The sequence below is a fragment of the Rutilus rutilus genome (genome assembly GCF_951802725.1).
Source record: "Rutilus rutilus genome assembly, chromosome: 21".
In the NCBI taxonomy this organism is placed as follows: domain Eukaryota; kingdom Metazoa; phylum Chordata; class Actinopteri; order Cypriniformes; family Leuciscidae; genus Rutilus; species Rutilus rutilus.
Genome location: NC_140226.1, coordinates 25,069,016 through 25,183,320, shown reverse-complemented (window position 1 = coordinate 25,183,320; position 114,305 = coordinate 25,069,016). Strand labels below are relative to the sequence as shown.

The following is a 114,305-nucleotide window of genomic DNA, read 5'->3' as shown; positions in this document are numbered from 1 at the left end:
TCTTCCTTCTGTGTACAGTGCAATAAAATGTAATGCGATTCAATCAAATTTAATATCAACAGAAAAATTCTATACACATCTGCGGTTCTGTTTCTGAGTTTTGAATTTTGATGTTACATATATTACATAGATACAATTTTAAAGGTGTATGTTTAGGGAATATCAGATGGTGTATCTTTTTTTTTCTGTCTAACAAGCACTGTGCATAATAACTATATTACTCACTGATATTGAATTTATAATTTGCATGCTAAAAGCACATGAAAAGATTTCTTTGTATTTCCAAAATCTATGAAATCATAATCATATTAAGATTGGCTACTCCAGATTTAAAAAGCTTTCTACTGTGATCCTGGTAATTGAAGAAAATGATGCTTTAGTCCTGCTGAAGAAAATTCCATTATATGACTGACTGCTGACTCTGCTGAAAATGATTTTGATCAAAGTCAAGGACTGTGACTACTGTACACATGCTATCTATTGGGGAAGGAAAAATGGACATGTATTAATATTAATATCATCCTTTACAGGAGTATTATCTCATCCGTTTAACGTAAATCCCTTCGAAAAAGAGTAGGGGTTTAACCCCGGCATCCTGGCCAAATTTGCCCATTGGCCTCTGTCCATCATGGCCTTCTAATCATCCCCATATATACTTGGCTTCATCTCTCTCGACCAATAAGCTGGTGTGTGGTGGGCGTTCTGGCACAATATGGCTGTCGTCGCATCATCCAGGTAGATGCTGTACATTGGTGGTGGTTGAGGAGATTCCCCCCTTCCATATTTGAAGCGCTTTGAGTACTCAGAAAAGCGCTACATAAATGCAACTAATTATTATATGCACATCTACCACAAACGCAGGACATCACATCAGTACTGACTGGATCTCTTCCCAAATCGTCCCTACCTAACATTTTCGTCAAATTTTTATTCATTGACGAAAATGTCAGTAGTTTTCGTCATAGTTTTTGACATTCAAAACTGGTTTTTATTTAGTTATCGTCTTGTTTTCATCTCTGAAAAAATGTCGTTGACGAAAATAATGACAAAAATTATGCGGCAACAAAATTAACACTGGTCCAGAAAGACTGTCAAGTCTGTGCGTTAGAGGTGGACATTTTTCAGTGACTCTTTATACATTGTTACACTGTAGGTGCCGTTTGAGTGAGTCATTGAATCATTCACTTAACCAATTCATTAAAAAAGCTGCTTCACATGCTGTGTTTAAGACCTGCGTTTTATGGCGTTCCCTCTATAACTTCTCGTTCACTCGGATGTATGTCATTGGGTATATTGCACAAGTGCCCACCACTGGCTGAACCCTTGCAATGGGTTTAAATGGAACGCCCCAAGCCCTGGAATCTGCTCTGGAGCCATGCCGTTTAATCTCAGTATAACTTTTCGAAACTGCTTAATTTAACTAACTTAAAGCTGCAAAGTACTTTTCCCTCTGTTTGAATCATATAAGGTGTGTGGCTAAATTAGTTGCAAGCACTGCGAGTTCCTGTTGTGCTATCACAATCGGGTTGCATTGTGGTCTATGGATCTGCCTGATGTGTACATATGAGTAGATTCCCCCGAGGGGAAGTGCTTAGGGAAGTTCGGAACTGTATCTAAAAATAGAGTTAAACACAGCCGCCATGTGTTCCTCTGCAACGTGGTTCTGCTTTGGCTTTGTTTAGAATGATTTTCATTGGTGGACAAAAATAGAAAAAGTAACAGGCGAGGGTTGAATTACCCTAATGAAGTGAGCATCCCTTAGTCAGGTTAGACGTCATATTGAATTTAAGGCGGATGAAAACGAAGCAGTGGGGAACAGAATTACAGTCTTTACAACGGCAGGCACTATTAAGGTCCTCATGTCTTTGACAATTTAGGAGTTTTGCTTACTGAAAGTTTTTTTTTTTTTTTGATAGACATTTCATTAGCTGAACAATGTATGTTTTTGAACAACAATACCAACAGCTGAACACACCGTGCTTCTATCTCTCACAGCCTCGTTTTCATTCCTGTCAAAACTTTGATATGGCACTACTCTGATTAAGAGCAGAGCAGATTATCTTCTCCTGTAATGTTTACATGAAAACGCACCACGACATCTATCACCCAATTAGCTCTTAATATTTCTGTTTATGTAGTTGTTGCCAATTAGCCTGGGAAAATCCAGACAAACTTCCGGCAAATTTAGATTTGCTCTGCAAGTAGTCTGGCAAAGAGCCCATTCAAGCCGAGGCACCAATCAGTGGTTTTAGGTCTATCCAATTGCGCCCAGAGGCGTTTGAGCGACGTCTGTTGGTGACACGCACCAACTTTTAAATGCATTATTATATTCAAATTGCAAACACATGAGGACAGTCTCCATGAAAGACCCACTGGCAGATGAACGTACTAATACATTTCTCTCCGAAACGGTAGGAAATTAAATTAGATTTAATAGAGGATTTTAACTGTGACAAGATGATTGACAGGGCAGTTTAAGTGACAGGATGCACGCGACAGATCCGTCCGATAAAGATGACGAAGTAGTATGTCCCAAAGCTTGCCTACTTTTTTGCTACACTTTCAAAAGTAAATACCTTTTCTTCACAAAAAGAGTACATACTTTTATGGCGTAGTGTAACTTAGGCGAATTGGGACGCAGCATATGGCTTTACATGATGACGATCGCTCTGATTGGTTTTAGGTCTATCCAATTGCACCCAGAGGCATTTGAGCGACGTCCGTTGGTGACGCCCCTTTGGAAATGAGTTATTAATGAAGCTTTGCCAGACCATAACTCAGTTACTACTGAGAATGGTCTGGTTTTAACCAGGCTAGTTGCCAATAAAAGTTTATGAAATATGCTTTAAATACATTCAAAATTAACCACAAGGAGGCTACCCTGGGTCGCATTACCAGCATAAACTGTCAAATTACTTTCTTGAAGTAATAATTGCATGCCATGTACCTTCACTAACGGGCTTGTGAAATTGCCCTTTTGTCAAGGGATTCACTTGTTAACTTTTGCTCACTAGTTCACTAGTGTTCTTTTCCAGATGTGCCCTTCAAGCACACAAAACCCTGTTTGAAATTCGTCCAATATTGTATCTAATATGCAAGTTGCCAAAAAAAAAAAATCTTGTTGACAAATTTATAAAAGCAAATCCACTGGTGTGCATGTTGGTCGGCACAGACACACAAAATGACATATTCATGAGTTCACACTTACAAAGAGTAGGCTATGCGTATTTGGCATGCTGTCCGTGGGGAGGGCACCGAGCTCGATATTTGGCCCGAACCCAGAGCCAAACCATAAGCGCTCAGGGTCTTTTATAGAAATGATCTTTCAGCGCTAAATCCTCTAATATTTTTATCTAGAGCCAAACGTGCTTCATTAAAGCTCTTTCCTCTCCGTGCGTGTTGCTTCTCTCTCTCGTTAAAGAAATTATATTAAGACACGGTTATTTTGACAACAGAAACATTGCGAGCAGCAAAATAGATACTTTTGCTAAAACGCTGCAGAAAACGAGATTTGCATATGTCTCACATGGTTCCCACCGTTTGTGACAAAAAACGTGTGGCACCTTTAAGGCTGATTTCTACTTAAGTATGAATATTTACCGAATTCTGCGTCGGACCTATGGATAGGCTACTCGGTCCACAGTAGATTTGGTCGTTTGAATTCAAATCACAGAAAGAAAGAAAATCCCCTCCCCTTTTCCATTGCTGCAGCCTCTGTTTCGAGTTCTCATTGATATTTTATTTCTGCCTCTCATTATAATGCTCCCCTTCACCTCACTCTCACTCAGCAAGATCTGGGGGGGAAAACGATTGATGCTAAGCCAACTCATCCATCCAGCCTATAAATAGAACACATCTCACTCTAATGGGTCAGTGAAATATTCAATTCATCTGAACACTTGCAACCTCTTGCTTCTACCTGGGATTCCTGCCAGTCACTTGGCTAAAGTAACAACACACACATGCACAAAAAAAAGAAAGTCAACAATAAATAAAAGGTCATGTGTGAATGTCAGAGAAATTTAAGAAGCAAAATAGAGAGTAGACATCCAAGTGAGATATGAAGTGGATAAAAAAAATGATAAACTTTCTGAATATCAAGCGATGAACAAGACAAGAGGAGATTGCCGTGAAAGCGCTTTATTCCAGTCGGGACAATACACAAAGAGGCAGAAGACAAAGAAGGTCAGTAGAAAGCAATAATATAATACACGCCACAATGACAATAATTGCTTGGGCTTATAAGTGAAAAAGATAAGAGCAAACAAAGCATGTGGGTCATACTCAAATGAGACAAGAGGGAAAAGAGAATGGGTATACAGTCCTTGATTGACGTGATGATGAGGGACAGGTGATTGGCATTATTCTGGCGATTGGGACTTGTGAAGAACCAGGTGCAGGTGTGAAACTGAAGGCTTTCTCAGGATGTACCAGTCATATCCTTAACTGTACTTGGGATATTCAGTCAAACAGCACATGCTGACTCCTCATTCTTTCCAATCCCAGAGGTGACATCGTGATTATCCTCATCCTTGCCTATGACTTCAGAATTCCCCAGCGGAGCTAATAATAAGCAGAAAGTGACATGAAACTGTGAGTTCCTGATAAGTCTCATTTCCTTTAGCTCAGGCGGAAATAGGTAAAGTTGACAGCAAATCAACATTTGTGTGAAAGGGGATATTTCTTCCCATCTGTTCCTTATCAACAAACAAACAAGCAGAAAGAACCCCCTTTTAGAAGTTAAGACCTAGTCTATTTTTCTTTAACTGTATTTTCCACTTCATGGTCAAGGCACCAACGGTCTTTTCTGGACGTTTGTTTTGCTCAACAGGCCTGCATTTTCTAGAAGGCAATATGCTCCACTATAGCCATTGTAACTTGTATTGGCAAAGTGAAGGAGGCTCTTAACCTCTATGAAACCTTTTAAATGGTTCTGTATGTAAGCACACTTATATTCCACAGCTGTAGCGCTTTGCTAAAGTGGTACAACGCAACTGGTATAAGAGCATAATGGCCATGTGAAACGTATGAAAGCTGCTTCTATAAGCGTCATCTTGTTTGACAGTTTGTGTACTTCTAATTGCAAAGCACTTTACAAGACATGTTACACTTTTGTCCCTTTTTAACAGATAAAGTATAGTCTTGGAAACTTTTTACGGTAACACTTTACAATAAGGTCTCATTTGTTAACATTCGTTAATGCGTTACCAAACATATTCGTGAATAAAAATGTTTGTGTTCATGTTAATTCACAGTGCATTAATGTTAACAGATACAACTTTTGATTAATGTATTTATAAATGTTGAGATTAACATTTATTAAGATTAATAAAAGCTGCAGAATTATTGTTCATTGTTAGTTAATGTTATCTGTAACAGCTTTCCATTAAGCCGCTGTTGTACTGGTAATAGGAGTGACCAAGTAGGCTAATCAACGTGTATAAACTCCATGAACACAGATGTAAGATGCAACCAATGTCTTTTATTTATTGTGCTCTAATTGATTAACGTTGCTTCCAGTTAGCTTCTTGTAGTGTCTCATTCTTTGTTGTTCAAAGTCCATACCTTGCATAATACAGCGCACGAACATTGTCCATATTCCATATGTCCTTGAACATCACTCTTTATCAGTTAAGCACCATTAAATTCAATCCAACACAATCTTTGAAGCACGGTCAGCATAATATTCCACGTAGTACATGGCTTAACACGCTCAAAAAACTGTGTGCTTCCCCACTACCAATACACCTGTTGTCTAATTACCCATGTGCTCCTAATATGCCAATGTCAGAGCACCCACAATGGACAAATATATAATTGCATTAAAATGGCTCCTACATTATCTAATGTAGTTAACTAATGTTAACTAATTAAATTTATTGTAAAGTGTTACCCTTTTTACAATGCCTTTATTAACTACACCATATATGTGTCCATATGGTTCCATATGTGACCATATATAAGCCCTCAAGGCCAAAAGTGAAAAATAAAAACTGCCATCTATTCATTATACATTAATGGTGGAAAAAAAAAGTATTTCAAAACAACTACTAAATTATTTAAGAATTTCATAATAACTTTCTTGTAAATGCAATTTCAGTGTAATGTCTTTTGACATGGAGATTGACTGATAAAATGGTCCAAGTAAACGTTTGCTCATGAGAACTTTCCCACTGACCAACACTGTATGGTAAAACTTCATGCAATGTCAGTGTTTTTCTAAGGCATAGCATAAGCTCATTCACGTGCATGGCAAACATAAGCTAAATATTTTCACACTGCATGGGTCAAGGGGTTGCTTCTCAAAATGTTATGTAACGTGGATTAGACCGTTATCTTGCTAAGAAAACGGCCCTCTATTTATATACTGTGAGCCCCTAAAAAAGAATGGCCACTGTTTAACTTTCAAATGCCAGTGGATGTTCTCCCTGAGATTTACGATGTGTCAGCAGTTTGACATTTGACCCAAGTGTTTTTTCAAGTAGTCAATTGAAGTGAAGAGTGAATGCCAATAAATGGACAGATTCTAGTCATGAGCTTAAGCCCAAATGTGCTGTACATAAACATTTTTTTTATTCTGCAAGATGGGACCGCAGGATTAAAGGTGTAACAATACTGACAGACTGTAATGTATTTGTTTAACAGGTTTTCTATGTTAAAGGAGAAATATCCTAAAAATGATGATTGCCGCATTGGTTATTTGACCCCATTCATGGAATATGAGGAAAATTACGTGTAAATTGAATGAATTTGTTCTTAAAGTTCACTCAAAAATGAAATTAGCACTTACTCATCCTCATGTCATTCCAATACTGCTTAATGTTTTTATCCATACAATGAAAAATAAAAAGTTAATGTGAGATATAGCAGGATTCTCATTTTCAGTGCACTGAAAGGAAGGATGTGCTATAAATAGAAAATATGTCCGTGTCCCTGTGTATTCTGACCTGAAATATAGCTTAAATATACCAGGTTAGCTTTAGCTTAAGTTCTGGAGCAAGGCACAGGTCATTTCCATTTATGTTTTTTTTTTTTTTAAAGAGCTATACCATAAACACAGTCTCTAAACTACACATTATGTGGTCGAAAAAGACCAGGTGTGCTAATCTTTGCTAATTATCATCCTGTGGGAGGCTTACAGTCTCAGTACAATCACATAGTTAGCATTTTTCCGGTCGCTGCTGTTAAAACGGATTTATGTGTCATAGGTCAAATTCTGGTCAAAAATGATATCTAACTAGAAACCTGATAGAGTGTAAACAGCGATTCTCTGCAGGAGTCACATCACTTCCTTTAGTTTAATGAGTCAAATGTCTTATACACTTCCTACACAATAGCACTGCATTATAAGTTCTTGAAGGTGATTACAAGCAGGGTAATGTTTTCTCATTAAAATCAGATGATTTTCTATTAATTCAATTGGATGTGAGGGAATACTATAGGAAATACCAAAAATGGTGGCGTGGTGGCTTTACCTTTTATGACTTCATAAGCAATCCAGTCATTTATAAAGATATTATGTAAATATTCATGATATATTGGATAATCTACAGCCCTATTGAGTTATTCTGCATGTTTTTGGAATCATTTCTTTCTTAGAAATGTTTTGCCAAAAACTTTGATGCTTGTAACTGAGCTATTGTTTTTTTTGGATATGAAGTTATGTTCACAATTTTCCATGTCGTTTATGTTCTTGCTTGAAATAAGATCCATGCCAGTATTATGGGTAAGTTTTTGGTATTGTGATTCCAAAATCAAACTGGCAGAGGATAACGACGGTCCATGGAGGAAGCTCCATGTGAGCACAGAATGTGAGTGCACATGTGCCTTTGATGCACTTCTGTCATTGCCCAAAGGACACATAATTTTAGCCATCTCAGTGACAGAAAGTGCGATTGCCAAGGTGAAAAGACAATGGGGAAAAGGAAAGGGAAACAGAAGCTAGTGTATATGGGAAATAAAATATGGTGTCTCTTAACAGCTGTGTTTTAAAATCATGATGTCTCAACATGAACTATGATAACTCACTACATCATCTCTACAGTTTGTGCAGTTAACATAAGGCAAGGGGTCATGCAAAGTTAAACTCTTTGAGACTGTCTACTCTAATACATCACTTCTACATTACATGCATTGTGTATGCACATAGATTGACTGTGCAGTTATTGCCATTTGCTATTGACAACCCCCTCTCTGTTCATATTCAAACAAATATAGATACAATGAATCTTCCTTTAAGCAATGTTATACGTTCAGCCTTTTCATTTTCATCTCAATGGGAGATGTATTAGGAATGTAAGACGTTAATACGTTCACAGCTGGAACATTGCCAAAGTCATTATGGAAATTTAGTTGTACTGATAGATGTTTTGACCTAGAATGACACATTAGAAGAATGTTATTTAATGCAATCTGTATAAATATTTGAAAGCAACCTTGAACAGTGTTTTAAAATGTCTACTTTTTTATTGGAAAAATGTAACTGCGTCTTAAATGCACCTTACGTTTTTTGAAAAACACTGCAGTTTTAAAATTCAAGTTTGGGTACACTGAAAAAATGTTTTGTCAGTTCAACTTAGAAAATGTACTTCATGTGGTAACATCTAAAATACTGCTGGTTTTGTTGAAATGAAAGAAATGATTTAAAATGACTGATAAACTGAATTCAACCAACCTGAAAAAAAAAATGGTTTTACTGAAACGTAATTGTCGTAAGTAGAGACCTTAGTAGCTTCTAAGTTGATCGTAGTAGAGACCATTGGTGGCAATGGCTTTACGATCTACTTTAGGCTTACAATGCTTTTGAGAAATGCAGCCCAGTTAGTTGTCAAGAAAATTAATTAACTAATTAAGTTGTGACAATGTTAAATAGTTGCTTTAGCTCACTTTAATTAAACTGAACAAGAGGCAAACATTTTGAGTGTATGTTTGTTTTATAATGTCAATTGTGATTTTTCTCTTTGATGCAACATAATGTGTATAATAACCTCAAATCACAATTTCTCATTGAAGCAAAATTCGCCAAGGAGCAGCTAAACGCAAACCTTTTCTTCTTTGTCCTTCAGAGCAGATGTCCTAGCTGACATGAGTCAAGACTATTCAGGCCTTTAGGTGTGGTGCAGAATAGTGCAGTGGTTCCCAATTCCAGTCCTCGTGACCCACTGCTCTGCACATTTTGTAGGTCTCTCTTATCTGACACACTCAGTTCAGTTCATGGAGTCTCTCCTAATGAGCTGATGATCTGATTCAGGTGTGTTAAATAAGGGAGACATACAAAATGTGCAGAGCAGTGGGTCAAGAGGACTGGAATTGGGAACCACTGGAATAGTGGACATGTGTCAAATGCGTCACTCCTGAGCTTAATTGTAAATTGGGTCAGTGCAACTCAATTAAGTTAAAACTGCATTCCCTTGTTTACATAAACCTGATTGAATTAGGTTACAACAACAAAATTAGAATTTAGAGGTAGAATCAGGTAGATATACCTCCTTAAAGCAACAACTGCACATGTTCGCTTTTTACAGTGACGCTTGTAATGTGTTTTAGAACAAGATGTAAAAATACCTCCAAATAGGGCCTAATTTTAGGTTAACCAAAATCTTTTGAATTTTTACATTTTTAAATAAATAAACAACTACCTTACCAGAAAGATAAATCATACATGACTAGCCAACAGAAAGATGTGACATGAAACATTTAAATTCATGACACTTAAAAAAGCATTGATTGATCAGTGCAAGATTGATACTAAAACAAGGAGATAAGGCATTTTATGACCAATGCTGTTGTACGATTCTTGAACAATGATTATGAACTGGTTCTTTAATGAATCAAACATGCAGCTGCGTGACCAATGCATTCCTATTCCGAAATAATGACTCTTATAAGTTGGTCCTTTTTAAAGAATATAAACAGCGCAGTCTGTCGATGCAGTCAGATTCCTGAACAAATTACTCTTATGAGCTGTTTTTTTTTTATATTTTTATTGTAAATTCACAGTTGTAGTCCGATTCTCATCAAAACCCTTTCAATAATCAAACATGGACCCTTTTTTACAGTCTGTGATGTTGTTTAAAGGTCATCAGCATCGTAAATCCTGCAACATTTTTTTATATTTTAATTTTTTCGAAAAATGTATCTACATTTATAACACTATAGTGTACTATATTGTATATTACCTTTGCATCAAATTACAAAAAAACTAGTTAAGGCTGCTGTGAGGGTATAGGCCTAATACAGCGGCTGTGGGGGTGACGGTTGACACTCTCTTTTGACTGCCCTTATCAATCTCTCTCTATTTTTCCCCTCTTTTTAAAAGTTGTGAAATCACTATTGTGGAGTTTTTATTTTCTATTTGACCAAATGGGAACACACACACACAAAAAAAATATTTAATGTATTCTCTCATTCGTCGCTAAAGAGCTTTACCCAACTATGAAGACTTCCGCTTCTGAGGAAAAACCCGGAAATTTGAAAAGGGTCAATTAATCAGAAAGACTTAATTGACTGAACCACAAGTTCAGTTTCCGTTTCAAAACAAACAACTTCCGCTGTAATGTTCGTGAGACTTAGCCTAAATCATGGATGTTTGTTTTATCTGCTTATTTGAAATAATAATTGATTTCATCACTTGGAAACAAGCTGCTAATGGTTCTTTCAAATATTTACTCCCCAAAAGTATAGCTCCAAAACCGGAATCGTTCAGAGAACGAGAATCATAAAATTCCTCATGATTTCCTTCCCCTAATATTGACAGACATGCGAAATGACCTGCGGCAATGGAGTGGCGCGCATGGAATCGTGAAACCTGCCCACAGTTTGCGAACAAACGAGGAGCTCGAGAGCTTGTGAGCGTGGAGACGGACAGCTCGCGCGCTCATGATGAGAACAGCCCGTCCAGTTATCCGTGTGCCCCCTTTGGACACTCCCTTCTCACTTCAGTGCTTACTCAACCACGAAATCCACCGCTGGATTCCAAAATACTGCTCGCATGGAGATTTAAAACTGGACAGAGGCATGATAGTCCAGAAGAGAACACGGAGGGATGCGAGTGTGTTTGCTGCCATGATTAACATCCAGTTTTTGCTAGTGTGCTCCTGAGAACGGCAAGACAAGTCAAGAGGTTCAACACTCAAGACAGCCGATGAGGCAGGAGAGATTTGACAAAGTAGTAAGTGCGAGATGTATTTTTGCATAATTGAATTGTTAATTATGTTGTAAATTCATTCACACCCGAATTATGTTCTAGGGACATCCAAATATGATCACGCTTTAATTCTACTCGAGATGCGCCCATAAATGATAATCAGTCAAAATAAATGATTTGGTTCTGAACACTATAGTAAAATTCAAATAATTTGACAAAGTTAATGAAAAATCACTAGATTTCGTTTTTTTTTTTTTAAAGAAGTTTTTTTCTGAAATTAAATAATAAAATGATAAATAGAGTATAAGCTGGAATTCAGATTAAAAGTAAAATGTAACTGTAAACACCAATACACTTGCTACACTGGTGATGGCTATAGAAGTGCGTTCTGCAGGGGTTGAACCTTTTACCTTTAGGTGACCAGCTGAAATGATGTATCACAGCGCCACACCACCCACAGCCTTGACATGCTTTTTCCAGATTTGTAGGAGGATTATTACTGAAATCACATTTTGCAGTAACAGTATGCCTCTTCTGCTTGCTTGCTTGCTTGCTTGCTTCATTACAACATCAAAAAATTATATATAAACTCTTTAATGTGATCTAATGACTTGTCTTGCTCATCAACTTTATCAGCTTTAATGTAAAAGTCAAAATATTATTGATCTACTTTTAAGTTTGGCAGTTGGAGTTTATAAAAATATTAATAAACACCAAAGAGAAGTGATTTGAATGGATCTGCATGGATTAAAGTTTCACATCCACATAAGTGGACACATGCATTGCTGGAACCCTCTGGGGCTTCAATAACTAACATATCTTTAATAAGCATTGAGGTCTGTATTATGCACAGCTCTAAATTAGTGCCGAAACTTGTGCTGTCTTGCATAACGTAGTTCCACACGCTGCATACTGGACACTAGTGAGGAGAACATTACGTCCACTATCACTGGTTTGCTAGAGAGGGTTTTCACACTTGGCTGGAACACTGCAGAAGTCAGCTGAGAAAGAACCAAATTAATGTCCTCACAGATGATGGTTTAATTCAGTCTGTTACTTGCCATTTCTTTGTAATTTATTGTGAAATTTACTCAAACTCGATGATGCTCTTTTATGAAAATCCACTTTAAAGTAAATTGTAAATACTCGTATTAAGAAATAATCAGTCAAATGTTTCAACACTGTTATGATAACCCTATCATAAACATGATATGATATGATACGCATGTTCCCAGGGAACAGAATTTCAAATGCTTTAGATTCAGAATAATAACAATAATCATTTTCTGAACCATAAAATCTATGTCCATAATCTAAATCAAATTCATCACTGTTTTAAAACCCTGCAGCTGTCAGTGCCTTTCATAGCGGCTATTATTTATTGATGGCTCCATGTAAAAAAAACATGAATGCGTTTTCATTCATGTACAAAGACACATGGAAAAATAAAAATAGATATCTAGAAATCAAGCAGGATTCTTTAAACTGTAATACAAAATTACTGAAGCCTTATCAGCAGTTATTTATTTGAATTACTGCTGGCTTTATAACCCCCCCCCCCCCCCCCCTCTCCCTCCCTCTCTCTCTCTCTCTCTCCTGCTCTCTCTCTCTTACCTACTCTCTCCCTTTGTTCCCCCCCAGTGGCTGCACCTGATCTTTTAGATCCTAAATCAGCCACACACAACACCAAACCACGGCTGTCGTTCTCCTCCAAGCCCATTGTGTATAATTCGGGTGATGATTGTGATACCATAACCACCGTAATGAAGTGGAAAACAGTATTGGCGATCTTCCTGCTGGTGGTCCTGTACCTGATCATCGGAGCCACGGTGTTCAAAGCTCTGGAACAGCCCCAGGAGATCTCGCAGAAGTACCTCATCCTGCAGGAGAAAATGATCTTTCTCTCTAGACATGCCTGTGTCAACACCTCTGAGCTGGAGGACCTGGTCAAGGTACAAAATCATTTCCCTGTGTGCTTGAAATTGGAATTCAAAATGTATTTGTATAGGTAAAAATATTTTTTATATATTTTTTTTATTAATATTTTGTGTGGTACGTTGGGTGAATAGACTAATCTTTGCCAAAAATCAATACAGACAGCTCTGAAGTTGTCAGAAACAGTGTGCAATCTGATTAATTGGAGACACTGAAAACACTAATAAGCTGAAGACATGTTGGTCTGTTTCTGAAGTATGATGCAACCATATTTCTTAGAAATGAGAGGGATGGAAAAGATTGCTTGGCTAAAATTATAAACATTCTGAACAGTCTGTTCTGTCTTGAATGTATTTATGAAATGTTCTTATGGCTAATAACTGTATACGCTTTATCTGCTCTCCTAAAAGTGGGGTTGCTGCCAGCAATTTCTTTTAAATTATGTTTTATTAACAAAGTTCGGGAGGAGCACGCTCCGATAATTAACACGAGCGGAGAGCACTCGGCAATCAACGAGAAGCGGTGTGTATATATATTCAGCAGTCTCGCCTCAATTTGTTGACAGTTTAGTAGCATCCCTAGTCCACACTTCTAGTCCTAACCATTTACATACGGGGGAGAGGGGGGAGTACTCTGGGTTCAGGCCGAACTCCGAGCTCGGCACCCTCTCCCCGGACAACATGCCAAATACACATTAAACTTTACTCCCTCTAATTGTTTGCAAGTGTGAACTCGTGAAATTGGTTTTAGTGAGTTCAGTTAACATTACCTGTCGTGAAATTAAATCTGCTCTTGACATTACATCATTCGTGCCTTCTGAAGTCTATGGTATTTACCTTTGTGCAAAAGTAGATTGCACTTATGAAATGTCACTGTCTATTCAGAGATTGTTTGCTGCAATTCTAGCAGCAATGTAAAGGTCCTGGATGGTGTGTCATTAGCTGGGTTTTCATCCACATAATATTCTTATGTAAATCTTAGGATATTGCTTTAAAATGCTGGAAAAAACAGCACAAAGTTTTGTTTTTTTACTGTAAATGTGCATAAAATTGTGAACACATGGGATGGGAGTTCTGCTTTTGTTTTTTGAAATATTTAAATAATCATTTTAATAATTTGAGCAATAGTTCTATATTTGATTTCCACACTTTTAGTGTGGTTGGGTTGTTGTGCGCTGTGATGTGTTAAACATCCTACCTATAAATATTCCTGTAGTTCTCTGACAGGCTATAAATCTACATTTTCTAACCCTAGGAGACAACTCGTACACCTCCCCCTTACCTTTTACGATAAATTACATCCCAACACGCTGCATTCATCTACTTCCCATCTCTTGATTATTGTTCTGATGCTCACATCCACACACCTCTGAACAAATGTTGATTCCTGCCTTGCTTTGCTGCCAACAGCCCAAACCCAGTGGTGATTGTAGCGGCACTTAGTTGGTGTTCACAAACAGGAAAGCCTCCACATGGAAAGAATGGCCTCTCGCTTTTGCCTGAGCTCTCCTTCTGCCAGCTGGGAGGAGGCATGGATGAGCAGCTGGGATACACTGAGGGCTCGTCCTGACTCCTGCTATATTTAGGCCAGGAGAACCTGCACAATGTGCAGATGTTTTTGACAGTGTTTACATTGCTCACTCACTGCTTATTGAAAACATGCCCAGTTGTTTTTGTTTTGTTTTGTTTTTTTGCTACAGTTCTCTGGACTTTGAGATGAAGCTCAAGGCTGGTTAATGCACCAGGCCACTGTGGTCCACTGTTTTATCTCAGAGGCCCCGGTGGCCCAACACCTGACACAAGCCACTGCAGATTCAAAAAAGAGATAGATGCTTAGTGCTTGAATGTTTTGCAGTAAACATTGGCCCGGTGTGACAAATGAAGAAATTATGGGTCTTTTTTGGCCCATCTTCATGACTGTTTGGGGAGGTTCAAGGTCTAGAGACACCTTTTTAAGTTTTAAGTTAACTTTTAAGTTGAACTTATTTTAACTTGAGCACAGCAATTTTAGAATGCCGTGTCATGCGCAAGACGCTGCTAAAGACGCGAGATGTGAGTGCAGCTGTTAACATTGAAAAACAATGGAAAAGTAGAACAGTGGAAAAGTGCATTCTGTGTGAATTTTAATGTTTGAAATGCTTTTCTTTGTTATTTTGGCATTAATTGCATTTCTATTTTTCAGTTTTGTAAACCAATTTTTTGTTATTTTGACATTATTTGCAACGTTAATTTTAAATCCTGCAGTCTGGTTTTAGGTTTTTTTTACATTGTATACCAGTAATTGCAACTTTATTTTTCATCTTTGCAGTGCAGTTTTCCATTATTTGGAAATTACATCTCATAACTACCACTTTATTAAATTAAATGTTCCATTTGTTTTTGAATTTTTTTATATTTGCAACTACTTGTATTTTTGCATGTGCAATTTTCCATTATTTGGACATTAACAAGATTTGAACATCTTGTAATCTTAACAAAAAAATTCATTATTTGGATTACAGCTTGTAGTTGCAACTATTTTCACTTTATCTCGCAGTTGTGATAAGAGATGGCCATACTACTTTCTTGCCTCATGTACATGTAATGAGAGAGACTGAATGAGATATGAGTTAAGGACCACGGACAGCTCCACCTTTTGCCCTTCACTTACTTTAGTTTCTGAAGTTTGCATACATATGAAATGAGAACAGAACTTCAGCAAAGCTTTGACCTTCCACTCACTCTTTGAGTAATGTGTCCTTTTAAAGTGCTTTAACTTACCTAGTGTAAAAATAAGAAAAGCTATTTAAAGAACTACACATTCCCTAAATTTGGAATCAATCCAAGTTTGTAGTAAGTGACTTTAGGTCTTCAAGGAACACACTGACCAGAGAAGCAAAAATATTGATCTCAATAATGCCAAGATCCCTTCTTTAGAAGAAGAGGCTCAGTCTGAAAAACAGTACAAGAAGTATAATATCATTCCTGCTGCACAAACAAAGGGCCACACATTTGATAAGGCTGCTATACTATAACAGATTTGACAGTGAATGAAATTACGGGACAAATCCTGTCTTAACTCCCAGCTGACACTGTAATGTGTGACGTAAAATCCAGAGATGCTGTGGAACACTGATAAAGAACAGATCCGTGTCTTTGTTTGAGGGCCTGAATGTAGGCAATTGGAGCCAGCCATCCTGCTCATTCAGAGACAGTCTGCTTCAGATTTAAACATGTTACATCTCTCCACACAATAGCAGATGGGGTTATATTAGGAAATAGCATGGCTGAATATGATTCAACATGAGTAAATTGGAAATATAGCTGTCATTTTCTAAATAACTTTTCCTAATGAAAATTTGCCATAATTTTTTTCAACCTTCATGTCATTCTTACCCTGTAATATTCTTTCTTTTGTGGATGGAAGAGTATCTACTTTTGTGTTTCACAAAAAAATTTTTTTATATATATATCAAGTGTTTGCTCTGTGTTCATTGCTCTCGTTTTTGGTTTGAGCTTGACGTGATTTTGTTACATTTTTGGAGATTATTCCTGAGACCTGTTCTCTCATTCGCAGCAAGTGGTGGTTGCTATCCGGGCCGGGGTCAATCCCTCGGGTCACCCTTCCAATGAGAGCAGCATGTGGGACCTCAGCAGCTCCTTCTTCTTTGCAGGGACTGTCATCACCACTATAGGTAACGGCTGTTCTCGGTATCAATCCCCTAATTGATTCTTTAATTGATTAGTGACTTTTTGAACTTCATTATCACTTCATTTAGGTGATGAAAGCAACTTGGGGAAACGTGCTTGGTAAAACGAGTTTAACTCAGGGACTTAAAAGTCAAATAAATAGACCACTGCACAATTGATGAAAACAAAATTCTCAATTAATTAATTGTGAAATGTGTCAGTTACAGCTTTATTTTTAAGTGTGCTCCTGTGAGTCTGTCAGCTTCTATTGGATGTGTGGGTCAGTATGAATTTTGTTTTTAGTTTTTTACAATAAAAAAAATACAGTAAAACCAGTAATATTGTTAAGTACTGTATTATTACAATTTAAAATAACAGTTTTATATTTCAATATATTTTTAGTTATTTATTGCTGTGAAGGCAAAGCTACATTGTCAGCAGCCATTACTCCAGTCTTCAGTGTTACATGATCCTTCAGAAATCATTCTAATATGCTGATTTGGTGCTCAAGAAACTTTTTTTTTTTTTTTATAATTAAAGAACATCTGTGCTGTCGCTGAAACTGTGATGCTGTTGTGTCTTCGCCCATGGATCATTCATCCCTCCACCAGAATCGTAGTTCCATTTCCTTTGTCACTAGTTCACTTCCTGTTTGTAGATATTTAAACCAAAGTCACTTAAAGGCAAACCTGCCACCTTAGCCGAAAAAAAGCGTAATGCCTGCTACCAGTACGCAGTGAAGGAGACAAGTGGATGTTTATTTAAATAAATTTCAATGGAGGAGTGGCTACACTATACTGAATAAACTGCTTTTGTGAGGAAATTATAATTTAATGAATCAACAACTCCTCGTCTAATCTTTGTTGTTAAGGTTAACATTCATTTGTATTGATCTATTTTTAGAGTTTACACTTAAAATAATTAGCTGTTTAATAAGAGAAGTCACGGACAGGCGTGACAGGCATGATTCGGTTTACGGCACTTATAATTCATTTCTATGGTATCCGCAAACAGTGACTGAGCTGTGAATCAAGGCACGTGATCCAAGTTAGCCGTTACTCTTTTTCCAATGGTAGAGCCACGGACCCTCATATCTCCAAATTTCTGATTTTAAACCATGCTCTCAGTAGCCATCTTTGAGAAGTACTGCAAGTTCACCTGCATACCAAGTGTTACTATTACTGTTATCTTGTCTCTTGAGCATGACCGTTTCAATGTTCTCTGGGTTATCTTTTTTGGATCTGTTTGCTGTTGGACTGCCTTTTTGGATTTCTGCCTGGTCATTGATTATGGTTACCTGTTAAACGTTTGGTTTGTATGCTCTGGACTTGATTTGTTTAATAAACTCCAACAAATGGATTCTAAAACACAGAATACTTCGCTGGACATGAATCCAGTAGGAGTCTCACAGCCACGAGTGGCTTTTGCTTTTCAGAGCAAGATGCTACCAGGAACAGCTAATTGCACTACTGGCTACTAATGAACATTTTACTCAGTATATTCAAGCTCTACTGTCAACCAGAACCGAACCGGTAAGGCTGGCTTTAACTGATAAGTTTGTTGGGTCTGCAGATAAATGTCTGGGTTTTTTACATCAATGCTCAGTCTCTTTTTCACATCAACCTGATGCATACCATAGTCAAACAAGTGTGCTTTCGTCATGTCACTTCTCATAGGCAAAGCGCTACAGTTGGGCGTCTGTTGTCTGGGATAATGATTTACAGATCCGTAGTTCATTCACATATTTTGTGCAACAAGTACGAGATGTGTTTGAATATCCAGCCGGTGGGAAAGATGTTTCATTCCAATTATTACACCTACGCCAGGGCCAATCCACCGCAGCTGAATATGCCACTAAATTCCGCACATTAGCACCACAGAGCAGATGGAACGGCGTGGCTTTAAAAACAGTTTTCCGTGAGGGATTAAATCCCGTTCTACAAGGCGAACTGGCATGTAAAGACGAATCCTTAATTCTTTCACAGTACAGTTATCTGGCAATCAAGCTTGAGAGTTTAATTTGAACCCACCACTGAGCATGTTTCCCATGAATCTCCCGAACCTATTCAAATTAGGCGAAGAACGCCAGCGCCAGTTACTTAACCATCTACAGTATGTTTCTACTCTGGATAACCTGGTCATCAGTGTGTCTCCTGCCCATTAAAGACAAGGGTGGAACAACCAAAGCGAGCCTAACCTCATGTTCCCTCAATTTCTCGCTACCAGTCAAAATATTGAACTAATATCTAATCAGACCTGTTGTGTAACAGCCCTAGTGGATTCTGGAGCTGCAGTAAATTTGATATTTCAGAAACTGGTTCATAAATTCCAACTCCCTACTGTGCAATGCTTTCCACCATCACGGCAGTTGACGACAAACCCTTTGGGAGGGGGAAGTCACTCATCAAACGGGTCTGATTAAGCTCCTGACTTTTCATACTGAGGAACTTATCCTGTTTTTCATCTCCTCACCATTGCATCCCATCATCTTGGGGCATCCTTAGCTGTCAGTACATGACCCACAGATCTCATAGAGGCAAGGTGAACTCATCCAATGGTCAACCTTCTGAACCCCACCATCCAGCTCCCATGTCTGACTACCAGTGTAAAAAGCCCCAAACTTAAAAAAAAAACTGTCCATATCCCTTAAGAATACCAGGACCTAGCAGAGGTTTTCGGCAGGGAAAAATGAAGCTAGATGAAAATCAGAACAGGAACATACAAAAGTCCATGAAACCGAAATGACATTAACGACTAAAATTAACACTTTAATGTAAATTCTATTAATTAAAACATTTAAATTGCAATTAAAATATCAAGGGAAAATGAATTATCAACTTATGATTTTTGTCCCCTAACCACGACAAGGATATTTACATATGATGTGAACACTCAGCATTTTATGGATTCATTTCGGTAACACTTTATTTTACAGTGTCCTTTTTGTTACATGTACTTGCCATAGTAATAACAGTCAAGTATGCATAATTACATGTAACTAACCCCTTAACCAAATCCTAATCCTACCCTAACCTTTAGTAAGTACATGTAGTTGCTTAATCGGTACTTAAATATATAATTACACTGTTACAATGACACCTTAAAATAAAATGTAACCTTCATTTCTTAGCAAATAATCAGCAGCTGCATCTTTCATTTTGACTTCATCACTAAGGATGTGTAGGAAATTGCATTAATGTAATTTAATAAGCTTGATTTATGAACCTTAACTAATCCTTTCAACAGCTTTGACTGTTCTTGAATACATGTGTAAGACACCTTTGAAACCTGCTGGAACGGAGCCAAGTAGTGGATTAAAGAGCAAGCCCCCCTTCATCAATCCCCCCTCAGTGTCCCTACTTGGGTTGCGAAGTATAAATTGCAATTAATGAACTGACAGCTTGACCTTTTATACAGTTGAAAGAGGCCAATTTCTTGGGGCTGCACATCACATCTCCATGTTTTATGTACATGTTAAGAAGTTTGGGGGCCCTAAAAATGTTTGTTTAATGAAATGAATGCTTTTATTCAGCCAATATGCATTAAATTGAATAAAAGTGACAGTAAAGACATTATATAACGTTACAAAAGAGTTCTATTTTAAATAAATGCTGTCCTCTATTCATCAAAGAATCCTGAAAAAAGTCACATTTCCACAAAAATATTAAGCAGCACGACCGTTTTCAACCTTGATGATAATAAGAAATGTTTCTTGAGTAGTAAATCAGCAAATTAGTATGATTTCTGAAGGATTATGTGACACTGAAGACTAGAGTAATGATGCTGAAAATTCAGCTTTGCCATCAGGAATAATTGATCAAATATATTATTTTCCCATTTTATGGTACAATAAATGCAGCCTTCATGAACATGTGCGTGAGTTAGATTGTTTTAACAATTCTGTTAAAAACAGGTTGCTTGGAGTTATTTTATTAATGTTGTTGTATTATTTTTGTATTATATCAACATCCATAATGTGTTTGTGTCACCCAAGGGAGTCAATTTATAGGCTTGGCCTTTAAAGCTCCAACTGCTAATTTGTTACCAATTGGTGACCAAATAATTATTCTTTTTTGACATTTGAACGAAAACCTTTCAACTCCACCTGACCACCTCCATCAGCAAGGATGCACTCACTTTGTAGTGTCCTTATGCGTTCAACTGTTGGTGAGGGCATCACATTCGCTAACAGGCATCAGCACATGTGTGCAGAGTATTTGCCAAAGCTAAAGCCCTCAAAAGACACACTTGTGTGCTCATTAAGCTCTTTTTGCGTCAGTCTTCCAGGAAGTAGTGCTTCTCTAATGAGGGTGGCACGACATGGTTTTGTTCCCTGTGTCAAACTGACTTGTGTTGTGCTCTAAGACAGCACATGACATTCATTTCTCATGCGATTCGAGAACCGATATTATCCTGCTTTAACACATAATTTCAGTCATTTAGGTGTTATGAATGTGTTCATGGTGCTTTTCAATACTGGGACTACAGCTACTTTTGATGTACATTTGTACAATACTTTTATGTAATTTTATTTTCATTGTTATTATGATTATTATTCAGATGAAAACTTGAGGTGTTAAAATAGTCGTAGGTATCCAGTAAAAAATTGTACAGTCCAAAAATTTCTTCAAAAGGACTACCTGGAGAACAAATATGACTTGATGCCCTAAAGTAACATGTTTTGATAAACATTATCATTGTCCTTTTATGTAATTTTTCAAAGCTATTGTTTACAAATTCAACAAGTGATCAACAAATGTAAGACTTTGTGACAACTGGTGTGAATACAGACTTAACTTGAATCGATGTTCAGGGTTGAGAATGTATGTTGAACAAAACAAAGTCAGACTGTTTGCATGTGGCAGACAGAACAAACAAGATATATTGGTTAAGCAAAGAGAATAAGAGCATATTCCATTTTTTTTTTCTATGAAGGTACTGTTTTCATCATTGATTTAGCTTTCATTGATCAAGACACATGTGCTGACATACCACTGCATCAAATCCTGTGGATCATGTTTTCTTACATCTGAAGATTTGTTTGCATTAAAGTCATTTGCATAAATGTATAGATATGACACAATTAATATATTATACAGAACAGAGCTGGTTTATGTTTGGGAAACTTGTTTTTATTAGAGCAGCTATTTTATCAAAATCAATTAAATCAATTGGGGGCAAAAAAAAAAAAAAGATTGGCAGAATGGTTTTGGCCCACTGGTCACCAGTTTGTGTTCTTATCTAGGTCTATGACAAATTAATTACTCGTTGTTTGTTTCTATTTAAGGTCAGGAAGCATGATGTTATCTATCTGAACAATGAAGTGTCTGGCCACAGGAGAAAATAGAAATTCTGAAGCCATTAACACGCATTATAAATTTTTATATACTTAAATCCTCATAGTTAATCTGCTGGAACAAGTATGATATTATCCAACCATGAACATATGTGCATAATTCTTCCAAAAGGCTATGTGTAAAGACATTACAGTTATTCGTCTCCATTGTGCCGTGTGTAATTAAGGTTGTCTCGTAGGAAACCATTTTATGTCTCTTTCAAGGTTTTTTGATTTAATTAGATTTAAAAGAGGACAGAGGGCATGAGGAGTGATTGAGCCCAGTTATTGAGTTTCAAGGAAAAGGGAAAGGTAATTGGATGGAGGCTCTTGCGGAAATGCCCCCAACTGATGTGCTTCACTCAGGGTGGGCCTGTCCAGTGGCTTAGCTTTTTGCTCTTGTAATTGCTTAAATTCCTGTTGTGGTAGTATTACACACACCAGAACCACTGGTATTCTTGCTGTATTCTCACATTTTAATATACAAAATGAGTAAAAAAAATACATTTAGTTTTTATCCGTCTTTGTAAATGCATAATGTAATGCATTTCAGACATAAAAGGAAATTTCCTATATGCTACATTCTCTTCATACTCCTAGAGTAAAATCATAATCTGGGTTGTAACCAAGGGATTTGGTTTGAACCAGGGCTTAATAGGTGAAAAAATAATCGAATCGGTTCCTTTTCGAGCGAACTTCAACGCTGCGTTATTGCGTTGACGTGATGGGAATGTTGTCAGTGTGACCGGAGTCTGAATCATGTGTACACATGCACCAATGTCATTGGCCATGTATGAAGTTAGGTGACGCTACGCAGTACTTGACTTGTGTCTATAAAATGTCCCCTGACACGGCATCACCAGCTTCTTTGTGTTTATAAGTCGCTTGTCTGTATAGTTCGTCACAGTGTATGTGTTTTAGAGCAAGAGTTTGACTTAAAACGGAGAATAAAGCCCTATTCGGACGGGACTAGTTTAACATGGAGAGGTGGGGTAAAGGAATAATTACCAGAGCTTCTCTGTGATTTTAGTCCCGTCCGAATGTGCCAGTAATCATTATGGACAATGTCAGTAAAGTTTACGGCAACTTTTACCTTCAGTAAAAAGGTCCGAAAAAATGACCACAGGTAATACTAATCCCGTGCGACTAGACCCGCTGTAAATACGTATGTAAATATTTCGTCATTTTCTGTTTAAAAGTAGTTTTCCACGGTTTTTCCAAGTATGCAGACGCTTGAAAAAGCATTCAGTTGTGTTCTAGACGCTGGGACAAGTCTGTGGCAAAACTCTAGTGTTTTCCACATACCCTTCAGATCAGAAAGAAGATCGAAAAAAGCACTTGTTAGAGGCATGAAACATCTTTTAGCGTTAGGTAAGTGCCTATTACCAACACAATCCAATCTGAAGTTAATTAATACATCGTTCGACGAGACATAATAGGTTATGTGTTTGTGCACGTGATATGAGAAAGCAACGTAATACGCACATGAAGACAGGAAGGTGGCGGCGGTGTGTAAATCGAGTTACTCCTCCCACTTCTGCTAGTTTTACTGAGATCTTATCCTGTGCGAATTGGCCATTCATGTTACAGATATCCTGTGGTAAAATTACATCACTCCATCCACCCTTGTAAAGTTAATCTTGTCCGAATAGGGCTTAAGTGTAGGATATTTGTTCTGCCATGTCTGATATATATTTCTGAGGGTGACAGGCAATAATTTTGTGTTGTGTGCATGGGATCCGAGCATGCTAGGTCAGCTCTTGAGGGAGCTGACTGTTCTCACTGCAATCGCTTTTCAGCGAGAAAGCTCTGCTCCTGGCCCCCGAGTGTTACCAGCCTATAGATTCTGGTCTTTCGACTGAGGTCTATTTTCATCCTGGTGTGAACCGCGTCATCTAAACCCAGTTAACTGCCTGGTTGGTTCAGTACTGGAGTTCCTTCAAGAGCATCTCTCAGCAGGACTAAACCCTGCTACCACGAAGGAGTATTTCGGCTTGCCACATTCACATTGAAGGGGCTTCTGTAAGACACATGTCTTGGTTTCCTGCATCCTACGAGGTGTCAGAAGGCTCAGGTCTGTTTGCAGGCCACGGGTTCCTTCATGGGATCTCTATTGTTTTAGAAGGGTTGTCGGGAGGAACCTTTGAGACAGCTTTAGAGAAGCTTCTGACTCTTAAGGTAGCTTTCTTCTTTTTTTCTAAGAGGGTAGGAGATTTGCAGGCCCTCTCAATTTTCTGAATTATCGGTTTGACTCAAGAAAATGGTCAACAAAATATCTTGCAAGCTTTAGAAAACAGGAAGCACAGTAATACTCCAGCTAATAAAAGAGTTCAAAGAACATTTTGTGAACATTCCCATTAAATTATGAAAACTTTGTTTCTGAATGTTCTCTGAACATTCAAAATGCGCAGTTTTTTTTCTTGGTGACCGTTTAGGTAATGTATTTTCTAATTTATCACTTTGCAAGTATTATGGGAACGTTACCTTTGAATGTTCTCTGAATTATCTGAAAAAGTAGCGAGTAGTAACATTTAAAAGACATTAGACTAACATCCAACTAAAGTTTCAGAAAAACGTTTCATGAATGATGTATAAATAAAATGTTGGTGCTAATGATTTGAGAGCATTATTAAACACCTGATAACTTTGAACAAACATTCTATTAATGTTACTGGAAGAACGTTTGTTCATAACTTTTTAAGAGAACCTTGCTAGAACGTTAGCCACAGTTCTGAGAACATTCTCTGTTAGCTGAGACCTGTATGTTTTTGCAGATCATTCCTACACATAATGTCTGGGACTTCTCTTTCTGCAGGGTTTGGAAATGTCTCTCCACACACAAAAGGTGGCAGGATCTTTTGCATTATCTATGCACTACTGGGGATCCCACTCTTTGGGTTCCTCTTGGCAGGAGTGGGCGATCAGCTGGGAACAATATTTGGCAAAGGAATCGCCAAAGTGGAAAAGATGTTTGTGGTGAGATGAAAATTAAGCTAAAATCATGAACATAAAACTAGCAAAACCATTACCATGAATTCACATTATAATCTATCATTATAATCATTTTACCTGTGCAGCAGTTTCTAGAATCATACATCTATGCTAACTTGTTTCCAGAAATGTTGACCTGAACAATGTATATAGCTATTCAAGTTAAAACAACAGATTAGACCAATTCTGTGAAATATTTATAAAAACTTAATGTGTAATAACCGCCATGGCAAGTCAAAAGATTACATCTAAACACTCTTATATAATTTAGAGAAAAAAAGAGGCTGTTTACCTCAAATCCCTTCAATCAGAAATGCACTATATTGTCTTCGCTCAATAAATCCCCTGCAGCTATAAAATACTGATTGTTTTGTAGAAATGCTTGCTTGGTACTAATAGCCTTGTTTGGTGCTGCAGAACATTCGGCCACTTTAATGATTCACTGTAATAACTTAAGTGCCTCTGGTGGCCATCTTGTTTACACTCGTTGCACATACACCAACATTCTTTTCTGCTGAGTTGTTGTGTTTTGGCACAGGAGCAATGTGGAACATTGACGTGTACAATGAAGAGCACAATACAGTATTTTTTTTGTCATAAGTCAATACAGCATAGTGAATTATTTATTGCTGGTGCACTCATTCTATTGTGTACCACATAATAAACACAATGAGGCTGAAGGCCGAAAGAAAAAGGGCAAGTGTTTATTTCACAAACTCTACTCAATGAATTTGCTTGTCGAGTGCAGCTTTCTGTCCTGTGACGACATATTTCCACGTTTTATAGCCTTGAGTTACATCAAGAATCATCATTCACGATGCTGGTTAGTTGCAGCGTTTGATTGGACAAAACTCTGATTAGTGCAGCACGAGTCATCAGTTTCCTCCATCCATTCTTTATGATCTATATTTTGGTCCTGTTCCTATTTCGCACATTTTAAATGTGTATATCTGCTAAAAAATTTCAACATTTTGTAGTACCCTACCATCTAGGTGTGCTCAAAGCTAACACAAATTGACTAAAGGCCATAAAGCTCTCATTTTGAGGGGGTCTTTAAACTAGTGATTGGCCAGTATTTCAGCCAGACTGATCATTCGTCGCAGTATATTTGGCTTGAGATTATCGGCATTAGGCAATAACTGTACATGCTTGGCTAATTCATGTATAATAATGCAGTCTATTAATAAAGCCTGATGTAAGTATTAATAGCGCTTAATACTTTCTAAACATTTTTGTGTGAATTGAGTAAATGTGTAAAACAAAAATGTTCATTCAAACATATGATTCAACTGCACTCTTTTTTTTATCAGAAAATAGACCTCATTATGACATTACACAAGATCAATTATCTAGATGAAGTATTTTACAGCTGAACAATTCTAAAAATGTATATTCACAATCATTTATTTTAAGATTGGATTACATTTTAAAATTGCCTGATATTTCCAGGTTTTCCATGAGTGTGGGAGTATCAAATGACAGGTAACAGTGTGAAATGTCATTGGAAGTTGATTTATTATTTTCATTAATTTTTCGCAAAAAAAAAAAAAAAAAACCTTTTTTTATTTATTAATTTACTTTATTCTCTTTGTATGTACACTACCGTTCAAAAGTTTGGGGTTTGTACGTTTTAGGTTGTTTAAAAAAAAAAGAAGAAATTAGTAGTTTTTTATTAAGGATGCATTAAATTGATGAAGTAATGGTAAAGATATTTACATTTGTTACAAAATATTTTATATTTTAATATTAAGCAACTGATTAAGTACCAAATCAGCATATGATTTTTTAAGGATCATGTGACACTGAAGAGTAATGATGATAAATAATTCAGCAATAAATTACATTTTCAAATCTATAAAAAATAGAAAACAGTCATAATTCTTCACAATATTACTGTCTATACTTTGTTTTTAGTCATATAAATGCATCCTTGGTGAGCAAAAGAGACTTTAAAAAACATTATAAAATCTTACCGATCCCAAACTTTTGAATGGTAGTGTTCTTCTCTGTCTCATGTGTGACAGTGTATACTAGATGCCAGACATTGCATAAGAATGAATGTTTTCAGACGGTTTCTGGTTAAGTATTGTGGACGTCTTTCAACAGTGATTATGAGCTTAATTGTCTTTTCCGCCCATTATTCTCAACCTCCCTTCGCATCTGTTTTTCCTTACAGAAATGGAACGTGAGCCAAACTAAAATCCGTGTGACATCCACAGTCCTGTTCATCCTGTTTGGGTGCCTGCTGTTTGTGGCTCTCCCCGCTCTCATCTTCCAACACATTGAAGGCTGGAGCGCTCTGGAGGCCATCTACTTTGTCGTCATCACTTTAACCACTATTGGATTTGGAGACTTTGTGGCAGGTGAAGGAAGTCACTAATTTGCTCCTTCAGTCTCAATTTCAAGCACTTGTGTTAGTTTCTGACAGCAAACAAATACCCTGAAAACAACTCAGACTGAAGTAGTCGAGTGTATTCATGAGTTCGGTGGGTTGATGTGGGTTCATTTATCTCATTCAGGAGGCTCTGAGATCGAGTATCTGGACTATTATAAGCCCTTGGTGTGGTTTTGGATCCTGGTGGGTCTTGCCTACTTCGCTGCAGTTCTCAGCATGATTGGAGACTGGCTCCGGGTCATCTCCAAGAAAACCAAAGAGGAGGTATGTGCTTATTGATATGCTTTCAGGCAACCCCAGGGTGAGAGCGGCACTTCTGTTCCACGCTTTTTAAGCAAAAATCTGAATTTCAGAATTTTAGCTCCCTCTCAGTTCCAGTGTGAATTGGTTATGAACCACAGGATGTTGAATTGGGATATATTAGAAAGGAAATTTACTGTATTGCACTTCAATACAGACACACAGCAGAAGAGTCTGGGCTAGAACAGATGGTGTTATTTAAAATCTCAACCATGTAAGCCTGTTATGGACATTATAGTATAAATATCAATACTTTTGATAGTGATGGTGTATTGGGAGGATCAGTATCACAAGTGTTGGTTAAACTAGCCATTTTACTATTATTTACTATTAGTTAATAATAAACTATATTATACAATAGTTGTAAAAAAAAACAAAAAAAAAAAACAATGGCTATATTTACCCATTTTATCATCAGAAATTGTTTTCATGTTTGGTATCAATTTCATTGATATTAATAATATTTTATTATATTATAACCTTTTTTGGAAATGCATATGCTGAGTGCACGAAAACATGTTTAGCTATAAACTACTGTTCAAATGTTTGGGGGTCAGTAGGGTTTTTCTTTATAAAGAAAATAATACTTGTAATCAAAAGTGACAGAAGTTATTTGAATCATTATAAATGTCTTAACTATTTTAAATAAATGCAGTTATTTTGAACCATCTATTAAACAAAGAATCCTCATTTTAAGCAGTACAACCTTTTTCCAACATTGATGATAATAAGAAATATTTCTTGAGCACCAAACCAGGATATTTTAATCAAATAAATGCAGCCTTGGTTAGTAAGCATAAGAAATTTCAGTAACACTTTTATAATGCATTATACATAAAGGTATTTTTAATGCAGTAATTGTCTTGTAATGTACCTTATAATGCATTGTATAGTCTCATGAATAATTGTAACCACAGTTATAATAGTTATTTAATCATTGAACACACCTTTAGAAAGTATAATGCATTAAAACGCATTGCAAACAATCAATTTCAGAATCTGCAAATATTATAATGCACTTTAAATTTGGCGAAAAGAACTATTTATGAAAAGATATAATGCATTATACATAAGGGCTTTAGGTAAAGTGTTGCTGAAACTTCTTTCAATTATGCATTCTGTTTGCAACCTAAATTCCAATTGCATTCCCAGTTCAAACATAAACGCTGAATGACACACAACCCTTGACTGTGCTTATTAATATTTGCCGAGTAGTTACATCACAAAGTTTTCCATCACAACTGTACCCTGCAAAATTCTGTACAGTTGATTTAATGTCTACTGAGCTGTATTCTCCACAATATGAAAGAGGCATTTGACTTTATTGCTTGTATAGCATTTCTATAAAGATTATGTGTTTTATGAGGCCTGTATGAAGTCTTCAGTGTCATGTCGAGGAGTTCATTGTTTGTTATCGTGGCTTTGTTTGCCATGTAGTTCACAGCAGAAAGTTCCAATGTGTCGGGGGCCAATCACAGATCAGCGCTGTGTTTAGATTTCATTTACTCTAGTGTATAAAACGAATAGCTTCAGCCTGGAGAATTATGTGCTCGCATTAGCCGGAACAGAAGGTTTGCTCTGTCTGAAACACATAATGAGACATTTTCTCATATGATGAGATGATAAAAGTGCAGTTTTCTGACGTTATACTCCATAGCATCACAAAAGACATAATCAGTTTTATGTTTAGGAGCTGGGATTCGTCCTTGACAAGAACATGTATGGAAAGTCTCACAAAAAGCAGAATGTAGGCATCAGTATTATTCAGCCCTGTGTGAAGCCAAACTAAATCTGAACCTGAAAATGTTTTATACTGAAGTCAATTATCACATCTTACTGGAAATCAAGAAGGCAAATGCAGTGCAGGATTAATGTGAACGAAAGGTCTGAATGACCCAGTTCTGCTACCTGATTCTCATCCATAATACATCACCTGTCAGGGTTTCTTAAGTGCTGTAAAGGTGTTGTGTAGCACACACACAATCTTATTTTCTTCTGGATCAGGAATAATCATCTCACATTAGAACTTTTCAAGAGTCCTGTGACCAACTTACCTCTATTATCTAATGACCTCATTAGAGAGGAAAGCAAATGTTCCTTGTTTACTTGTATCAGATTTTCTCAGTGGTGTTACTCTTATTAGTTTTCTTCCTACTACAACTTCTGTTTTGAGAGGCGACCCATGCAATTTGTCTTGACATTGTCTTGGCTTATAGTGAACTATTTCTTCCTGAATAAATTAAAGTGGTAAGTTATAATATATTTTAAGGGCCTTTCTGGTAATAGTGCATCCGGAGAATCTCAAGCACAAGGCTGAGAACATTAGAGACTATGGTCTTACACTGTAATTTTTGTGTAACTGTACTATGTTTTAGAGGTTTGGTAGATAGGAACTGATTGATCCTAAATTTGGAGTGCATTGCGGTTTAAGACAGTTACACTGTAGGAGGCTTTAAATTGATCCAAAAATACTGTAAAGACATATATAATGTAACAAATGACTATTTATATTCTTAAAAAATGCTGTATTTATTCGAACGCTCTTTCCGTGTGCAGAATTGGCAGCTTATGCCTTTTGTGTCTTTGTGTTTTTCTATTTTTAAAACCAATATTTGTTTTATTTTATTATACTTCAGCAACTGAAAAAGACACTGTACTGCTGTTTCCACACTTTATCAGGCAGCACAATCATTTTCAACTATAATAATAATCATAATAGTAATACTATTATGGGTTATGTAAGTACCAAATCAGCACATTATATGGTTTCTTATATAACAGGTTTTTCTTGTAGATTCACTAGACTGGAATATTGGCTGCTGAAAATGGGACTTCATTCATCACAGTTTTCTTGTATTTTGAAATATTATTACCCTTTAAAATAATGTTTCATGCTTTCTATTTTAAATATATTTTATATTTAAGATTTTATACTTGTATTCCTGTTATGTCAAAGCTGAATTCACAGCATCATTGCTCCAGTCTTCAGTGTCACTTGATCTTTCAGAAATCATTCTAATATGCTGATTTGCTGCTCAAGAAACATTTTTAGTAGTAGTAACATTGTATTGTTGTAAATGTTTGAAAGAGTTGTGCTGCTTAGCATTTTTGTGGAAACTTTGATTTTAAAAAATCAGGATTCTTTGATTGAATAGAAAGATTATTTGACATAGAATTTAGTCTTTACAGTCTTTTTTGCTGAATCTGATGCTTCCTTGCTGTGTATTAGTTTCTGTTACAACAATATGCATGGTATATATTACAGTAAATACACAAATATTGGAAAGAGTAATCACAAAAATAGTAAAAAATAATTTTATAGTTTGAACAACATGCCAATCTATTGTTACACCAGATGTGGCCCAGATCTGGGCCGACACTGTTGCGGTCTGGAATAAATTGCACAAATGTTTTTAAGTATCACGTGATGAGCCCAATAACAGCTATGGATTGGGATGAGGGGGTCCTAAAAATCTATAGCACGTATGCACACTGTGGTTGAGTTGTACAGTCTTATAGCACCAGGCCCGAATTACTTCCTTTAACACTCCCAGCTGCACTGAGGCTGAGTCAGCCCAATTGCTTCTCATTCCCTCGAGTTGAAACATTTTCACAGAAAACAGTTTTTCGAAGTTCTGATTCACACCTCTTAAACGCTTCTAAACACACAATGACAGTTGACTGCGTTTGGTCCCACTGACAATTCCTTGTGTTCCAGGTGGGAGAGTTCCGCGCTCACGCTGCAGAATGGACGGCTAATGTGTCGGCGGAATTCAAAGAGACGCGGCGCCGCCTGAGCGTGGAAGTTTACGACAAGTTTCAGCGGGCGGCGTACATCAAACGCAAGCTGTCGTCGGAGCTGGGACAAAATCCGGGTCAGGACATGCCATGCAGGAGGACCCTGTCCGTGAACTACACGGATGAACTAGAGAAAGAAGTTCTCCCGACCCTGACCAAAAATGGCAGTCTGTACCTTAACGGTCTCACCCCGGACTGCCAGGATCACGGCGAGATCTCCATCATTGAACATCTCAAATGCTAAAACACTGATGATGAAGAACAGGAAGATACATTTGTGTCTACATCTATTTTTGATCACAAAGCTATATCTTTCCTGGATGTATATGGATGTGCTTTTATCACAGTTTTCAATGTACTGGAATGAGAAGGGGACTTTATGCCTTGTGCCAGTGAAATTATCCTGTGGAATGAAGATGAAGTGTGTGTTCATGAGCAGAACAGGACAACAGCTTTTACTTTCCAATTAATCATATTTGTGCCTTATAGACTTCCCAGAGGCTGCTACTCTGATACCTGATACAGTACGTACAGTTGAAATGTATTGTTATTTTAGAGGATGAATCACCAATCTTGTCCAAACACTGACAAATGTATTTGTTTTATTGATGCGTATCGCAAACCCAGCATGTGTAAGCATTTTGTTAATAAACTATTACAGGATATCAGGCAAGAACGGTTGAGCGTTTATGATACTGACAGATGTGACTGGTGGCTCACCAGTTGTTTATATCTTGATTTTTAAAAAATCTACATTCACATTCTGTTTAAGAGCAATTGTGACCGAAAATACATGAAACAGTGTTAGGGTCGAAGCATCTCATATTGTTTTATTGTATAATTTTTGATGTGATTTGCACCAATAGCATGATTCTGTAAGCAAATACAATTTTTCTGATAGAACCGGTCGTAAGTGGACATACGGCCATATCATTATTCATTTGTTGACTGCTGAATAAAGCTGTGTGGTAATGCAATGTATTAATATATTTCTAGCAATGCAACATATATTTTCCTTTAGCCTGAACATGATTTAAAGTGATAGTTCACCCAAAAATGACAATTCTGCCATCATTTACTCACCGTCATGTCGTTCCCAACCTGTATGGTTTTCTTAAGTGTAACTCAAAAGGGGAATTTTTAAAGAATTTTTGGAAATTCACTGAAAATCTTAATGTGATTTATGAATAAATCATTCATTCGAGTTGGATCTTGGTAAATCGGTTTAAGATTCAATCACAAAAGTCTGGAACTGCATGAGGGTGATTTAAATGATGACAGAATTTGAATTTTTTGGGGGGGAGAAATTTTACTTTAAACTCGTATAATTTAAAGCCAAATGTAACGACTGTGGAAACCAGTAAACAGAAGAATGGCCAAAGAGAAATGTGTTTTTAGAAAAAAAAGCTATGACTTTTCAGACTGTTCAGTTTTAATCTATTTTGTCATAAGCAACTATTTTTTCATGTTTTTAATAATAGCATACATTTACCAAAATGTGCAGTTTTGAGGTCTAAATGTACAGAATGACCATGAATGTTCTGTCAAATCCACGTAGGCTTTGTGTCAATGCTGAGTGGATGATATACCATAATGATTGATAAGCATAAGACAACCTACAGTAGACTGACTGAGAGAAAAGCAAACTCATCAGGTTTTTATTATTATTAATATTGTAAAAGCTTAATTTTTTTGACACTGGCATCAGCTGAAACATACAATAGCCTCTGGCATTTCCTCATAGTGTATTGTGAGGTTAGCAGTGATGGGTATGAATGGAAAGATTTTCAACACCAGCTGAACATCCAATTCATTACACTTTTTCAATGTAAAAATGAGGTTTATTCAAACAAGATATATGCATTTCAGTGTGATGATATTTTCTGGTTTAAGAACACTGAGACACTGGAAAATCACACATATTTTTCACAATCTTCTTGCTTAGATTTTAACATTTGTCAGATGATTGTCAAAAGAACAGTGCCATATAACTGTAGTAACAGTATGTTTATCTTGCCTTTGCTCTGTCTTCAACATTTAAACTGAAAACTGCTAGAAGTCATGGTTGTTAAGCTTGGATCTTTCTTATGCTAATAGCTTTGTATTTATTTTTTTTATTTTTTTTAACAGCATTTTTATGAGCATTATTTGTGATGTTTCTACACAGTTTTGCATCTCGGTGCTTTGCTTTTAAATAAGCAGAATAAACAAACCGATATTCTTATTCTTCAGGAGATTGAGTTTTTTTTATGTCTAATAGAATTGCAACTTGCCATATTGTTTTTAGAAAATTCTATTGTTCCCGGATTGAAGACCTTTTAATCAGGCCTTTGTGGGAAACTAGGCCCTTGGATCGAGTCCTTGTGGGAAAGGGCGATGCTACCGTAAACATGTGCCACATATACACTGATTGATATGCGCTCAGTCTTCTCCCATAACTCTGCCGCTGATACAGTCGGAAGCTGACGGTAAATCTTGCCGTCATCAAGAGCCAATCAGGACTGTGCACTTCAAGCATGAGCAGATGTTATGTAAGCATGTCTGAGCATCCAAAGAAAACAAGAGCCGCTGTGTGAAAGAACATTTCCACTCATTAAATCCTCCTGCTGGTCTCATCAGGGTCAATCGGCAGAGGACATCCCGAACAAAAACAACACCAGACTTTATATCTGTAAACACAACCTGTGTGAACTCAAATTCAACTGAGGCTTACTGATCTATCTATCTATCTATCTATCTATCTATCTATCTATCTATCTATCTGTCTATCTATCTGTCTGTCTGTCTGTCTGTCTGTCTGTCTGTCTGTCTGTCTATCTATCTGTCCTTTCGTCTACTAGACCGCAGCATTTTACTTTTGGGTTTATTCGAACAATATATCTATTGTGTAACAGGGAAAAATATTTGATGAAGACTGAAGGTTGAGAGAAATTTGTTTCTAAATATCAAACTGAACATGTGTTTGTTCTCATGTATAATTCAGCATGGGAAGTAGCCTAAATGTCATAATATATTATTTAATAAACACTGGCTGTTCCCATAAAGGATTTTTTTTTTTTTTTTTTTTTTTACATGCACACTTACATAAGGCTAGTAAAATCCTAACTGTTCATAACATCTTCACCCCCAATATTTTATATTATTTATAAAGTATTTTAATTTATTTCAATTGATACATCTCTGATTGGCCAGAGGAGGCTCATTGTGATTTACATTCCTTTTTTGGCTCTGGAAGTTAGCATACTACATAGTACATTTTAATTGCTGGCTTCTCACACAACGTTGTTCTCTGTACCTTCTACCTTTTGTTAACTGGTCTGTTCTGCTTCTATTGTACTGCTCTATTTTTAACTGTTACCATGGTGAATTTGCTGACAAAAAAAGAGCAGTCTTGGGTCATGTCATGAGATTGGGAGAACTTTTATTTACAGTATTGTAATAAGATGTAAGATTTTACATGTTTTATTTTCCCAGCACACTGCACACTGGAAAAAGCCTCTTGAGTTTAAAGTGTGGATATTTCTATGCAGCATCAGTGGGACGCCTCCGAGGGTTATAGTGTCCAGGTCTTTCAAAAAAACTGCTAGTTTTTTATTTGATATTTCCCTGATATTTTCAATCTGATGTCAAACTTGACAAACGTTATTAATAGTCGCATATCATCTGACTTCAGCAATATTATAAGCTATTAAGATTCAGAAACCCTTTACACATACAGTTTTGATCGATAAAACACACACACACACAAAATCCAATATTACTTTTCCCTCTATAGTGAGCGGTTCCCTTAATGAGAGCCCAGAGAATGCTGAGTTCCGGCAGTTCCCACTAGTCGATCTGTTCATTAAACGTTTGGTTCTCAAGGGAGCTGAGATGCCCATTGAGGCAGACAGCCTGTACAGTAGCTTCCCATGATGCAGCAAACCTCCGCTGTCAGTTAATCCACAGTCTGAGTGACAGCCAAGCGACACACTTCCTCACACACACAGCTCACTTTCCCAAAGGTGATGTCTGGTGAGAAAGCAAAACATTCACACACTGGCTTCATGAGGAAAGCCATTGTGACAATAGACCTGCAAATAGATCTTTTTTCCCTTTTATATACTTTATTATTATTATTTCATTGTTGTTATTATTATAAAATATTCATATTTTGTTATATTAATTTAGTGTGTTAATATATTGTAATAAATATATAAATTATTATTGCTAAAAACATTTTTTGAATAGTTTTATTTAATACTATTTCATTTTTTTATGAAAATATAACAAATTATATATATATATATATATATATAGACTTTTTTTAAATAAGCTGAAATAACTGTTTGGATAAGCATGAATTGCTAGGTTAGTGTTGGTTAGGTGCTGGTTGAGTATCATGTTAACCAGTAAAATCTTAGCTGGTTAAATTTACACAAGTGTCTTTCAGTTGAGACTGGTTGACTGAGAATCTAAACTAATAATCTCTAATAATCTAATCATTCATCAATGTGACTAAAAATAGTAGCCGCCTCGGTAATAAACTTCCCGATTATTGATTATACTGTTGTTAAACATAGCACTTTAATCTGCGTTCAATGTGTTTTTAAATCGTTTGCCTAATCAGCAGGATGAGTACATTTTGTAAAAGATCCTGACTGTAACCCAGTTAACATCGATTACACGGTGACATGACTGGGAGAAACCCGTCTGTCCCAGTCCGGCAGGACTTTCTGACCGGGTTCTGTTTGTGCTGCTCAACCCACTGATGCTGCTTAGAAAAGAGCAGCTCATGCATAGTGTACGGATCCAGAAGGGCTGTTCACACCCGTCAGAACAGTGAGAATATACTCATCATCTTTATCATGCTCTACTTATCACTGGCACTAATTTCCTTTTTGAAACAAGAAGTGCATTAGCGCTCCTCTCTGCGCAGGCTTTTAAAAACATATCTGCATATCTTATTGTGGTCATTAATTTAGTATCATATTGAATAGATAATAATTTTATTTATAGCCTGATTCAGTATCATCAACTAGCATATTGCATAAAGATGAAATGCTTTTAATTAAATATGACTTAAGCACATGTTGAGGACTGTTTCAATTGCTTGTAATCTTGCTGTAAGCTTGTTCACCCCATGGTTTGTCTTCATACAACACGTCTAACTTCCAATGACTTCCCAAACTGCCCAAAATAAACTAAAAACAGTTACACACTGACTTAAGTTGGTTACAGTGGGTAAGCTCTTCTATTTGACCCCAAGTGTTAAGGTTTACTAGTTTAAATAAAAATAGCATTATATAACAGTATATTAAAGTAACACTTTCATAATTTTTGGAAGGCTCTTGGTGTAAAATAGGCTCATGTTTTCCCTGCCTACTATATTTCTTACATAGATTGATCAGTCACATGGTATTTGCAGCTCAGCGGACCTGCACCAGACACACAAGTGTCATTGAGATGAGGGAGAATGCTAACAGATACCTTTCTCCAGGTAAAGACTTTGTTTGACCTTATAACTTTGCATAAATTAATCATTCCTTGCAACTGTGTTTATTTTGTCATTGTTTGTCACATTACTTTGCTGTATTAGGCTTTACAAAAAATCAAGTGTTCATGGTTAATCTCATATGAGATTGTCCTTTAAATTTTTGCAAACATAAATGACTGTTTATACAAAGTACTGCAGCTGTTAACAAAATATATTCTAGATATGCCACTGTGTAGCATAAATACATTTACTAGACACTGCATCAGCTATGTCGGCATTGACCTTTGACCTGATGCCCCTACGACCTACTAACAACAGCCGTTGGTTAATAAGCAAATAGAATATAACTATAAGGGAAAGCTTGGTTGCTAAAGCACTGGATTAGCAGGATTAGCATAAAATTGTTATAATGTTTGTGAAGACACCATAGCATTTTGGCTGATCTGGCAGTGGGAAAGAACAGATGGTACCGAAAGAAATGCATGAAACAGACACAGCTGTTATGAAACTGAACACCGTCCACACAACACACACTTGTGAGATTTACATATATGGATAAAAGGAAAGCTGATCGATTTATAATCATGAATGTAACTAACTATCTTTTCAAACCTGTGAAAAACAACCGTATCTAATGTTTATTCTGAAAATGGAGCAGATAGGCTGATAGAAATGTAGACTTACATATCCATGTGTTTCAGAAAGAGCACACACTCCTAAGGACCCCTGTCCTCTACAGAGATCAATGATGAACTAGGCAGATGATATACAATGAGAAGAAATATTCAATGAACATTAGATTTACCTTACAGTATGACTGACTGCGGGGGAGGCAGTTATTGATTTTTTTTCTATAAACTAGGTTTATGCACTTTGAGTTGATCAACAACAAGTGAATCGATTAATTAACTAACTCTAAGAGGACTTTTATGATTGTGTGTGTGTGTGTGTGTGTGTGTGTGTGTGTGTGTGTGTGTGTGTGTGTGTGTGTGTGTGTGTGTGTGTGTGTGTGTGTGTGTGTGTGTGTGTGTGTGTGTGTGTGTGTGTGTGTGTGTGTGTGTGTGTCTGTGTGTGTCTGTGTGTGTGTGTGTGTGTGTGTGTGTGTGTGTGTGTGTGTGCCCTTGTTTATATTACATTGTGGGGACCAAATGTCCCCATAAGAATAGTAAAACCTGAGATCACCTACATTGTGGGGACCAGCCAGCGGTCCCCACTTTTCAAAAGGCTTATAAATCACACAGGATGAGTTATTTTGAGAAAGTAAAAATGCAGAATGTTTCCTGTGATGGGTAGGTTTAGGGGTAGGGTTAGTGTAAGGGGACAGAATATACAGTTTGTACGGTATAAAAACCATTACGTCTATGGAGAGTCCCCACAAAGATAGTGAACCAGACATGTGTGTGTGTGTGTGTGTGTGTGTGTGTGTGTGTGTGTGTGTGTGTGTGTGTGTGTGTGTGTGTGTGTGTGTGTGTGTGTGTGTGTGTGTGTGTGTGTGTGTGTCTACAAGCCAAGGTGATCCTTTGAAGGAAACTATTGCGGTGTGTTGCTGGCTCAGACACATCATGGCTCTCCCAGTTCAACTGATAAAGAAAATCCATAACCTGCAGCAGGTTTGATTTCTCTTTCAAACTTACTTGCTTAAAGACAAGGAAATCTGGGATGGATGGACAGACGGACAGAGATAGATAGATAGATAGATAGATAGATAGATAGATAGATAGATAGATAGATAGATAGATAGATATATAGGCTGTCAGACATAGGTAGCCTGATTGATTCACAATGTGACTTAATATCTGCACCCTTTGATTTAATTTACAGAGTAATTAAATGAGTTTAGGGGGGGAAATAACCAACGCGAAAAACTAAACTTTCAACAAAGGGAAAACTGGCTTTCATTGGAGTAGGCCACTTTGTCGCAGCATTTAAAACGGTAGGAACGCCATCGTGTGGCCAAACTGTGTGAAACATTTCTGTGTCTCATTTACAGTAAACCTACCACTATATTTTCTGTATCCCTCTCTAACATACCCATTATTATTATGCATATTGCATTGCATAAGTGACGGGGAGTGAGTTTCACTGTACCATTGTAGTTGCGTGCCATCTTGTGGCCAAATTGTGCAAAACTTGAGTTGATGTCACTGAAGGACCATGACGTGTTGTCTAATGGTCTGACTGCACTGTAAGCATAGACTACTGCACATACCGGTGTGAATGTGTAAGTGCGAAAAACAAACAAACACAGATTTTTTTTAAAACAGTAATGAGCATGGCCATGTCAGCAGCAGAACTGTAAGAAACATTTGCTCAATACACACTTTTAAACGCAAGAAATAAATCAGACCCATTCTGCTGATGTAGGCTTTGTTTATATTCTCGAAAAGCTACTATAAGAAATAGCCCTTACCTATAGTACAGGGGATATTTGCTAATAGGATCTTCCCAGTAACGGATAAGATACTGCACAATAATAGGTGGTGCATGTGCGGAGGAATTGCACGTTGTGAATGCAGTGTCAGCGACTCTACGTGGCGACGATGGATGCCGGAGGAAGGCGGATTGGCGGAACGTGGAGAGCTCGAGGAGGAGCTGATTTTATCCGGGACACGACACGTCCACGGAATCCACGTGTAGTCCGTCACTGGTGCAAACACACGGGGCTGTGCTGCTCTCCTCAGATTCTGCCGGGGTGGGTTTCATCATGGAGCGACCGCTAACAGCCGCTGCGAAAGGTAACGTTACAGTCGCATTTCTAGCATTGCTGTTACATCCTTACTGTTTGCATTGCTAGTCATTCATTTATTATAATAGCATCTATTAGTAGCCTACAATGCATACAAATAAAATAAAATAAAATAAAAAGGCAAAAGAAGAACAGACTTCATTGTCGCAGTTGGGTCAACAGTCAGATTCTTCATATCCGTGTTTGATTCAAACAGTAACGTTACATTAAATTGCTGTATCATTCTTGGACGATCGATTCCTGTAAAGGGCGTTTTTGCTTTCTTTAATGATTCATGGGTCGTTTCTTTGACCGTCTGGACTGATTGTGGTGACAGGTGTGCCAAAGCGATCCAGTGGAGCAGTTAATATGATCACAACACGGCTTCTGTTCTTGCTCATCCTCCCTTCACTGAGTCTGTGTGCTCCACAAGCCCAGAAAACACTCAGGTAGGCCGCAATAACGCCATGCTTGTGTACTGTTCTGTATTATGACTGTACTATACAGTATCCCCCCAAACACTCACCCACATAATTTTGATTAGGATAGATTTTCCAATTGTAAAACATGTCAAGAATCAGAATCTTGGCATTAAGATGGTGTGAAACATTTGTACATATTTTTTCTTGACATTGGAAATAAATAATAAACGTGGCCCATTTTTCTTCTGTTGTTTATGCTTTGTTCAGTTTTTCTAGCGACGGCATCATTGCACCAGACCTGGCTAATCCTTTTGGGTCAAGCGAAGAAAACCGCAGGTTATCTCTTTTGAATACATCTCCCTGATCTTACTTCACTGTCTGTAAACCTACCTGATCAAACAAGGTAGCACAGTTGCCCCAAGGTTCAGAGTCCATTTTCACATCAGAGATAATGCTGAGATATCCACAGCTGACACACATGCTGAACAAGCAATAGCTATAAAAAAAAAAGAAGTGATACAAACAAAATGCTTTGTTGTGCTTTCCTGCTTATTTAAAAAATGTTGTAACATATTTTCGAGAAAACCTATGCAGTTTTCTATACAATGCATTTTTAGCACAATTATGCCAGTATTTATCTTTAAAGTGTAAATTTGAATGTCTCAACATGGAAAAATACAGAATTAATTCAGACCCATGCTCATTTCCCTATATAAATACTGTAATCATATAAGGCAGAACTAAAGTGGGCAATGATCTTTGATTCTTTATGACAGGCTCCTGCAAAGCTACATCAAGAGCAGCCTAAAGGAAGGACAGAACAGTCCAGAGCTGAACACCAGGGAACAAGGTTAATAGTTCATTGTGAACATGATCTCTCAAAGAACTGCTTTTATTTCATTCCTTTGTGCTTTTGCATAGATTTTCGATTTTCTATTAAGCTAATTCCACTCCCTAGTTCCTGATTCCTGTTGTTGAATGTCAACACATTTCAAGGACTGTGATCTTAAACAGTTAGTTTCATTAAAAATACTTAAGTACAGTACATTTATTTTCCTAGAAGCACAGCAGATGATCTATGTACGTAATGCCATTCATTTATACATTACAGGCACAAAGCTCTCGCTCTCTCTCTCTCTCTCTCTCTCTCTCTATATATATATATATATATAAGTAGTCAACATTTGAAGTTGACCAAAACCTTTCATCAAAGTTCTACATGAATTTTGAACAAGACCCGTTCTTGTCTTAGGACAACTTTTATTAACTTTTATGATCCACTTCAAATGCTGACTACTGTATATGCCTTGCTGTGAAATGTATACATCTATATAGAAAATAAATAATAATAATCATGTGTATATCTCTTTTTTATAAGCTTATTAATGATTTGTTCTCTTGTCGCAGAAGTGTTCTTCCTTTTCTCCTTGTATGACTATGATAGAAGTGGGCAGATGGATGGCCTTGAACTGATGCAACTTCTGACAGATTTCCTGACTTATCATGAAGTTATGCCAAAGTCAACAGATTCTGTGAGTGCTGTTTAGTTTTGTCATAACATTCAAAGTAATCTCTCGAGTTCTTTTACGACTTAAACTCATTTACATTTTAGGTTGTATCTTTGGTGGATTACCTGCTACAAGCTCAGGATCTGAACCAGGATGGACTACTAGCTCCTTCAGAGCTGTTATCATCATCCACGATTGACCATCATCAAGAAAACAATATTGTTCTCCCTGATCCACCAGCTGACGAGGCCTTAAAACAAGAGCAAACACATACGAAATCAGAGGATGGAGATGTAGAAGTCAACCAAGAGTCTGAACGTGGGAATGAGACCCAAGACCCAGCTAAAGAACACACACAGGAAGAGAAGCCTGTAGATCACAACCAGATACCTGAAATGCTGCCTTCAGAAGAGCAGGAGCCGCAAAATGATCATCAGGAGCAGAAGAACATGCCAGTCCATCAGGAGCAACCAGAGATGTAATGCCAAATTAAGCATGAAGTGCAACATTTGACTGATTTTCCTTTTTTAAAGACACCTCTCAAACAGATACAAATCAGCCATATATAGGAAACCCCTCACCTGCTGCATATACAGTACTGTGACTGACACATCATTCATTGCTGGATACTAAAAGTTGTTTTGAAAATCTAAAAACATGTTAATGATCTTTGCATCATTGTACAGTTTGTGAAAACTAAACAGAAATTTCCAGAGTTGTGTAATTCAGACACACAACCATCGGTTCATCCTTTTTGTGCCGTTTAAACTATGCAAACTCAGAAAGTAAACTTTAATTTACTTAATTTGATGCAAAAAAAAAAAAAAAAAAAAACTAGTCACAGCCAAGATCTAATAACCATTATTAGGGTTTGTACCCAACTCTTGGCATATTTCTATACTGCACTTTTTTGGGGGGTTAAGTACCTTTGAATTAAACAGTTCCAAATTGAGCTGCTTTCATTTTTCTGCCTCAGTGCAAATGAGGATTTGGATGGACCAGAATAGACTGCTTAAGTGAACAATTTAACAGTGCTTGACCACTTAAAAAAAAATAAAAAAATTTTAAATTAAGCTTAAGTTACACAGTGAAATGCTGTATTGCACTTCCAGAGAGACAAGCTTCACTCATGCCCAATTTCCACTAGAGATTTCTCAGAACCATCAAGCCTCAGCATTGAGAATTTCTATACAATGTGAGAAACCACAATTTGTGTCTGATACTTTCACACTTTCTACCTAGGTGGAAAGAAAACCATTTAAGGATAGAGATGTTGCAAGTGAAAAGCAGTCATGACAAAACCGTTTGGTTTTAATATTTATTACACTTTAGACAAAATGCATTAAAACACAATCAAGTAAAAATCATTCAACCTAAAAAGCAACTTATGTCAAACATACTGAAAATGTGGCTGAGGCATCAAGATGTGCTAAACCTTTATAGACAGTGGTCTAAAACTGACTCCCAATTACCTGGACTACACATTTTGTCGTGCATAAAAATGTCACTCCCCAATTCGAAATAAACACCAAAACATAATCGATTGGGGGTCCCTGTCTAAAAAGACTCTTAATAAAACTCAATCATTGATTAAAAATGCTTATTGTACCATGGCCATGGAAGATGGCAGCCAGCTTAAGTTGAAGACATTCAATGTCCACGTTCTGAACGGTGCGCTCATTTCAGCTCTTGCCATTTTGTAGTTACATTGGGATTCCAGCAACAATTTCAGATTCAATGCCACAGTGGTCCTCGCCTCGGAGAATCTTGAAAAATCCTGAAATGGCGACAAAAGAAAATAGGGCAGATGAAGGAAATGCCTACACGTTGTGTAAAATTAGCTGGGTTACAAACGGCAGACAATAAAATTTGACTTGATGCTAAATAAATGACCCTCACCATTATCACCCCAGTCAGTGTTCCAGGAGTTAGCAGCAAGCCAGTAGGGGACACTTTTCTCCTCTCCCCAGCCCAGGATCTTAATAGCATGACCACCTACTGCAGATCCAGTCATGTGCTGATATACACCTATTTAAAAGAAAAAGAAAATAATTTTAACTGTCCCATGCTGCATTAGTACTCTAGACAGAGACATGAATAGACTGAAACCAACCAGATTTATACAGCAGGAAGTCCTCATACACCGTGAAGGCTGCCTCAACTGGGCCGTTCTTAAAGAGTTCTTGCATAATGGCATTCTGATTAGATGGGACACTATAGGACGTCTTTCCTAGAATGACAAACAAGAACGGCTCAATTCATGAATTCACATCTTGCAGCATTCAAAACATCCTAACTAAACCATCCCATTCAACTAGGAGGCAGAGGCCCACTAGAGCGGCACAGCAAACCTCCAAGGGGGCCTCAAAATGGCCCCCTTTATTCAAAATTTACTTAAGTGAATATGAATGTGTATGAGGTTGAAATGTGACCTGAACCAATTTGTTTCCCTGAGTTCTTACCAAAGTGTTTGTCCTCTTTGTAAGAAGGGCTGTAGCCAGGTTCACAGGACATCTCGCAGTTAGGAGTGTCACCACCCTCTCCGGTACAAGGAGGGCGACTGCCATTCACATGATGCTCACAGGGTTCAATGGTGTATGGACGACAGCCTAAAAATAACTCTTGTTAATACACAGTTGAAGCTCAACAGTTAAAATGCTCACCAAAAAACAAACAAAAGGTAGATACTAACCAATATGGGAGTTATAGAGTCCACCAGTGACCAGACCCTCTGTGCTCCAGTAGTCCCAAGCAGCAGAGGGGTATCCACCATTACATCTGAGATCAAATTATACAAGATGCTAAATCAGTGTTTTATCTAAACACAGCATCAAAACGCAAACATCAAGGCTGGAATACACTACAACCTCTGAACAACTGTTTGCCCCAATTTGCAGTCTGGACAAATCAAGGCTATTTTTGAAGTTAATCCAATTCTTTTGTCATGAGTTTTTGTAACCAGAAAGCCTGGCAGTGTGTAATTTAGTGTATGATACCCAGCTTTTCCTCTGTAACCATTAGCAAAGTCAGTAAGCGTATGATGCCAAAACATGTTTTGAAATTTAAAACATGCAGCGCATTCCAGACTTTATTCAAGAAATGGTATTAACTAAACAGATCTCAGAGTCACTGCAGGATGAAATCAAGCAAATGGTTTGATGAGTCTTGTTCTTGTCTAATAGATTGGCACGAGCCCACACTAACTTACCCCATGCCACAGCTTTCACAGCAGGTAAGCAGGTCCTGAGAAGAGATCTCCACACTCACTTTGGCATTGCTGTGGATACATACTCTGTCAGAAATGGCTTCAGCAGCCCCAAATGCCTGTGTAAAACAATGGAACCATGAGTAAAAACATGAAACGAACACAAATTGCAATCCAAACTCATACTGTGTGCACCAGAGAGAAGACCCTCACCCAGCATGAACCACAAGAACCCTGGTCTCGGATCTCTTTAAGAGTGGGGCAGTTGGGCCACTGATCTCTGGCATCAAAGTTAGCGGGGAGCCTGAGTTTACCCGCATACTGTGACCTGGTTAAAAACAAAGCAAACTCTGTTATATACTAGACCTAAAAGGCAGAACTGAAAAAAATAGGTATGAGGAAACCTACATAAAGCACGAAGACACATGACAAAGTAGTCATATGTACAAGACTGCCAAGATAACAAGATGCACTTCCTCTATGAAACTCCCCAATCATTTCTTTTCTCACACCACATTCAATTGCACTCACATGACAGGGAGCCTGGGTCCTTTCAGAAAAGTCCCACACAACCTCTTCGCATAGCCGTAGTCAACATCACGGAAGTTGTGTCCAGCCTACAGGGGAGAACACCAGACTCTTGCATTTTAAATTAAGAAGAGCAATCAAGAAGCATACAAGAAAACAGCATTACAAATAGTTTCTCAATACCAGCTCAGTCATCCTCGCTAGAACGCAATTTAGAGCATCAGAATAGAACACCATCTTACCATCCAAGTAGTGTTTGCTTTATTGATGAAATTGACCATCTCATGGGACAGGGGAGCGAGGCGAGGTCTAGCCCAGCTAACTGAAAGGGCCGAGATCACGCACAGGAAAGCCAGTCGCCACATTCTGAAAACAAGAAAACTCAATCAATCCCACTTGAAATCACGCAAGGTTTAAGCCTAGACCAAGACTAAAATGCATGTTTGAGCAGTTTTAACAGAGCAACTTATACTGACATATCTTAATATTGTTTTGTCTCAAGACGTACAACAGTAATGTTTTTTTTTTATACATCAGTATATTTGATATGGCACTTTTATAAAAGCTACTTAAATGTCCTAATTGAACTAAGGCCTAATTCTGGCTTACTCTAAGCCCTCTCTGTGAAACCAGGCCATAGTCTGAAACACCAAAGAGTCAAGTGGCACATCAAGGTCACTTAAATCTTCAGATGAATCGGCTCACTGACTGCCTACAGTAGTGTCATCTTTAGGCTGCAGTCATGCAAAAGTGAAAGCTCAAGACATTTAAGATGTACATGCTTAACCTCTTAATGGTTATGGAACAAGACAAACAAGCCTTAATCAACTAGGCTACTTGGGTAAGAGGTTTGTGTTTTAGACACTTTAATTAGAAAAGGGGCATCCACCTCAGTGGTTTAGCAGTAGTTAAGGAACTAATAAACATCACATTAAGACGCAATTTTGAAAAATCTGTAGATGCAATAAGAGTCTTAGCGAAAAGTCATGACAAATATCCACATGTTGGGTTGCACTTCCTCAAATAGTCATATGATGACATCAAGTGTGCGTGAGTCAGCGCAATTTACAGGAACAACTTGCAGAAAAGAACAGAAAACCCAGCCTACATCGACCCCATACCCAGGGGTAATCTGGATTACTCAAGTAGTCAAAAATGAGGGATACGAACACAGTCTGAAGCCAAAATGCAAATATTAAATATTGTTCGCTGCATTTGGGGGTTGCCATTTAAGATAAGTGCAAGACCATTAACTGCCTGATGCTGTTCGTGCTTGAAACATAATATTGTCTCTGTAAGTAAACTATCAGTGTAATGTCAACTTGAGCTACAGAAACATTCCCATGCGTTTAAAGACAAGCTCTGGTTTCTATTCCTCATACTTTCGTTTTTAACTGCAGGCCTTGTTTACATAAGCCAACAGTTAATACATATTTTAAGGTCAAATGAAGCCTGTAAGCATTGAGCTTACATTTGATAGCAGGAAGCGCCGTTGCACAGATAAAGATGAAGTCACTCCCTGATAAACGTTGTTTTGAACAATAATTTTCGTTTGATAAGTTATCATACGCTGCTATATCACCATGACCTTTTTGAATATCTCTTTGGAATTCAAATTAAAGAAAACATATCTAGTCTCATGATTTAAATGCAGACTTGAGCAATATAACGGTCTTACCTGTCGTTTTTCTGCTGACAGTTGTGCTGTTAGAAAGTGTGTCTCGCTCCCCAAAACTTCCACTGGGCGGAAATCAACAAAAGACGAAGAACACGCCGATGGCTATATAAAGCAACGACAGATCACGTGGTGATAAGTCATGTGCTCGTGGGTCTGCTGACTCTGACGTGATCAAATCAGTTTACATCACAGTACTGTTTGTTTGTTACATTTCATATGTAAATGTGATGAATAGTATGGAAACCAATTTCCACCACATAAGAAGAAAATCATGCTTGGTAAGTCATGATATAAAAAGTCATAATTATGTCATAAAAGTCCTAACATCAAGGTTTTCGATTTTCTGTCATAATTTTGACAGATCTCATAATGTCACAAATATGACTTTGATATCATAATTTCTAATTTCGATTTATTATCTCATAATTATTCATGCCACTTTTATCTAATAATTATTTTCTTTCTCTCATTATTTTGAAGTCATACATGGAAGCTTGTTTCCGCCACAGGATAAAAAAATAAAAAAAGGTAATTGCGACTTTTTGTCTCACAATTCTGACTTTTTTTCCTCGCAATTGTGAGTTTACATCTTGCAATTCTGACTTTTTATCTCAGAGTTTTTAAAGTCAGAATTGTGAGATAAACTCGCAATTCTGGAAAAAAAAAAAATAAGAAAAGAATATTCCCCAGAATTGGACATAACTTGCAATTGCGAGTTTACATCTCACAATTCTGAGAAAAAAGTCAGAAGAGATATAAATTCGCAATCGCGAGAAAAAACTTTAGAATTGTGTAGATTCTCGCTATTCTGCCTTTTTCTTGCAATTCTGAAGGTTTCTCGCAATTGCGAGTTTATATCTTGCAATTCTGACTTCTTTTCTCAGAATTGTGAGATAAAAACTGTGAGAAATAAACTGACTTTATAACTTGCAATTGCAAGTTTATATCACTATATGTATATTGCTATATGTAATATAGCAATCGCGTGTTATAAAGTCGCGAGTTAAAGTCAGAATTGTGAGATATAAACTATGAGAAATAAACTGACTTTATAACTTGCAATTGCAAGTTTATATCACACAATTCTGACTTTAACTCGCGACTTTATAACATGCAATTGCTATATTACACAATTCTGAATTTATGTGAACTCAATAGCAAGAAAAAAAAAAGTCATAATTGTGAGATAAAAAGTCACAATTAGCCTACTTTTTATTTTATGGCGAATATAAGCTACCATACATAGGCCTGCACGTGTCTAAATATTAATTAAACCTTTTTGAGATTTAGATTATTTAGAGTTTTTTATGTCTGATATTTTTCCAGTTGTGTTTTACAATTTAGTGTATCAAGTAGTATTTTGTGTTAATTACATGAACTAAGCTGTTTTGAACATTTATTATGTCTATGGTTTTGAACTATTTAATATTTGCTCGGTGGGTGACGTCACATTGAGCGGCAGCCTCCAAAAACTGACCAGAAAGACTCGACTCACTGGAATCACACAAAGCGCCCCCTATTCAGCGCAGAAGAGTCCTTGAATAACGGAATACCACCAACTTAGAAAAAAGACAGTAGTGCAACGATGCAGAATCTAAAGGGAAGTGCAGTCACATGGAGTCACGTATGTCTCTACTCTTTTTCAGGAGTCATTGTTTTATTGGAGAAAGCGGCACGTAAGTTATTTTCTGTTTAATCATTCCTTCCCAAACCGCTATCTGTGCTGCTTACTAAACATATTTGGCAGCTGCTTCGGCATGTGGATGTGGGTTCTGCCAGTTCGGACTTGTTTTATTATGAGTTCAGTTTTGTTACTGCACATTATTAACAATGCTGCTATGGTTTCCTCACTGCATTTGAGCGCCTTTTTCATGAATGGCGAGCAGGGGGCGTGTTCTGTCACACAGCTGCTTCATATCAGAGACAGAGCCCGAGAAGAAGAGAAAGAGGGCACCAACAACAAATCAAAATCGAAATGGACTCTGTTGTTTGACTTTTTTTTTTTTTTTTGTCGTTTCTGTCATCAGTTGTTCTGTGTTTCACACACTACCTCTGGATGGGAGAAGAGCTGCTGGCCTGGTTGACACTGGGTCTGTGCTTGCCTTCTGTCACTGCTGTGCAGCTGCTCAGTCTGAGGTGGTACATCACTGATGAGGAAGAAAAATCCAAGCCCTCACTCATCCTTGTGCACTGCCTTCATCTGGGCATCTATCACAGGTCAAAACACTATATCGTTTAGATTCAGAACTGCATTAATTCAGTTATAAAGAGTGAGGTGGAAAACTGTAGTAAATACTGTACTGTACTGTACAATACAATAACTGTATAATGTACTCTATAATCCGGTGAATTCATAAAAAAATGTATAGGTTGATTAATTAATTATATATATATATATATATTTTTTTTCATTGTGACAATATGCTTTTTGACACTTAAAATGTATAATTCACCCAAAAAATTAAATTCTGTCATTAATTAAGGCCTCATTATACTTCTGCGTCGGACCTACGCCGGAGCCTATACGCCGTAGGCAACGTGTTGGTTTTAAAGGCCTCATTATACTTCTGCGTCGGACCTACGCCGGAGCCTATACGCCGTAGGCAACGTGTTGGTTTTAATTTATACTTCTGTGTCGTTGTCCGCGTTGACACGTACCTAGGGAGCGTGTGAAACCCCGAGGGAGGGGTTCTGGCAGACCAATCACAGCGCTTGTGTCCGCATAGAATTGACGCGTTGTTACATTTTTGGAGAGGTGCACGTCAGGGTACGCCGTAGGGTACGCGCGCTACACACAGCCTACGACGTAGCTACAGCGGCAGTTCGACGCAGAAGCATAAAACAGGCTTCATACTTCTGTGTCGTTGTCCGCGTTGACGCGTACCTAGGGAGCGTGTGAAACCCTGAGGGAGGGGTTCTGGCAGACCAATCACAGCGCTTGTGTCCGCGTAGAATTGACGCGTTGTTACATTTTTGGAGAGGTGCACGTCAGGGTACGCCGTAGGGTACGCGCGCTACACACAGCCTACGACGTAGCTACGGCGGCAGTTCGACGCAGAAGCATAAAACAGGCTTTACTCACACTCATGTCGTTTCAAACATGTAAGACTTTCGTTCATCTTTGGAACACAAATGACGATCTTTTTTATGAAATCTGAGAGATTTCTGTCCCTCCATTGACAGTCCACACAACTACCACTTTGACTCTTCGAAAAGTTCATAAAGAGATCATAAAAAGTAATCCATATGAATTGAGGGGTTTAGTCAAAATTTTCTGAAGAGACTCGATCGCTTTATATGATGAACAGATCTAGTTTAGGCTTGTATTTCCCCCCACATCCTCAAATTGTTATTATTATTTATTTTTTTTTGTAATTTCCTTTATTCTCAACTTTCCTTTTCCTTACCGTAATACAGTATTTTTGTACTATATTACGTTAATACAATGATATTTTAAGTTATGTAAGCATAAATAGAACTTTTTTTGAACTATTCATCAAAGAATCCTGGAAAAAAATGTATCATGGTTTCCACAAAAATGTTAAACAACACAACTGGTTTCAACATTGATAATGCTAAAAAATATTTCTTTAGCATCAAATCGTCATAATATAATCATTTCTGAAGAATCATGTGACATTGAAGACTGGAGTAATGATGCTGAAAACTCAGCTTTATCATCACAGGATTACCATTTTTAAATAAAATAGAAAACAGTTTTCAGTTGTACAGTTATGTAATTTCTTATTCCTTTTAATTTTGTGAAATATTACAGTACGTTTGCGTGTTCATGACAGGTGGATTCACCCAATGATATTATTTGTCACACAAAAGGCTGCTGTTGATTTCTAAGATGTGTGTATATGTTTTATATTTGCAGGTTATGGAGCTGCATGAAGTCTCAAGGTGGGCAGCTGAAGTTTGTTGCATTACTAATGCAGCAGGCTGATGTTTCTGCTCTGTGTCTGATCGAGGCCCTGACGCTCAGCCTGCCTCAAAGTCTACTGCAGACCTACAGTTTATTCACCCTTCGCCCCGGCTTTCTGTCACCAGGTATGTGACTTCCCTTTTGGCACGAACAGAACTTGCTTCACGTCAACCGTTTTCGGTGGAAGTAATGAAATAAGTCAGTTTACTGAAATGAAGCAGTCTCAAAATTACGTATGCAGCCAACAAATGTGACCTCCGGAGGACGCAGCCTTTGAAATGAGACACAGCTTTAATCATTTTTGCTGTGCACACTACCAAAAAATAAAATTATGCATTTAGTCCTAGTTCGCTTAGCATTCACACTGTCATTTCTAACAAAGAACCTAAAGATACAAAACAAAATGGATAAGGTCACAACCTGATTGGACAGCTTTTATGACTACATATATTTGAGATGGAACATATCAAACATCTAAAACAATGCTGTGTGCTGTGCTTGTTGTATGTGCGTATATATATGAAGAGACGACTCGACGCGGGCGATGTTTATGCCCTAAATCAATACATGATTAACTAACTGTATTTCTCTATGTACATTTCTGAAATGCACTTTCTGTAAAGCTGCTTTGAAACAATATGTATTGTGAAAAGCGCTATACAAATAAATTTGAATTGAATTGAATTGAATTGAATATATGTGCAGTCAAAACAGTGCCAGGAATTCCTCTATTGCACACAAACAAAGACCTGCTGCAAATGGACGTGGTTCTGATGCCTGGACCAAACTGTAATGATAACATAGCGCATGTGTCGAGAAGAACCTGAAAAAAATTTATTTAATGTTTTATCACAACATTTTTTCGTTTGTCAAATCAGTTTAGATAATTTATGTGGTTCAGATAACATACTATTTTGAGTTTCTGTTTATTAAACCAATCACCTTCATTGTATTAACTCAATTTTTTAATTTCATTGAACTTAAAACTTTATGGCAACCAGGTTTCTTTTTTTTCAAAGCTAAACCAACAATATTTTTTTACAGTGCAGGTATCCTTGAGCATTCTGTCCTCTTAGGGTCACATCTTCTCATGTGAAAAAAAAAATAAAAAAAAAAATAAATGAAAAAATAAATCTAAACTAACAACAGTTACTAAAAAACGAACTAAAATAAAATAATAATTATCAAAAAATAAATAATCTGAATAATCTGAATAATCAAAAAACAGTTACTTGAGCATTCTGTCCTCTTAGGGTCACATCTTCTCATGTGAAAAAAAAAAAAAAAATCAAATAAATGAAAAAATAAATCTAAACTAACAACAGTTACTAAAAAACGAACTAAAATAAAATAATAATTATCAAAAAATAAATAATCTGAAAAATATGAGCTGTGTGGCTGTTCAGGGAAACACCTGTAGATGGCGCATAATCATCGTCATATTCGGGAATCTTCACTTGAAGTGGAGAGGGAAATTTACCCACCTGACATGCGCATCACCACAGTATCAACGCATGACATGCACACTTATTCAAATGTACCGCACTAACAGAGCAATCGCACCAGAGTTCGTTTTAATCGAATCAAACCTGCCAAGTGTGAACATAAACTGTTTATTCCCTGAACCTCTTTCTACAGTGGTCTTATGTGTCGGGCTGAGTCTGCTGAATGTGTCCTGGTTTCTGGTCCTGTTCAGCCGTTCATGCTTTCTGCTTCGTCCTGGTCACCTGCACATGACTCCTGCTGCAATGCTGTGCCAGCTCGTATGGAGAGGGGGCATGTTGGGCGCCAGGGTGGCCAGCCTCATGTTCTTCTGCAGCACGTTTCACTGGTGGTTCTCTGGAGTCGTGGGTGAGTCAAGCCTTGTGTCAAATCCTTACACATAAAAGTCTTCACAGTTAGTTTGCGTGACAGTCTTGAGGGCTTTAAGGTAATTTGTCATTGCCCAACTCTTACCTGGAAAAGGATGATTTGTTAATAAATGGCTGCTTTGTGATTGTCTTTTTAAATCGCTGCTCAGGTTTCCACTGGCTCATTATGACATTCTGGCAAGTGTCCCAGCAGACAGACATCTGCATTAACCGGAGTTCCTGGCGTCTCTTCAACTTCATCTTAGGGGCTCTGCACATTTTCCTGTTTTTTAACGTTAAAGACGGTCCCTCGCGGTACCGCATGACTGGGTTCTATTTGGTAGGTTTCTCTGCACAGCAGTGTTATTTTACACTTACACTTTACTGCATTAGTCGTATAATATTTATTAAATATAATTTGAATTAGCTTTTATTGTTATATATTCAGTTTGGATTTTACTTTTAATTATTTTTTGTGCTTTTGTAAAAAATTGTACTTTTTTTTTTTTTTTTTTTTTTTTAGAACTTTTGATTCGGTTTTTCATCTAATATATAATAATCTATTTAATTTCATTAATATTTTTGTTCAATTTAAAACATGTCATAAAAAAAGGATTAAAAATGTAAAAAAATTGTAATTTTTAATTACATTTTTAATAGTCTTAATTTTAGTAACAATAAAACACTGCTCCTCTGTCAGTAATAAATGTGAATAGGGAAATCAACAGAATATTGTAACATTGTGCAAAATATTTGGAAAACCGTCTGGACTGTTTGTGTCCAGATTGTGTGAAATGCTGCAAGGTTGTGTTGACTTTTATGCTGATGACCATTTTAGATGTAGTGAATCTTCTCTCAAGAATAATAGCTTTGTTAACATCTTTGTTTTTTTTATTGTTTATTGATTGATTTTACAGTTAATGTTGCTGGAGAACACGTTCCTTCTGCTTCTGGCGTCAGACTCGCTCACTGGGCCTTCATGGGACAGCATGAGTATTCCTGTGGCTGTCTTATGCAGCTTCTTTATCGGTAAACATTATGGATTCACTGATATTAAAAAATTCTGATACTGATAATTATTTTCATGTTATGGCCAATAACCTTTAAATGGCCATTATTCAAATGTTATACTATTTTGTCTAATTAAATTAAAAATAAAACTCTAAAAACTAAAATCAGTTACAAGTGAATTTAGGCATCACAACCATATTATGAACAATATGAAAAAAGATTTACTAAAGATTATATTTAACATTGTTATTAAATTATTAGTGTTTTTAAAGATCGCCGTTAGATGACAGCAAGGTGATCTGGATAGAAAAATAGGGGAAATGAGCATGTACGATTAAATAAAATATATATATATATATTTACATTTGCCACTTTCTTTAGTATATTTTGCATTCCTAGAAATCACTTTTTCTTATAAAAACATAAAAAGCTCACATAGTGTAATGTAACATGTTGCAAATTACAATTATAATGTTCTCTGGTCTCTGTTTTTCTAGGTGTCATTTTTGTGGTTCTTTACTACCGATTTCTTCATCCAAAATCCACTGAGATCCTCCAGAGTCTGAGACTCCAAATGAGCTTGACAACTATTGACCGAACAACGGATGGACACTGCAAAGACACAACAGTTGAATCGTCCACACACAATCATGGCACTTTCTCAGTGACCGGTTTTGCTCCTGCGAAGGATGCAGGAGGCTGTTCTGTTCAGCCTCTAGAGGGCGGTTGGCACCATCATCGTATGTTAATACACCTGGCTCTCAAAACTGGAAACACAGACAAGATCAACTGCCTGTATGGAGACAGAGGGCTTTCATTCTTCCTGGGGAATGATGATGCACCCGACACGGATGCTGAAGGGAACCCTTGTAACCAGCCGTCAGTGGAAGCAGGCGAACGATCTGAAAGCTGTCCGGTTGAAAACAGAGAGGGATTTTCTGGTGCTGAAGTCGGACAGCAGTCTCCAGAGAAGGGTGCGGTGTATAACACCTGTCCCGCAGAGTGTAGTAGTACTGTTTACTTTAGTGCGGAACCCCACTCCTCCTATAGTGTCAGCGATTCTTCCTTAGATAAAGAGTATATGGCTGTGATCAGTCCCATTATGAATGGAGCTGAACTGATCTTGACTGCTAAACAGCTGTTGAACAGGAACCCATGTTATACCTCAACTCCAATGCAAGACCTCAAAACAATGCACAGTACAAGTCCTCGATTAGCAGGGGCTCGAAGACAGGTACAGTTTTAATATTAAAACTGGCATACCATAAAAAAAATTGAATTATTTGGGATAAAGCTAGTAAACATCTGTTTATTATTAGCACATATTAACCACTAGCTGCAGGTTATCTTTATCTGCAGTTTGTTACCATTAGTTATAAGCTTAGTGAATTAAAATCAGTTTACATTTATTACTATTAAGTTACATGGACAAATTTTACTTGCTGCTCTTTTTTTGTCTGTTGTACCATAATGTTTGATACATTTCTATGGGGGGGGGGGGGGTCATCTAATTTTATATTTCATGTATATTTTATATTTTGTATCATTTCTATATCTATATTTTATCAGGTATAATGTAGATTGTTGTGTTTTTGGTTAATCTGTGGAGACAAAAAGTTTGTTTTAATATAATTTTATAGTTCATTGTCAAAATAAGTATTTATAAAATTGGTTAAAGGTACTCTATATGTAACTTTTTTGTTGTTGTTGTTCAAGATTAACATTTAAATAATGAGTCAATCAATCATTCTTTCAAAACATGTTTTGTCTCAGCCTGATTCTATGGTAAGGCATTTAATATAAATGTTTAATTATTTGACCTGACGGGATGGTTTTCGCGGGAAACTGCGTGCGTGTATGGTGTGGGGAGTGGCATAGGTTCACAACGAGCGAGAAAAAGCTTGACAGGGAACACGCTAAATCTCGAACTTCCGGGAATCACCCGTTTAAAATAAACGCAGAACAGATGAGAGTCTTCTGTCAAATAGAGAACTCAATCTGAGGGACAGTAGTAATTAAAAGAGATTTTTTGGCTGAGGGATTTGAAATGTTCCAAAGGCAACGATGACAAAGATGGCGTTTTTGTTACTCAACAGGTAAGGTATTTTATTGAACAGATGTATTGCCATATTTAGCTCTCTAACAGAGTTCAGGCATTATCTATTGTGAGGGGTCATTTTATTACGGTTGTAGCGCTGTGGCTGGAATTTTATTTTCAAGGTAAGTTACCATGTCTATTAATAGGTATAGCTACATTAACTCTTCAGCTAGTCAGCTTGAGATCGTTTCCATCTTAAGCCAAGTAGGCTAGTGAATGTTTTGTGAGCAGTAGGATAACCATATCCATCTGCACAGTCACAGAGCAAGAACCATAGGCCAAAACAATGTTCTTCCGCAAAATGTCTGAAGTTATTTTAACCGCTACTAGAGGGCCAAAAGTTAGGTAGTGTAGGCCTACCTTTTAAAACGACTACACATTTGCCTTTTGCTTTTCAGAACTTCCTATCTTGTGTTCATTTGTACTAATATAAATTATGATCTGGTACCATTAAATTATACTACATAGATTTCCATATTGTTGGAAATCTTCTACTCTTTCTTCGTTCTATTTGTCCGTCTACTCATTTACATTGCCTAATATTGGAATAAAAATCTTTCAACTGTATATTGGATTCTGTCATAACACCTGTTCTCATCAGACAACAGAGGGCACCAATACATTCAGTAAAAGTTTGTGCAAAGAGACATTCAGAGTGTGGTTACAGAAGTATTGGCATGAACAAATTGCTTTAAAAGCTTTGTTTTTTTATTTTATGGAAAGATGTATTGACTGGATCCACAGACAAACTTTTGGCACATTACTCCCCCTCAAACACGTTAAAAACAACCATGTAAAATAAAAAAATAAAATAAAAAAACAGCCAGATGCAAATTCTTCACAAAATCATTTTCTAATAGGCCTAAATCCATATATTTCTATGAAATGAAACTATTTTTGAAACACTTATACTAAATCGGTGTGGAATGAGACGGTGGAAGCATGTGAGCCTCTTTGTTACATTAAAATGCTGCATGTGTTGAACACCAAAGGGTGAAATAAGGACAGGGACATATTTGAGGACATATCTGACCTTTCTGGACCATAGTTGGATTGCTCAACTGTGCTCATGCATGGATGGATTTGAACTATAGCACCATGTTGAAAATTCATACTACCCTGATTCCTGTGAAAAATATAGTACAAATAGAGGTGATTGTCTTCCATGCATAATTAATACTTGCTTGAAAAAGGCCTACACTGCAAAAAAGAAGTGATTATGCTAGATGTCTGTAAATCCACCTTAATATCTTTTTACTTTTACAGCAAATTTTTCGAAAATGAAGGCACAGACAATCATTTTGTTTTGTCAGTTTACAAAATATCTCACAAATGAGAAAAAATCCTTCACAGAGGTCATGAAAACCCTGAGCTCCAAGACAAAGCTTTTGTATAATAAAAGTGTTTGTAACAGAAAGTCATTTTGCTTAAATAAAAAAATAATATTACAGGCAACTAAAGGTTAAGATCTTAATAAAATTAGGTGTCTGAATTGTCCAATATTCATGTGACTAAAACTAATATAGGACAAAATTCATTCCAATTAAAAACACAATATTTCAAGGCAAGCATAGTCAAAGCTCAAGCATATTATTTTTCCTCCACCTGTTTTATATCTCATGGTGAATTCTTCATTCAAATAAGTTTTCATTAAAGGGATACTCCACTTTCTTTGGAAATAGGCTCATTTTACAACTCCCCCAGAGTTAAACAGTTGAGTTTTATCATTTTGGAATCCATTCAGCCGATCTCCGGGTCTGGGGGTCCCACTTTTAGCATAGCTTAGCATAATGAATTGAACCGGACAAGACCATTAGCATCTCTCTCAAAAAAATGAACAAAGAGTTTCGATATTTTTCCTATTTAAAACTTGACTCTTCTGTAGTTACATCGTGTACTAAGACCGACGGAAAATGTAAAGTTGCGATTTTCTAGGCTGATATGGCTAGGAACTATACTCTCATTCCTGCGTAATAATCAAGAAACTTTGCTGCAGTACCATGAGTCCAGCAGGCGTAATGATATGACGCAGCGCCTGATAATAGTCCCCAGCTCAGTAGCCTATTATCAGGCGGCATGTGCTGCATCATATCATTACGCCTGCTGGACTCATGGTACTGCAGCAAAGTTTCTTGATTATTACGCAGGAATGAGAGTATCATTTTCCGTCGGTCTTAGTACACGATGTAACTACAGAAGAGTCAAGTTTTAAATAGGAAAAATATCGAAACTCTTTGTTCATTTTTTTTGAGAGAGATGCTAATGGTCTTGTCCGGTTCAATTCATTATGCTAAGCTATGCTAAAAGTGGGACCCCCCAGACCCGGAGATCGGCTGAATGGATTCGAAAACGGTAAAACTCAACTGTTTAACTCTGGGGGAGTTGTAAAATGAGCCTATTTCCAAAAAAAGTGGAGTATCCCTTTAAAGGTGCACTCAGTAATTTCCCTCATTATGAAATTAGCTGTTTGATTTTTCTTGGAGCTGGGCAAAATGTAGATTTGTTGAAGTTGCTCCAAGTTGCTTGAGGAAGTTTTCCTCAATGCATGCTGCTTGGATTTATTGTACTTGTGTTTAAATAATTATAATGCCTGTTTGTTATTTGAAGAGTTTTAAAATAATATCACCAGATCATTATTTGAATACTTCAAACCATAAATGGGTAATTACCGATTTCTCCAAGTGGTGGACGTTCTACATTGTCATCAGTAACTAAAAACATTACTTTTTCATCCACGCCACTAGGCGTCAGTATAAGTGTCAGTATCATATGGTCAGTATATCAGCGCAACATAAACCAAAAATATACTGAGTGCACCTTTAAATACACGAGTGCCAGTGCCACCAGAAGAGATGTTCCTAGACGTCTAGTAAACGCTCATGGTGACGCTCATGTCTCAGTCCCTTACTGTATCCACCAAAAAGTGTAATAGCTATTATACAGTTCAATATTTCCTCAAACCTACAACGACTTCAATAGTAGCGGTTCAGGCTGCGTGTGCCCGGCATATCTGGCTGTCCGTTCATCCAGATCTCCCGTATAATCCGCTCGCGTTCTTCCAATCGCTGCGCGCGCTCCAGCTCTTCGGCGGAGGTAAACACGTTACCGAGCGTTCGTTCAAAGCGTCGGTGGCGGCGTGCTGAGAGGTCGGAGGCATTGTCCCAGTCTGAATCGCTGTCGCTCGTGTCACTGGTGCTCTCCGCAGTCTTTCCTGTTTTCCTGGGCGCTTGCTGCCTTTTGCAGTCGGTTCGACAGGAGATCTGCACCACTAACGCGATGAGAGTGAGAACCAGTCCCAAACACACTCCACACACAAAATACAGTGCCGCCCGTTCCGGCTGATCTGCAGAAAAGTTCAGAAGGTTAGAAACGTTTGCATTCGTTTGGTGTAACGGATTGTGTCCGGATAAATTAAAGTAAAAAAAAATCTAAAATGCAGTTTATGCTTCTGGTGATATGTTTAATTTCCAAAATGTTGTTTATATATATGTAATATATATATATATATATATTTTAAAACATGAAGTAAAAAATGTCAGTGTGTTTCATCTCTTTTACCCCCATATGCATTGGAAAGCATTTCAACTAATAAATGGAGAACTTTTTATGCATTTTGGGCGTTCATTTACACGACAACAGTGTTTTGGGGGCCTGAGAACACACTTATGAAAATGTGTTACAAAATGCACGTTTTTGAAAACGATACCGTTATTGTTTCGTGTAAAATACACAAACGTATATTTAATTTTTGGGAAAACAGTGATGTCAGTTGCATGCGTGCGTATAGAGTGGTGCAGGTATGACATCACTCTGTAGGCCAAAACGCAGAAGCGAGTTAACATTTTAACGTTTCCATCCATAGACAGTAAAAGAAATGGACACAGTGACCCCATAGACTTCAACGGAGAAAAGTGAAGTCAATAAGAAGCACTCATTTCCTGATGGCTGACCATACTGCGCAGACTCAAACTGAGCTTGACGACGTAGATGTGACGTGAGCAACCCGTCTGTCTTCTAGTAGCTGTGCCAAGAGAAATCTGAATCATTCCCTTCCGAAACTTGCAGAGACTGAGAGTGTGAGTAGGAGGTGTCCATGAGCTAGGAGCAGGAGCAACTTTTGCTAAGTATTCTGATGAATAATTTTGTAATTTTTGCCTCCACGTCCCCCCAATTGCCCGCGAGCTTCTCCTCCTGTCCATACGGTAATTTATCTACTTTGCGACAGAGTGGTTATGACGCAATCGTTAGCCTATTTTTACAAAAACTGCTTCTACAGGGCCATAACGTAAGATACAAGGTAATGGAGCCTTTTATACATTTTCGTGTTTCTTTAGAAATAAATAACGGACAAATGAAGTCTTTAAATGCCTCAGATGTAAAGTTATTCGCTGTCAAAGTGACGCCAAAATGAATGGGAGTCAATGGAATGCTAACAGCAGGTGATGGTCTGCTAATCAATGGCGACCCCCGGGGAAGCTTAAGTTTCCGGCTGATGGATTTCCCACTTGGTTCCATCGTCCCGAAGTCAATGGGTGTTTTGAATGGAGTTTTGGTTAAATGTCTGAAAAAAGGTTTGCGGTTAAGCTCAAGACACTTTCACGTTTTATTCTACAACATAAAATACATCAATATTACCCCACTCGTGATTTTTTTGAAGCTGTTACGTGTCTTGAAAAAGGCGGTTGCTAACAAGTGGCTAAATGGGACTACAGACAGAGGCTGTTGGCGACATTAAACGTTATCACACCAAACAGGTAAACTCGGTCCACTTTTACAGCCTCATTATGCTTATAATCATGCTCTTATTAACTATTCTAACTCAAACTTTCTGGGAAAATGTTTTTAGATAAAAACTGAAAGAGTTGTCGGAAGGTGACGTTGGAAGTCATGGGACTGGTGTAGTTCGTTTATAGTCTACTCTACCGACTGCAGTTAGGCTTCAAAATTCATAAAAGTTGTGTTCATCTGTGATAATTATCTTGATGGACAAAACGTGCAAGTATCATAAACTTTTGTTGATCACAGACCTTGTTTTTAGCAATAATCCAAAAGCCTATGGGAAAATCCTATTTTGATGCTAACTTATGGTTGGCCTTCAAAGTGACGTCATACCTGTCCTGCACCACTCTAGTGTTTCTTCACAAAGCCTGGCTGCACAATACAGCGGTTTTAGATTATTTAACACCGTTACTCACTGTTTGGAAACATCATGCTGTAATTAAACTCATATTTTTTAACAGTTGAACTTTAAATATAATTGAAAAACAATTTAAAATGGGTGAAAAATGTAATAAAATAGACAATAAACAATATAATACATACAATTTGAATAATAAATGAAAAGAAATTAGATTGAAATACTTAAGAACTATAAATTGTTATATTGCACTTCCTTAGTCCTTGATCTAGCTTATTTTGGTATAATTCATTTTTATACAGTATATAGAATGAATTATTAGCAGTTTTCATTGAAAAGTACTAAACGTATTCAATATAAAAATATTTTTGGCATATAAAGTGGGCTATATAAAAATCCATTTAGGGAGGGGCAAAAAAACTTGCCTCTGTAAAGGAAAAGGGTGTATGTATAACAAGACAAAAGCTGGAGTTTCATTTCAAAAATTGCAGAATTGCAATTATGCACATGATTATCTTGTGTTCATAATCGTTTGAAACCAAAATTGTACTTGAAAATAGAATAAAAATGAATCGGCCAGTTTTTGTACAGGGTATAGTGGGGATGTGAGGGTAGAAGTAGTGTACCAAACTTGTTTTTACCTGCTATGAAGGAGTAAGCAGCCAGTGCATTGCTCACTAAAGCCATCTCCTCGGTAGTGGCTTGCCTTTCATTGAGGAAAGCTGTAACCATTTCATACACGAACACTCTATGGATCAGTTATTTTGTGGTACTGAAAGAGAGAAAAAGAGAGGGAGATACCACAAGTTAAAACCAGTCTGAACCCACCTTCATTTTTTTTTAAATCCATATAAAGGGAAGCACTGAACCATAGCTTATAATGATGTTGTTTTAAAGAGTGTAATTATATTGGGATTTCTCCCTACATTTAGGCTGTACCATAACCTCATGTGCTGAGAAAACTATTTTTACAGACAGGCTGGAAATTTCCGAACACCAGAATCATGCTATATTACTGTGCAACCACAGACATTGTAACAACCTAAAATTTAATTCATCCTCATCAAACTGTCACACAAGATCAGACAAAAAAGACATTCTGATCCAACATATGCATTATTGTTCACTGACAAGGTGATTGATGACTGCATTTGAGACAATCATAATAGAAATTATAACCTTTCACAAAGAAAGATTTATTTATAGTATGCCATCCTACCCCTGACATTCTCTCATTCTCTCTCGTAAAACCATTTCTAGGCATCTGGGAAAATTTACCCGTAAATTGTTGCCAAATTGCCAGGACATATTGACTGTTTTTTTGTCTTTCATCCCAAAAAGAAGAAATCAAATGTAATGAAACAAAGGTGGTTGAACACAAACAACACCGAGTCAGTGTGGCAGGATGGTTGGACAGAAAGCTTAGAAAGGTTAGTAAATGTTTTTCAGTATAGTCTGGGGCTGGGCTGAAGGTAGACGGCACTCAGAGCCAGTCATTCACGTGGGTGTAATGGAATGTAGAGTCTCGGTCTGTCTCACTTAGAGGAAGACAGGCTGCTCTTTCAGACTGTTGACACTTTACACAGATATAGGCGCATGTTGGTGTTTTTGGTGTTATCCTTAAAATTGTGATTTTTGCCCTGTCCCACCTCAAGAGTTCTTGACCTTCTTGACTGCGTCCATATTAAACCAAGTTCACACCAAGGGCAAAAACTATAACGATATAGAGCAGAGTCCACACCACAGCTATAATGATAACGACACAGTAACGATATTATTGGAATCACTTTCAGAGCGATAATTTTTTCCAGCTGATGAACGATAGAAACATTGACAGCCAATCATAATCCATCCTGCTTTATAGCGCTCGAGCATTTAAAGCGGCAGACGACAAAACTGCAGCGCATGCTTAGAATAAATATATTGTGTGTTGGTTGTGGACACTAAAGCCCCAAAAGCCTCTTTCACACAGCGCTTTGAACCCGGAAAATTGCCAGAGCGCCTTCTGTGTGAACGCAAACACGACCCGGGATTGATGCCGGGATCGATGCCGGGTTGGGGACCTAGTAACATTGCCGTGTTCAGTCCCGGAACGCGCGCTGTGTGAACAAAATCCGTAATAATGCCGTGTTGTAGTGATGACGCCGAAGCGCGGGATCGTTCGCCAGCAGTGAAACGGTAGGCCTACGTAATGCGCAAGTTTATGATCGAATCAGAGTAAAAAATGCACAAGAATGGTTTCTCGAGAGAGAAATCGCAGCTCATCAGCAAACTTAAGACGCTGCTGAGACATTACAAGTCACATCAATGTCACGTGTCTTTACGGGATTTTTACGGCTTGTGTGTGAACGCACTCTGATTCCGGAAAATCACTGGCAGTGTGTGTGAATGAGCCAAAATCAAACGAACCCGGTTCAAATAATATATAAAAAAATATAGTTATCTTTATAGTTGTCTTTATACTTGTTCTTGGTGTGAACAGGCATTTACATGACAACAGCTTAATATGGTGATATTCAAAAGTTTAGGATAAGATTTCTAGCCTCTCTATTCACCAAGGCTTTATTTATTTGATCAAAAACAGAAATATGATTAATAGGGTGGTCCTTATCAAGTCCAATATATATATATATATTTGCAAAATGTTAGTGTCTTAACCTCTTAAACTGTTCCTTTTAACTTCAAAATTAGAAATATGCAAAAATGTTGACAAAAAAAAAGATATTTAGAGGTAGCTCAATCATGTGGAAGATTGCCTATGTTAAACTGTGCGGCGTTATTGTGATATGCAAGTAATATTAAAAGTTGCTGCAAATGAACTACATTTTATTGAACTCAGAGCAACACTGACATGACAACAATCTCAAAAAAACACAAAGTTTTCAACAATCCCTCATTTCTGATGCTCAGCAGCCAGTGTCGACTTTTTGCAGTCTGGATAGATCCGTCGGTGATCTTCCACCACATGAAGGAGAAACTGCAATTGTTCTTCAGAGTGTGTGAGATAGCCATTGTATTCTTGAATCAGAGCCACTCCTCTCTCGGCGTGATCATTGACTACTTTCATTGCATGTATGGTTGCCTGTGCCTCCTGATAATCTGCTTGATTCGGCCAAAGTTCCGGGTCAATTTCAAGGAACGTAATGTAATTTTTTAAACCAAAAAATGTGCTCTAAACCCAAACAATAACCAAGGTGATCATCAATAGAAATATGTATTGGTTCCACCAGGAAAGGTAAATCTGCTAAACCGGGTCATGGATGGATTAATTTGGATTTAGTTTCTACAATAAGTAAACTGAGATATGTATCTAAAATACATATTTAGGAATATATGGTGCATTAGATGCTTTTATGGAGATTTTTTTTGGGAATTTTACTAGCCAGGTACAATATCAATTCAAATGATTTTGTTTTTACGAAAATCATCAAAATCTCAGAAAGTTTAAAGCTATTGAGCTACCAGTAATTATTATGTTACTGCCATAAAAGTTGGCATGCTGTATTTTCTTATATAAAGGAACAATTAAGGGTTAAGAGCATGACAATTGGAGACTTTAAAAATAAGGACCACCCTAATGATTAAATGTTATCACAATTTAAAATAGCTGTTTTCTATTTTAATTTAGTTTAAAATTTAATAATTCCAGTCATAGCAAAACTGAATTTTCAGCATCATTATTCCAGTCTTCAGTGTCACATGATTCTTTAGAAATGTATGAAACAATTAACATACTTCTTTAATATATAGAAAGTGCAGAAGAACAGCATCTATTTCAAATTTAAATCTCTAACATCATAAATGTCTTCACTGTCACTTGTAATAAATTGAATGCGCCTTTTGGAATAAAAGTATTCACTTATTTCAAAACAAAAATCTTGATTCTAAACTTTTAAATGGTGTAGTCTACATATACAATTTTTAATATGTTAAAAATATATTGCTAGAAAATTACAAAAACAAAAAGTCAGTTTTTAGACAGAAAATTCTGAATTTAGTAATATTGTCTTAGTAAAATAAAACACAATTAATACACAATAAAACAGCTTGTATAAAAGTAATTTTAACTTCTTGGGAATCAAATTTTTAACTGCATGTTTTTAAAGCCCTAATTGGTACCATTTACATGGAAAGTACCTGTTAAAAATACCCAGCACTGCTAAGCAAATGTAACTGTTGAGTCTTTCAGTCTGTGCAGTCTGATGAGGCTCTTCATTCACCCTCATTACTATCTTATAATTATGAATATCTCCCAGGCTCTGCACCATAATTTGGATGTTTAAACAGTATTTTCAGGTGTAAATAGTCAAATGCTATGTGAAGCCTCCATGCAAGACAATCACATCACCTTTTGCAAAGTGCTACTGTCTGTGATGCTTGTACTTTTGCAAAAATTACAGCAACACAAATGAATTACTGTTATTTATACTCAGATGCTCAAGTCTTACTTGATCTGCTGATGTTATTGTTTTGCAGCGACATGTTTGTGGTTCTTTTTACCTGTTTAACACAAGATAGCACGTGAAGTTTAATATTGCAGAGTCTGTCTTACCTGGAGTGTGTCGATACAGTGGTCCATCTATGCGAACTTTAAGGTCACACTGCAAAGAACAGAGAACAAAAGAAAGCAAGACACAATGAGAAAGAAACTTCAGCATCCTCCCTTTGGCTCTTCAAAACTGATGGACAAAGCAAAAGAAAAAAATGTGGGGCTACTGTATGAGTCACAGTGATCTATGTAACAGAGCAGCCCCCTCAGTGCTATGATAAGACCTTCAGTGGAAAAACGCTCTTTTCCCAAACTTAGAGTTCATACATCACATAGTATCACTATGAGTCCTTTTCCTGTACACACACTCCTCCATTCAACCACAGTGATTAGTCAGGACCAAAACCCTCCCTAACTAGACAACAACAACAACAACAAAAATGCGTGTTGAAGTTGTACAAAGTTCGCTTGGGACAGGCCAATTATCTTACTATTTGAAAGCCACAATGAGTAAAACCAAAAATTCTGCTTACTGAATTATGACATGATTTTTTTAAGAATGAAACTTGGTCACAATGCGAATATCAGGATTTGGTGTGAGAGCAATATATAGAGAGATGACATACAGTAGGTGGTAAATGACTAGTCAGTGATCATACCTTTGTAAAAAATGATTATCTGTTTAGTGTTTTCATATCTGTACTTCGGAAAACAGTAAATTGTTGTTCTTGTGGTATATAATGTTTTTGGAAAACTTCACTTGACTTTTCCCATGCAGGACAAGTCCTTCTTTCCCACAGAAATCTCATGGGTTTTAACCGGTCATCATATTAAAATAGATCTAAATTTCTTAGCTTCTTCCAATGTCAATACAAGGTTAAAAGAGGCCAGTAATTGAATCTTAAAGCTTGAAAAGGATGATTACATCAGCTTATTTAAATGAATTCAATATTTCATCAAAAAATATGGGACAAAATAATGAGAGATCACAGAAAAGCAATTTAATCCCATCATTCATCAAGGCAAAATACACAAACTACACATTGTCAAAATTATAAATAATAATAAATATTATTAAACTAGTTCACCCAAAAATGGAAATTTTGTCATTAATTACTCACCATCATGCCGTTCCAAACCCGTACGACTTTCGTTCACCTTCGGAACACAAATGATGATCTTTTTTTTTTTGCAAGTTATGTTTTTGGTCTTTTTGTGCCTTTATGTGATAGGACAGTAGAGATTTTGACAGGAAAGCGTGGGGTGGAGAGAAAGGGGAAGGGGATCGGCAAAGGACCTCGAGCTGGGAATCGAACTCGGGTCGCCGGAGGCGCAGTTGCGCTATATGTCGGCGCGTTAACCATGGGGCTATTGGCGCCGACAAATGAAGATCTTTTTAATAAAATCTGAGTGATTTCTGTCCCTCCATTGACAGCTACGCAATTGACACTTTAAAGCTTCAAAAAGTTCCCTAAAGAGATCGTAAATCTAATCCATATGAATTGAGTGCTTTAGGATTAATTTTACGATCTCTTGTCTCATCAAAGTGGTAGTTGCGTAGCTGTCAATGGAGAGTAGAAGTGGCTCAGATTTGATTAAAAATATCTTCATTTTTGTTCCGAAGATGAACGAAAGTTTCACGGGTTTGGAACGACACGAAGGTGAGTAATTAATGACAGAATTCAAATTTTTTGGGTGAACTAATCCTTTAAATAATTCATAAGTTATGACTGAAATCGGTTATCTTAGCCTATCCTGTGACAGACAGGTTTGGTTTAAATATGTTCAGATTCAAAGAAAACAAAAACATTCATATGACGTCCTTCAAAATTCAAAACTCTGATGTAAAGTTTTTTTTAAGTTTAAGTTAATTACAGCATATCATTTTATGAAAATATTAGACAAAATAATGAGAGATGTAATTCTATCATGCTATAATAACAATGAAATGCATTAGCCTACTAAGGCAAACTACAGATTGTCAAATGTGTTGTAAATACATTCACGAGAACACCGATTTGTCATAAGGCCCATAACATTCTTGAATGAATTATGCTTACTATGTTCCCTGGAATTGTCTATTACAAATATTTTGAGAAAGTTTTCAGCGTTGTCCTCTAAATGGAACCACTGTTATGCACCGCAATCAAGAGAGGAAAGCGGCAGCTCATTTTTGGCAGGACTTTATTGAAGCCAGAAGCCTGTAGTATTTGAAGGCCCGGACCAACGGAGCCTGGCTTTAATCAGACACCGAGCCAAACTAAGCCCAAACCTGAGCTTCAAAGCTGGCACAAGCCAATACCCTTTCATTTGACTTCACAAATAGAAGTACAGCAAACGAGCAACTCTAAAATGATGTTGTTCCTCATTGAATAAGTTAAGCAGCATGGCTGTTCTCCCATTTTAAATAACAAACTTCTAATCATTTTAACAGGGAATTCAAGCACCTGTTTCTCAACTATAACATGATATTTAAGTTGAGACAATAATGGGTGAACATCTGCTGTCATTAGTATTCACAGCCAGGGTTAAAATGAGTCAATGTCAACTAGACCTCCCACAAGCATCCCAACCAGCCTGCATTGTTGACCAAGAAGGTCGCTTTTAGCTGGTCAGGCATTTTTCTGTGCCATCTATGTAAGTTCCTCAAGAACAAACAAACAGGTGGAATGGTAAACAGGTGCTTTTTTTTAGTTAAGACTATAGGAACAGTTCACCCAAAAAAGAAAAATCTGTCAACATTTATTCACCTTCATGTCATTGGAAATCTGAATGTTTTTCATGTAGAAAGTTTCCTATGTTTTTGTCCAGACAATGAAAGTCAGTAGGTCCGAAACAACATTGGACCCCATTGACTTCCACTGAACAATAAAATATGTAGCAGTTTACTATAAGAACATTGATTGTTTACTAAATCTGCTTAGCCCTGTGATAAATGTTGACTGCTAAAAGGAATGAACTGCCTCCCTTTCCTACGAACATCAAAATAAACAAGAACGGGCCACATTTTGCGGGGGTGAAAAAACATTACGTATACGTTTTCGTCAGAGGATTGGGATACAAGCACAAAACCATTTAAGTCGTTAAATATCAGAGGGAGCCTGATACTGCAAGTGGCCTTATGAAAATATGTCTTTTCACAGGGGTCTGTTTATCGTGAACTCGTGAGATTCAGAAGAGAAACGAAAGAGCAGAGGGAATGATTCAGACTTCATCACTGTTTTCATAAGAGAGAGAGATTATACTAGACATCACAGGAAAAGATTCATTGGGGAGTTTCAGATTTCTATTTTTAGAAGAAATGTTTAAAAATAGAGGACTGCACGCAGTTTTCCAGCAGCTGTCTCTGATCAGAAGGAATGGCTAAATGGAAGTCTGGTCAAAGAACATTAAGAGAAAGATAAGGAAAGGTGCATGACAATACAGAATATAAGACGGAGAGAGTGTAAAACAATGGAATCTCTCAACTAGTCATGTCTTTGTTTGCTATGCAATCAAACCCCTCAAATATAAACAGATTTAAATGAGCGTTTGAGCATTTTATCAGATGCAAAGCAAACCGAATTCCCGCTACTTATGACTGTTTTATTTTTGTATCATGCAATTTTCATCCCATCCAGAGTTGGTTGTAACCACAAACCACTCCATCTCCTCACACCTCATAAAGGAAGATTAGGAGAGACGGCATAATGAATGCTCAAGATGCCTATGTCTGATCACATAATCCCACATACACATTTGACTTCTTCTAATAATCCATTTTAGTTCATTCAACATGAGCCTGCATGGTTTATAGACATACTGAGTGCACATTTACAGGAACACTTTCATTAACAAAGATAATTAATACTGTAAAAAAAACTAAAAAAAAAACTCTAAAAGACTCAATACTGAGATGGATGGATGGGTGGGTGGATTGATTGATTGATTGATTGATTGATTGATTGATTGATTGATTGATTGATTGATTGCACAGGAGATACTAGATTATTATTGAACAATGAATTTTTCATGAATTAATTCCCTGTGATATTTTTTGGTTTATGGGAGGGACATTGTCATTCAAGCATGAATTAGGGTGAGTGGATATACCTGTGAGTGCAAGATGAGTCATCAGTATTTTTAGTCCATTTTAGAAGAGAAAGACAGTACATTTTGAATGTGTATACAAAAGCATTTGTCAACTTTCAGGAGTACACTATCCAAAGTAAAACCCCAAAGACTACAAATACTAAACTCCAGTTACGATTTCACAGGATCTAACAGATATTATCTTGCATCACTGAGTATTTCATGTTAGAGCCTGAGATCCTAAATACAGCCATGATTTATTTGACTCTCATTTGCCTGCACCACACCGCTTCACCCTCATTATAATCACAAAACATGACTTTGGGCAGATTCATTTGCCAACCTTAATGCTACACTTCCTCTCTGCCTTGTGTTTTTTTTTTTTTTCTTTTCTTCCTTTTTTCTTTCTCCCCTGCTTTTTTCTTCTCTAATATTAGGTTTCAGAATGCAGGGCCAGTCTCGGCTCTCTCCAACTCAGTGAGAGTTAGCTCAGTGAAGCAGAACAGTGGAGCTGGAGGACTTAAATGTACTTAACCCCACACAGATGGGGAAACTAAAGCTTTTCCATACCTCAGCTGCCTCAAGACGAGAGACTACTATTATTTAACGTCACTATAGCCATTTTTTTATTTTTCAGAAATGTTTTTATAATACCACATTTAACCATTTATTGTCACGATGAGAGATTTACTTGGATGAAAAACAAAGGGCTGTTGAAGGATGTTGCCCTTTTGTACTGATTTAGCACCAGTTTCTTTGACCCTTAACCACCATGAGAGAAAAGAGGCTTGGATGCTTACGAAAACCATGTTTAACATGCTGCTGGTTTTTGCTGTAACGGCAAGAAAAACATGATGACTTTATTTAGGTCTGGCTTCTTGGAAACAGAACGAAGCTTTCAACTAAAGAATGTTTTAGTAGAATCACCGTTTTTGAGCGCCTTAGTGGAGAACTATGTTCAAACGGATGCCCCAAGGGATGTCAATGTTAGTGTTCTGTGTTTGTACGGCTCTGTGTGCATTAAAAATAAAGATGCCAGAAGAGGATTTTCATATAGCGATGACCAAGAACCATTTTGCGTTCTCAGAAGAACCGTTCTGTTAACGGTTCTTAAAATAACCTTTTTTTCTTACTGTGAAGAACATTTGAATAATCTTAAGAACCTTTTGTGCAATGGAAATGTTCCATGGATGTTAAACTCTCTTCATGGAACCATCAATGCCAATAAGGAACCTTTATTTTTAAGAGTTTAACTGGCTGGCATAGCATTCCCATTTGAATCCTATTCTCCATTGAACATTTCTTTAAATTTGGGGTCATGGGTAATTATCCTTGGAATGTACAACTCAGGCAGAAACGTATATCCAGAGGCTCTTGTATTGTACTTTTTAAAAACGGTGATGCTTGCCTTAAAAAAAGATTAATACTCACACTGAAGTATTAATGGAAACCTTGTAAAATTCATGCCATTCCACTGTCCTTCACAAAGGTCCTGTCTCTCAGAACACAGACCTAGCTTTACCACGTAAGCAAGCCGGAGGCCAGATTATGCTCTTACTGACAGATCACACTAACACACATGGAAGCGCGCACACACACATTCAGAGCAGACCCCACAGGATAAACAAACAAACATTCAGCCAGGCCTCTTGCCTTTCGTAACGCATATACACAGTATCATCTTTGATCGGGTACCTGAGAGGCCCATTTGACTATTCTGAAGAACACTTGATCATTTATTTCATTTTCATTTCTGTCTTACAAAGCATTTTAGTTGCTTCCAAAAAATATTGATTAACCTTTAAGACCCAACAAATCAAAACAGCTGGTTGAAGTCACTTGCTACACTGGATGTAGAATAATCTCAACAAAAAAAAAGGAAGCCATTGTGTAATGCCAATGGTTGCATGCCTGCAACAGCTGAAACGTTGCCTTCTCAGTTGATCTGCTTGAGGCCACGCACACCTGGCTCAGAATTAAACAGTTAGCAACTCCATAATTATAGGCCGAAGAGTCAACTCTATTAACATAAGACATTAACTGATCTGCAGTATAATAGTTTATTTGAGAAAGAAAGAGACCGTCTGTGTGGACAGATGCTAATTATTACCATATTTATGCAAGATCAAGCTTCTAATGCAGATTAGAATTTATGGCTGCCACAGAACTGTTAAAAGTATTTTGGGCTTATTATGCTGAACTTGTTCACCACACAAGCTCATGAAAGGCATATAAAGGTTTAGTTAATCCAAAAATTCTTTCATTTACTCACACTTATGTTGTTCCAAAACTGTAAACATTTCTTTCCTCCATGGAACATAGATCTATCAAATGGCTTCAGAGGACTTGTAATATATTTGCATATAAGCACAGTGTCATGTTGTGTTGTGTTAAAAACTGTCTGATGTCCACACTAGATGCATCACTTTATCATGCATCGAACAGTAAATGGATGCTCTGTTCTATTTGTGAGGTACTCCCTGTGTTTGTGCCAAATCTGGCAACAGGACAAATGGATTTGGAATGTTTGCTGTAATGCATCCAGTGTTGTTGTTTTGTGGTGTACTAGCTATAGTCCCTTTGTGTCCTTTTTGAGATGCAGGGCAGTGGAATAAAAAAAAAAAAAAGCAAGGTCTCCATTGTTTTTTGTTTTTAAAGGAACCTCTTTTAAAGGAATAGTTCATCCAAAAATGAAAATTACCCCATGATTTATTCACCCTCAAGCCATTCTATGTGTACATGACTTTCTTCTTTCAGACTAATACAATCAGAGTTATATTAAAAAAAGTTCCTGGCTCTTCCAAGCTTTATAATGACAGTGAATGGAGGATGAGATTTTGAAGCCCCCAAAAAGTGCATCCATCCACCATAAACGTACTCAACACGGCTACGGGGGGTTAATAAAGGCCTTCTGAAGCGAAGCGATGCTTTTGTGTAAGAAAAATATCCATGTTTAACACTTCCGACAGGCGGCCTTTATTAACCCCCCGGAGCAGTGTGGATTACTTGGATTGTATGCACTTTTTTGGGCTTCAAAATCTCATCCTCCATTCACTGCCATTATAAAGCTTGGAAGAGCCAGGACATTTTTTGATATATCTCAGATTGTGTCCGTCTAAAATATGAAAGTCATACACACCTAGGATGGCTTGAAGATGAGTAAAACATGGGGTAATTTTATTTTTTGGGTGAACTATCCCTTTAACATGACTCTACATTCTAAATATGACATGAGATACGCAACTGCATCCATCTAGAGTGTTTTGCATTAAAAAACAATGGAAAAGCAGTGCAGTAGAATGCAAAAACTTGTTTTTGAGTTTAAAAATGCAAGATGAAGGGCAGTGGAATTAAAAAATTCATGTTTACACAATGCAAAAACGAATGCAAAACGTGTTCTGTGTGAATGGTCCCTTATTACCATATAGAGTATGACTTTAAATTTGAAAATGGTAAATATTGCAGTTTTGTGGCAGGCTTGCTTTAAAATGACATAACCCTAAAACAGACAACACAACAGCCCATTGTTTTTAGTTTGTTTCCTTGCATTTTTCTTTTTAACCATAGCCACTTGTTCTCTTTTTAATTGCTTAACTGCACCCCATTGGCAGTGCTGATATATGCTGAATCATGAAAGCATGTGATAGGCTGGCCGTAATGCTGCACAAAACACATATCTCATACAAAACATAGGCAAATCCCAGAGTATAATCGCACAGGGGCTCATAAAATACCACATGCTCCCTGCCAGGGTCCTGTGTATTTTTGAGCTTGATTCATACTGACAGAAGGCTTTTTTCCACTTTGTGGAATTACATTATAACAGTACATTGTGACTTCAACCAGCCAAACCAACTGGGAAAATATTAAATTAAGTTTGGAGAACAACTGGAGAAAAAAAAGAAAAAAAACGTGAGGGAGCATAATGAACAACAGCAGGGTCATTAAAAGATTTCAGGAAATATGTAAATACATGTGCTGATGATAAAATGTTATTCATTGTGACACTACTTTTCAAGTGAGAATGTTATATTTTTTTATAGTAATTTTATGCTTTTTGTCGTTTATGGATCTTGAGAGACGCAAGTTATTGTATGCTTCCAATGAATGGAAAAAAGCAACGAGAACATTCTTCTAAATATCTGCTTTTTGTGTTGTGTGTCCACAGGAGAAAGAAAACTCATACAGGTTTGAAACAACATGGCCATTCAGTTTGAAGTCTCTGGCCACTACACTTACTTCAACTAAGACCTGTTTGAATCCTGTGTGTTCAGCCTGTCTCACTGAACAATGCCGCCCTGTGTGTGTTCAGGGCCATCGGCCCCACCGTTACTGCTCTAAGAGCGGGAACCGGGACAGGAGCTGACACAAAGCAGCTGTCGAAGACCACTAGAGTTGCAGGAAGTCCTGCCAACATCTGGTCCTTCTATTAGAGACCTTCCAGAACCAGAGCAGGCGACAGCAGGCTCTAAAAGTGAGACAGACTCTAAAGGTGAGGGAAAGTATTGTTTCTAGTCATGAGGTCTATGGCCACAAGGATATCACACTCTAACAATTGGCTAGGTAGCTATTAGCTAATAGTTCAATTATGGTCTAGACATTGAGGTCTTTGTGTATTTGAGGGTGGAGGTATAAAATAAGAGGTATGACTAAAGGACACTTCCTCCTCACTCAGCACAGAGAAACTCCTGTTAATGATGCCATTAGATAAGAATATAATGCTAAGAAACCTGATTGGGGTATCTGGGGCCTGAAATTGTGCGTGCACTACCAAGTAACAAAAAGTGTTAACACTTTACAGTTGGGTTCAGTATGTTAAGTTTAGTTACTGCATTAGCTAACATGAAATTGCAATACCTTTACAGCATTTAATCTAGCTTAATGTTAGTTATTACATATACTAATAAATTCTTAACATTTGAAGTTGTGTAAATCAACATTGGTTAATATATTATGAACAATCATGAATTACAATGAACAATATTTTATTTGTATATTAACCTGGATTAATAAGTGATTTCTTTTATTGTTAATGCATGATACCTAATGCATTAACTAATGGTAACAAACCGAACCTTATTGTTAATCTTAAACTTGCTTTAATTGTGTCAAACAGCCATAATCAACATTTAGGTTTTGTTTCTGGGCTCAGCGGGTGTCTGGTTGTGCTTGAGGGATGATGTTGACCCTGTTTGGCCCTCCTGAGCAGAGAAAAGACATCAATCTAATGTGAAGTGTTAAAGGAAATCCTGCGAGGGTGCTGTTGTTCAAACAAGAGTCCAGAACCCCTGCGAGTCATTCAACAGCTTTTATTTAACACAGAGAGCAAAGGTGTTCCCTTTTTTTTTCCTTTTTTTTTTTTTTTTTTGGAAGGGGTGGATAAACTAGTTGCATAGTCATAGTCACTTCAATTGCAATGACACGTCGTGTTATTATGTCTTCCTTAAAGTGAGCTCTGAACCACATTATGCAAACCTTCATAATTCATAGCTTTATCAGAGTATATTAATTCAGCAGATAAAAGGATATAGATCATATCTGTATATCTGGCCATAGACGGGAAATATGACCTCAGTTTATATATTCATGTTACAGTTATAGTCAATACCTAGTTGACATTTCACTTAAAACATTAAATAAAAAACATTCAAGTAAAAGGGCAGTGAAACACCTATAAATAAGCCCATATTACATTATCTGATAATAAAAAAATATATTATTATTTACTTTAATTGTAAAACATTATAAAAATAATAGAAAATATTTTATATTTAATATCTTAGATATTTTATTATATATATATATATATATATAAATAATTGTAAAACTAAAAAATAATAATTGAATATATTAGGTATATGTATTATTTTTTATTATTAAATACTTAAATTATTTATTATTAATTATTTAATAAGCATTAAATAAGTGTGCCATTTAATTTGGTTTAAACAGTAACTGCCAAACCCACAATTGCAACATGATCATCATACATTTCCACTCAAACTCACCCATTGTATTCTGTCCATGCACACATCTCAGCTGAAGCCGTAAAAGACTGTTTCGTTTGAGTATTCCACTGTGCATAAGTGAGCTTTCTGCATAAATGAGAATCCATACAAGTCCAAAAGGTCTCAAAGAAGGGAGCAAAAAGTAGGAAGGTAAACTCTCCTGGAGAGTCTGTTTGCCTATTCAAAACAATTCAAAAACTTCACTGGTGGCAAAAGGTGGTCATAGCGCCGAGTGCAGATGCATACTAGAGCTGTGCTTCTCTTTATAACCCATGTCAGGAGGACGCTGTGCCCTAGAAGCTGGAATGTGACACGGAGAAGCCAGGAGGCAGAAATATTCACCACTGACAGACACAGACCAGTCAGAATGAAACTCTGGAGAGCAGTGAGTATGAAAGAAAGGGGAAGAGGGAGGTCTGGGAGACTGAGTGAGAAAGAGAGAGAGAGAGAGAGAGGGAGTCTGGAAAAGAAGGAGAAGGAGGGGGATGGTTGGACGACTAGTAGAGAACAGGACATGACATGGGAATTTCATTCAGCCTGTACTTGGAATTTGCCTGTTAACTTTTGCTGGGAATTCTGCTGCGAGGCTCTCTGGGGGGAAAAAAGCATTTTTGTACACATGTGTGTGTGTGTGTGCACGTGTACAAGAGTGAAATTCATAAAAAAATCATGTTCTTTAAAATGCATGACCATCAAACAGCGTTGAAAAATACACAGTGGTCAGAGAATATATTTGGTAACGTAAGTCACTTAATAATGTATAAATTTCTTTGCAATATATATATAACAAAATATATTACAAAGTGTCCTTTATTTTAAAGACGGACAGCACACGCACACACTTTTGAAGCAAAACATTTCACAAAAACTGGTTTTAATAACAAACCAATAGATATACGTTTCAAAATTAAAAATATTCTGACATTTTCCAGTTGTCAGATGTTAGTGGATCATGTTCATAGGTAATGTACTAAACTAAATACGTAGTTATCTGTAGGACATCTGTGTGAAAAGGAACAGTTTTCAACATTGATAATAATAAGAAATGTTTCTTGATGTTGGTATGATTTCTGAAGGATCATGTGACACTGAAGACTGGAGTAATGATGCTGAAAATTCAGCTTTGCCATCACAGGAATGAATGACATTTCAAAATATATCAAAATAGAAAACCGTTATTTTAAATAGTAATAATATTTCACAATATTACTGATCAATATTTTTAATCAAATAAATGCAGCCTTGCTGAGCATAAGAGACTTTTGAACCAGAAAAAAAAAGCAGTAAAAGGTGAAGTTAGTTCTAGCATCATTTGTCTGAAGCTGCCACTTGAAATATTGTTATGGAATGCAATGAAATTCATACATTTTAAGTGCTTTTGGCTTGTAGGCTATTTGACAAAAGATCCCCCAAAAAAAAAGAAAAAAAAAAAGAAAAACAGGTTTAATGCGTTTAACCTTAGTTTGTCCATATAAACAACGAGCATTCCCATGACCTTTGTGCACACTCATTAAGCTGAGTTTCTGTGGCTTTTATAGACCATAAAAGCCTTAGATAGTCTTTGACCTGCCCACCCAATGTGGCCATCTTCCTCTAATCTGATAGGAACCACTATAGCTGTCTGTCTGTGACTAAGACCTGAGCTTTTGATCGCTCAGCCTGATCTTCTAACAACTCCATCATCACCATCCATGAAATGATCAAAGTTAGTTCAATGTGACCGGAAGGAACTGTGGTTAAAAATCAAGCAAATGCTTTGAAATCACTAACAAACAGTGTTTTAATATCTGAAATTTGATCTAAATCAATGAAAAGATAAGGAAGGGACTTAAAAAGTGGGTTAGATTTGCTGCAGCTTACATTATTTTCATTCTAAACAATGAAGTGCCATATTAGTAGTTGCACAAATAGTCCATATTGCATGAGAGTGCATGATCAAAGAGTAGCCGAGCGTTGACATACCTCATGTAACCTTACTAGATAATAGCTGGTAATAAAAGCTGTTTGAGCAGCCCGCGTTAAACAAACAGTGGAAAACAATGAGCTCTGTACATTTGTTGTCTTGTCTGTCTTCTATTTTCAATTCTCAAATGGCTGAAAAACACTGTCACTAACCAGATAAACGTAATGGGGCTGTCATGATTAAGAAAACCTCTTTTCCCAGGGAAGGTAATTAAGCATTTAATGGGCATGTTAATAGTTCACCAAAAGCACACGAGACCACATGAGCGAATACAAGCAGAGAGACAGAGCCGTGCTCTGCCAGATGAGATCCACAGATTCTGAAGGCACATTATGTAGCAGATTGCAGAGCTACTGAAGTCCAAACTCACTCATGGAGATGATTAGATTAGCGTGATTGTTCAAAAGCTTTACGTAACGTCGGAGCATCTCTGGGGAAAAAAATAATGAGGAAATCTTTTCCTGGCCAAAGATTACATCTACAGCTAAAAACCATATTGATGATGCACACAAAGTGAACAACAATGCATTCGACTATTAAAAGGTACAACATTAAGGCCTGGTTTCACAGACAGGGCTTAGATTAAGCCAGGATTAGGCTTTAGTTCAAATAGGACATTTAATAGCTGTTATAAACGTTCTTTAGAAAAAGAAAAAAGAAAAACATTACCGGGGTATATTAAGATACGTCAGTGCAAGTTGCTTACAGTTGAAACAGCTCAAACATGCATTTTAGTCTGGGACTAGGTTTAAGATTTGTCTGTAAAACCAGGGGTATGACTTACCAGCTTTGCGATTCAAAATGTTACTGCTTTAATTTTGATAATCTGGATCCAGAACTTTTCAATGGATATAAGCATAAACCACATCCTTAACAACACCCCGTCCCTCATTTGTGTTCCTGTTGAACAGGCATAAGGGTCTGCTGAAACAGCACAATTCAGCATCAGCCTTTCAGCTGCCCCATGTGCTGGCCTTTACTGCCCTGCTGCCCAGAGTCAACACATTTCACACAGAGCCCCTGATGGGTCAGCACTGGAAAAATGACGGTATGAAACTATATCAAAAACATTGATACATTCCATACACTTTAGGACATTCAACAGTATTCAGTTCAAGTGTGTGGATTATAGGGTTATTTTAATTCTTCCGAGATTTTGTCAATTTGATGCAAAACGAACATAAATGATGTTACATTCTTACATTTACATTTATAAAATACACGCTTGGGCAAAAAAACGAAATAATATTAAATAAACACAAACTTTTATTTTGGAAATCTGATTATTAAAGGTATAGCGGAGGATTTTCCCGAATTTTAGAAAAGAACCGCCCTCTCCACTTTTTGAAAAAATGCACATGCGCAACACTCTACCTGCTCCCGAAAGGGAACGCCTATTAAACGTGTGCACGAGAGAGCATGCACGAGCTAATCATAGCTTACATTAACTTTTACTAGCAGTGATTTTAAATGGATTTCTCCAAATAGCATGCCAAACTTTACCTGTCAAGTAGAAACTTCGCGACTGAGGCATCAGTGGGAAGCCCAACCTGTGTTTTGAGCGCACGCCATCGTGTGAATCGTGTGCACGAGCACGTACGACGGCCTTACGTAAACATATCACCAGAATGATTGACACTTAGGAGGACCAATAGTCTTGATGATCCACCCGGAAAAAGAAAATCCTCCGTTTAATAATAACAAATATCAGTTTTCGGTACCAATACTGATTAATAGTAATAACAATCATAAATAAAATAATAATAATAATAATAAATTACAAAATGTGAAAAACAAAAATGCTGCTAACGGAGTACATGGAGATGATGCTATTCTGGTCTCCTGACAGGCTGTCTGAACAATGCCCACCCAAGCATTTATATGTCCTAGTTCCTACCTATCCTGCTGGCTATGTCTGCTTTCACATGAAATGTTTTGATAATGGTCGTCTTTTTGATATTACATTAGATGAACATCTTTAAAAAAAAATCTCACTTTTAGAGACCACAGAATAAATTCTTAATGAGGAATTAAAATGTGTATGTGTACATGTATTTTATTGAAATGTATTTTATTGAAATCTGTGAATATAAATAAAAGATGGATTCGCATAATTTACTTGAAATAAAACAATATCTTTATATATATATAGCTAATCTAAACCAACAGATTAGAAATCAGAGCATGGCCGCAGCATTAGACGTGGTTAAATCTAGAGTTACTTTAACAGTGCTTGACATTTGGAGTCCTGCTCTTGTTGCCTCCAGATAGTGTGTGTTAGCCTGGATTTGACAGTACAGTTAGAGTGCATTAGACCTGAGTGCCCTTAACTCTCTCGTGTCTATCAGCCTCCCTACGAGACACAATTAATCATGTCCTTTTGTGCCTGGCACAAAAATATGGACTCCGTGAAGCTAGCAGACAAATATTACCTCGGTGTACAGTGGAGTTCAGACGACACGTTGAAGGGCTGGGATTCAGAATCTATTTTAAACCTGCAAATAAACAGAACGTTGAAGGGTTTTAAATATTGAAAACAAAAGAAGCGTTATGATGCTCTTTGGAACAAAAATCATTTTCATGTGTGTACTAAAATATCTGTGTTGATTCGTTTTACTCGTAAATGTCCTGTTTATTGTGACATGCTTATTGGATTCTTTGTGAGTCACCTTCAGAACTGACGCAAAAGGCTCTCGCTGTGTGCGTAGAAACTGTAGAAAGGGGGCTGATGATATAATTCTACCTTGTGACTCTTAAGATGGAGAAATCTGATAGGAAAGCAAAAGTTCAGGATGAGGCAAAATAAATGTATTCAGCAACTCCCATTCAAATGTTAGGCCTTTGTTTTCACAGAAGTTGAACTGTATCTGTTTAAGTCATTTAGAAGGATTACCACCCCCTCCTGACCGAGGCCGGAGAAATTGAATCCCCATCAAACTCTACCCCTGGGATAACCTCTGTAGGTATTTTGTGTAACCAAAAATACATGAATGAATCAAGAAAGACACAACAAGGATTGAATGCCTCTGCCTGAGGGAAGGCAAAAGGAAAAGAATATTGTAGTTTTATGAGACCCCCATCTAACAGAATACTTAATTCAATCTGAGAATGCAAGCCAAATCCTTTGCCCCAAATCTGCTTTTCATGAGATTTTTAGACCATTTGACCATTTAGACTTAGTGTACATCCATAGTTGGCATATAACATTCATGCCACTGCAAATCCTGGATCAGAGCTTTTGAATTGCTAACCTAAACTTCAGAGAAAAGATCTTTGAGGTAAGGAAGTACAATTCAGGGCCGTTTTAGGCGAGTTCATTTATAGAGGAACTTTAGATTCTACCATATTTTTTGATGAGCACAGTTTTCTTTTCCGTCTTCATGTACTTTCTATTGAGCATTGTAAATTCTTAAAAATATATATATATATCTTACTGACCCAAAACCTTTGAATAGTATATATAAATACCAAATAGCTTGCTATTGCTAGTTCAAGGAGTGTGGTTTTGGGGGGCGGGATATTTTCACTCTAGAGAGAATCTGATTGGACAAAATGAGCGAGTGCAGGATGAGTCATCAATTTTTTTTTTTATGTGAACTAAAAGCTGCATAACTCAAAATGTGAAGTTGCAGTCTACAAATTAATGCATACTTGATTTGATATCGAAGCATAGAGAGATCTGAGACTTCATCAGATGAACTCCAGGGGCATCATTTATAAAATGTTGCGTATAAACCGTCCTACATTTCTTACGATCATTTGCGTACGTTTGATTCAGAGAATCAGCACAGAAAACGTGCGTACCAACTCTTCCTGATGTGAAATTTATAAATCGCAAATGGTCTTGAAATTGTGCGCAGCTGAATGGTGTCAGATCTCGGCTTTGTAAACGCCCCCTAATTAATCTCATTAACATATAAAAGAGCACCAGTCAGCGTCTAAATGCTTTACTAGAGAACGGCGAGCGGAAATAATCGCTTTGATTTCCAAATACCTGCTTTACTATGACTCTGACACAGGGAAAAGTGTGTACGTCTGCTTAGACCCTGACGTGGCGTTAAACACTTTTCCACATCAAAGACAATTTTTTTATAAAAATGAACGTTGGCATGGATATTAGTGTATGCACACTCGAAGTTAAGATCTGTGCGTACACGTTTTATAAATAAGGCCCCAGAACTTCAACTGATAAGGTTAAGATAGAAGAAAACAATTGAGATCTCATCTGTCATGTGGCTGGTGTATAGAGCTCATGTGATGTGAATCTCATACAGCATGATGACACACTTCCATTTATCTAGAACTCCTGATCATATTGATTCTGCTATATTAAATGTGAATCAGCACTTCAAAGCTTTGAAAAAAAAAAAAAACGTGAGATATATCGCATGACTCTGATCTTTTTGAACAGACTACCAAGAGCACTACTATTAAATAAGACAAATTATTTTAGACTCTTGTCACACACCAATTCCACTGTCTCCCAGGCCCATGGAACACATCCATCCCGACAGCAAAACCTGATTATAAAGATATCCAGCATGATTTGAAAATGTTACAAAGAGCATCTTGTGTTGTTACTGAATGCTTGGTTTTGTTGTACCTTTTGTTTATTTCCAGGGCTAAATGAAACTTTAAATTCCCAGACTTTCAGTGAGGATTTCTTATCCCTACTGTAGTTCTGTTCCTACATTTATTCCTCCTTTAGCAGTGCTTTCCTGCAAGGTTTTTAATCCTATTGTTAAGTTTGCAAAGCAGCATAACAAATCCTCTGACAAAATACACTTTCTCAAGAGGCTTCTGGTTGACATAGCAACAGTAATGAAACCATTTCTCGAAATATCTCAACATAGAAGAATCAAAGAGAAATAGCTCAATTAAAACAAACCTCAACGCAATGATGGACTCGTCAAGAGATGAGATAAGGCTAAAATGTTCTGTGACAAATGCTGAAGATCTCAATCGCGACACATGAACGATTTAAGGGGCAGCTACGTTCTTGTCATGTGCGTCTACTTCAACTGGTCTGATAGAAAGGCATTCTGGAAATGCAAGTTGTCTCTGAGGAACCATTCAATAAAATGCCATTGTTTGGTTTAGTGGTAATGATGTCATCAGTCTTCCTCATAAATCGAAACATGCACAGGGGAAAACAAGCCACAACAAAACAATAAACCTATTTATTGAGTCTCTTCAGTCTCTACTGAGAAATAAAAAAAACCCTATAAAATATAACCAGGCTTATATATTTTCTAGATGCTTGCCCTTGCAAAACTCACTGCATCAATGCCAGTGTGTTATCAATTTGTTAAAAGTCGGTATGAAATCTTTCATTTAGGTAGTGACGATAGTCTTTTCTTCCCTATTGTGACCGAGTCAGACGGCTTCCCCAACAAGAAAAATGTAAAAATGATATAGCACCACTAATAATTACACCACTGAAACATGGATCTCTGTACAGATGCAAATAAAGTGGTGGAAAAAAAAGGTTTGCAATTGGGGAAACATCAGTTGGATAGCTTCTCAGATTCAAACATCTGCAAGATTATTTTCTTGGAAGGCTGAGTTACTTCACAACAGGAAATCTTCTAAAAAGAATCATATTCATGGAACCTAAATCACCGTTCATGGTGACTCTGAATGGTACGTCTTTGACTAAGCCAGTAATGTTAGATCCAACACTACTTAAAGTCCAGGAAAAAGCTCTTTTGGGATATACATGTACAATGAGTACCATATATCATTTAATAAAAATAACTATTGTGGAATATTTCATTATTTTGACAGAAGTAAATGACAGTTCCAACCAAGGTAAGGAAAATCAAAACCATGTGGGCCAAAATAAAACATTTTATTCACTATACATACATATATCAAACTGACTTTGCAAATTAAAAACGTATAAAACCTTCTGCAGACACAAGATGGCTGCTACTGGAGAGCTTTTAACAGATCCTCACAATGATATTTTTCTGTAATTGTCCTAATACTGTCATGTGCCTTTATGTTCTTAAGGACAAACAGCACATCAGACAAAAGTGCTCTGAAAAAAAAAACAAAGAGAGAAAATAGAATCAGATCTATTATAGAATATAAATACACACACTACTGTACAATACATACCGCATGTTGCTGGAGTCATTGTTGTCCCTGAATATCGCATGAGCGGTCTGAAGAAGATGTTTGCTGAAGTTCTGCAGCTGAGGAAGTGACGATCCAGCGTTCACATCAATAAACCATGAGTTTGGAAAAACATCTGCAATCTTTTTAGAAAGATAAAAGTTAGTTTTATAACTACCCTAGTAGTAACCATGAGATTAGATTGACACTGTAAATGTATGCACCTTTTTGCATTTCTGGATGGTGTGTTTCGGATCAGGTATGTTAAGAATGGTTATCATCAAGTAACGGCCAAGAAGTTTATCCAACATTAGCTCTTTAAGAACATGTTCAGGAATCAAACCATCCCATAATGCCATGTTACCAAGCAACTGAAAAAAAGAAAAAGAAAAAATATTTAATCTACAAACAATCAGCATGTCACAAAGAAACAATTTACTCTAAATATTAGTTTAATTAACATGAACACATACTCTACCATTCAAAAGTTTGGGGTCAGTAAGAAAAAAAACACACAAAAAAACACTTTTATTCCAACATGACATCATGACTTTGCGTAAACATACACGCCACTTTCAAGTCAAGTGGCGTGTTATCTATACGCATTTTGAGCTATCCGCGTGTATGTCCACGCCGTCATCTTCCGCGTGTATGTCTACGCCATTAAACGTCCGAGTGATTCCGCGTGTATGTCTACGCCGTTAAATGTCCAAGCGAAACGAAGCAAAATGTAAATCTACATCTGGGGAGCGATATTTTTTTACTAGGATGGTAGGGGAAGACTCATAAATGGTATTAACCCCAGTGACGGGTAGGTTTAGGGACGGGGTTGGGGTAAGTCATATATATTTATATAGAGAGTAATGTAACGTTAAGTCAACGGCGTTGATAAACACGCTGAAAAGCGATTATGCGTGTTGATAGCACGCCAAAAATGGAAATACGAATTGGCGTGTCATACATACGCCATTTCATGAGATCGGTCTGTTTATTCAGCAAGGACACATTCAAGATCAAAAGTGATATATAGCAGTTTGCTCTAGTTTTCAAACTTTTAAGTATTATTCTAACAAACATAACTATAAATACATTCAGTAAATACACTGAATAAGTTATACAGTTTTTAATTTAAATAGATCCTGTTCTTTTATCAAAGGATCCTTAAAAATGTCATGTTTACATGCAGCTCAACTATTTTCAGCATTATTGATAATAAGAAATGTTTCTTGAGCACCAAATCATCATATTAGAATGATTTCTGAAGGATCATGTGACACTTAAGACTAGAGTAATGATGCTGAAAATCAGCTTTGCCATAACAGAAATAAATTTCATTTTAAAATTGAAATAGAAAACAGTTATTTTAAATTGCAATATTTTTTTTTTTATGTTTTATTTTTACAATATTACTGTTTTGATGTATTTTTTTATTTAAAATACCGGCTTGGTGAGCATAAGAGAATTCCTCCAAAAACATTTTACCTGCCCCAAACATTTGAACAGTAGTGTACATTAATGTACAGAAAGATGATATGTGAAATGTCACACCTTCACTGCTGACCAAAACTGTTTGTTCTGAAACTGGAACTGTGGTGACCTCTTATCCTCTAAAAACCTTACACAAAAACACAATGTCTTTCACACACAAACGTAATGTAATCTTACAAAACACATCAACCTTTTAAATTATGATCAAATAAAATATTCAAAACAAATAAATCAAGATAAAACGTACTTTTTTGGGTACAGTGGGACAAAGACGTCATTATCAACTGAACTCCTTAACCTCTGAATAACTGCTTCAACAAAGGCCTGCAGGATGAAATCACAGGTTCATTATACTTACTGACATTATATCCATAAAGTTACATTCGTTTTGATCCATACAGAGTTTTAATGCATCATAGGTCAATACCTTGACAGGTTTGCTTTGTTCACCATCAAATACAGAATAATCATCCTGTATTCTCTTGCACAGTGTTGTGAGGGTTTGAGACTGCTGCGTAGACAGAGGGTCCCAGACCAGCTCCACGAAACCTGCCCAAAACAACAAGCAACATTTTAATTAATTAGATAATTAGTTCTGATATTCTGAATGAATCCTACAGTGAAAGCAATACATTCTAATCTACTTAAAGTGCAACTTCATGTTTATTTGTCAGCAAGTCTGCCGGACGCTAGCCTGGAAATCCAGACCTAAATCTAAAAGATTAATGGTCTGGCGTCGACTAATGAAAATCGCACAGCTCGAGGGGCGGCACCAAGCGCGCATTTGAAAATCTCACTGCACGCAATTATACTCTTACCGTATCCGGTCGGCAAAACAGCAAAAACGTCCTTCTTGCAAAGGAACGATTCGAGCAGCGTCTTCTGTTCCTGTTTTAGATAAAAAGCCAAGTCTAACTCGTTCATTGTAGCATCCAAAGCCGTTTCAAACAACTGGTGTTCATCCATAGCCATCTTGCAATGTTTACTAATGACTTCGACGTCACAGCGCTGTCGTCATCTGTTTAGCTCGCCTCTGGCCCGCCTATATCAGATAACCCGATGTGATTGGTGCAGCTCAGATCGAGGGGCATATTTAATGAGCATCATTACTGGACACCAGAGTAACTCGCTGAGCAAATTCAACTTGTGCTTTCGCAAGAACTCTGGATTACCAGGGTAGCCGGACGCAGGACTTTCATGAAAACTACAGATTATACTTTCGCATTTTTGTATCCCCGCCCACGGACAGTCAGATAGACAGAGCGTTATTAACAGAACAGTTATTCTAAGGGTAGGTTTATCATTAAAAAATGATATCATTCTATGTCTACTCTTTAATCAGCATTATAGTAAAAATGTAAAACTAAGGCAACAGCTTGCTTTCTTGTACGCAACAGCGTTTTGCTTTTACTACACTGTTCATGTAGTCATTTGAAATGTTGACTACAAAAATTCAGGTTTTTTTTCTTCCAGATTTTCTGTTGCAGCATTCTCTTTGCAGCATTTAGCCACTGCTTACAACACTGGATCCTTCACTGGAAACCGAAAGTAACTCACTCCCACTAAACATTTACTCTTTGAATTCTTGACCCGGGAACAATACAAAATGACACCATGATTAAATGTTTGCTAAGAAGTGTTTCCTACTAAAGCAAGGTGGTATTTGATTCTGGTAAGCGCATCCATAGCAGACTAGTGGGAGTGGCCTTGGATGGCAACATGCCCAGTGCATTATGGGTGTTGAAGGTTTCCTACCTATATGGCAAAAATAAAGGCAACAGCCTTTTTTCTCTAGTCGGGTAGCAACGATTAAAAATGTTCCCCGCCTTTCTACTGTATTGGCAGCCAAGTTTTTGCCAGTGGTGAAGTACCCCTTTAATAGTAAATTACAATAAAAAGCGTGATATTAAAATATTCTGTTCCCAAACTCAATGTAAATTGTAGCAGACTGGTGGGCATTATACAAATGTTGGCGTAAATATGTGCAAATGACTCACCTTGAACTTTAGAGAGGATCGTCTTCTCAATTATGGTGGGCAGTGTCGTCTTATCCATGTTCTCAGATTCCTCAAAACCCAGACCGTGACAGAATTTCTCAACAGCAGAATACCACGGCAATGCCTCAAAGTCAACACCTTCTGCCTACATTACAAAAAAAAAATATATATATATATATGTTAGTAAATCCATTACGTATAACATGAGTGGCAAGACGTCAATGACAGACAGATATAAAAATAGTGAACATTTAAAGGTCATTAAAAGGAAACGGACTGATGCTTCTCTGATCTAAATCAAATCTGAAGATGGAATAGAGTTCTGGAAATAAGTGCCATTTCATTAAGTGAATCACACATTTAAAATACAAGTGTAGGGAGGCAGAGAGAGAGTTTGTAACCATAACTGTACAAAAGACTATTTTTTTCCCAGCCCATTTTTCCCAGCACAAAACTCCCACAATTGCTAGTTAACTTTTATTCAAGTGCAGGTAGAGTGTCTTGCTTTTGCGTGTCATCTCCTCAAACATGATTCTGTGCGGCTGTTGTAGCTACATTTTGTGACGGGTGGAAACCAGCGTTAAGGTGCAATACCTCTATCTGCTATATTGGATTGTCAGTGTGGTAGATTTCTTCTAAACGTACCTGACCTAAGTCTACCTGGGTCTCGTCTACAATCGACGTCCCCGAACACAGTCGACGTTAGTTTCTCTGGGTCTCGTCTACAATCGACGTCCCCGAACGTCTACAGTCGACGTTAGTTTCTCTGGGTCTCGTCTACAATCGACGTCCCCGAACGTCTACAGTCGACGTTAGTTTCTCTGGGTCTCGTCTACAATTGACGTCCCCGAACGTCTACAGTCGACGTTAGTTTCTCTGGGTCTCGTCTACAACCGACGCCCCCGAACGTCTACAGTCGACGTTAGTTTCTCTGGGTCTCGTCTACAACCGACGTCCCCGAACGTCTACAGTCGACGTTAGTTTCTCTGGGTCTCGTCTACAACCGACGCCCCCGAACGTCTACAGTCGACGTTAGTTTCTCTGGGTCTCGTCTACAACCGACGTCCCCGAACGTCTACAGTCGACGTTAGTTTCTCTGGGTCTCGTCTACAACCGACGCCCCCGAACGTCTACAGTCGACGTTAGTTTCTCTGGGTCTCGTCTACAACCGACGTCCCCGAACGTCTACAGTCGACGTTAGTTTCTCTGGGTCTCGTCTACAACCGCCGTCCCCGAACGTCTACAGTCGACGTTAGTTTCTCTGGGTCTCGTCTACAACCGCCGTCCCCGAACGTCTACAGTCGACGTTAGTTTCTCTGGGTCTCGTCTACAATCGACGTCCCCGAACGTCTACAGTCGACGTTAGTTTCTCTGGGTCTCGTCTACAACCGACGTCCCCGAACGTCTACAGTCGACGTTAGTTTATCTGGGTCTCGTCTACAACCGACGTCCCCGAACGTCTACAGTCGACGTTAGTTTCTCTGGGTCTCGTCTACAACCGACGCCCCCGAACGTCTACAGTCGACGTTAGTTTCTCTGGGTCTCGTCTACAACCGACGTCCCCGAACGTCTACAGTCGACGTTAGTTTCTCTGGGTCTCGTCTACAACCGCCGTCCCCGAACGTCTACAGTCGACGTTAGTTTCTCTGGGTCTCGTCTACAACCGACGTCCCCGAACGTCTACAGTCGACGTTAGTTTCTCTGGGTCTCGTCTACAACCGACGTCCCCGAACGTCTACAGTCGACGTTAGTTTCTCTGGGTCTCGTCTACAATTGACGTCCCCGAACGTCTACAGTCGACGTTAGTTTCTCTGGGTCTCGTCTACAACCGACGTCCCCGAACGTCTACAGTCGACGTTAGTTTCTCTGGGTCTCGTCTACAACCGACGCCCCCGAACGTCTACAGTCGACGTTAGTTTCTCTGGGTCTCGTCTACAACCGACGTCCCCGAACGTCTACAGTCGACGTTAGTTTCTCTGGGTCTCGTCTACAACCGACGCCCCCGAACGTCTACAGTCGACGTTAGTTTCTCTGGGTCTCGTCTACAACCGACGTCCCCGAACGTCTACAGTCGACGTTAGTTTCTCTGGGTCTCGTCTACAACCGACGTCCCCGAACGTCTACAGTCGACGTTAGTTTCTCTGGGTCTCGTCTACAATCGACGTCCCCGAACGTCTACAGTCGACGTTAGTTTCTCTGGGTCTCGTCTACAACCGACGCCCCCGAACGTCTACAGTCGACGTTAGTTTCTCTGGGTCTCGTCTACAACCGACGTCCCCGAACGTCTACAGTCGACGTTAGTTTCTCTGGGTCTCGTCTACAACCGACGTCCCCGAACGTCTACAGTCGACGTTAGTTTCTCTGGGTCTCGTCTACAATCGACGTCCCCGAACGTCTACAGTCGACGTTAGTTTCTCTGGGTCTCGTCTACAATCGACGTCCCCGAACGTCTACAGTCGACGTTAGTTTCTCTGGGTCTCGTCTACAATCGACGTCCCCGAACGTCTACAGTCGACGTTAGTTTATCTGGGTCTCGTCTACAATCAACGTCCCCGTTCAATAATATTTATACTCTAGCGTGTCTCCTCGCTGACGTCGGCCGAGTCCCCTAACCCTAATTTGCTGCGCAGCAATAATAACCGACAGACTTCAGACAATGCCTTCGAATATGCTTTAATCACAGCCGGAGGATCTCAGACAAATTTCAGAGAGAATCCCACCCGCAAAAGGAATACAACAGTTTTTATATGGCGCTTTTCCACTGCATGGTACAGTACGGCTCGGTTCGGTACGGCACGCTTTGGCGCTTTTCCACTGCATGGTACGGTATGGCTCGGTTCGGTACGGCACGCTTATGGCGCATTTCCACTGCATGGTACGGTACGTAGAGGTCGACCGATTCATCGGTCGGCCGATTGATCGGCCGATTTTTTGCATTTTTAACATAATCGGCATCGGCCAATATCCAAGTGTATCAAGCCGATTATTAGGCAGGCGCATCTGTGGGCAGCCTAGTGTTGTTGTTGTGGAACACGCGTTCGACGCATGCTGCGCCTAGAGTCATTCTCCAGCAGAGTGAGCAGACCTCATCCAGTGCTTAAGGAAGGAGCTAAGTTCCTTGGAGAAAACTCCTTTATATTTAATTAAAAACGTTTGATATGTTACTGCCAACTTAGAGAAAAAACATGAATAGGCGACATGACGTTCGGCTACTTTGAAATTGATAGCGTAGTTGAGGTTGCATTAGCACAGCAGAAGGGTTGCGATCATGTCACAATAAGTAAGCAAGAATTTACAGACAGTGAATCTGAGACTTTTATTTGTTCTGTTTGTGTGTCTTATATTTGAGAGGGTTGTCACTCAATGCAGAGAAATAAGTAATAAAAAAAAGAGACCAACTATATGCTAGTGAAGGACTGGCTTTGCTTTGCTAGGGTTGGGTAGCTACAGACAGACCCAGTGCTAATACGGCACTGGTGCCTTAACGACCGTTATTTACCGGACAACGCGCATTTCTGTGCTTCATATCAGTGCTACTGTTATGCCTGTGCTTCTCTTGGATGCTCTGAAAACGGACGTTAGAATAACAGAAACATCGCTTTGCTGCACTTGACACTAGTCAGCAGTTAACTTTAACATTCCGTTAGCTAGTAGCTGGATTAAACACGGTTAAAATGCTGGCCAAACAGTAGTGTAATGCGTGACTGTATTTCACTGTAGACTAGGGGTGGAACGGTACATGTTTTCGTATTGAACCGAAACGGAACAGGCGTCACGGTTCGGTGTATACATTTCCACGGAGAATACACGCTATAAAAATAAATAAAACTCGCGTGCAAAGTAATGTGGAACTACTGTTAGATACGCGGGTTCTTTAGGGACACCTAATCTGTAGCTCCGCTTTAGCTCCGGCTGCGATGTAAAGATGTTGTGTGTGTGTGTGAGAGAGAGAGGCGCGGGCGCGATCGAGATCGAAAAGTCGCGTGTGTTTAAAGTCGCAAAGTGTTTACTTATATTTGTGTGCAAACGCGCGCGCGTGTGTGTGTGTGAGGCGCGGGCGCGATCGAACAGTGGAAACATAAAAACATACTCCGTCATTTTGTTTATCAGGACATCATTCAAACTGCAAAGTGTTTAAGTTACTGTTAATTCAAATGTTAAGGAAAACAAATATATTAATCTGAAATGTAGCAAATGAATTTTCAATTCATTCAGGTACAATTACCAAACATATCTCAAGTTCTTTTTGTCTTTTGTACAAGTGCAGATTGGTAAAGTGTTCAATAAATGTTTTTGTTGAGAAATCTTGTCTATCTTAAGTAATTATTTGTATTACATTTTATCTTTCAAATAGAGGTTAAAAACAAGCACATAATCGGCCAAATATCGGCCAAAATAAATCGGCAGCATTTATCGGCCATCGGCCGACCCGGATTTCAAAAGATCGGCATCGGCATCGGCCTGAAAAAAACCATATCGGTCGACCTCTAACGGTACGGTACGGCTCGCTTTAAATGGTACCACCTCTGTTGAGGTTCCAAGCGTACCGTACCGGTACTAAAATGTGACGTGAAAACACTGAAGATCACTGATTGGTCAGACAGAATCGTCACTACCAGTGTCATTGTATTTGCGACACGAGACCATGCACGAGACAAACCCGCTAGATTTAAATAGCCAGTAGACAACAGCCAACGCTGTAGTGTCTTGCAGTTAAAAAGTTTCTTGTAAACTGTTTCTTGCAGTCAGGGGCGGCGCCGGATAATTTTTAACGCATGTGCTGAGGGCACACACACACATATGTGTGTGTGTATATATGTGTGTGTATATATATATATATATATATATACGTAGGTCAGGTACGTTTAGAAGAAATCTACCACACTGACAATATATATATATATATTATTAATAAATGAGCAAAACTTGGCCACAAAATATTTAATATTCAATTGTTTTAATGATCACAATTAAAGTTTTAATTTTATTAAATTGAACAAGCGCAAAATTCAGCATTCAATCAAATATTCAAAAAGACTTAATAATAATAATAATAATGTTATTTCTCTCTATAGGCGCGTTTACTACGAATATGGCGATCGTCAACTTCATCTTTGCCATGCACAGACAGAAAACACTATTTTATAAATAAAAATCACTGCACGCGTCCCCGGATTTACAAACGCACATCTTGCTTGTTGCACGCACATTATGTCGAAATAACGAGATATTATGTTGAAATAACATTATTATTATTAAGTCTTTTTGAATATTTGATTGAATGCTGAATTTTGCGCTTGTTCAATTTAATAAAATTAGGCCTATATATAGCCTATATATATATACTATTAATAAATGAGCAAACCTTGGCCACAAAATATTTAATATTCAATTATTTTAATGATCACAATTAAAGTTTTAATTTTATTAAAACGCGTGCACTGATTTTTATTTATACCATGGGCTGTTTAAATACTCGATTCTGATTGGCTGGAAGGTGTGCAGTAAAACCGTTTAATGCACAGGTAGTTCCAGTCAGTTTGATTACAGTTCGAAATTAATCCGCTACATTGGTAACCATAGTAACACAGATACACTCTCAAGCAGAGTGAGAGACACATATGAAAACGTTTAGGTAGGTTAAATGGATGATTTTTGAATATCGTTTAATTTGTATCAGTGTTGCCTGTCATTCATAAATAATTGTAATAAATCCATTAAAGAATCATTAAGTTAGCTATATGCTTAAGCAATGAGGGGACTGTAGCTGCTTGACTTTAAAGAAGAGATCGACGCACACAGGTAACTCGCGCACGCATCTCTCTCTCTCTCTCTCTCTCTCTGTTCCTTCTCCTTCAGTTCTCTGTCTCTCTCTTTTAATAATGAATTTAAATAAATGTGAATTCATTCAAATAAAAGCAATCCGATGGCTCTACTTTATTTAAAGCGGACGGAGTGCAAGAACTGACGAGCCTTAACTTAAGAAATAACCGTCATTTTTACACGTCTGTTAAAAAATTACACTGTAAACATCAGTTACAGCTTTAACTTATTTTTAACTTGGCAAATAACCAAGGTATAAGCGGGATAATCCACGGCTAGCCATGCATTAAAGAATTTTAATGCACTTCGTTTCGCGTCGGGTGGTTCTTCGCCTCTACGTCGTGCATTAAAATCCTTTAATGCATGGCTAGCCGTGGATTATCCCTTACTTATAAAAGTGTTTTCTGTCAGTGTCTGTGCATGGCAAAGATGAAGTTGACGATCGCCATATTCGTAGTAAACGCGCCTATAGAGAGAAATGCACATAATGGATTACATAAGAGAGTAGCCTATTTCTTTTTGTTTTGAATTATTTCGTTTAAAGACATTTCAAGCTTTGTGTATTTGAGGATGAGATGCGCTCCAGTTAACGTACAATGCAAGTGACCGCTCGGGCGCCTCAATGATTAAATTGTCTATTTTGCATCTTATTCAATCCAGGCAATTGTTTGATGAAAAAATTATTAAAATGAAGATACAATTTATACAAAACGAAATTCACTTTAAAGAAATGTTTTCTACAAAACAAAACTTAATGAAGTGGTCAAAATTATGTCTGACTCGCTCCATGTCTCTCTACTCGTGCTGTTCACTTTTCATAATCAACATAGGCAGATGGAAAAAAATAACATAACATTAACTAAATGCGCTTTTTCAATGGCAGTAGGCTAAAACAGTACATTAGGCCTAGACTCTCTATTTGTAAAGATTGCTGCACATTCATTTAATTCAGATTTTGCACACACAAGTTGAAAGGCATTTGTTCAAATCAAGTTCACGGATAATTGTGCGTGCATTTATTAATCATTATGATACTAAAATCATAACAAAGTAGGCTATGCTATGTACAAAAAATCAGATGAGCCCAGAATATGAACGCAACGTTTAATTACACGTTAAGAATTTTCCTTCCATATAGTAAACCATTATAAGAACGATTAATTTAAAAACATCCACATGCCGAGAATCAAGAGCACCATCCCCTGTGTTGTGCGTTTGAAATGTGGCGCGTTTACAATGATGTCATGGCAGTAGAGGCGGCAACTATAACGATCAGTCCCACCCATTTTGAAGCGGTACTAACTGCAATGGAAAAGCAACCGAGCTAAAGCGAACCGAACCGTGCCGTACCGAGTCGAGTCGTACCACGCAGTGGAAAAGCGAAGCGAGCCGAACCGTTCCGCGCCGAGTCGAACCGTACCGAGCCGAACCGTGCCGTACCATGCAGTGGAAAAGCGCCATTAGAATAGGAGCATGGCGAAAATGAGACATTACATAATTTCCCAACAATTTGATTGGTTCTTCATAGGCCTTCTGTTACTAGTTTCTTCTGTTACTCTGTTTTCTTGATTACTTCATTGTTAGTCACAAGTTTTCAAACCTAAACATCTGTCTAGTTTAATTTCCCCTATTTGTTATTTATACACTCACACACTCAAAGTCACGAGTTTTCAACCAAAGGTTTTGGAAACATTTAAGATTCAAAAGCATATGAATGTTGTTCCTGCAAGAAAAATAATTGTTAGTTATGATTAATTGAAAAATCCATCACATCAGTTAGTTACTGGTGCTGGATTATTGTATATGTTATTACAATATTATTGTATATGTACAGGGTTAGGTTAGTATTAACACAATATCAGTATTTCTTTTTTTACTATCATGGTTATCGTCAATACCAGTATAATTGGTGACTCAGCTTTTAGTGTTGACACTGCACAGCACTGCAGTTCTAATTATCTGTAATGTAATTATGATTGTTAATGTTAAAAAGCTAATATAATAAACTAGTAATTTAGTGAAGAAATATGTAGGTTCTTTTGTAGAACATGTAGAACAAAATCAGTTTAAATTTTATTCAGTACAGTAATTTAATTTGTCTGACGCATAAGTTGCTGAATACACACCTTCAAATCTACAATGCAGTCTGAGAAATCTGGCTTATAAAATAATAACTAAAAATACGCAGCAGACGTGTGTGATATGTACTTAAGCTGTAAAAAAAGCAATATTTGTGATATGACAATAAGCTTACTTAATTACTACTCATAATTACTGTCAAATGCTGAGTTTGTCCTGATCCACAGATCCTTATGGATGGAAAAAAGGGTGTTTCAGGTCCAACACAGCACATTTTGGTCATTTCCAGCTGATTTGAATGTAGTACAAAATGATCAGATGGAACATCAAAATAACCATAGATCACCTGAAGAGGATTCCAGCCAATGAGCTGGTGTCGGATCAGGGGTGCCAGGAGCTTAGGGAGGCACAGGCCAATGTAGGCATTACTGTAAGACTCTTGGAAGGAGACGCGCCATTCATTAAATCTGGAGAGGATTTTCTTCACGTCCCAGAACTCTGTCTGAACATCTGCAAACACTTCCTGTGCCTTTTTCAGTAGATCATCTGAAATTGAATCAAAGTCATAGATGCTGTACATATTCCACATGGACTTTAAACAAGTGTTGGATGCAATGTTTGTATTCTCAAAGTATTTATAGGCTCTGACGCCACTGTTTAAAGTCAGCATGAAACGGATAGTCTTTACTCCCGTGTTGGGGGAGTAGGTGGGGTGAATTAGCTATTTTGAAAAAAGATTACAAGTGCATGGATATATCATTTATAATAAATACTGGAATATTCAAAAATATATATATAATAATTCCATTTTCATTTCATAGTGACTAAAAATGATTTTATTTGTGCTTCAATAAAGCTTCTCCCACCTCTTTTACTTTGTAGCTCCGCCTCCTGCTCTGCTGTTGGTTCCCAGTCACAAGGTACGCACCCAATGTCTTCATAGGACAAGCTTAGACATGAAAACACACAGGGAACAGAAAACCCAATGATAAATGACTTTGACAACTGTAATTTAAAGATTATAAGCATCTCAGAAAGCCTCCAAAGGCTGTAATCTATAAAGACTCAAAATGTCAGACTAAGTGTATCCAGTATTTACAGCAATAACATTCAGTAATGGTGAAAGTTCATACATTATAATCCATCTCACCTCTGCCGAGTTGGGCTAGAGCCTCCGGTTGCGTCACCATTGCTGTGTGAATCAGTGTTATCTACGAGACATCCACAATACACAATATTATATGAATGAATGTGCATTCAGTCCTGTGACAGATGGAAGTTATGATCATTATAATCATATGTGAGGGTATAAGATGTGAGGCAGTATACAGTTGTAGTCTTACAGGTTAATTTTTGAATCTGTGAGGATTCCTCCAGTAGTGCTTCTCTTCTCTGACTCAACAGCGCCTCAGCCTGGTCAATATAGAGACTGTGCATGTCCAGCTCAACAGAGTTTATTAAAGCCATCTGAAAAATAAAACAATCTACTTAAAGGCTGTGACACGCCAAGTCGTCGTCAAAGAACTAGAGGTGACGAAAGCCGATTGTGTTGTCGCCTTGCGTCGGCTGCGTCTGGGCCAAAAAGCTGCGCTTTAACACACCTCAAAGACTACAGCTGACTGCCAACTAGCATGTGCGTTCTTGCGCCTGTGTGTAAGAAAATAACTTTATATTTTAGCAGGTATTCGTCATTTAAAAAGGGAAACCTAAACTAGGATTGCAGCTACACAAACCGTAAATAAAGCAGCATTTGTTTACCACTTTGAATATCAATCATGCTGATCACTTTATTCATTCCAGGTGGCTCATGTTAATATGAAAATATTCACCTATTCAGGTAATGCTCAGGTAGGATGACTTAAAATTAGAACAGCTTTCTTTGACTTCTTTGCTTGCTTTCACCATTTTTGCTTTTATTCTCGTGCACATCTGCTCCCTAAACTAACCAGCCAATCAGAGTTATCTCTCTCACCGACAGCCCAGACGCAGAGTCAACACGTTGAATTGGGCGAACTCCCACCGACGTGAGCCCGACTACAGCCGTTGTGTGGAACACACCGCAAAAACTAGCCCGACAGACGCTCACCAATGGCCCAACGTTGGCCGACCGTCGTCTTGGTGTGTCATAGCCCTTACTAGGGCTGTAATCTCCCAGTCGATTAGTCGATTATTGGTCGATACGTTCTGGTGATACGATTTCGCTCTGAAATTTTTTGCCGTGTTCATTTCATCAGTTTTGCCGTGTTCATTTCATCAGGTGGAAAGCACTAATTGCTAATGGGGGTGTTTTCAGAGCACCCCTGTTTCACAGGCAACAGTCTGTCTTCAGAACACCCCCCCTTGTTTTCACTTCTTTGGGATTAGCCCAACCCACAGAAGAGAGACAGATTGAAGAAAGTAGGCTACTAGAAGTTTTGCTGAATTGCTTTATTTTTCAGGTATGCACTTTATTTCGTTTCTACTCTTGATCTGGTTTGTTTAGCAAATATTCTTTTTTTTATTAAAGTGGACGTGCCTTTTGTGTTTAAGAGTAAAAGCTTTAAGTTAATAGTCTATTCGTGTCTCAGCCGCGAAGCTGAGCTCCTATGTTCAGCCTCGCTCTGTGCGAGCTGCACAGAGCGGCTGAAATGATAGTGTCTGTCAGTTATTATAATACATATGACAAAAACAATTGTCTAAATTATGTTGCATATTCCTCAAAAGTTCTTGTGATGATATCACTAGTTGACAACATAGTACTATTTTCAGAAATCATAGGCTATGATATTGCGCAGGTGCACGTGATGCAACGCTGTCAGAGCCGACAGACTCGTGTGTCAGACTCATTTCAGTGCAAAATAATTAGGTAAAAAACTATTTAATATACTGCAAATAGCCTTCTAGTTTTTTATGTTTATTTGTAATTCATTTAGGCGGACAACAAGGCTACCAAGTACTGCGCACAGTGCGCAGCTAATTAATTTAACGGGTTTTTTTCCTAACGTCATTTTTAGTCGAAAATTTCAGGACTTCAGTCGACCAAGATTTTCTTTGGCTGATTACAGCCCTAGCCCTTACACCATTAAATCAGTGGAGCATCTAAATTGTATATAATTATTCTGTATTACATGCATACTACATTTAGTAAAGATTAACTTTGCCTACCTTCTCAGACAGGCATTCCAGTAGGTTCTGTGAGAACGCGTTCATGGTACGGTAGAATCGGAGCTGCTCATCTGCGGGGTGGTTTTCAAGGCTCTCTAAAGAGCTCTTGGCCATTTCCACATCCAGCTGCATCCTCCTCAGCTCTGCCTCCCGCGCCCTGTGCACCTGTTTCAGCGAATCCAACCTGGAGTGAGATTTTTTTTTTAATATAAATGATATATACTGCCATTCAAGTTAGTAAGATTAGTATGATTTTTTTCTAATGTTCTAGAGGCTGCATTTATTCGATTAAAAATACTGAAAAAATTTAATATTGTGAAATTTTTTGAAAACTTTTCTATTTGAAAATATTTTAAAATGTAATTTATTCCTGTGATGGGAAAGCTGAATTTTCAGCATCATTCCTCCAGGCTTCAGTGTCACATGATACTTCAGAAATCATTCTAATATGCTGATTTGCTACTCAAGAAACATTTCTTAGTATTAAAATCAATGTTGAAAACAGTTATACTGCTTAAAGGGATAGTTCACTTTGAAATTAATTTTTGATATGTTTTAGCTTACCTCAAGGGCATCCAAGATGTAGGTGTCTTTGTTTCCGCAGTAGTTTCAATTTTGATATTTTTAGGTCAAACCGTTCTTGTCTGTCAGTCATATAATGCAGGTCTATGGTCACTGGCTCAAAACACAAGCACAGAGTCCAAATTAAAACAATTCCCCATCGTCCAAATGAAACAATTCCCCATCATAAGTACACATTGATGGCCTAAGACACGAAACGAGCGGTTTGTGTGAGAAAACGAACAGTATTTATATCGTTGTTATCTCTTGAAAACAGCACACGTCCAAATGATCTGACGGCGCGGGCGGGTATAGATATATACATAGATGTCGCCTTGGCTACGGTTTCGTTCCAATGAACTGCAGTAGCGAAGGCGACATCTAGTGTATACATCTATACCCGCCAGCGGGCGGGTATAGATATATACACTAGATGTCGCTTGGCTACGGTTTCGTTCCAATGAACTGCAGTAGCCAAGGAGACATCTATGTATACATCTATACCCGCCCGCGCCGTCAGATCATTTGGACGTGTGCTGTTTTCAAGAGATAACAACGATATAAATACTGTTCGTTTTCTCACACAAACCGCTCGTTTCGTGTCTTAGGCCATCAATGTGTACTTATGATGGGGAATTGTTTCATTTGGACGATGGGGAATTGTTTTAATTTGGACTCTGTGCTTGTGTTTTGAGCCAGTGACCATAGACCTGCATTATATGACTGACAGACAAGAACGGTTTGACCTAAAAATATCAAAATTGAAACTACTGCGGAAACAAAGACACCTACATCTTGGATGCCCTTGAGGTAAGCTAAAACATATCAAAAATTTATTTCAAAGTGAACTATCCCTTTAATTTCTTCTGGAAACCATGATACATTTTTTCCCCCCAAGATTTTTCATGAATAGAAAGTTTAAAATTTGAAATCTAAATCTTTTGTAACATTACATATGTCTTTACTCTCACTTTTGATCAGTGCGTCCTTGCTCAAAAGTATTAATTTATTCTTCTAAAATAAATAAATCTTACTGACCCAAAGAGTACTGTATATATAGTTAATATTCATATTTTGATTACCTTTTATTTATTTATTATCAATTAAAATAATCTAAAACGAATGCATAACAGCAGCTTACTTTCCAATGATTCTCTTCTTAATGGCATCAATTCTGACTGGTGGTAGCGTTTCGGGGATGTCCATTTTCTTCTGTCGGGCTGGTCTAGGAGCCTGCCAATCCTTCTGAGAATACAAGGAAAGGTCCTTGAAACACTATGGAAGTAGTGTGTAATATAAAGCAAGTTAATGTTTAGTTAAATATTATCCAAAAAGGCTCAAGGAGATTAAAATCTGTCACAGTGGCGAGTCTCACTTGGTGTCTTTTGACTCCTTTTCCAATCTGTTGCTCTTCCCACATCTGCTGGTCTTCCTCCTCCTGGCTATCAGAAAAACTCTCGTCACTATCACTTCCTGCAGAACACAAACACAGAACATTCGATCTCTCTGCCAACTACTTTAGTGATTTAATATACACAAGTAACACAAGTTTCTCACCCATCTTCTCAGCCATTCGCTCTCTCACAGTCTTGGGTTTGGGTGCAAACTCAATTCTGCGCTCATGATCATCCAGATCATTGTCGCTGTCTTGTTCTTCATTGCTCGGATCTTCTTCCTGTAGGCTTCCAGGAGTGTGGGGTGAATCCAGTGAGATGTAATCTTGCTTGGCTCTGGCATTTCTCCTTTTCTCTTTGGCAGCACGAATATTTCTAGCATCAGGAATGATGACTGCAGCAATTGACAAATAATGACATTAACAATCGCACTTAAGTGTTAAAGCAATAGTTCATAAACAACATGATAGTGAGTAAACAATGACAGAATGTTGAACCATTGCTTCAAACCTCTGGTGGTCTTTGGTAATTTTAGACAGAACAATTTAATGTTTTAAAGTCCCCCTGTAGTCCAGTTGCAATAGTATCTTCTTCCCTATTGCAACGTATATTCGATTGAAATGGCTTCTCAAACAAGAAAAAAAAAACGTAGGCCGGGACTTGGTTTTGTCGATCGGGAGTTGATTGAACAGTTGTGGTGTCATGTGAGTGACAGGTTATCCCGGCCTCAAGCCAGTAAACGAAGAGAAGAGACTCATTTTTGATTTTATGGCGACTTTAAATTTTGTACTTCATTGGAATGGTATGAAACTTGGTGACTTTTCTGGCACTTGCTACTGTATATAAACACAAAGATTTTTTATGGTCACAGTGGACCATAGGAAGTAAATGGGGAAAATATTATTTCCAATTAATACCGTGTTTTATTTATACAGAAACAAATAGTGCCTAATTCAGAGGTACCATGAGGTCCCCTCAAAATACAAAATATGAATGAAATAATATAGCCTAGTACATTAATTTCATTTTAAAACGTATTGTATTTAATCTGTTTTGTTCAGAGGGTTAATGGTTACTTAGGCAAATGATTTAGTTGCAGACAGAACCTCTTTGTGGTTTTGAAGAACCAGATGAACTTGACATGGTAGAAGAGCTTTCATCATCATCATCATCATCATCATCACTGTCAGGAGGTATTTCTTCAACAGAAGAATCAGCATCACTGTCAGATTGCAAACTGGCATCCTTATTCTTCTTAACTGAAAATAGATGAAGTGTTATGGACCATAACATTCACGGCCAGATGAAAAGCATGTCTCTGCAGATGACTGTAACTTACCTTGTAACGGTACAGGAGAATCCTCTTTATTCCGTGCCTGGAACACAACTTCTCTATTGACTGACCGTTTTACTTTAAAACTTCCCTCAGTGGCTGTAAGAATAAGGTTTCTTCGTTAAAACGAATCTATTAGCCATTAGAAGTGCATATAACTGGTTATAGTAAAATGTTTACCGTCTTTATCGTCAAAGAAGCTGAGCGTTTTGCTCTTCGACTGGTGTTTTATATCTCTGGACTGGAGTCCAGTCTCCTCTTCATCACTGGAGTCACACTCGCGAGCCTTTGAACTAACGTTACTTGAAATCCCTCCTCGCTGCAAATCTGCTTTTAAATCTGCTTTCTCCGTTTCCTTTCCACCGTCAACACCGACGAGCTTTTCATTCTCATCTTCATCACTGGATTCATTTTTCCTTTGCCTGAAATTTCTGCGCGGCTTTTTATTAAACATTATTTTAAATACAATCCAACGTGAACATAAAATCAACGTTTTGTAGTGACGTATTTTGTACTTCCTGGTCGTCGTTTAAAAACATTACATAATAAAAGTCCTGCATCTGTATAAAGAAAGGCATATTTAATTTGTGTTGTAAAACTTGGTAAATACATGCTAAATGTCTCCGAACTGAGTCTTGATTGTTTCTAAATTGAAACAGAATTTTTAAAGGCTGTTAGCTGAAGCTCTAGGAAGTATCACAGTAATATACTATATAACTATATAACTTTTTACTTTATATTTTGTTATTGTTTTAATATAGCCTAAGCCTCTGCTCAACTAAAACTGGGAATCCTATCTTTAATGTTTGCTGTCTTATTTGGGATTTAAAAAAAAAAAAAAAAAATTATTACTAATTACTTTTACAACCAACTGAGTAATAGTTGGGTAACAGTAATAGTAGTTTGGGTAATACTGTGAATTACTGATTTAAAACTAGTCTTTTCTATTTTTAGTTTGGTAGCTAGGTAGCTTTACTGATCCCACGTGAGAAACTTAAGTGTTTTAGCAGGACAACAGATTATAATATAAACCCAATAAAAATATATACCCTATAAAAATAAAACCGACATACTATACACATGCAATAAATAAACAAATTTAACCCACATTTAGAAATTAATCAAGTAGTTATATAAATTAAAAATATATATTATTGCATATTGTAATTATGCCAAGACCCTATAAAACAGTGCCAATAAACAATAATTATTGCACATATTTGTTGAAGTATATATAAAAAATAAAAAAAAGTAAAATGTAATAAATTGCACTATTCCTTGAATTTACTGCATTGAGTACAGCTATGAGATGAGCAGAGACCTTGTTCATAGGGTGAAGGGTTATAGATGATAGATGAATTCACAACAGTAAGCATAAATGACCTCCTGTAACGGTCTCTGATGCACCAGGGCTGGATTAATCGATTGCTGAATGTACTTCTCATTCCAGCATGCATGTCATGGAGGGGGTGTGAGGTATTGTTTGTAATGGACAGCAGTTTGGACATTATTCTCCTCTCTGCAACAGCCTCAATAATATCCAGATCTACTCCAACGACAAAGCCTGCCTTCTTAATAAGCTTATTCAGCATATCCAGCTATAATCCCAGTGCCCCAGCACACTACAGCGTAAAACAGGGCACTAGCATCAACACACCTGAATCTTCTCAAGAAGTAGAGTTGGCTCTGGCCCTTTCTGTAGATCTCTTCTGTCTTCTTTGTTCAGTCCAGTCTGTCATCTATGTTGAATATGATATGTTGAATCATGTTTGAAACCAACATACAAACCCAGAACAAGCAAAGCACGTGTAAATACACTTTTGACTCAAAACCTAATAATTATGGAGATACAGCCCAAGTAGTCCAAGAGAAGTCCATGGAGAACATTATAACTCTCCAAAGAGATGAAGCTAATGTAAAAAAGAAAAAAAAAACACAGGACAGCAAATTGGTTTATAAAATGTAATTTTTAAGCATGTTACATAACATACATAGGGCATAAAACATTTTCACAAGGCTTTTGTGAGACTAAAATCCATGGGAAATTAAGAGAGAGAGAGAGAAAAATCACATACACAATAAAAAAAAGACAAAAAGGAGAAACAAGGTAATAGTGGTCCAAACTATAATGACACTCTCTGGACAACCACACACCTGTGCACAATGCATTGAAAAGTACTAAACAGAACTTTAATATTGGCAATATGGCATTGATTCCCATTCCAGTGTTCTGGACATACACAGGCAATGTTATTTGCCAACAACACAAATTCAACGCTAGCAGTCAGAAGAAAGATACTTGTTTTCTGGTCTTCTATCGTTCTTAACATGCGTTACGTGAAATAAATTTCTAGAGTGGGCCATTAATACGTGAATCAAACCATCAAGACCATATTACCACATTGTGCCACAGATCGTGTCAGAACTGGTCTGCATGCTAGTTGGGTACTGCTAAATACACAGTTTCACTTTTAACATAGCATTACTAAACAAATAAAATAAAATATGCCCTAAGTCATCTTACAAATGGTTTTAATTTCTATGGATGATTTTGATTTCCATAAAAAGCAAAGGGAACACTAAACAGGCCAAAATCAAGTGAAAAACTGTAAATATATATATATATATATTTAAACAGTTTATAAACTGAGGACCGTCAGATACTACATACCACTGCAGATGCTAATATTTCCAAGTAAAATCTGAAACGCACGCCATTTCAACAAACGTCTTTTTTTGTTGTTGTTAAATTTCCATATTGAACTATCTAAAGCGTGACTGACCACCGCTTTCAGTGGAAGTGCACAACCTGTGGTAGTGCTGAGGTGAAACAGGTAAGAGTGTTAAAGTACAAGATACAGTAGGTGTATATGACAACAGTTATCTAAATGCTTTTAATATCCCTGCAATTACTTTTTAGTCTCAGACTTAGCTGTGATGAAATGCATGTCCTTATTTTTAATTTATTCATTAATTTATTTTCCGTTAACTATTACTTTAAGATTATGTTTGTATAAAATGACACTAGTCATACTTTTCTACAGCAGAAACTGCACATTATGGAAGGCCAAGACAAACAAACTAAGGGAACAGGGTTTCTCCCCAAATATCTTTCTTTTCTTGTCCAAAAGCTGCACTTGTGAAAAGACTAAATGATTTTGTTTTTTCATAAACAGCTCTTCATTAATCATGGGTTTGATCTTTACTGGAGGAATTCTGACATGGAGTGATAAAGGAAAGGAGATGTGTAAAAAGGTTGTTTTCTTTGCTGAAGGAGTGTGTAGATTAGTTCTCTCCTCCCTCGCCTCCTTCTCCCTCATCTGGTGCGTTGTCAGATGTCCATAACTGGTGGAAGAACACAATCCATGTTATTTTAGAATTACTTATATACTACTATAAATTATATTTACTTCTTGTTCATTTAACTGTGAAAAACCTCATGTAACGGCATGAAAAGCAGCCTTTCAAAAATTAAAATTCTGTCAATAATTACTCTCCCTCATGTCGTTCCAAACCTTGATCTTTTTGATGAAATCTGAGAGCTTTCTGTCCCTCCATTGACAGTCTATGCAACTACCATTTTGACGCTTCAAAGAGTTCATAAAGAGATTAATTAATCTATACGAATTGAGTGGTTTAGTCAAAATTTTCTGAAGAGACTCGATCGGTTTATATGATTGTCAACAGAGGGATTTTTCTGATCTCTTGAATCACATCTCTCTGTTTTTACATTTTACGGTATTTCTCCACTCTATCAAACCAAAAAAGCAATTTCAAAGCCTCTATACAACTGTTTGCGATGCCTCTACGCTCACTATCGAATCACCTGTGAGGAAACAAAATGGCTTTCCTGTTACTTACTGTGAGGTTGTCTCTCAGTAGCTGCATGATAAGAGTGCTGTCTTTGTAAGACTCTTCGTTCAGCGTATCAAGCTCTGCTATGGCCTCATCAAATGCCTAAATTTGTACAAAAACACATCGTTAAAGATGAAAAAATGTCCACATCCGTAATGAATTTACAGCAAACGTTGTAATTTGAAACGTACCTGTTTAGCAAGGGCGCAGGCCTTCTCTGGAGAGTTAAGGATCTCGTAGAAAAAGACAGAAAAGTTTAGGGCCAGACCCAGACGAATGGGGTGTGTTGGCTGCATCTCTGTCTTGCTTATATCAAATGCTTTCTGGTAAGCATCCTGAGAGTTTTCTATGGTTGCTGTAAAAAAAAAAAAAAGTAAATGGTTAGTCATGCAATGCATATTGAGTACAATAATGTCAAAGTAGGGCTCAACAATAATATGAAGTTTCAGGCCAGTGCTGCTTTTACCAATTTTGAATGGCTTCAGAGTTATAAATCAGTATAAAATCTGTAATATTTTGCATATTAAGCATAACTGTGATTATTAATTCATGGAGTTACGTTAGCTGCATAAATTCTACCTTTTTAACTAACTAAAACAACATTGCTAATTTATTAAATACCACTACAAATATTGTAAATGTTTTATAAAATATTGTACTTGCACATAAAATACATTGCTAATATATGAAATACTACTGTTTATATTGTAAATGTTTATATATATATATATATAATTTTATTTATTTATTTTACTTAACCTACTCATTACAAATATACTGCTAAAAAAATTAATTGTATGTGTTTTTGTAAAAATGTTGACAACAGTAAAAAATCGTTACCGTTCTACAAAGCTGCAAAACAAAGCCTAAAATCAGGCCATCCAAAAAATACACATATATGGAATTTAAAGAAAGTAAGAAAAAAAGGAAAGAAAATGAGCATTTGTATTGAGCGGATGACTCAAGACACGAGACAAACTTCCCCTTGTTTCGATGTTTCCAGTTGCGTCATACCAAGGAAAGTCCAGTCCTACATTTCATGCAAACATGTTTGTGAAACCTACAAAACTAGCAGCCATGCATTCTTACCTTTCTTGTCATCTCCTGAGGCAACTTCAGCAAGGTATCTGTAGTAGTCGCCCTTCATCTTCAGGTAGAAGACTTTGCTCTCTGGAGTTGTGGAATTCTCAATTAAATATTTATTCAGCAGCTCCTGTAGAAGAAGAGTAAATGAAAGAAATGAACCGGTGGAAAGGCATGAAGGCTTAGCTAGAGACCATCTTTAGACACTTTCTTCATGTCAATTTCTCCAAGACCCAAATAAACGTCCACAAACCACCAAATACAGGCTAAGTATCAGCTCATCCTCCTGTTAGTGCCGTTACCACAGTTTTAAGGGATTTCACTCCAAACTTCATTTTAGTCCAGATTTAAACTTAATCTGAGTCTCAGAGGCTAGCCTTCTGCTGGGTCTTCCCATGCATCTAAGACTGCTTCAGCAGTAATCTGTGTCAGTGAAAGCAACAGCTTTAAGGCACGGGTAAATACCAGATTAACCACCATACCAAGGATGAGACAGATTACCACAGAAAGGCCAACACAACATCATGAGGTATGACCCACTCCTTACCACGCTATGGTAAGATCAGGTCAGAAAATGCAACGAGAGCTTATTTTTTTCTCTGCTTCCTCCTACACAGACACTGTTACAACACAGAAATCATTAGGAAACATATCAGCCCAGCTTCAGATCAGCACACAGTGAACTGCTAGGAGGTTTGATTAAATTTAGGATAGTCCAACATTTCATTGCTCTCTTAGTGATTAAAGGGAAAGTACAACCAACATTTTTATTTATGTTATTTATTTTGATTTAGCCATCATTTATTATTTAGCTCATGTCATGCCAAACCTGAATGACTTTCTTCTGTGGTAACAAGTAAACATGTTTTTGGACATACAATGAAAGTCCAGGGTTTTGGACACCATTGACTTCTAATGTATAGGTTTTCATAAATTATTTAGTGTTCCACCGAAGAAAAAGGCATACAGGTGCAGAACGACATGAGTAATTGGCTTTTCTTTTTTTTGGATGAACTATCCCTCTAACCAAAGGCATGCAAATCATTTTTTGGGCTTTAAAGAGTTCAAACTGCACCCTAAAATGTCAAAACAGACAAAACCAAAAGCGTAAGAAACATTCTCTGGCATGAGGGCCTGTTTCTTCATGCTTGCTTGAGGTGAAAGGCCTGCCAGAGCATTTTTTTCATTCTTCACACTTGTCAAGGACTCTCAGCACAGAGATGGCAGTCTTGATGACCAATCCAGAGAAACAAGGTCAGTGCTATACTAGAATCCTTTTTCTGACCTAAAATAACAGCATTTGAAAAGACTACAAACAGATGTACACAAAATAGCACAAAGTTGAGCATCCAAACTTAAAATCTCATTTTGAGACTTTTTATGTGTATGGACTTACATTAGGTTAAAAATTTGGGCATTAAAAACACTTTTATTCAGCAAGGACTAAATGAAATTGATTAAAAGACAGTAAAAACTTCTACATGGTTACAAAATATTTCAATGCTGTTTTTTTTTAAACTTTCCATTCATCAAAGATTCATGAAAAAAAAATGCATCACAGTTTCACCATGAGAAACAATGTTTCTCAAATCAACGTATTAGAATATTTCTGAAGGATCATGTGACACTTAAGACTGGAGTAATGCTGAAAATTCAGATCACAGCCATCACAGACATAAATTACATTTTTAAAATATATTCAAATATAAAATATTTTAAATTGTAATAATATTTCACATTAGTGTTTTTACATGCAGCCTTTGTGAGCATAAAAGACTTGGGAAAAATCTTACTGACTCCAACTTTTGAACTGCAGTGTGTTTGAACTAAGGATGGTCTACTAGTCTAGTCTTCCAAACAGCTGACTGGTTTAAAAGTGAGGTAAACTTATCTTTTTGTTTAAGCTTTAATATTTTTAGTGGTGATGCTGTAAAGGGGAGGAGTTTAGTGCCATCTTCTCTGTGAACATTTAGCACGCTGTGGAAACGGTGACTGCTGGACAGTCAGAAATCTAAAACTCTTTCTGAGAAGTTGTTTCTAAATCCATCCCAGCTACAGTCAACGTGCTTCTTGTTACAAATTCACCAGATTAAACAATACATTTCAGAAGAATTACTGTCAGACTCCAAATATTTGTAGTTGTTGGTCATGTACACACACAGGTGAACATCTTTTTAAACATTCCCCTAATGTTGTAGCAAATATAAATCAATGATAAATGCTGGAAACACTTGGCACTTGTTCATTGAGCCTAGTTCTCCCTACTGTGAGTATGAGAGCTGGCAGCATGTGGCAGGCGGTCTGGACAGGTGGGGGTGTGGAACAACCTTGATCCCAGAGCAGATTCAACAGTGAGATGAGTCACAGACACACCCTTAGCCATCAAAGACAAGCTGGGAAATCAAACTCCAGTTCTCACTAAACCGTGCACAGAAACTGGCCATGACTCACTACACCAACACTGTGGATTTCACATGGATTTACAGAAAAACCACTGATAACAGCCCCACTGACTTACTAGAAGGAAACTACAGTGACCGGCTACTTTCGCTTTCTGGTGGAAGCACTATCTTCAATTTTTTTACAGATATTAAAAGTTAATATTTTCATGTTATAGCAGATAATTGATAAATGGCTGATATTAAAGTAGGCATAAAATGGAAATTCACCCTATTTTATAAATGCATGTTATTGAGCTTATTGTGAAGGATTCATTCAATTATATTTCTTTTTTTGTTTTCCGTAATTTTTTATCAAAAATCCAGTGAAACATAATCTCTCTGAGGATGGATGCTTGACTTCTCCAATCATTTAGTCTGCTTAAACCCCGCCCCTTTCTTACAATTAACTGCAAGCATTCAGATCTGCCGCCATCAAATCAACAACCAATGGATCGAACCAAATCCCTGCTTCTGCATTTTTTCCCCACGATCTGTTTCACTTAAATGTATATCACAATACAGAGGAAAGGATCTGTCACTACTTCAGTTTCATCGCAACTGTAGTATTCAATTATTATTTTCAAATAATTAATTTCTAATTGATTAAATATCAATTTAAATAAATATATATCGGCTTCATTTCGGCCATCGGCCACCCTGCTCTCTAAGATATCGGCATCAGCTATCTAAAAACCAATATCGGTCGAGCACTAGTTGCTATGATAGTTATGATGTAAACGAAGGCCAAAGCTTTGCCTCCGCTAGCCTGTTAACTAACATTACAGTACTGAAGTAGTTTACTTTAGCTTTTCTTGCTTGTGTAAGACTGTTCACCGTCCCTTAGGAAAATTATCCATGGTTTTGTGATTGATTACTGTTTGTATTACGATAGTTTTCCAACAAGTATGATTAAATGGTGGATAACATCGAATCTATAAGAAAAAAAACATACCACTCTGAAACGTCCTGTGAAATCTGTGCTTGCAAAGTCCGTGCTTGAAATCCGTTCAGCACGATTGTTAGTTAAAACGGTCAGGGTCTGAATCGGGCTCGAAATGGTTTGAAATTGACGCCATCATTAATATTTAGATCGGATTAGAGCTAGCGGTTATAAAGAGGCGTGACAATTCCAAACACGCCCTAAGCGCTGCCAATCACAACACACTGCGCCAGCTAACCAATCACAGCACATTTCGTATTTCGGAAGGAGGGGCTTCACCGAAAATGACGAGTTCAACCAGACTGCGGAGAGAGGAGCTGTAATAATGTAAAATATGTGAAAAATAATGCATTTTTTGAACAATCAAGCATGAAAAAACAATTCTAGTAAACCCCAGAAACAAAATCAATACTTCGTAAAAGGGCATAAATAGGACCCCTTTAGTAAAAACTACAAGTGAATTTAGCCATCACAACATTCAGTAGAGTAAGAAACATGGTTATTAATTTTTAGATTGGCCAAAGCTTTCATTTAAATGTGTTATTAAATAATTTGTGTTTTAAAAGTTTAACTTTAAGAGAGCGTTAGATGAGTAAAAACAGAGGAAATACACATTAATAGCCAATAACGACCAATATTTATCTAATACCGATAAATAAAATATCAAATATAATTAAAATCCGCTAATTTGTCTATGTCTTACATGTTGTCAGGGTCTTCTTTATTAATACACCACTTTTTCTGATGCACAATAGCAGCCTCGTCCTACCATTTCAGCACAGGCTATGAGAAAATAAACCACAGCTTCCATTTTTAGAACAAACCTCCTTCAGGCAATGTTAAACATTGTATTTATTTAAAGAAACAAAGTGTCTGAGAGGATGAGGCTGAATTGTTCCACCAGTAGTGCAAGCATTGAGAATGAGGAACTGCACAAATCACTATTACCCAACAGCAATTCAGACAGCGTAACTAAACTGCACCAGAACGCACCTTCTCACACACACACACACCCACCTCTGACCTTTGATCATCTCATCTCTCTGTGGATAAGGCAAAGACAAAGCCAAGCACATGATTTGACTATATAAATAAACACTTCCCTCTGTGGGAAGCGTCTAACTGGAAACACTTCTCATTCACATCATGCCAATTACATTAAGAGAGTTTGCTTTACAAAAAGGTATTAAATACAAACTTGCACACCTTCTAATTTGACTTATCACTACATAAGCTAGATATAAAAATAATGAGACTGTGACTGTCCTTATGCAAGACTGTGCATGCTCCCCTTAATATAGACACCCTCGTCTCCAGCGAGAGCCAAAACTGGGCTGCTGTTCCATCAGAAAAGAGGACATATTCTCTGCCATGTTATGTGTATTGCACATATGTGGTCTACAGAGGAACACATATTCTGATATATACACATAGCCTATGTCTATGGCTGAATCGCAGCAGTGCTAATATTCAGAACAACGGCACTTTGCTTGTGTGATTAATTCAGCAAATACCACTTAATGGTACAGATTCTATTCAAAATTGTACATTATTTTGGTCTTTGGTGTGCTGTGCAATATATACTTAACATTGAAGATTAAAGTGAAACACTAATAAAAAAAGTTTTTAAAAAAATCAAAATGGCAGCAATGGAATCTTTGTATTATGTGTATACTGATTTGAATTGCATGATTAAAGGAATTGCATAATTTTTCTGATAATTCTGGTTTAAAATTATTTTGGCAAAACACTGCCAGGAGCCCTTGAAGGAGCCCTCTCAATTTGTTGACAACAGGCATTTTAGAAGTACTTCTCATTACAAGTTTGGGAAGATTTTTGGCACATAAAGTTATAAAGTGACCCAAACTCAGAAGACATGTAGAGATTAGTTTGCATTAGGGGCAGCTTTTACAGTGACACTGGATCACGAGCTGCTTGTGTTTAAAATGTATATCACTCTAAAACACACAGCGCATATATTTAATTTAATATATTTAATAAGACATATCATGATCTATTTAGATTAATCGAGCATTTTGTGCTTTGATGTTTTATGTAGTTTTTTTTATAGCCTATATATACATTTGTATTTTACCGTCTGTACAGTCCTTTGGTCTATAGCGTAGTTGCAATGGGCTCTATAAATAAACTACACTTGAGCCCTATTACAGACATTTGCATTCTTCATTGTGTGTAGGGTTTCCTTTCATACTGTTCATCCATTGATTATCTTAACTAAAAACGATACACTATGTTTTTTGCATTGTATGGACGTGCATACTCACCAACACATCGTTGCAGATGTCTCGCAGTTCGGACTCCACTTTCTCCCTGTATTCCTTCACCATCTGCAGTTTCTTGTCGTTTCCTTCAGTCTTCTGCTCGATGCTGGAGATGACCCTCCAGGCAGACCTCCGGGCACCCACCACGTTCTTATAGGCGACGGATAGCAGGTTTCTCTCCTCGTTAGACAGCTCGGTCCCAGCTTCAGTCACCAACTTCATACAGGCTGCCATATCGTCGTAGCGCTCGGCCTGCTCGGCCAGCTTCGCCTTCTGGATGAGCTCTGTTCTGTCCATCCTGCTGCTTTTCTTTAAGTCTGTGAGTGTTTCTAGGTCTATGGGACACTCGACTGATCAAAGGAGGGGAATGAACCGCTGCTTAATCCCTGGAGAGGCTGAGGGGGAAAGATAATGACAGTCACACTCCATATATTGATTAGAGAATCATTCATGTGAATGAATCATTCTGTTCACTTCCATACACTGAAGTCTCTCCCCCTTTGTAGTGTGCGAGTGCTTCGGCTGTAGCACAAGCAAATAGCATTTGAGTACAAGAGGTGTAGCATATCATCAACAAATACACCCTTTACTGAACAAGTCCATGTTAGGAGATCTAAGGATGTTTAACAATGAACTCTTGTAGTCAATTGGTTGAGAGAATAGTTCAATTCCTCGGTCATACCACGTCAAAACACGCCATTTTTTTCGCCACCTACAGGCGAAACAATGCAATTGTTTGAAAGAATCAGTGAACAAATCTTTTTTGGTGAATGATTCAAAAGATTCAAATCGCTGAAATGAGCCAAAATCGCTACCAATGCTCTTCCGTGTGAATCTTACCCTTTCATTCTCAACACACGGTCTAAAAACACGGATTTCAGCTTAGATTAATGGATGCGTCTTAAAAGTGAGCTGCCCACCAAAACAGACAGCATTTCTGGGCGCGTTCCGACAGATGCTATCTAGATAGGCAACTCACTAGGTTTGGAGACAAGGGCAGGGTGTGTGTGTGTGTGCGGCTTAACACATCTGTGTCAGTGTGATCCATATAGCCCTGCCCTGTTCACTAAAATATCATACATATACCATTCATATCTCCAAAGTGGACCCGACTTAAAGTAACGTTACACAAAGTAGGACATCGCAGTTCAATATAACGATCACAATCATACCGAGTCAATACGAATCAATGAAATCCAGCCTGATTTCCGTAGCAATGAGGTTACTGCTCATTATACAAGGCGTTAGTTGACAATTTCATCCGTCAGATATGCATATTATATCAACATAAATTTTAATTTATACTACCAATAAAGCTCTATGTCAATCATCTTCAGGCTGATGTAAATCAGCTAACGTTAACGTTTAATATTTTTTTTTTTTTTAGAAAATCAATTGTAGCGATGTGACGACCCGCCTTCAACAGCGATGGGTCTCATCTTGTCCAATCCATGTTATATTTTTGGACAGCAAATATTCAATCTGCGACTACAAGTATCGCACATCAAAGGGAAATAAATGTTTACTACATTGTAATAAGCAAATCAACATTTTTTTCCCCTGATCGATGTGGACGCAGTTTGGCAGCCCCTCCTGCCTCTCAACCGAGCAGCGCGGTTATACTGATTACGCCGTCTATTGCAACAATATAAATTATATTTAAGAATCTAAGCTTGTATAATAAATAAACATAACACCTTAAATCTATTAGATGGCATCTCACCTCTCGATCAACGGTTGACTCCAACGGATTGATAGCCTTTGAGCTCGGATGGTTAGGGAAAAAATGTAGTAGAGAAAGACAATCGAAAGTGTTACCGTAGGACGTCGCTAATCCCGCCTGTCAACCAATCAGATACCGCGCTTCCCGACTATAACGCGTTATTCTTCAAATGATCATCCAATAGCAGCTTAGCGCGGGGAATGGAGGCGGGCCGACGCGAATGAGTTCGGTTGACCGGTAGACTCTGACTTGTAGCCACGGGGTTTCCTCCAATTAGAGCACGGGGGATGACGTCACTATTGCTATGGTGATCCCCCCTCCTCCTACTCATCCCCAGCATCACCATCAGCATCATGATTGGGAACTGGATGCATCAA

The 114,305-nt window shown here is 37.5% G+C and overlaps 7 protein-coding genes across 11 annotated transcripts; 3 read left to right on the top strand and 4 right to left on the bottom strand.

Moving 5' to 3' along the window:
* The first annotated feature begins 4,410 nt into the window (after nucleotides 1-4,410).
* On the top strand, nucleotides 4,411-33,040 carry kcnk2a (potassium channel, subfamily K, member 2a). Of its 2 annotated transcripts, XM_084393322.1 has the most exons (8): nucleotides 4,413-4,593; nucleotides 10,757-11,170; nucleotides 12,788-13,098; nucleotides 16,637-16,754; nucleotides 24,900-25,060; nucleotides 27,252-27,438; nucleotides 27,595-27,734; nucleotides 31,489-32,620. In XM_084393322.1, coding segments are annotated over exons 2-8 (1,242 nt in total). In that variant the 5' UTR covers nucleotides 4,413-4,593; nucleotides 10,757-11,169; the 3' UTR covers nucleotides 31,813-32,620. The 2 variants fall into 2 exon arrangements, with proteins under 2 accessions (XP_084249449.1, XP_084249448.1); XM_084393323.1 differs by lacking the exon at nucleotides 10,757-11,170 and having other exon boundaries at nucleotides 4,411-4,593; nucleotides 31,489-33,040.
* A 6,469-nt stretch (nucleotides 33,041-39,509) lies between these two features.
* cgref1 (cell growth regulator with EF-hand domain 1) lies at nucleotides 39,510-42,536 on the top strand. 2 transcript variants are annotated; one of them, XM_084392895.1, is made up of 6 exons: nucleotides 39,510-39,779; nucleotides 40,107-40,218; nucleotides 40,459-40,527; nucleotides 40,968-41,041; nucleotides 41,602-41,723; nucleotides 41,804-42,536. In XM_084392895.1, exons 1-6 carry the CDS (start codon nucleotides 39,749-39,751, stop codon nucleotides 42,179-42,181), a joined length of 786 nt encoding a protein of 261 aa, XP_084249021.1. In that variant the 5' UTR covers nucleotides 39,510-39,748; the 3' UTR covers nucleotides 42,182-42,536. The 2 variants fall into 2 exon arrangements, with proteins under 2 accessions (XP_084249021.1, XP_084249020.1); XM_084392894.1 differs by having other exon boundaries at nucleotides 41,599-41,723.
* A 467-nt stretch (nucleotides 42,537-43,003) lies between these two features.
* ctsba (cathepsin Ba) lies at nucleotides 43,004-47,268 on the bottom strand. Its single transcript, XM_084392893.1, has 10 exons — nucleotides 47,111-47,268; nucleotides 45,675-45,798; nucleotides 45,436-45,521; nucleotides 45,118-45,232; nucleotides 44,908-45,023; nucleotides 44,392-44,477; nucleotides 44,162-44,308; nucleotides 43,813-43,929; nucleotides 43,599-43,727; nucleotides 43,004-43,476 (listed from the first exon to the last, which is right to left on the bottom strand). The coding sequence occupies exons 2-10, from the start codon at nucleotides 45,795-45,797 to the stop codon at nucleotides 43,403-43,405; spliced, it is 993 nt and encodes a 330-aa protein (XP_084249019.1). The 5' UTR covers nucleotide 45,798; nucleotides 47,111-47,268; the 3' UTR covers nucleotides 43,004-43,402.
* A 1,290-nt stretch (nucleotides 47,269-48,558) lies between these two features.
* xkr5b (XK related 5b) lies at nucleotides 48,559-55,653 on the top strand. Its single transcript, XM_084394330.1, has 7 exons — nucleotides 48,559-48,786; nucleotides 49,138-49,327; nucleotides 50,991-51,163; nucleotides 52,677-52,889; nucleotides 53,059-53,228; nucleotides 53,806-53,917; nucleotides 54,397-55,653. The coding sequence occupies exons 1-7, from the start codon at nucleotides 48,696-48,698 to the stop codon at nucleotides 55,143-55,145; spliced, it is 1,698 nt and encodes a 565-aa protein (XP_084250456.1). The 5' UTR covers nucleotides 48,559-48,695; the 3' UTR covers nucleotides 55,146-55,653.
* Nucleotides 55,654-56,685: 1,032 nt separating this feature from the next.
* On the bottom strand, nucleotides 56,686-76,089 carry eva1ab (eva-1 homolog A, regulator of programmed cell death b). 2 transcript variants are annotated; one of them, XR_014625794.1, is made up of 5 exons: nucleotides 75,703-76,089; nucleotides 65,687-65,735; nucleotides 61,776-61,906; nucleotides 58,433-59,340; nucleotides 56,686-57,658 (listed from the first exon to the last, which is right to left on the bottom strand). XR_014625794.1 is itself a non-coding variant. In XM_084394331.1 (3 exons), exons 2-3 carry the CDS (start codon nucleotides 61,864-61,866, stop codon nucleotides 58,970-58,972), a joined length of 462 nt encoding a protein of 153 aa, XP_084250457.1. In that variant the 5' UTR covers nucleotides 61,867-61,906; nucleotides 75,703-75,763; the 3' UTR covers nucleotides 58,857-58,969. The 2 variants fall into 2 exon arrangements, 1 of the variants encoding a protein (XP_084250457.1); XM_084394331.1 differs by lacking the exons at nucleotides 56,686-57,658; nucleotides 65,687-65,735 and having other exon boundaries at nucleotides 58,857-59,340; nucleotides 75,703-75,763.
* Nucleotides 76,090-83,497: 7,408 nt separating this feature from the next.
* Nucleotides 83,498-102,159, bottom strand: gcfc2 (GC-rich sequence DNA-binding factor 2). 2 transcript variants are annotated; one of them, XM_084392814.1, is made up of 18 exons: nucleotides 101,785-102,159; nucleotides 101,611-101,703; nucleotides 101,378-101,530; nucleotides 100,435-100,665; nucleotides 100,253-100,350; nucleotides 100,019-100,122; nucleotides 98,317-98,500; nucleotides 96,516-96,639; nucleotides 96,323-96,383; nucleotides 96,039-96,121; nucleotides 95,519-95,718; nucleotides 87,271-87,415; nucleotides 85,701-85,822; nucleotides 85,521-85,597; nucleotides 85,334-85,400; nucleotides 84,010-84,156; nucleotides 83,789-83,928; nucleotides 83,498-83,708 (listed from the first exon to the last, which is right to left on the bottom strand). In XM_084392814.1, exons 1-18 carry the CDS (start codon nucleotides 102,056-102,058, stop codon nucleotides 83,597-83,599), a joined length of 2,415 nt encoding a protein of 804 aa, XP_084248940.1. In that variant the 5' UTR covers nucleotides 102,059-102,159; the 3' UTR covers nucleotides 83,498-83,596. The 2 variants fall into 2 exon arrangements, with proteins under 2 accessions (XP_084248940.1, XP_084248939.1); XM_084392813.1 differs by having other exon boundaries at nucleotides 100,019-100,152; nucleotides 101,785-102,125.
* Nucleotides 102,160-103,552: 1,393 nt separating this feature from the next.
* On the bottom strand, nucleotides 103,553-114,068 carry ywhaqb (tyrosine 3-monooxygenase/tryptophan 5-monooxygenase activation protein, theta polypeptide b). The gene is made up of 6 exons (XM_084392678.1): nucleotides 113,929-114,068; nucleotides 112,209-112,600; nucleotides 106,549-106,672; nucleotides 105,651-105,814; nucleotides 105,466-105,561; nucleotides 103,553-104,949 (listed from the first exon to the last, which is right to left on the bottom strand). The coding sequence occupies exons 2-6, from the start codon at nucleotides 112,500-112,502 to the stop codon at nucleotides 104,890-104,892; spliced, it is 738 nt and encodes a 245-aa protein (XP_084248804.1). The 5' UTR covers nucleotides 112,503-112,600; nucleotides 113,929-114,068; the 3' UTR covers nucleotides 103,553-104,889.
* Nucleotides 114,069-114,305: the final 237 nt, after the last annotated feature.

What these genes read in the sequence shown, in the direction of transcription:
- kcnk2a (XM_084393322.1), top strand. An exon ending in ATTTGGAGACTTTGTGGCAG is followed by an intron (nt 27,439 to 27,594) that starts GTGAAGGAAGTC and finishes TATCTCATTCAG; the next exon opens with GAGGCTCTGAGATCGAGTAT. An exon ending in CCAAGAAAACCAAAGAGGAG is followed by an intron (nt 27,735 to 31,488) that starts GTATGTGCTTAT and finishes CTTGTGTTCCAG; the next exon opens with GTGGGAGAGTTCCGCGCTCA.
- cgref1 (XM_084392894.1), top strand. Translation starts at nt 39,749, where the DNA reads ATGGAGCGACCGCTAACAGCCGCTGCGAAAG. An exon ending in CAAGCCCAGAAAACACTCAG is followed by an intron (nt 40,219 to 40,458) that starts GTAGGCCGCAAT and finishes TGCTTTGTTCAG; the next exon opens with TTTTTCTAGCGACGGCATCA. An exon ending in TGCCAAAGTCAACAGATTCT is followed by an intron (nt 41,724 to 41,803) that starts GTGAGTGCTGTT and finishes TTTACATTTTAG; the next exon opens with GTTGTATCTTTGGTGGATTA.
- ctsba (XM_084392893.1), bottom strand. Translation starts at nt 45,797, where the DNA reads ATGTGGCGACTGGCTTTCCTGTGCGTGATCTCGGCCCTTTCAGTTAGC. An exon ending in ACTCTATAACTCCCATATTG is followed by an intron (nt 44,309 to 44,391) that starts GTTAGTATCTAC and finishes AGTTATTTTTAG; the next exon opens with GCTGTCGTCCATACACCATT. An exon ending in CTTCCTGCTGTATAAATCTG is followed by an intron (nt 43,728 to 43,812) that starts GTTGGTTTCAGT and finishes TCTTTTAAATAG; the next exon opens with GTGTATATCAGCACATGACT.
- xkr5b (XM_084394330.1), top strand. Translation starts at nt 48,696, where the DNA reads ATGCAGAATCTAAAGGGAAGTGCAGTCACATGGAGTCACGTATGTCTC. An exon ending in GTGGTTCTCTGGAGTCGTGG is followed by an intron (nt 52,890 to 53,058) that starts GTGAGTCAAGCC and finishes ATCGCTGCTCAG; the next exon opens with GTTTCCACTGGCTCATTATG. An exon ending in GCATGACTGGGTTCTATTTG is followed by an intron (nt 53,229 to 53,805) that starts GTAGGTTTCTCT and finishes TTGATTTTACAG; the next exon opens with TTAATGTTGCTGGAGAACAC.
- eva1ab (XM_084394331.1), bottom strand. Translation starts at nt 61,866, where the DNA reads ATGGTTACAGCTTTCCTCAATGAAAGGCAAGCCACTACCGAGGAGATG. An exon ending in TGCTTACTCCTTCATAGCAG is followed by an intron (nt 59,341 to 61,775) that starts GTAAAAACAAGT and finishes ACTTTTCTGCAG; the next exon opens with ATCAGCCGGAACGGGCGGCA.
- gcfc2 (XM_084392813.1), bottom strand. Translation starts at nt 102,058, where the DNA reads ATGTTTAATAAAAAGCCGCGCAGAAATTTCAGGCAAAGGAAAAATGAA. An exon ending in TTCTCCTGTACCGTTACAAG is followed by an intron (nt 101,531 to 101,610) that starts GTAAGTTACAGT and finishes ATCTATTTTCAG; the next exon opens with TTAAGAAGAATAAGGATGCC. An exon ending in GCGAATGGCTGAGAAGATGG is followed by an intron (nt 100,351 to 100,434) that starts GTGAGAAACTTG and finishes TGTGTTCTGCAG; the next exon opens with GAAGTGATAGTGACGAGAGT.
- ywhaqb (XM_084392678.1), bottom strand. Translation starts at nt 112,502, where the DNA reads ATGGACAGAACAGAGCTCATCCAGAAGGCGAAGCTGGCCGAGCAGGCC. An exon ending in ACATCTGCAACGATGTGTTG is followed by an intron (nt 106,673 to 112,208) that starts GTGAGTATGCAC and finishes CTTCTTCTACAG; the next exon opens with GAGCTGCTGAATAAATATTT. An exon ending in TACTGAGAGACAACCTCACA is followed by an intron (nt 104,950 to 105,465) that starts GTAAGTAACAGG and finishes TTCTTCCACCAG; the next exon opens with TTATGGACATCTGACAACGC.